The sequence below is a fragment of the Oryctolagus cuniculus genome, chromosome 4, assembly GCF_051225735.1.
Source record: "Oryctolagus cuniculus isolate XC-2025 breed Fujian yellow rabbit chromosome 4, ASM5122573v1, whole genome shotgun sequence".
NCBI classification, from domain to species: Eukaryota; Metazoa; Chordata; class Mammalia; order Lagomorpha; family Leporidae; genus Oryctolagus; species Oryctolagus cuniculus.
The window spans coordinates 77,767,657-77,909,981 of record NC_142870.1 but is presented as its reverse complement, the minus strand read 5'-3'; the positions used below and the strand labels follow the sequence as shown (position 1 = coordinate 77,909,981).

The following is a 142,325-nucleotide window of genomic DNA, read 5'->3' as shown; positions in this document are numbered from 1 at the left end:
CTTTTCCATAGTGTTATATAAATAGAATCATATAAAGTATAGATTTTTACATTTAACTTCTAACACTTAGTGAAAGTTATTTTATCTGTGTTGTGTTATATTTTGTGACTCAATGGCTCATTCTTTTTTTATTGCTGAGTAATATTCCATTGTTTGGATATACCACAGTTTGTTATGCATTCACTTCTTGAAAGATTTTTTTTTCACTTTTTGTGACTATGAGTAAACCTACTTTAAGTATTTACTTAGAGGTTTCTGTGTGAATTTAAGTTTTCATTTCAATTGTTTAAATAACCTAGTAATGGAATTCATACATGTATATTTAATTTTTAAAGAAATAGGGTCTGGCGCTGTGGCATAGCGGGTAAAGCTGCCACCTACAGTGCCAGCATCCCATATGGACGCCGGCTCAAGTCCCAGCTGTTCTACTTCCAATCCAGCCCTCTGCCATGGCCTGGAAAAGCCGCAGAAGATGGCCTAAGTCCTTGGGCCCCTGCACCCACATGGGAGATCTGGAAAAGGCTCCTCCTGGCTCCTTGCTTCTAATCTGCCAAGCTCTGGCCCTTGCAGCCTTCTGGGGAGTGAACCAGCGGATAGAGGACCTCTCTCTCTCTCTCTCTGCCTCTGCCCCTGCCTCTCTGTAACTCTGCTTTTCAAATTAATAAATTAAAAAAAGAAGTTGCTGAACTATTTTCCAGAGTAGCTGTACCATTTTGTATTTTAATCTGCAATAAAGGAAAGTTCTTTTTGCTCTAAATTGCTGCTAACATTTTAGAAAATAGGTATTTAGTGTTAATCTTGTGCTTTTAATGGATATTTTACTAATAACAGATGAGGTAAACCATCTTTTCCGGTACTTATTACCGTCTGTGTATCTTCTTTGGTGTTGTCTGTCCAGTTCCTTTACACATTTATCAGGTTGTTTCCTTTACTTGTGAATTTTAATAAGCTTTTTAGAAAATATTCTTTCGGATCCAAGTTCTTTATTAGATACATTATTCGCAAATATGATTTCCCAATCTGGTTTCTTTTTATTCTTTTAATATTGTCTTTATAGAACAAAATTTTTAATTTTGATAAACTTTTAAATTTTTTCTACTCTGTATTATGCCTTTTCTTAAATCTAAAAAACTCATTGCTGTGTCCAAGGTCACATAGATTTTCTGTGTTCTCCAGAAGTTTAAAGTTTTACAATTTAAGTTTAGGTTTCTTGATCTATTTTTTTTCTTTTTCAACTTTTATTTAATAAATATAAATTTCCAAAGTACAACTTTTGGATTATGGTGGCTTTTGCCCCCATAACCTCCCTCCCACCCACAAACTATCCCATCTCCCACTCCTTCTCCCATCCCATTCTTCATCAAGATTCATTTTTAATTATCTTTATATACAGAAGATCAATTTAGTATGTACTAAGTAAAGATTTCAACAGACTGCACCGCACAGACACACAAAGTATAGAGTACTGTTGGAGTAGTAGTTTTACCATTAATTCGCATAGCACAACACATTAAGGACAGAGATCTACATGGGGAGTGGGTGCTCAGCGACTCCCGTTGTTGATTTAATTGACACTCTTATTTATGACGTCAGCGATCACCCGAGGCTCTTGTCATGAGCTGCCAAGGCTATGGAAGCCTCCTGAGTTCACAAACTCCAACCTTATTTAGACAGGGCCATAATCAAAGTGGAAGTTCTCTCCTGCCTTCAGAGACAGGTACCTCCTTCTTTGATGGCCCATTCTTTCCGCTGGGATCTCACTCACAGAGATCTTTCATTTAGGTTTGTTTTTTTTTTTTTTTTTTTTTTTTTTTTGCCACAGTGCCTTGGCTTTCCATGCCTGTGAAACTCTCATGGGCTTTTTAGCCAGATCCGAATGCCTTAAGGGCTGATTCTGAGGCCAGAGTGCTGTTTAGGACATCTGCCATTCAATGAGTCTGCTGTGTATCCCGCTTCCCATGTTGGATCATTCTCTCCTTTTTAATTCTGTCAGTTATTATTAGCAGACACTAGTCTTGTTTATGTGCTTGATCTATTTTGAGATAAAAAAAGTGTGAGTTATGGGTTCATTGTTTTGCACATGTCCAGTCATTTCACAAACATTTGTTGAAAAGTTTGTCCCTCGGCCAGCACCATGGCTCACTTGGCTAATCCTCCGCCTGTCAAAATCAGTGTCAAAAATCAGTGACTATTTGTGTGTTGGTCTATTACAGGCTATCTATTCTATTTCAACGACCTATGTCTATACTTTCACCGGTGTTACACTGGCTTATAATTGTAGTTTTATAGTTTCTTTGCCTTTTCGTATAAATTTGAGTTAGCTTGTTGTCATTAACTAAATGCTTACTAGAATTTGCACTGTAATTTGCAGCGGAAACATATTAATTTTATAGCTAAATATGAGGAATATTGGTGCCTCAAAAATACAATAATCCATGGAAAAAAGGAATTAAAAGTTAAGTTTTTCATGCAGAAAAATTTTGAAATCCATGCATAATTTTTCCATAGTATGCATTTTCCATGAACTTTGAAGTGCCATTGAATAGTCTCCAAATTCATATACATTGTTTATGTTTACGTTTATTTAGACTTTTTCTTTATTTCTAAGATTTATTTATTTGAAAGGCAGAGTTACAGAGAGAGCAGGAGAGCAGAGAAAGCTCTTCCGTCTGCTGGTTCAGTCCCCAGATGTCTGCCCTAGCTTGGGGGTGGGCCAGGCCGAAGCCGGAGCCAGGAGATTCATCTGGGTCTTCTTCATGGATGGCAGGGGCCTAAGCCTTGGGCCATCTTCCACTGCTTTCCCAGCCCATTAGCAGAGAACTGGATTAGAAGTGGAGCAGCCAGGGCACGAACCAGAGCCCATATGGGATGCTGGCATTGCAGGAGGCGGCTTAACCTACCATGCCACAATGCCAATTTCTAGACTTTCTGTTTCTTGTCTTAGTTTTTAGTTTTCAGCATTCATATCATACATACATTTTATTATATCTAAGTTTTCTTTTTTCCCCAGTGCTATTATAAATAGTATTGCATTAGTTTCAAATTCCATGTGTTCATTGCTTGTAGTAGGGAATGCAGTTCCTCTTTTGTATTGACCTTGTTTAGTCTCGCTAAACTCATCTGTTAGTTCTAGATTATTTAATACTTGTTTGTTTATTTTTTAAAGGAAAGTTTACATGGACATTCATGTTTTTTGTTAATTGAGACAGTTTTGTTTCTTTCTTTCTAGTCTGTATGCCTTTTATTTCCTTTGCTTGCCTGTTGTACTGGCTAAGCCTTCTAATATGAATAGAAGTAGTAAGAGACAACATGTTTGTCTTTGATCTCATGGTGAGCCTTTAAGTATAAAGTTGGCTATAGGATTTTTATAGATTGCTTTACTACACTAAGGGAACTTCTATTCTTAGTTTGCTGAGAGTTTTTATTGTGCTTGGAAGTTGAAATTTGTCAAATGCTTTTTATGAATCTATAGATGCAGTTTTTCTTATTCAGCCTACTAATATAATAAACTACCTTGACTAATTTTCATGCATTGACCCAGCCTTATATTTCTTGAACCCCCACTTGGGGGTTATTTTCATCTACTTGAAAGGCAGAATGAGGGCAAGAGAGATATCCATCTGCTGGTTCACTCTCCAAATGCCCATGACACCCAGGGCTGGATGAGTCTGAAGCCAGGAACCTGGAAGTCAGTCTGGGTCTCCCACGTGGTTTGTGGGGACCCCAATAATCATACCATCGTATGCTGCTTCCTGGGATGCCTTATCAGGAAGCTGGGTCAAAGGCAGAGGAGCTGGGACTTGCACGACACTCTGATATGGGATGCACTGTCCCAAATGACCACTTAATCTATTGCACCAAAATGCCCACCCCTGTGTTGGCTTTTTATGTAGTGTAGGTTTTAATTAGCTAATATTTTCTTGAGTATGACTATGAGGAACATGGGTGTATAGTTTTCTTGAAATAAAGTATCAATTTAGTTTCACATTTAGATGTGTGTGTATGCACATGCACAACTTACATACATACATCTAACCCATATAATTTTAGATTCTCTATTTTTTCTTTTAAAGGCAGAGTTAGAGGGGGAGAGAGAGGTCTTCCAACCGCTGGTTCACTCCCCAAATTGCCACAGTGATTGGTGCTGGGGGATTCTGAAGCCAGGAGCCAAGGGCTTCTTCTGGGTCTCCCACACGGGTGCAGGGGCCCAAGCACTTGGGACCATTCTCCACTGCTTTCTTAGGCATGTTAACAGGGAGCTGGATCAGAAGTGGAGCATCTGAAACTCGAACTGGCGCCCATTATAGGCTATTGGCACTACAGATGGCAGCTTAACCTGCTATACCACAATACTGGCCATTCTCTCTTTAGTTTTGGTAGTGTGCATCTTTCAAGGAATTGGCTAATTTTATCTATGCTAGTAACTGTTGTTAGCATAGGGTAATTTGTGGTGTTTATCTTTTAATATAAGATCAATAGTGATGTCCCATCCTTCATTTAGGATATAATTTATCTCCTATTTTTTGTGGTCAGACTGATTAGAACTTTATCAATTTATTGATCCTTTCAAAGCACCAGTTTTTTATTTCATTTTCTCCATTTTTATATTTTTTTAAAAACTAATTTTTAAAAGATGTATGTATTCATTTATTTGATAGAGGGACAGAGAGAGGAACAGACGGTTAGAGGGGGGGATCTTCTATCACTGGTTCATTCTCCAGTTGGCCACAACAGCCAGGACTGGGCCAGGCTGATGCTGGGAGGTTTGAACTCCACTGGAGTCTCCCACATATGTAGCAGTAACACAGTAGTTGAGCTATCATTTGCTGCCTCCCAGACAAATTAACAGGAAGCTGGAATGAAAGTGGAGGAGTCAGGACCCCACCCAGGTACTCTGATATGGGATATGGGGGTCTCAGTTGGTGGCCTAACAGAGCCATAGTGCCCACCAATATATTTTCAATTTTAATAATTTCTGCTCTAATCTTTGTATTCCTTTTTTTTGTATACATTGGTTTTATTTATTTATTTTATTTATTTATTTTTTTGACAGGTAGAGTGGACAGTGAGAGAGGCAGAGAGAAAGGTCTTCCTTTGCCGTTGGTTCACCCTCCAGTGGCCGCCACGGCCGGTGCACTGCACTGATCCAATGGCAGAAGCCAGGTACTTATCCTGGTCTCCCATGGGGTGCAGGGCCCAAGCACTTGGGCCATCCTCCACTGCACTCCCTGGCCACAGCAGAGAGCTGGCCTGGAAGAGGGGCAACTGGGACAGAATCCGGCGCCCCAACCGGGACTAGAACCCGGTGTGCTGGCGCCACAAGGTGGAGGATTAGCCTATAGAGCCACGGCGCCGGCCGTATACATTGGCTTTAATTTGTTCTTTGCTAATTCTCACAGAAGACACATAGGTTACTGACTTCTATCCTCTGTATTCTAGAATATGAATTTAATGTTATACATTTTGAATAATCATATTTAAATTTTAGCAGAACCTCATGGCTTATCAGGAAAAAACTTTCCAAAACAATGCAGTTTATGGAGCATATAAAAAAGTTCTCACTGGGGGCCAGCGTCGTGGCTCACTTGGTTAATCCTCTGCCTGTGGCGCCAGCATCCCATATGGGCACCGGGTTCTAGTCCCAGTTGCTCCTCTTCCAGTCCAGCTTTCTGCTGTAGCCCAGGAGGGCAATGGAGGATGGCCCAAGTGCTTGGGCCCTGTACTCACATGGAGACCATTAGGAAGCACCTGGCTCCTGGCTTCGCATTGGCGCAGTGCTGGCCATAGCGGCCATTTGGGGAGTGAACCAACGGAAGGAAGACCTTTCTCTCTGGAATTCTCTCTATATATACTTTGTTTAGTATATATCACCTGCATGGTGTTCTTACAGGTGGTGTGGTTATCAAAATAGCATAAGCCTATTTCCATTTTATTGATTTTTTTCTCATTTTATTGATTCTTATAAATTTTTTTCCCTGCAGAAATGCTGAGCCGATTATCAGGATTAGCAAATGTTGTTCTGCATGAATTGTCAGGAGATGACACTGATCAGAACCTGACAGCTCCTTTAGGCCCCGTGAGTAGCTCTGTTCTGGTCTAATCTGATGAGACATTGTTCTGTGTGCGTCTAAGGAAAAGAATTTAAGATAGAAGGGTGCAAGGTGAGGATTAGAGAAAGTACTGGTACTTTATAAATGGTTCTTCTCTTGTGTGTTAATAGCCTGAGAACTGTAGGCACTGGAACCAAGTCACGGGTGAGATTTGGAAGATCTTTCCTCAATTGTCCTCTTGGGCCTAATGCCAGATTGTTTGTAGTCCTCTTCTCCCTCTGGTGTTTGAGTTTGTTCCTATTGCATAGGAAAGGTTTAAATGACAAATGATTGGACTAGAGCACATTTTGAGATTGGGAATATTTGTTTCCTCTTACAAATTCATCTACCACTCTTAGAATTTGTGTTATATTTTCTGAGGGCCACATGAGGATCCAAAAGAATTCCTTTAGTTTTGTGAAATGGCAAATGGTTATGCCTAGTTGCCAAGAGCATTTTATTCAACTACTCTCCTAATTTTAAGTATTGCACTCTTCCACTTAATAGTTTGTGATCTTTTGGTCCCCTTTATTTTATCTCTGGCAAAATTAGGATACTAAGACCTTAAATGAGATGATGTTTGTAAAATGCTCAACATTTATGAAATACATTGTAATGGCTAATAATGGTTATTACTGGATCAGAGTTGGAAAGATTCTTAAGTTAAAAATTATGAATGAAGCAAAAGATAAGATGGAATTGGAATGAAGGAACTCCAGTTTGCAAGCTGATATTTCTCCCTGGCTCATTGGCAACTTTGTTTCTGACTCCTAGGAATCTCCCCAGGACTCTGACATGGAGTTGAGTAACAGCACACAGGAGGATGTTCTGGAGCGCCTGGCCTATGCAGAGCAGTTGGTGGCAGAGCTCAAAGAGCTCATTAGACAGAAGGACGTGCAGCTGCAGCAGAAAGAGGAGGCTCTGCAGGTACTACTGTTTTTGCCCTTTGGTGCAGAGCATTTGATTAAAGGTAGATGACCCCTTCACTTGGGTTTTTCTCTTCACTTAGATTACTAGGTAATTCCCTATTATTTATACTATGACGTGATATCTGCTGAAAGTGACTTTTGTTTCGTGCTTGATAAATGATGACTGTCCATTTATGTGTTAACCATCATTGTCCTGTGGCAGGAAGAAAGAAAAGCTGCTGATAATAAGATAAAAAAACTGAAACTTCATGCGAAGGCCAAATTAACATCTCTGAATAAACACATAGAAGAAATGAAGGCCCAAGGAGGGAGCGGCCTGCCTGCAGAACCTCAGTCAGAGGAACAGCTCTCCAAGGTGTGGTGACTGGGTAGAATATTTCTTTTCCAAGTGGAAAAAACTTGCCTATATTCTTATTGAGCTAGGGTCTTTTTAACTTCTTGATCTCCTTATTTAATGGACTAGTAAGCCCTTGACTGTAATGTTAACTAAAAATGTTATCTCTAGGCCTAGCACTGTGGCATAGCCGGTTAAGCTGCTGCCTGCAGTGCTGTCATCCCATATGGGTTCCAGTTTGAGTCCCAGTTCTCCACTTCCAATCCAGCTCCCTGCTAATGTGCTTGGGAAAGCAGCAGAGGATGGCCCAAGTCCTTGTATCCTTGCACCCACATGGGAGACTGGGAAGAAACTCCTAGCTCCTGACTTTGGTTGGGCCCAGCCCCAGCCATTGTGGCCTTTTGTGAACAGTGAATGGAAGATCAGTTCTCTCTCTATTTCTCCTTCTCTCTCTGTAACCCTGCCTTTCAAATAAATGAAATGAAATTCTAAAAGAAAAAAAAAAATGTTATCTCAAAAACTAAAAAGGAAAGGGAAGAAGAAAGGAAAGGAGAGAGGAGGGCGGGCAACAGTGGCAAGGAGGAAGGGATATCATTATATTCTTAGTGCACAGTGACTCCTGTTGTTAATTTAACTATGATGTCAGTGATCACCTGAGGCTGTTGACATGAGCTGCCACAGCTATGGAAACCTTTTGAATTCACCATCTGTCAGTATTTAGACAAAGCCATAAGCAAAGTGGAAGTTCTCTCCTCCCTTCACAGGAAAGTATATCCTCCTTTGATGGCCACTTCACAATCAGAAATCTTCCATCCACTGGTTCACAACCCAAATGCCTGCGATGTCAAGGCTGGGCCTGGCTGAAGCCAGGAGCCTATAACTTGTTAGTTCAACTCTCCCACCTGGATGGCAGGGACCATGATCCCTCACCTGTGCCCCCAGGGTGCATATCGGCAGGCAACTAGATTGGAAGGGGAGCTGAGCTCATACCAAGGCACTCTGATTTGGGATCCAGGCATCACAAGCAGTGTCTTAGCCTTTTCACTAAATTATCTCTTTTCTGGTATTCTGTCCCTCAGCAGCAGCTGTGATTTCCTGAACTCTGGCCTGGAGTCTTCAAGGCGGCCAGACTGTGGCTTTGCTGTTAAGCTTTATTCCTGCTTGGTGCTGACTGGTTTTGCCTTCAGACTGAAAGCTCTCAAAAATGGGAACTCAGTGCCATTTCTTCCAAGTGTCAGCCTTCCAATATATTGCTGCTTTTGGTTTGTGTTCAGGTAGCTGTTCTCTGTATCATCTAGTTTATAGCTGTTACCTCAGGGAAGGTAGAGCTGATGAGAGCTACTTGGCTATACTGAAACCAGAAAACTGATTCCTTTGTCAGGTCAGCTGGCTTTTCTTATTCCCATCAAGTTAGTAAAACTATAATGAAGTGATTATAAAAGGGCAAGTTGGAGCCAAAGATCTAATTATTTTATCAATTGTAATTCCTTTCAATAAATGGCTGTATTTCTTGCATTTTCAGCATGATAAGAGTTCTACTGAGGAAGAGATGGAAATAGAAAAGATAAAACAAAAACTCCTGGAGAAGGAGGAACTCGTTAGCAGTTTGCAAGCCCAGCTGACCCAGGCTAAGGCAGAGCAAGCTGCACAGGTAGGTGTGTAAGTTGCCTTATCAACATTAGGTTAACAGATCACTGAAGCCCAATTACTTATTATATGACAAGTGCATTTTTCTTCCCTCTTTTGTTTTTGTATCGTGTTCAAGGATACAGTGGCTGAATTTCCAAGATTTTCATTCTTCTTCCTGCCTTTCACATTGGTCTACGCCAGCACTGTCCAGTAGTAATAGGTTTACTTGAGATAAACAAAACCTGCAAGCTGTGGTGTATCTGCACAATGGATATTACTTAGAAAAAAGTTAAATAAACTAAACATCAGTAGTGTGCCTTCATTTTAAGCTTAAAATTGTCCATACTTCTTTTTGAACTAAAAACAATTATTGTAATTAAATTAATAATGAAATTTTATATTTCAACTTAATTATCAGTTGTGATTTATGTTGGTATCAGCTGTTATTCATGTGGTCTGCATTAAGTACTCATGTTACTTTCTACATGTTATGCATGTAGAAAAAAATCATTTGATGCCCTAAACAGCACTCTGGCCTCAGAATCAGCCCTTAAGGCATTCGGATCTGGCTAAAAAGCCCATGATAGCATTTCAGGCATGGAAAGCCAAGACACTGTGGCAAAAAAATGACCTAAGTGAAGGATCTCTGTGAGTGTTATCCTTGTGGAAAGAAGGGGCTTTGATTATGGCCCTGTCTAAATAAGGTTGGAGTTTGTGAACTCAAGAGGCTTCCATAGCCTTGGCAGCTCATGACAAGAGCCTCGGGTGATCACTGATGTCATAAATAAGAGTGTCAATTGTTAAATCAACAACAGGAGTCACTGTGTACTTGCCTCCCATGTAGGATCTCTGTCCTTAATGAGTTGTACTATGAGAATTAATGGTAAAACTAATCTTCAAACAGTACTTTATACTTGTGGGTCTGTGTGGGTGCAAACTGTCAAAATCTTCACTTAGTATAGAGTGGGTCTTCTGTATATAAAGATAATTAAAAGTGAATCTTAATGAAGAATGGAATGGGAGAGGGACTAGGAGCTGGGATGGTTTGCAGGTGGGAGGGAGGTTATGGGGGGAAGAACCACTATAATCCAAAAGTTGTACCTATGAAATTTATATATATTAAATAAAAGCTTTCTAAAAAAAAAAAAGAAAAAATCATTTTAACTGAATCAACCCATTGGCACTGAACACTTGTTACTTGTGTAACACCTCACTGATACCTTACCATGATGCAGTAGCTGAAATGAAATATAGTCAGACCAAAAGAAGTTGTATTTGATGAAAAATAAGTCATACTTCAGTTTTTAAATTTAATTAAGTTTTATAACATTAAGAAGCAAATATTTACTTTTGCATTAAGCACATTTCATTTCCTCTAGCCAAGTATGGCTAGTTAGGACTTAATTATTTAGCAAATGTGTAGACCTTTTCCTCCTGCTATCTCTGTCATTCCCATTCTGCTGAATTTTGACTTCAGTCCTAGCTGTTTCTTCTTAGTGCAGGTCTGTCTTAGAAGGGAGTCTGGATGAGTCAGTTTGGAGGCTTCAGAGAGGCTGCATTATGCTAGCCCTTTAAATCATCTCTGCTGTAGACCCCTCGCATTACCCTAGTCTTGGAGAATCAGGAAGCTCTTCTGCTGTTCTGGCGTTGGCCAGCTGTGCACACCAGCAAAACTTACTGGCTATTTTGGGGTTTTCCTGCAGGGCCACCAGATACCACTCTCTGCTGAGTGCCCTTTTTTTTAATAGAGGTTCTAATGCCATGCAAGTCAGGTGACTTTTGGTGGTCTGTCCTTACTAGCTGATGTTTTAGGGTTTGTGGACTGTCTCTAATTTTACTGTAAATATTATCCATGGATTTTTGTTTTTACTGTCTAGTTTTGCTATTTATTTCTATGTGAAGATTTAGAAAAATTGAAAACTTAGCTAGTAGTGCTTTTGTCTTCTGACAAATGTTGATATTATTTTTTAGAAACTGTAGTCTGTGCATTTCCTTTTGTGATAAGTAGGAATTAAAAAGGAATATTATGGGTATTTATGGCAAAGGAGAGAGGCAGGTCAAATGATTAGACTGCTAATACTGAAGTAAATATGTAATTTTTTTCCTCCTTGTCATCAGTTTGATAAGAATTCTACAGAGATGGAAGAATTGGTAATGATGAAGCAGCAGCTCCAGGAGAAGGAGGAATTCATTAGCACATTGCAGACCCAGCTCAGCCAGACACAGGCAGAGCAAGCTGCACAGGTAGGGCCAGAAGGTGCCTCATAAACATTAAGATAAAGAATCACAAAGTACAGTATTATATGGCAAGTCAGTTCAGACAGTTACTTTTTATATATATATTACTTTATATATATATATTAGTAGATGAAAGCTTGGTAGCTAGAGTGTTAGAGTAGACATTAGAAGAGTGTAGTAGTAGAAAAATTAAAAATGTCGAAGATCAGTATGTCATTAGGAAGCACCAGAAAACCTCAAAAAGTGTTAACTGCCTTGATAAACTTTACATAGCCTAAATGATATCTGTTTCTTACTTCTACAGGTCTAAAACCTCGATTTTAATAGCAAACCGAGATTAACACTTTTAGGAATGGCCTCAGGCCGAGTTCAAAATGGACTGGTAGATAAACCAGAAGAAATACAAATAATTAGGTCCATTCTTTCCCTGAAGTAAAATCCTTTTTTTTTTTTTTTAAAAAAAGATTTATTTATTTATTTGAAAGGCAGAGTTACACAGATAAAGAAGGAGAGACAGAGAGAGAGGGAAAGAGGTCTTCCATCCGCTGGTTCACTCCCCAATTGGCTGCGCCTATCTGAAGCCAGGAACCAGGAACTTTTTCTGGGTCTCCCATGTGGGTGCCGGGGCCCAAGGACTTGGGCCATCTTCTGCTGCTTTCCCGGGCCATAAGAGAGAGCTAGATTGGAAGTGGAGCAGCTGGTTTTACCCACTATGCCACAGTGCTGGCCCCTAAAATCTTAATAGAAAGGTAAATTATTAGCAGAATATTACTTACTGAGCAGGTAATGAGAAAATAGTGTAAGCTATGCAATTTGATGTTAAATGGCACCGCTATGTACCTATCAGATATTTACTTTATTAATTTGTTATAGTAGTGGTGCCTTTTGTCCATGGGTGGCTTCCTGCTGTGTATACAGTTACAATTGTATATCCTAAAAACTTAATTTTATCTATTAGCTTTTTTTTTTTTTTTTTGACAGGCAGAGTTAGAGAGAGACAGAGAGAAAGGTGTTCCTTCTGTTGGTTCACCCCTGAAATGGCCGCCACAGCCGGTGCGCTGTGCCGATCCGAAGCCAGGAGCCAGGTGCTTCCTCCTGGTCTCCCATGTGGGTGCAGGGCCAAGCACTTGGGCCATCCTCCACTGCCTTCCTGGGCCAGAGCAGAGAGCTGGACAGGAAGAGGAGCAACCGGACAGAATCCGGTGCCCCAACCGGGACTAGAACCCAGGGTACCAACGCCGCAGGTGGAAGATTAGCCTAGTGAGCCGCGGCGCCGGCCTTTACCTATTAGCTTTTACTATGTCCTTTCATATACAAATACTGAATACATTGTAGGATGTAATAATACAAAAATCTTTTTACCTATGAGTTGCTTACAATATGGAAAGCCAAGATACGTACATCTTAATGAATCATTGTAATACAAGGCATCCCAAATAAGTGCCAAAAAAAGCAGAAAACCAACAAAGCTTTAAAAAAAAAAGATTTATTTGTTTATTCAATTGCTAGGCAGAGTGACAGAGAGGGAGAGAGATCTTCCATCTGCTGGTTCACTGCTGAAATGGCCACAACAGCCAGGGCTAGTCCAGGCTGAAGCTAGGAGTCAAGATCTCCATCTGCTTCTTCCTTGTGGCTGGCAGAGACCCAAGTACTTGGGCCATCTCTGCTTTCCCAGGCATATTAGCAGGGAGCTGGATTGGGAAATGGAAGAGCTGGGACTTGAACTGGCACCCATGTGGGATGCCGGTGTTGAAATGGGTGCTTAACCCACTGCGCCACAATGCCTGTCACCTAAGAAAGTATTTTGAGATGAAAGAGGTTACTGTGAATGCGACAGTCAAGGCAAGTTGCATGGAAAATTTGAGAAAAACTATGATGCATACATATTCTAGACACACTGGGCGAGGTGTTCCAGTTAATGTGAGAGGGTGTGGAGAGAGTCTCAGAAACCGAATATGGTATAGCTACAGGAAAGGATGTTAGATTGTTCAGCTAACAAAAGTCTCATGTGCTTGCACGGTTGAAACACAGGATTCCAAATTCATAGTGAGGTCAGAATTCAGCTAATCAAGGAGAGCCAAGATCAGTTCAAGGTGTCACAAACTGAGAAATCAGTAGTGAAGACCAATGCAAAATGTGCAGACTGAGACCTGGTCAGCCTGCTCAGCCATGGTTCTTACCGAAGTGAGTAAGCAGGCACACACAATGTCAAAATAAAACCAGTGAAACAGAACAGCTCATTTATATCCATTTCTTTCAGTTAAAAGCCATTTACAAATGAGTATGATTAGATGCCTAGAAATAATAACAGCTGAAAATAGCTATCTAGAAAGGTGTGTTTGGAAGCACACCAAGTTTTTCATAGAAGGAATCCTTTGAAAATAAAACTAGATAGATAGATTTGTATTTCCAGTCTAGAGAATCATGAATAAAAGTTAGGTTCATTGGAATTTTCATTTATATGGTGTGAAAATTTCATTAGAAGTTCTTGAGCATGCACGTGATATTAAAAGAAGTTTCTAGGGTTTAACAGAGCTCTAACTTGTCTGTTTAATATTCTAGGCTTTGGGGGACTTTAAAAAATTCAATATTTATATATTTAAAGCATTTTAGTAACCATGAAAGTATACTTTTTAATTAAAATTTGTATTTAGAGTAACTTCTAAATTTGATAAAGGCTTGCTTTCAACAATTGAAAGTTTCTGTCAGGCCTAGTCCCCTTCCAACATTCTCATCCTTGACATTCAAAATTTTACAAAGCTACTGTCTATTCATGCTTAGTGTCTGTCTTTGAAAGTAGTCTATGAGTTTGTTTGTGCACTATTCGGGGAGTGTAACTTGCATAGTTTCTCTGGTATGTGTCTTCAGTTGAGTTCCATGCAGCAGGTGGTCCGAGAGAAAGATGCGCGCTTTGAGACACAAGTTCGTCTGCATGAGGATGAGCTGCTTCAGTTAGTAACCCAGGCAGATGTGGAAACAGAGATGCAGCAGGTGTGTTGCTACCATGTAGCAGAGTGATTCTACTTTCAGTGTACATTTAGTGAAATCATCACACTACTTTCAAGCCACTGCCCTTCCCCACTGCTCCTCACTTGGTCGCGGTGTGCTCCTTGTGGCTTTTTTTTTTTTTTGGGGTGTCCTTGTCTTTTGCTGCATATTAGTTCTTTATTTTTCTTATCCTTGCCTTGCCTATCATCCCTCTAATCAAATTGTTGGTACTCAAAAACTTCTTTCATCTCATCTAACTACATTTGTGGCAAATGTAGTTAGAAATTGATTTCCTTTTAGTTTACTGATTGCAGCAGCCTTCGTGCATTGAAAACCTGAGCCATCGCTTCAAATCAATGAAGTCAGTTTTAAACCTCCAAAAAATCAAAGGTGAATTGGAGTAATTTTTAACCTGCAAGCTCTTACGTTAAATTAGTAACTCTTTTTTTTGTTTAGAAAATCCATTGAGTGGATTTTGAAAATGGCTTCATTGTATTTGAGTTCATTATCTACTAACTCCAAGGTATTTGTTTTTGTTTAATGTATAGTGCAGTGCAGTACTTAAAGGCTCTCCACTAGTACTTAATGTTTGATCTGCTTAATTGTTTTAGAGTGAAAACTTCTTCTAAGTTTTAAGCAATCCTTCAGAGTGCACCATTAAGTAAAGTTTCAAAATAAGTCACCACTTTAAGTAGCATATTAATTGTATATGTGTATCATTGATTTATTTATTCAACAAGTGTTTTTAGTGCCTGCCCTGTGCATGAAACTAGGAGAAGAGAATGGTTCTAGCCTGCAGAGAATGTTCTCTTTGGTGGATAAGATAGACATGTACCTATGTCATTAGGTACAGGACATTAACTGTTCATTTTGAAAGCCAATCTGTTTTGTTTTTTCTTGAGTTATTAAAAAGGCTGCCTAAGTCAGAGGCTTGCCTGTGTCCGAGTTTGGTTGTTGTCAGTGCTGTGGAGAGGACGTCTTTGGAGATTCTTTGCTGCTGCTAGATGGGGAGCATGGCATGCTGATGTCTCATTCTTTTATCTGCCACTTCCATATCTCAAAATTTATAGAAACCTACATGGCATTGGAAAGGTAGGTATATAATAGTATTCATTTGTTAGTACATTTTGTCCAAAACTTTTTATTTATTTATTGTCTCAGAAATTGAAAGTGCTGCAGAGAAAGCTTGAAGAACACGAGGAAGCCCTGTTGGGCCGTGCTCAGGTCGTGGACCTGCTTCAACAGGAGCTGTCGGCTGCCGAACAGAAAAACGAGGTACTGCTTTCCTGGAGAAAGCGTTCATTTCCACTTTAGTTTTCCAGGCAACACAACATAAGCCTTTGGAGAATTGCAGCCATTTATTCATTCTTCCCACAAATACCCTGTGCTTAAGTGGTGGTGATACAGTGATGAGCAAAACAAACATAGCTGTTTTCCTCATGGAACTTATAAATTTCACATTGTTATTGTTGCTCTTTCCCTTCGACATTTTAGATCTAGGGTCCTGCTTTCTCGTCATTTTACTCCTCTGTCTTCAGTGGCTCTTGTGGCTTAGGTAACATTCCTTCTCTGCCGGGCTGGCGCCGCGGCTCACTAGGCTAATCCTCCGCCTAGCGGCGCCGGCACACCGGGTTCTAGTCCCGGTTGGGGCGCCGGATTCTGTCCTGGTTGCCCCTCTTCCAGGCCAGCTCTCTGCTATGGCCCGGGAGTGCAGTGGAGGATGGCCCAGGTGCTTGGGCCCTGCACCCTATGGGAGACCAGGAAAAGCACCTGGCTCCTGGCTCCTGCCATCGGATCAGCGCGGTGCGCCGGCCACAGCGCAGCAGCCATTGGAGGGTGAACCAACGGCAAAGGAAGACCTTTCTCTCTGTCTCTCTCTCACTGTCCACTCTGCCTGTCAAAAAAAAAAAAAAAAAAAAATTCCTTCTCTGCCTATTTTTGTCAGTTGACTTTCTGGTGGATTGAAATGATCCCATTATGCAATATTTCCTTGAATCTCAAAGTAATCAGGATGCTCATGTTCTAAAATCGCGCGTTTCCTGGCGTTAGCCTTCCTGTCGTCCCTTGTCATACTGTCCTGATCTCCATTGTCATGCTGTCCTGATCTCCCTTGTCATGCTGTCCTGATCTCCATTCTGATTGATGTCTGTGATCTTTCCACTTTATTCCTCCAGTGTCTTCTTCCTTGAGTCTGGTTGCTTGAGTATTCTTCCTTGGTCTCCTTCCTTTCCTTGTCCTGACTGGACCCAGGTTGACCATTTGGACTACTCTTTCACCATTCCTAAGATTCCCTGTGTCCCTGTCCTCTGACGGGCAGGTGGCCAAATCTTAAGGTGCATTTTGTGCAGTAGTCCACATTCTCTTCCTGCTCTTCTGAAAGCTGCATGCTGCTGGAGAAAGTCGCCTGTCTCCTGTCTTCTTAATTTTCAATTCACTGTCTTGAGAAAGGCTTTCTCTGTAGCACAGAAACATTCCCGTTTCTACCATCCTCACAAAACCTGAACCTGACCCCAAGGCCATTCTCTGTCTGTCATCAGATAGTCAGGTTCACAAGTTCACAAGGTTCACATCTTAGTTGTGTCACTCACTAGATAGGTACCACATATATAGTAACTTCTTTGTGACTTTCGTGAATTACATATTAGTTTATAGTATTATAAATCTTCACAACACAACCCTATGCAACGATTCCCAATTCACAGAAGAAGAAACTCATAGAGAACTCATGCATCCCCATGTTGGTGGATAGACAACAGATTATTTTTCTTCAGTAAAATATGGTTCATAGTATTTTTTATCATGGGCATGTTGTAAGATTACACTAAATAATGTATAAAAGTACTTAGTACCAATGTCTGGCACATAGTAGCAGCACAGTGTGATAACTAAAATTACTGTGACTATGAGAATCATTCTAAATCCAAATGAAGCATTTCTGGATTGTCAAGTCTAATACTTTACTTGACCTTTCTATAGTATTTAGTTGCTGATAATCACTCATTGAAGCTTTCCATTTTTTGACTATTAGAATATTATATTCTCTTAGTTCTCTTCCTACTACAACTCTAGGACATTTCTTTTGTTTGTTTTTACTAACTTAATAAGGACTACTTTTCCTGCCCCTTAAACAGTGTTTCCCAGTGTACTGGCTCAGTATTATCAATGTGTACATCCTTTTCTCATCCTCTCTTGTGGTAGATGTGAGACTCCATCACTGTGGCCACTACCGGCTCCCAAATATTGTGTGTGTGTATACACACACACAGTTCTCTGCTGATATGTGCATTTCCTACAAGCACTTGAACTCAACAAGTCAAAAACAATGCTCATCTTCCCTCTTTAATACTTATTTTCCAAAAAGTTATTTGTATTGTATTTTTCTCTCTGTGTTAGTGCACCATTCACTCAAATAAAACATATTAGGCTTTCTTGTTTCCTCCATGTTTTTTTAACCCGTAAAATTAATTAAATTTCAAGGTCTGCTTGATTTTACTTCTTGAACTTTTTTTGAGTCTGTCTTCTCTTCATCAGTATGATCAGTATGCTCAGGAACATCTTCACCTAAAGAGTGCTTTCTGATGGCCCAGCTCCTTGGGCCCCTGCACCTGCATGGGAGACCCAGAAGAAGCTCCAGGCTCGGTGGCTTCAGATCAGCCTAGTTCTGGCCATTGCAGCCATTTGGGGAGTGAACCAGTGGGTGGAAGATCTCTCTCTGCCTCTCTGCAACTCTGCCTTTTGAAAGAATAAATAAACCTTAAAAAAAGAAAAAAAGAGTACGTCCTGATAAGCTTTTCTATGTCTCTGTTTTCCTGCCCTGCCCTACAGTATATCCCCTATATGGCAATAAGGGGGATGTATCCAGAAGTCAGATCTAACTGTGGCTTAAAAGAGCAAAGTCCAAGTTCCCTAACTGTATTGTGCATAAAGATCCTTAGGATTTGGCTTATGCTTACTTTTCCAACCTAATGTCTTACCTTGCCTTGCTAGAGCTTTGCCTACTGACAACTCCAAACTACATTGATGGCTGTGGTTTTTTTCTTACATCTGTGCTTTTCCAGGCCTGTTCACTGTCTCAAGTACTCTTTTTAATTCCTGTTTGGCTCATTCTTCATTATTTAAATCTTAGCTGATTCTCTTTGAGAAGCTGGCCTAACCCATCCTTCTTGGTTCAGACTTACCTATTTCAGGTTGCCCAAACTCTGAGTTCTTTGAGGGCAAGGCAACTGGATTGACTGAATCAGTATGAGGGGGACTTCAAGAGTTTATGGAAAAATGGAATCAAAAGATAAGTTTGTTTTGGTGTGAAAAAACTTGAAAACCATATGTTATTTTTTTCATAATATATATTTTCCATGAACCTTTGAAGGTAATGGAGTATAATAGAGATGTTCAGGGTACTGGAGAATATTGGAGATGAAACAGATCCAGTCCCTCCCCTTATGGAATTTATTTTCTAGTGAGAAAGAGATTAAAAGATGATGACACAAATGAATATGTATGAATGCAAACTGTCAAAAGTGTCAAGAAGCAAAAATAGAGACTTACGCAATTGTAGGTTTGGTGCCGAGTGCCTAGTACCATCCTTCACCTGGAAGAGGCACTTCACTTTGCTTACCGAAATCAAAGAAATGAGTTTAGGCTCATGAGGCTTTGCCATTTTTCTTAGATTCTGTCTCAGCAGTTACAGCAGATGGAAGCTGAGCGTAACACTTTAAAGAACACTGTGGAAACAGAAAGACAAGAGTTCAAGATTCTGATGGAAAAGATGGAACTTGAAGTGGCAGAGAAAAAATTGTCCTTCCATAACCTCCAGGAAAAAATGCATCGTCTTTTGGAAGAGTTTGAGCAAGCAGGCCATGCTCGGGCTGAACTGGAGTCTCAGTACAGTGCTTTGGAACAGAAGTACAAAGCAGAAATGGAAGAGAAGACCTCTCACATTTTGAGTCTTCAAAAGACCGAGCAAGAGCTACAGTCTGTCTGTGATGCTCTCAAGGATGAAAATTCAAAGCTCCTCCAAGATAAGAATGAACAGGCAGATCAGTCTGCCCAGGCCATTCAACAGCTGGAAGGTCAGTATTTGACTGCTTTCGGAGCCCATGTCTTTGGTACCCTAGTGGCTCGTATATGCTTCATATTTTCAGGGATCTGTTGACATCATTTGCTCAAGCCGATTGAATCAATAGGTTAAGAATGGCATCTCAGGTTGGTCATTTGGCCTGGTGGTTAAGATGCCCATGTGCCGTATTACAGTTCCTGGGTTTGATACCTGGCTCCACATATGATGTCAGCTTCCTGCTAAGGCAGCAGTAATGGCTCATGTGATTGAGATACTGCTACCCATATGGGAGACCCAGATTATGTTCTTGGTTATTAGTTTTGGCTTTAGTTGGGGGCTGTTGCAGGGAATGAACCTGTGGAGGACAGCATTTTCTGTCTCTGTCTCATTTTATTTATTTATATTTTTAAGATGGGAGCCGGGGAGGTCTTCCATCCAACGGTTCATTCCCCAGATGGCTGCAATGGCTGAAGCTGTGCCAGTTTGAAGCCAGGAACAAGGAGCTTCTTAAGGGTCCCTCATGGTTTGGGCTGTCTTCTACTGCTTTCCCTGGCCATAGCAGAGATATGGATCAGAAGTGGAGCAGCCGGGGCTCGAACCGGTGACCATATGGGATGTTGGCACTGCAAGCAGCAGCTTTAGGTGCTATGCCTCTCATTTTTTTTAAAAGCATTAAAAAAGGCCTATCTTCTGAACCCTTGGTTGCATTTTTCTTGCCTCTGATTACAGTTATAATGTGTCTTCATATTATAGTTATTATATACTGAGCACTAGTGATAATGATACTTGTATTCCAAATATTGAATAGAATGCCATGTGAAACATGACTCAGATCTGAACGCTCAAGGACTGAATAGTGGAATTTGAATTACTTTGTGGAAAACTTGGGCCAGATCTGGGTGCATAGATAGGGAGTCTTATTTACATGGAGTCATCCTTAAATCTAAGGGTGGATCTCATTGCTTTGAAAATTTCTTTTGGGAAAAAAAAAAAACTTCATCCTTTAGGAAGATTTAAAGGAAATTTAATTTTTAAGTGTGTTAATACAAAAGTAGTACATGGCTCTAAAAATAACAAACATTTTAGAAATTTAAAATTTAAAAAGTACAGCCCCCTCTCCATTTTATCAGACCTCTGTCGCAAATGATAATGCTAGTTTGAGGTGTATCTAAAGGCAAGATTTCATAAAGAACTGAGTTGAAAACCTGAATCAAAGAACTAAACATTAACCAGAAAGTCTGGAGGGCTGGCCGCTTAAATGAACCATGTTCATGTTTAAAACCACACTGTGGAACCCTGGTGTGAGAGTGAAGAAAAAAAAAAACCATTAAAGCATTTTTTTCAAGGGGGAAAGGAAAAACAAATTTTTTTTTTTACTTTTTAATTTATTTGACAGATAGAATTATAGACAGTGAGAGAGAGAGACAGAGAGAAAGGTCTTCCTTCTGTTAGTTCACTCCCCAAATGGCCATCACAGCAGGAGCTGTGCCGATCCGAAGCCAGGAGCCAGGTGCTTCCTCCCGGTCTCCCATGCTGGGTGCAGGGCCCAAGCACTTGGGCCATCCTCCACTGCCTTCCCGGGCCACAGCAGACAGCTGGACTGGAAGAGGAGCAACCGAGACTAGAACGTAGTGCCCATATGGGATGCCAGCGCCGCAGGCGGAGAATTACCAAGTGAGCCACAGCGCTGGCCCCAGAAAACAAATTTTGTTTAAAATGCCATGGCCTATTTAATTTATCTCTAAGGAGCCCTTTGATTCTTGAAACATTTAAACAGTTTTTTAAAACAAAGTCGGGGCAAGCATTTGTTGCATTGGATAAAACACTTGCCTGGGAGTCCAGATCGCAAATTAGAGTGCCTGTGTTCAAGTCCTGGCTCTGCTTCCAGCTCCAGCTTGTGGCCGAGGCTCACTCAGGAGGCAGTGGTGATGGCTTAACTCTGTGGGTCCGTTCCGTCCACATGAGAGAACCAGATCAAGTCCTAGACTTCTGACCTCGGTGTAACCCAGCCGTAGCTATTGCACACATTGGGGAATGAACAAGGGAATAAAAGATATCTGTCTCTCTCTGTTTTTCAGATAAATAAAAAAAAGAATGTTTAGAAATGTTATTCATGTCATTTTTATTAAAGAACCGAACTAGTAAATGATATATGATATATTCTTAGAAGATAATAACAATAAATTTCAGACTTAAAGCAGTTATAACCTCTACTTGTTTTCTTTCTCTTAGATCAACTCCAGCAAAAATCCAAAGAAATTAGCCAATTTCTAGATAAATCAACCTTGCAAAAACATGAAACAGCATCTCAGACTTCTTTGCCAGATGTTTATAATGAGGGCACACAGGTAATTGTGATTTCTTACAGATGTGACCTACTTACTTGGCTGTATCTGTTACTCTGGTGCTTTAATGAGGAATATTCCAGAAAATAGTATAAACCTTGGCTTGTCTGCTGATTGGTACTTTTTAGAGGACAATTCTATTTAAAAGGAATCCTGAAAGGCATTAATTCAGTGTCTTAGTACTAGCTAACAAATCCCATGATCTTGGCAGCCTTTATGAGTCTAAGGCCTTAACAATCTGTATTAGAGGTGAATCATTGATTTTGCTTTGTCATCCAATTTCCCAGTTCAGAAGTCAGTTTTGGTTTTGGTAGACTGAGATTTGATCAGGTTTATTGTACACAAGCCAGTACAAACATGCACCAGAACGTCTGTCATAAAGATTGTGTTTCTCCCATTAATTAATTAGCAATAAAAAATTTATTTGCCAGGTGACTGCTGATTGGCCAATATATGCTTTCTTCTACAAAAATCTCTGTGGAAAGCTGGAATACAATTGCCAGAAGGCTGCTTTTGGTATATGAAGATCAAAATAAGAGGAATTACTTTGATAATCTTAGTTGACTAGTGTCAGGCTTGGATAACTGGATCCATGTATCTCCATTATAAGAATATGCCCTTCCATGGGGAATTGTGGGTTAAGCCTATGCCTGTGTTGCTGGCATCCCATGTGGGTGCCAGTTCGAGTCCTAGCTGCTCCACTTCCAATTCAGCTCCCTGCTGATGGCCTGGGAGGGCAGTGGAGTATGGCCCAAGTCCTTGGGCCCCTGCACCTGCGTGGGATACCCAGAGGAAGCTCCTGGCTTCTGGCTTCGCATCAGCCCTGGTCCAGCCATTGTGGCCATTTCTGAAGTAAACCAGCAGATGGAAGACCTCTCTGACTCTCCCTCTCTCTCTAACTCTGCCTCTCAAATAAAAACAAAATCTTTTAAAAAAAATTATGCCCTTCCAAACTGACAGGCCTATTGGCCAACAGAATACTGCGGTCCCTGGGCAGTACTTTGTATCAATAAATGTTTTTGTTTCCCAGTTTTTAGCATGTTGCCTTTCCAATTTCTTCTGTTCTCCCATTCTCAATCTTTTCTTCCATTATTTTGTTAAGACATTTTCCCACCATTCAAATAAAGTGAAAGATTTTTATAGTGAACACTTGTATCTGTACCATCTAGATTATGTCATTAACATTTTACTGTATTTGCTTTATCAAATATTTATCCATTAGTTCTTAATTTTTTTAGTGCTTTTTAAAAAATTTATTTGACAGATAGAGTTAGACAGTGAGAGGGAGAGACAGAGAGAAAGGTCTTCCTTCTGTTGGTTCACCCCCCAAATGGCCGCTACGGCTGGCGCGCTATGCCGATCCAAAGCCAGGAGCCAGGTGCTTCCTCCTGGTCTCCCATGTGGGTGCAGGGCCCAAGCACTTGGGCCATCCTCCACTGCACTCCCTGGCCACAGCAGAGAGCCGGACTGGAAGAGGAGCAACCGGGACTAGAACCTGGTGCCCATATAGGATGCCAGTGCCGCAGGCGGAGGATTAGCCAAGTGAGCCCTGGCACCGCCCCATAGTTCTTAATTTTTTATACATCGCACAGTAAAGTTACAAATGTTAATATATTTCTAAATATTTTAGCATGCATGCCATTGACTAGATTTTAGTATTTGTGTATAGCGTTTTTTCATTTGAGATATTTCTTTCTTTTTTTTTACAATTTAAAAAGTTTTAACTGAGGGGCTGGCATTGTGGCGTAGTGGGTAAAGCCACTGCCTGTGACACTAGCATTGCTTATGAGAGCTGGTTTGAGACTGGCCGCTCCACTTCCAATCCAGCTCCTTGTTAACCTGCCTGGGAAAGCAGCTGAGGATAGTCCAAGTCTTGGGCTCCTGCATCCACGTGAGAGACCTGGAAGATGCTCCAGGCTCCTGCCTTTGGCCTGGCCCAGCCATTTGGGGAGTGAACTAGCAGATAGAAGATCTCTTTCTCTCTCTCTTTCTGTCCCTTTCCCTCTGTAGCTTTGCATTTCAAATAAATGAATAAAGTAAATCTTTAAAAAAAATCTTAACTGAGACATAAAAGCTGTACATGTTTATGGGGTACCATGTAATGTTCAGCTGCATGTCTGCTTTATGTAATGTCCAATAGGGTAATTGTGTCTGTATCCTCAAATATATATCATTTCTTAAATGTGTAAGCCTTGACTATACCATTCATGTTTGTTTTTTTTTTAAAGATTCTTAAAAATTTATTTGAAAGAGTTACAGAGAGAGATAGAAACAAAGAGTTCTTCCATCTGCTGGTTCACTCCCCAAATAGCTGCAATGGCTGGAGCTGAGCCAGTCTGAAGCCAGGAGCCAGGAGCTTCTTCCTGGTCTTTTACCTGGGTGCAGGGACCAAGGGGCTTGGGCCATCCTGCATTGCTTTCCCAAGCACAGTAGCAGGGAGCTGGATCAGAAGTAGAGCAGTGGGACTCGAACTGACACCCACATGGGATGCCAGTGCTGCAGGTCAGACTTTAACCTGCTGGGCCACATCACCAGCCCCTCGTTGAGTTTTGTCATAAGCATACACCTGTGTTACTGAAACCCCTATCAAGATAATATTACATTGGGACGGCGCTATGACATACTGGTTAAGGCCACTGCCTGCAGTGCCAGCATCCTGTATGGGCGCTGGTTAGAATCCTGGCTACTCCACTTCCAATCTAGCTCTCTGCCATGGCCTGGGAAAGTAGTGGAAGATGGCCCAAGTCCTTGGGCCCCTGCACCTGTGTGGGAGACCCAGAAGAAGCTCCTGGCTCCTGGCGTCAGATCAGCACAGCTCTGGCCGTTGCAGCCATCTGGGGAGTGAACCAGTGGATGGAAGGCCTCTCTCTCTCTCTGCCTCTCCTTCTCTTTCTGTGTAACTCTGCCTTTCAAATAAATAAATAAATCTTTTAAAAAAAGATAATATTACATTACTGTCACCCCGCAAAGTATTCTCATACCCTTTTGCAGTTCCCTCCAGCAACTAGCCTTCTTTCTTCCTTTACTATAAATTTTGTTTCTACAATATCATATAAATGTAATCATGTAGTATGTGCTCTTTTGTATAAGGTTTTTGCTTAGTATGTCTTGGGAGTCATCCATTTTGTGTGTTATGTTTATATTTTTGAGAAATATTTCATCTTATGAATATTCTGCATTTTCCTTTTGCATGATTGTGCTGTGATTTCTTATTAATGGTCATCTTAGTTTCTCATGCTTTGGCTGTTATGAATGAAGCTGCCGTGAACATTCTCATGCAAGTATTTGTGTGGACATATGTTTTCATTTATCTTCAGTTAATACTAGTTGAAGAATTACTGGATCATAGATTTCTTATATATTTAACTGTATAAGGAATTATCAGATCTTTTGCCAAAATAGTCATACTATTTTATATTCTAACCTAAAATATACGAGAGCTCCTGATGCTTCACATCTCTAGTTTTTTATTGTTGTTGGTTTTTAAACTTTTAGCTTTTCTGATGGGTGTGTGCTAGTATGTCATTGCAGTTTCAGTTTGCATTTCCGTAATAACAAATGATGTTGAACAGTTTTTTCTAGAGATTTTTGGCCAATTACATATCTTTTGGTGAAGTATCTGTTCAGGTCATTTTCTTCATTTCTTAAATAATTCCTTATCTTTTTATTAACTTGTGGGGATTCTTTTATCTTCTGAATGTCAGTCTATTATCAGATATGTTTGATGAATAGTTTCTCCCATGTTGTGCCTTGCCTGTTCATTTTCATTATGATTCTTCTGTTTTAATTTTTGTTTATTTTATTTGAAAGGCAGAGAGACAGACAGGAGGCAGTGATCTCCCATCCAATCCCTAAATGCCCGCAAGAACTCAATCCAGAGCTTCCACAGCAGTGGGAGAGACCCAACTACTTGAGCCATCACCTGCTACTTCCCACAATGTGCATTAATAGGAAGCTGGAATCTGAATAAGAGCTCAGACTCTGATTTGGGATGCAGATTTGTTCTAGATTTGTTCTAGAGGCTAGAACAGACAGCATCTTAACTGCTATACCAAAGGCCTACCCTATGATGTTTCTTTTATTCTTTTTTTTGGGGGGGGGTTCACTTTATTTATATTAAAGAGAGTGAGAGGGACAGAGAGAGATCTTACGTCCAATGGTTCACTCCCCAAAGGGGTGCAACAGCTGAGGTTGGGCCAGACCAAAGCCAGGAGCCAAGAGCTTCATCTGCGTCTCCCACATGGGTGCAGGAGCCCGAGGACTTGATCCATCCTCTGCTGCCTTCCCAAGCACATTAGCTGGATCATAAGTGGATCAGCTGAGACTCAAACTGGTGCCCATATGGGATGCCAGCATTGAGGCGATATATTTTATAAGCTTTTGTTTCATTATTTTGTCTTGTGTGCTTTTGGTTGCTGAAGGTGGGACGTGTTATTCCATCTTCAATGTCAGCAAAAGCCTTTCATTGAATTATTAGGTATAGCCTCGCCCTCTGCCCCATCCCTCTGTCTCTCCTTCTCCTTCCCTTCTTCCTTTCTTCCCTCCCTCCTTCTCTCCCTCACTCTCTCTCTCTCTCACACACACATACACACACACACAATGTTTTTTTAAGTTTTATGCATCTGAAAGGCAAGGTGGGAGGGCAGAGAATGAAACTTTCACCCACAGATTCATTCTCCAAATGCCCACAAAAGCTAACACTAGTCCAGGCTATAGCCAGGAGCCTGGAACTCTACCTGGGTCACCAACATGGGTGGCAGAGACTCAACTATTTAAGCTGTTATCTTCTGCCTCCCAGGGTGCACGTTGGTAGGAAGCTAGAAGCAGAGCTGGGACTGGAACCCAGGCCTTCCAATTTGGGATGTGGGCCTCCTAAATGGCATCTAAACCACTGAATCCCATCCCACAACAAAATTTTTAGGTGGTTGCTCTAACAAGAATGATATGTATCATTAACCTTTCTGTCTTTTGGAGCAGAATCTTGTAATCATAAACCTTTGCCCTATTATTTATGCCACAGTTGCTATGTTTTAGTAAAGTTACAAGACCCAGCACACGGTGTTAAAATTTATATTTTAAACATTTGCATGTTTTGATAAACATTAAGAGGCAAATATAGACTTTTTTTTTTTTTTTTTTGACAGGCAGAGTGGACAGTGAGAGAGAGAGACAGAGAGAAAGGTCTTCCTTTGCCGTTGGTTCACCCTCCAATGGCTGCCGCGGCTGGCGCGCTGCGGCCGGCGCACTGCGCTGATCCGATGGCAGGAGCCAGGTGCTTTTCCTGGTCTCCCATGGGGTACAGGGCCCAAGCACTTGTGCCATCCTCCACTGCACTCCCTGGCCACAGCAGAGAGCTGGCCTGGAAGAGGGGCAACCGGGACAGAATCCGGCGCCCCAACTGGGACTAGAACCCGGTGTGCCAGCGCCGCTAGGCGGAGGATTAGCCTAGTGAGCCGCGGCGCCGGCCACAAATATAGACTTTAATATTTACCCATTTGTCTACAGTTTGCAGTGCTTTTTCCTCTCTGATGTTCGTGTTTCCTCATGGTAACATTTTCCTTTAGCCTCTAGAACAACCTACAATATTCTTGTTGCTGAAAAACTTGCCATAGTTATCTCCAAAAAAAACCTTTATTTTGTTTTTATTTTTGAATATTTGTTATTGAATATATAATTCTGGTTTGATGTTTTTTTTCTTTCAGGGCACTAAAGATGTTTCATTGCCTTGTGATTATTATTTTTCCCCTACTGTTTCCTGGTATATTTCCCTGTTATTCCCTATTATTTACACTGGTCAGATAGTCATTCCAATTATTATCCTCTGTATGGAAAGTTCATTTTTCAATGAAGATTTTTTTCGATGAAGAAGTCTTGCCTGTTAAATACTTAGTTGTGGGTTTCTTTTTCTTTTTCTTGCTTGCTTTTGTTGAATTTCTCATATATATGTATAATCCCATTTTGGGGGAAAATTTTGGCCATTTGTGAAAATAATTTTTTCTATTTATTCTGTCCTTCCTTTCTTCTGACACAACAATTATAAATATATTGAACCTTTTAATATTACCCCATATATCTGTGAGGTTCTCTTCATTTAAAGAGTGAACCTATTGATAGAAGATCTCTGTCGGCTGGTGCTGTGGCTCACTAGGCTAATCCTCCACCTGCAGCGTTGGTACCCCCGGTTCTAGTCCCGATTTGGGCGCCAGATTCTGTCCCGGTTGCTCCTCTTCCAGTCCGGCTCTCTGCTCTGGCCCAGGAAGGCAGTGGAGGATGGCCCAAGTGCTTGGGCCCTGCACCCGCATGGGAGACCAGGAGAAAGCACCTGGCTCCTGGCTTCAGAACGGCGCAGCGCCGGCCGTGGTGATCATTTGGGGGTTGAACCAACAGAAGGAAGACCTTTTTCTCTGTCTCTCTCTCTTACTAACTCTGCCTGTCAAAAAAAAAAAAAAAAAAAATCTCTGTCTGTCTCTTCCTTCAGATAAAGTGAAAATGATAAAAACAAAACAAGTTATTTTTGCATTATGTGGGCCGTTTTTGAGTCCTCACTGAAAACATCTAGTTCATCATTCAGCCAGAAGTTTGGGCTAAGGTTATTCACGGAATTTTGGGCTCACCCTTGCTGATACTCTTTCTCTCCTCTCTGATTTTTCTCCTCATGTTCTGCCAACTGTGTTTGTCCTTAAGTCCATCTTCTCATTCATCAAGCCTAAAATGCCTATGACTATTCTATTGGAATTTTGCTTGCCCTATATAAGGCAAACTGAAAATTTCCCCTAGGATAACCCCCTCCCTCTGAAAAAAGGCCCCAAAACAAAATATGCCCTAAAATCATCCTTTGCTATTCCTTTAAACATGAAGGTTTGAGGTCAAGTATGTTATAAGAAACCTTTATGACTTAAAAATTCAATTTTATGAAAAATGTTATGGAATAATCCTCTTGGAGGAGAAAAAAAACCATAATGACATACAAGTAAAGTTGAGGACAAAATTCCTAACAGGCATTATACTATGCCTGTTAGGAAAACTACACATTTCTATGTGTGTAATTTAAGCGTAAGGAATTTTTTATCATACAGTTATGTGTTGCATAATGTTTTGGTCAACAATGGAATTGTGTTTATGACGGTGGTCATATAAGGTTATACTGCTTAGTGACATCATGCCCTTAGTTTGTATAAGTAACTTGTACGATGTTCACATAACTACAACATCACCTAACAATGCTTTCTCAAGAATGTATACCCACTGTTAAGTGAGGCGTGACTGTAATTGAGGGGGAAAAACAATTATAGCTCTTTCTTTCTCGTGAGATACATAATACTTTTACTTCTCTTCCTCTTTTCATTCTCCTTCAGGAGGGAGACCTTGTTACTTGGTGGCATTAATCTAATCTTATGTGGCATTTGTCTGTGAACCTGAAAGTGTTTTTTCTTCTGCAGTAGATTGGGATTTCTATCTCTGTAATCCAAGCTTCAATCTCAAATTCAAAAGCCAATGAATAAGTTTGAGTATACATTTCATTCTTTTTTGTAATCAAGAACAGTTTTTCAAAGATTACCTAGGCAGATAAGTAGATGCTGTTTGTAAAGTATTTTTGTGCCTGGAGAGCTTGGAGACAACAATCATGCTGGAGGCTATCTGAGCATTGCTCTAAGAGTTTTTCCTTGGAGAATCATTAATTTGTTGTCTTCCTACAATTTAGGCAGTCGCTGAAGAGGACACTGCCTCTTTGCAGAAGAGAGTGGTAGAACTAGAAAATGAAAAGGAAGCCCTGCTTCTTCGTTCTTTAGAGCTAGAGAAGCTGAAAGCTGAGAACGGTATGTATATGTAAAAACCACAGTTCTGTCCCCTAATCCTTCTGTGCAGTGTGGCTACTTTTATTGCTATAAACACTTGGATTCTCTGATTCTATGATAATAAAGATCATAGATAGCAGAACTGGTAGTTATCAAAGATAAGATTAATGCTCATTAAATAATTAGAGCTTAGTACCAGTGTTTACACAAGATAAACACTGATGAACATCTTGCAATGTGGCCTGCAAATACTGCCGATATCTGTATAATTTATATTCTTTTGTAATAGCCAAGGTATCTTCTAGGAAGTATGGCTTGATTAGGACCTGAATAAGATGATGATAAATTTTTAAGTAGACATATGAAGAAAGGAAGGGCATTCGTGGTAATAATTTGTGGGAGGAGGTAGTAAAAATTACATAATAAATGTTCAAAAGTAGAAACCACTTTGGGTTTTGCTTATGCTGTTTACCACTTAGAGTCCTACCCCTATTCTTTGGCCTGATTCTTACCCTTTATTTTTTTATTTTTATTTTTTTAGAAAACTTTTATTTAATAAATATAAATTTTGAAAGTACAACTTTTTGGATTATAGCGGTTCTTCCTCCCATAACCACCCTCCCACCCCCAAACCATCCCATCTCCTACTCCCTCTCCCATTCCATTCTTCATTAAGATTCACTTTTAATTATCTTTATATACAGAAGATCAACTTAGTATATACTAAGAAAGATTTCAACAGTTTGCACCCACACAGACACACAAAGTATATAAAGTACTTTTTGAAGACTATTTTTGCTGTTAATTCTCATAGTATAAACACATTAAGGACAGAGATCCTACATGGGAGGCAAGTGCACAGTGACTCCTGTTGTTGATTTAACAATTGACACTCTTATTTATGACATCAGTGATCACCTGAGGCTCTTGTTATGAGCTGCCAAGGCTATGGAAGCCTCTTGAGTTCACAAACTCCAATCTTATTTAGACAAGGTCATAATCAAAGTGGAAGTTCTCTCCTCCCTTCAGAGAAAGGTCCTCCTTCTTTGATGGCCCCTTCTTTCCACTGGGCTCTCACTCACAGATATCTTTCATTTAGGTCATTTTTTGCCACAGTGTCTTGGCTTTCTGTCCCTCAGAAACTCTCATGGGCTTTTTAGCCAGATCCAAATGCCCCAAGGGCTGATACTGAGGCCAGAGTGCTGTTTAGGGCATTTGCCATTCTATGAGTCTGCTGTGTATCCCACTTCCCATGTTGGGTCATTCTCTCCTTTTTAATTCTATCAATTATTATTAGCAGACACTGGTCTTATTTATGTGATCCCTTTGACACTTAATCCTATCTTTATGATCAATTATGAACTTAAACTGATCATTTAACGAACTTAATGGGATTTGGAGTCCATGGCACGTTTCTAACTTTACCCTTAGGGGTATGTCCATTACTTACCGTTTAGACCTGGATTAAGGCATTATCTTCTCAGGAATTCAACCCTGATCCCCAAAAGGTGATTGACATGAATTTTTGTGCTTTATAGCATCCCTGTATGCCTTTAACCTTGTATTAAAATGATCTGTTATATATTTGTCCTTTTTACTTATTATAAACTTTTCAAAGATAAAGGATAAGCTCTTCAAGGGTTTTTAAAATTTGTTTCAAGCTGGCGCCGCGGCTCACTAGGCTAATCCTCCACGTAGCGGCGCCGGCACACTGGGTTCTAGTCCCAGTCGGGGCGTCGGATTCTGTCCCGGTTGCCCCTCTTCCAGGCCAGCTCTCTGCTGTGGCCCGAGAGTACAGTGGAGGATGGCCCAAGTCCTTGGGCCCTGCACCCCATGGGAGACCAGGATAAGTACCTGGCTCCTGCCATTGGATCAGCACGGTGCGCTGGCCGCAGTGCACCAGCCGCGGCGGCCATTGGAGGGTGAACCAGCGGTAAAAGGAAGACCTTTCTCTCTGTCTCTCTCTCTCACTGTCCACTCTGCCTGTCAAAAAAAATTTTTTTTTGTTTCATCTCTGCTTTACTCAGAACTAGTATAGTTTTAGCAAAGAGTAGCTACTGCATAAAGTTTTTTTGGCTTGAACAGTTAGCATTTTGTTCTACCTGACTATGTGTGAACAGTTGGTAAGAATGTAGACATCTCCTACCAGTTATCATCTGCTTCACGAAGATTTAGTAACAAATAGTTAATGATGCTTTACTGAACTGAATTAACTGTGCTTTATCTTTTGGGAGTTAGAATGAATACCAAATAAAGTTTAAGTATTCAACTCTAAAGCAAACATTTCTGACTGAACCATTTTACAGTTTCCCACTTAGTTCTAAAGTGGGTATTTTACACCTATATTAGAACACTGCTACCATACTAATAAATAAATGACGTCATAGATTCTGCTCATTATCTAACTCAGAGTACTTCTTTGAGACTTTATCCAGGGTGCTTACTTGGCAGTTTTGCAAACAGTTCCTGTCCCATTCATGTGGCTTTCACACAGCATGGAGGCAGTATATGAGTTTCATTCTCTTTCCTCCTTGCAGGGAAGCTTGCAAGATTTTCTGTATTGACTTCTATGTCTGATCTCGTAGGTGACCTTTGCTTTATGTGTCGTGTTCCTTTTTGCCCTGCCATTTCTACCACTCTCTTTCCTTATGTATTCTTGTGAAATATCTGAGCCTATTATGTGCTGTCTTGAATTGACCTTGGAGTAAAATGAACAACATAGGGACACTACAAACAGAGAACTGTAAATGATATATCAGTAGAAAATATATTTTGTGAACACAGCAGGATTTTGGATAAATTAAGACAGATTTATTGTCCAGAAGTTCCAAATTGTGTCATAGGCCCTGTCATCCTTCTCCAAAGCTTTCCGCTGTTTAGTTACGTGTCACTCAGGTCCAAGATAATCATCCTCTGCTAGTCTATCTGATGTCTTATTCTCCTGACATTTCTTTACTTTAATAAAATAAGCCTTTTGTCTCCCCCAAACTACTTTGCCTATTTCTTTCCTCTTGATTATTTCAGATATCTCAGATAGCCTCACCTTTGCAATCATGTTTCTTTTTTTATAAACACTCTACATATATCTTCTAAAGATAATTATTTTTGTGACTTTCAGAAAAACTGTCTTCTCAGATTAGTCTCCTAGAGGCTCAGAGTAGAATTGGAGCAGACAGAGAAGTCCAAGAGGTAAGTGATGTGTTCTTAATATAAATGCAATATGGTCTAAATTAAGAGGAGGTAACTTCAAATCTGAACATTTCTACAGTTTTCTAGTGTTCATAGATAATTGTATATTACCTAAAGAATGAGATCTAGGGGCTGGTACTGTGGCATAGTGGGTGAAGCTGCTGCCTGTGGTGCCGGCGTCTCATATGGTTGCTGGTTCAAGTCCCGGCTACTCTACTTCTGATCCAGTTCACTGCTGTGGCCTGGGAGAGCGGTAGAAGATGGCCTGGGTCCTTGGGTCCCTGCACCCACATGGGAGACCTGGAAGAGGCTCCTGGCTCCTGGCTTTGGATCAGCCCAGCTCCAACCATTGCAGTCCTTTGGGAAATGAACCAGCAGTTGGAAGATCTCTCTCTTTCTCTGCCTCTGCCTCTCTATAACTCTCCCTTTCAAGTAATCTTTAAAAAAAATTGGATCTATTTGAGAGATTCATAATGGTCATTATTTCTCATTTACTCTCTTATGTTTCTGAATATTTGGAATTCTTTGTCCTAAACCAACACAAGTATAAATAGTTACTTACTTGGGATTTAATAATACATTTCTTATATTGCATTATCATTGATTTAAATTATTTTGTACATCTAAGAAAAGTTTCTCAATGAAGAGATTAAATGTAATTTCTTGCTACCCCCCTTCCTCAACAATTTGGCACAATTTTACTTAGTATTGTATAAAAACAGTGTCTTTGGTGATTATTTTTATAACCTATTATAATAAATGCATAGTTGCTTAATGTCATTCTGCTAATTTAAGATTATTGTTAGCTGTATTGTGCTTAACAAACTGTTCTTCTAATCAAGAAGTCAGTGATAAAATCTGTAAATGACCTTGAAAAACAATTAGCTTCTTTTTAAAAAATATTCATTTATTTATTCAAAAGGCAGAGTGACAGAGAGGGAGAGACAGAGAGGGAGATATCTTCCTTTGCCATGAGATTCACTGATTTTTTTTTCCCAAGAAAACAATTATGGGAATAATTATATGAATGGAAGTCTAACACAGTAATCTTTGTAGTAAGGTGGTTCACATTTTATCAAATAGGTCCATCATTTCATATGCAAGCCCTACCAGAGCACCTTTTTATTATTTGATCCTTTTAGTGTATCCGAATCTGTGTATTTGATAATCTGCATGTCTGTTAGTGCCTATTTTATGGATATTTGATAGCTCTTTATTTCAATGGATAGCTTAGGAAAAGGAATCCCATAGCTTCCCCCTCAGTATGAGATGAAACAAAGGTTTAATTCATTTCCTGCTTCCGTTTTAAAGAAGTTCTTAGAAGAAACAATGAGGAGTTTTAATCTGAAGGAAAAAGTTTCTCCTATAAGCCACATCTAGAAAATCAGTTCCAACTTTCCTTAGACCTCAGGAATAGTTTGATCTCGTTGCAGAATTAAGAGAGTGTCCTCTGAGGTCCAATTTGGGAGATGCAAACTGATTTTATAAGGATCTAGCAGCTGTATGGTGCAAAAGTTTTGACTAAGAAGTTTCAGGTTTTGGGAAATGCATGAAATACTAAATTTTAGCTAGGCCATTTTTTATATTATAAAACATCTAATTAGGGCTTTTTTCTTTTTCTCATTTAAACAGGTCAGCATGGTGGATGTTACCATGCTCAACAAGAGTAGCTCTTCTCCTGAGGAAAGTAGGCAAGATATCCTAGAGAGCACATTTTCTCAGAAACATAAAGAATTATCCGTTTTATTATTGGAAATGAAGGAAGCTCAAGAGGAAATTGCATTTCTCAAATCACAACTCCAGGGCAAAAGGCCTGAGGAGGATCAGGAGGCCCTTGAAGAGAATGAGGGGATGCCTCCAGGTAAAATAAAAGTTGTTGAAGACACAAGGCAAGATTTTCCTTTAACACCAATTGAAGAGAGCAGTCTTCCAGCTGTTGAAGAAGAAGAGACTAGCATTCAACATCAGACTAGGACATCTGAGGAAACACCTTCAAATGACACTGAGATGGAATTGAAATCCACTGAGCAGGATGATGTTGATAAATCCCCTCCTGCCGTACCAGATATAGGTCAGTGTCACCAGGGTGAGTTGGAAAAGTTACAAAGTCAAATTTTGGAGCTTGAGAGAAATTTTCATAAAGCAGAAGAAAATCATGAGAAAAATCTGGATGAGAAAACTAAGGAAATTAGCAACTTAACCCAGCTGATCGAGGAGTATAAGACAAATGCTGAAAGCACCAGCCATGCATTCACTGCTTTGTCTGAAGAAAGAGACCAACTTCTTTCTCAGGTGGAAGAGCTCAGTGTTCTACCAGAACTGAGAGCTCAGATAAAACAACTGGAAGCCAACCTTGCAGAAGCAGAAAGACAGAGAAGGCTTGACTACGAGAGCCAAACGACCCAACACAACCTGCTTACAGAACAGATCCACAGTCTCAGCATAGAAGCCAAATCTAAAGATGTGAAGATCGAAGTTTTGCAGAATGAACTGGATGATGTGCAGCTTCAGTTTTCTGAGCAGAGTGCTCTGATCAAAAGCCTGCAAAGCCAGCTGCAGAAGAAGGAAAGTGAAGTGCTGGAGGGGGAAGAACGTGTGAAGTATGTGTCAAGTAAGGTGGAAGAACTTTCGCAGGCTCTTTCACAGAAGGAACTTGAAATAGCGAAATTGGATCAGCTCTTGCTGGAGAAAAAGAGAGCTGTGGAAACCCTCCAGCAAACCATCGAGGAGAAGGATCAGCAAGTGACAGAAATCAGCTCTAGTATGGCTGAGAAAGTGGTTCAGCTTAATGAAGAGAAATTTTCTCTTGGTATTGAAATTAAGGCTCTTAAAGAACAGTTGAATTTATTATCCAAAGCCGAAGAAGCAAAAAAAGAGCAAGTGGAAGAAGACAGTGAAGTTGTTTCTGGCCTCAAACCTAATTATGAGTCCAGCCCAGCAGAGCTAACAAGTAAAGAAGAGCTTCAGCATGAAATAGACCTGCTGAAGAAAGAGAGTGAACAGAGAAAGAGAAAGCTCCAGGCAGCCCTTATTAACAGAAAGGAACTTCTCCAAAGAGTCAGTAGATTAGAAGAGGAATTAGCCAAAGTGAGAGGTGAATGTAAGGAGATCCCACTCAGTGAGAATGAGAAGAGGGAACTGGAGGAAGATAAGGAAAACAAAGAAGACTTGGAAAAATCTGTGACTTCTAAGTGGCAAGAAATAGAATTTTCTTTAAAACAGGCAATATCTGAGAAAGAAGTGGAATTAGTGCATGTAAAGAAGGACTTGGAAGAAAAAATGGCAGCTGAAGAACAACTACAGGCAGTGGTTAAACAGATGAATCAGAACTTGCAAGATAAGACAAACCAAATCGATTTACTCCGAGCTGAAATCATGGAAAATCAAGCAATTATTCAGAAGTTGACCACAGGTAACAAGGATGCAGGTGATGGGGACCCAGCAGCAGCTGTAGAAGAAAGAGTGGTGAGCGGTCCACATGATGCAGGTAGTGGGGAACACTGGAAGCCAGAACTAGAAGAAAAAATACTGGACCTTGAAAAAGAAAAAGAACAACTTCAAAAGAAGCTGCAGGAAGTCTTAACTTCCCGCAAAGCGATTCTTAAAAAGGCCCAGGAGAAAGAAAGGCACCTTAGGGAGGAGCTGAAGCAGCAGAAAGATGATTATAATCTCTTGCAAGAACAGTATGATGAGCAAAGCAAGGAAAAGGAGAACATTGGAGAGCAGCTAAGGCAACTCCAGGTTCAAGTGAGGGAGTCTGTAGACAAAAGTCACACAGGCACTGATCAGCAGGGCTCTCCCACTCAAAAATTAGAAGAACCTTTATTCAAAGCCCCAGTACAACACCCCACTCAACTGGTCTTAGAGGACGACTTGTGCTCAGACTGGCCTTCTCATCCCGAGGCGCAGGGCAGTGCTTCTGTTGCCCAGATGAAGACCCAGCTGAAAGAGGTAGAGGCTGAGAAAGAGGCGTTAGAACTGAAAATTAGTTCTACAGCAAGTGAGCTTAGTAAAAAATCAGAAGAGGTACTTCAGTTACATGAGCAGATACATAAACTAGGTTTAGAAATCCAGAGTCTGAAGACAGTGTCCCGTGAAGCTGAAGCCCATGCAGAAAGCCTGAAGGAGAAATTGGAAAGCAGTCAGCAAGAAATTGCTGGCCTGGAACACCTGAGAACATTACAGCCTGAACTAAATGAACTGCAAAATATCATAAGCCAAAAGGAGGAAAAAGTTAGCTACCTTTCTGGACAACTTAGCAAGAAAGAAGAAACCCTTATTCAAGTACAGGCAGAGATAACAGAACAAGAGGCTTTAATTAAGGCTCTGCATACACAGATGGAAATGCAAGCCAAAGAGCATGATGAGAGGATAAAACAGTTACAGCTGGAACTTTGTGAAATGAAGCAAAAACCAGAAGAAGCCGGAGAAGAAAGTAAAGCAAAGCAACAAATACAAAGGAAACTACAGGCTGCCCTTATCTCCAGAAAAGAAGCACTAAAAGAAAACAAAAGTCTGCAAGAGGAGTTGTCTGTGGCCAGGGATACCATTGAACATCTTACCAAGTCTCTGGCAGATGTGGAAAACCAAGTTTCAGCTCAAAACAAAGAGAAAGACACATTCTTAGGAAGGTTGGCTGTTCTTCAGGAAGAAAGAGACAAACTCATTACAGAAATGGACAGGTCTTTACTAGAAAATCAAAGCCTCAATGGCTCTTGTGAAAGTCTGAAATTAGCTCTAGAGGGTCTTACAGAAGATAAGGAAAACTTAGTGAAGGAAATTGAATCCTTGAAATGCTCCAAGATTGCAGAAAGCACTGAGTGGCAAGAGAAGCATAAGGAGTTACAAAAAGAGTATGAAATCCTTCTGCAGTCCTATGAGAATGTTAGTAATGAAGCCGAAAGGATCCAGCACGTGGTAGAAACTGTGAGGCAGGAGAAGCAAGAGCTGTATGGCAAGTTAAGAAACACAGAAGCAAATAAGAAAGAGACAGAAAAGCAGCTGCAGGAAGCTGAACAGGAAATGGAAGAAATGAAAGAAAAGATGAGGAAGTTTGCTAAATCTAAACAGCAGAAAATCCTAGAGCTGGAAGAAGAGAACGACCGACTCAGAGCAGAGGTGCAGCCTGCAGAAGGTACAGCTAAGGAATCCATAGAAGCACTTGTTTCTTCCAATTCCAGCATGAAGGAGGAGCTAGAAAGAGTCAACACAGAGTACAAAACCCTTTCTGAGGAGTTTGAGGCTCTAATGGCTGAGAAGAATTTACTCAGTGAAGAGGTTCAAGGTTTGAAGCATCAAATAGAAGGTAGTGGGTCCAAAAAGGAGAGCCCGGAGGCCACTGAGAAACCTGATAACGAAAGGGAGATCTTTGAAGAGGCAACACCAACTGTGCCAAGTGAGGCTGATGAACAAGATGCCCTGAGTGTGAGCACAAGGCCTGAAAATTCGGAATCTGTTCCATCAGGGGGCAGTGCCAAGGCTAACATAAATGAGAATTTGAGCTCCCATGATGAAATTAATAACTACCTGCAGCAGATTGATCAGCTCAAAGAAAGAATTGCTGAACTGGAGGAGGAGAAGCAGAAAGACAAGGAATTTAGCCAGACTTTAGACAGTGAGAGAAAGGCATTATTGAGTCAAATGTCAACAAAGGATGGTGAGCTAAAAATGCTTCAGGAGGAAGTTACCAAGATAAACCTGATAAATCAGGAAATTCAAGAAGAACTCTCCAGGGTCACCAAATTAAAGGAGACAGCAGAAGAAGAGAAAGATGATTTAGAAGAGAGGCTTATGAATCAGTTAGCAGAACTTAATGGAAGCATTGGAAATTATTATCAGGATGTTACAGATGCCCAAATTAAAAATGAGCTACTGGAATCTGAAATGCAGAACCTTAAAAAGTGTGTGAGTGAATTGGAAGAAGAGAAGCAACAGTTAGTCAAGGAAAAAACTAAGGTGGAATCAGAAATACGAAAGGAATATTTGGAGAAAATACAAGGAGCCCAGACAGGACCTGGCAATAAAAGCCATGCAAAGGAACTTCAAGAGCTGTTGAAAGAAAAACAGCAAGAAGTAAAGCAACTGCAAAAGGACTGCATTCGGTATCAAGAGAAAATTAGTGCTCTGGAGAGAACTGTTAAGGCTCTAGAATTTGTTCAGAGTGAATCTCAAAAAGATTTGGAAGTAACCAAAGAAAATCTGGCTCAAGCTGTTGAACATCACAACAAGGCACAAGCAGAATTAGCTAGCTTCAAAGTACTGCTAGATGACACCCAAAGTGAAGCAGCAAGGGTCCTAGCAGACAATCTCAAGTTGAAAAAGGAACTTCAGTCAAATAAAGAATCAGTTAAAAACCAAATGAAGCAAAAAGATGAAGACCTTGAGCGAAGATTGGAGCAGGCAGAAGAGAAACACCTGAAAGAGAAGAAGAACATGCAAGAGAAACTGGATGCTTTGCGTAGAGAAAAAGTCCACTTGGAAGAGACGTTTGGAGAGATCCAGGTTACTCTGAATAAGAAGGACAAGGAAGTTCAGCAACTTCAGGACAACTTGGACAGTACTGTGGCCCAGCTTGCAGCCTTCACCAAGAGCATGTCCTCCCTCCAAGATGATCGCGACAGGGTGATAGACGAAGCCAAGAAATGGGAGAGGCGATTCAGTGATGCAATTCAAACCAAAGAAGAAGAAATTAGAATCAAAGAGGAGAATTGCAGTGTTCTCAAGGATCAGCTTAGACAGATGTCCATCCATATGGAAGAACTGAAGATCAACGTTTCCAGGTAAATGACCAGGTTTTTTTTTTTTTTTTTTTTTTTTTCCTCCTCAGTAAGTGAATGCAACGAGAATCTCAGGCTATTTATCTCCCCTTTAATATTATGGATCTAATTTTTACTTCAGTTCCATTAGAAGATGTATTTTCTCTTTTTTTTTTGAAGATGTGTTTTCTCTCTCACTACAGTCTGTCTCTCTCTCTCTGTCTTTGCAAATAACTTCCAGCTACAACTTGTATTAATGTGAAAAATTTGCATTGTCTCTTCTGATATCCCTACTGAGAGATCTCCTAGATTTCTCTCCATTTCTATTTTCACTGCCCTTGTCTGGATTTCTACTAGAGTATTCCCAAATTATTGCCTTAGCATCCTAAATAATCTCATCTTTCCTTTTCCCCATAGTCTGCCTCAATTCATACTGCAAATTCCTCTTAGAATTATCTTCCTCAAACTCCAGTTTTATAATAGCACTTTTTAAGCTTAAGAACTGACAATGTCCCCCACTCTTTGTACTCCCCCACTTCTAATAGATTCTTCTGTTCTGAAACAGGTTTACCAAGATTATTTTGTCAGACATTGGTTTGTCTGGTACAAAATAGAGCAAAACAGGAAAAATAGTTACTTTTCATAGTGTCCAAAATCATGTCACTAAAATAAGCAACATATTTTGGAGTTCTTGCTTTTAATCTGTAAATCTTTAGGTGTGCTGTACCTTTAATACATTCAGAGCCAACTGTAGAGATACAGAACTAATTGAGAACATTCAGTAGACGAATATATAGATAGAATATCTCTTCAATAAAATTTTAACAACTTCAATTATGAATATACATTTGTAGATCCATTAAGAACATTTTGTAGTATTTGTTCCTCAGGCATAATGCAGTTTTTCCTGGACCCTGTAACTAATGACGTCTCCTTCCTCCTCCCCCCACTTCCCCAAGGCTTGAACATGACAAGCAGACTTGGGAGTCCAAGGCCCAGACGGAGGTCCAACTTCAACAGAAGGTCTGTGTTACGCTGCAGGAGGAAAACAAAGAACTTCTGTCCCAGCTAGAAGAGGCTCGACACCTATACCATGATTCTCAGAATGAATTAACTAAATTAGAATCAGAACTTAAGATTCTCAGAAACCAATTGGCTGATGTAAATAATTCTTTAGCAAAATCCAAGCAACAAGAAGAAAATTTGGAAGGTGTCATAAAACAGCAAGAGGCCAATATCCAAAATTGCAAGTTCAGTTATGAACAACTAGAGACTGATCTTCAGGCATCCAGAGAATTGACCAGTAGGCTACAGGAAGAAATAAATATGAAAGAGCAGAAGATTGTAAGCCTGATTTCTGGCAAGGAAGAGGCAATCCAAGTAGCTATTGCTGAACTGCAACAGCAACATGATAAAGAAATGAAAGAACTGGAAAACCTGCTATCCCAGGAAGAAGAAGAAAATATTGTTTTAGAAGAAGAGAACAAAAAAGCTGTTGACAAAACCAATCAGCTTATGGAAACACTGAAAACCATCAAAAAGGAAAACATTCAGCAAAAAGCTCAATTGAGTTCTTTTGTTAAATCCATGTCTTCTCTCCAGGATGACCGAGACCGCATAGTAAGTGACTATCAACAGCTAGAAGAGCGACATCTGTCTGTAATCTTGGAAAAAGACCAACTCATTCAAGAGGCTGCTGCTGAGAATAATAAGCTTAAGGAAGAAATTCGAGGCTTGAGAAGTCATATGGATGATCTCAATTCTGAGAATGCCAAGCTGGATGCAGAACTGATCCAATATAGAGAAGACCTGAACCAAGTGATATCCATAAAGGACCTTCAGCAAAAGCAACTCCTTGAAGCTCAACTTCAGCAAAATAAAGAGCTGAAAAATGAATATGCTAAATTAGAAGGAAAACTGAAGGAGTCTGAGGAAGCAAAGGAGGATCTGCAGAGGTCCACTCATGCCTTACGAGAGGAGAACCAAGGTTTATCTAAAGAGATTGAGAACCTGAAAGTATCCATATCCCAACTTAAGAGACAAGTGACAGCCTTGCAAGAAGAAGGTACTATAGGAATGTATCATACCCAGTTAAAAGGAAAAGAAGAAGAGATACAAAGAATGAATGCTACACTTTCCTCTTCTCAGAAGAGAATTGTAGAACTGGAAGAGGAATTGGTTTGTGTTCAAAAGGAAGCTGCCAAGAAGGTGGGTGAAATTGAAGATAAACTGAAGAAAGAATTAAAACATCTTCATCATGATGCAGGGATAATGCGAAATGAAACCGAAACAGCAGAAGAGAGGGTGGCAGAGCTAGCAAGAGATCTAGTAGAGATGGAACAGAAATTACTCACAGTCACCAAAGAAAATAAAGATCTCACTGCACAAATTCAGTCTTTTGGAAGATCTATGAGTTCCTTGCAAGATAGCAGAGATCGCGCCAGTGAGGAGCTTGATGAACTGAAAAGGAAATACGAAGCCAATCTGAAAGAGCTGGCGCAGCTGAAAGAACAGCAAGGTGTCCTGAACAGAGAGGGAGATCCTCTTCTTCCGAAAGCTGCCTTCCCAGCTAACCCCACTGAGGACAGCAGCTTGTCTCGCCTTGAAAACCTTAACCAACAGCTCATATCCAAAGATGAGCAACTGCTGCACTTGTCCTCCCAATTAGAAGATTCTTACAACCAAGTACAGTCCTTCTCCAAGGCTATGGCCAGTCTACAGAATGAGAGGGATCACCTGTGGAATGAGCTAGAGAAGTTCCGGAAGTCAGAGGAAGGGAAGCAGAGATCTGTAGCCCAGCCTGCCACCAGCCCAGCTGAAGTACACAGTTTAAAAAAAGCTATGTCTTCACTCCAAAATGACAGAGACCGACTAGTGAGTATTTAGCTCTCTATTTTGGACCTATGTTGTGAGTTTTTCCTTTAATTGTAATTTCTATAGAAAACTATATTCACATATTATCTTAACACTCAGCAGCTGTATCATACATCCCATAAATTCTATCAGGTTTTACAAAACCACAGGAACATTACTTAAATTGCTTTAAATCTGCCATTACTGTTTTTTAAAAAATCACAGAGTTCCTTTGTACAAGATTCTGCATTGATTATAAGAGGACTGAGAGAGGGAAAGTTGTTCTGCAAACTTACACAAACACATATAAATGTTTGCAGGATTTGTCAGAGTTCAATTCAAAGAAAGTATAGGGATCACTTAGTGTCTTCTTAGAGTTACAATTTAGCAGCAGATCATTTGATAGAATTTGGGAAGGAGAGGGTTTAGCTCATCTCATACCTGTAACTCAGCCCTAATTTGTAAATACACACACAAACACACACACACATATATAAAGGGATAATTTAAATAAGTTTGAATGGTTATCTGGTAAAGTTTTATTTGCAACCTGAACCCTTTACCCATTCTCTTAAAAAAAAAATGGATATTTTTTTTTCAATGAGAGAAAGCTAAGAAGGATCTCTAATGCTGAAATTTTGCTGCCCTTAATGGGAGCCAGGAGTTTAATCTTTCTGAAAACTTTCAGGTCATCAAGTACAGAGGTGAAAACTGCAACTATATAAGCTAAACTAGATTTTCAGGAGATTCTGTTTTATGCACTACTGTCTTCACCTTCATGACAGTCTCTTAACTTTGTAAGAGCTTGACACTTACATGAAAGCAGCCAAATGGGAAAGAACAAAGGCCTGATTTTCTATTTCAAACTGTGCACAATACCCAGAATCTGAAAATTCCAATTTCGGAGGTTAGTCCCCCTGAAAGGATAATTTCCTCTTTAGAGTCTTGTACGCATTTTTCCTTTTCTGAGTACAATGTGTTTATTACATCTAACATTAAAATACTTACAATGTTTTCCTTTTATAGTCTGAACAAAGTCCTCCTTTTTAGCCTTGATTTTAACATCAACACAATTTATGCATATTCACATTTTTTAAATAATTTGAGTTCAGCCTGCTTTGTTCTGGGAGCAGTCCTTTCAGAATGTGAATTCAAAAAGGTTCCCTTCATGAGGATAGTATAAGCTTGTGTATGGCACTGTAATTTGTGGCGAGCTGATGCATCAGTTTTTGTTTTGTTTTGTTTTCTGGAGCTGTTTAGATAAAGCAATTCACTGACTGAAACACAGTTAATTCCCATCTATTATAAACATGAATCATTGAAGTTTGTATCTCACCATCAGTTCCACATTTTTGTCTGCTAGATACTTACAAGCCAAGCCAGCTGTTTTTATTCCCATGTTTCTCTAACTCATGATCATAGTATGTTCCCTTAGACTTATAACTGTCTGATTTTATTCCATTTAACCATCATGGTCTAAATTCCTTTATTCACAGTGTGCTTCAGTTATCTTTTCTTTCATATTCAGTGTCCTAGTGTAAGCCCTTAATATTTTATTCAATCTGTTGTAATAATGCTGGTTTTGGTTTGTCATTTCTCTAAGTATATTGTATATACCATTGTGGAATAAATCTTTCTGAGACTCCACTTATTACTACTCAAAAACCTTCAAAGGTTGTACTATCTCTTAGAATAGGCTTGTGATTCAAACTCAGTAGTTGGGCATTTAAGACCTCATAATTTGTCCTTACCTTTCTTTCCAGCCTTGCCTTTTACTGCTCCTTACTCGTACCATTTATTCCAGTCAAACTGATATACTCAATATGCAACAGTCATACAGCACTTCTTACGTAGCCTTATTATCCCCTCAGCCAAAATGTCCTCCCAAGTGCTTTCCTTTTTGGGATATTTCCTACTCTTTATAGGTCATGGCAGAATTCAGTTTTTCTGTTCACATTTTCTGATTGCTTGCCTGTTGCCTTTGCATTTCCCTATTAATTATTATTTGTCCCATATTGCCTTGATGTGTGTGTGTGTGTGTGTGTACATGCGTGCTTAATTTCTAAATGCTTTTATTTTCCCAATTACACTGTGACTTCTGGTGTCATGTCTTAACATTTGTTTGTATATCTATGGTATTTAGCACTGGGTTAACCAAGCAGATAGTAATCAACATTTGGCAGTTGCTCTCTATATTTGTGTTTTCTAATGAAAACACCATTGTTTTCTCTGCTGTGTAAAATTTTATATAGGGAATTAATGGAAAGTTTTGAGAACTTAGGCCTTTACATTTGCCATGGACGTACACACAGTAGTCACTAAATTCTACAGTTTTTGCTGGGAAAAACGAGAGTAGTACTCCAACTCCATTCTACTTCTCCTGAGCTAATTTGCTCTCAATTCTTTAACTTACTTTTTGGTATTCTCAGTATCTAAATACCATGCTTACAGTGTATTTTGGATTTTCATTCATTACCTTAACTACTAGCCTTCTTTATGCTGACAGGATTAGCTCTTTACTCACTGTGCTTCCACAGTAGATATGTATATTTCCAATACACAGTTACTTCCCCATTCTACTGATGTAATTTATTTAAATTTGGTTAAATGAATTCAGTGTTTAAATTTTTATGATTAAAATGCTGTTAATGCTGGTCCATGTTACTTTTCCTCAGTATTGTTTTTCTGAGTTAATAAATTTGTGTTGTTACTTTCTTAGTTTCTTTTGTAGTTATCAATGTAATTTAACACCAGATTTGCTACAGTTTATCAACATCTGCTCTTCACATGTTTATTCCTATCAGTTTCTTGGATTCTCTGATTTACTTCTACATGATGGAACAGATGCCCTGTACTCCTAGGAAGGTTTCTATCCTAGAATATTTCCCTTTACCTCTCTCCTATATTAGTTCCTCTGTTTCCTGTATTCTGTCTTTCTGTTGGTTTTGTGCCATTGTTTTGATGGAATAAAACATTCATTAGTTCCATAACAAAAGATATAAGAAAGTAAACTTAATTGAAATGTTTTTTCATCCCTCATATCTGGTTGATAGTTTGGGTATAGAATTCTAGACTGAAAAATAACTACCCTTAAAAATTGTGAAGACTTTTGGTTTGTTTTAGCTTACATTGTAATTCACAAGTCTAAAGCTATTCTGATTTTTTGTCCTTTGTATGTGATCTCTTTATCATTCATTCTTTTCTCTTTCCTCTTCCAATCTAAAATTTGATTATATTTTATGTGGGTCTGTTTTCCTTCTTGTTGATTTGTCCTTTCAATCTAAGAAATCAGCACATTAGTTTTTGGAAATCTCTTTGAATTATTTTTTACTATTCTCCCTTATCCTTTTTCACTGTTTTCCTTTTCCTGAAAGTCCTGTTATTTAAAAGTAGAACTTTCTGGATTGGTTCTCTTAAATTTGTACCTTTTCTGTTGCCACATTTTAGGAAATTTTTTCACTTTCATTTTTGTCATCATGAACTTAACTTCTAAGGCTCCTTTTTTCTTTTGTGTCATGGATAGATTTTTTTATCTCTCCAAGGATAGTGGTAGTAGTTTTGTTTTTTCATATTTTCTATGATTTTTATTTGTACTATAATATTTCTTCTTTGTGATATCCTCTCTGAAACCTTTGAATACATTACACTCCTTCCTTGCATATCTCTTCCAAGTTTCTTTCTTCCAGTTAGTTTCCACCCCTTTAATGTTAATTTTTCTCAAGTGAAGCTATTCTCCTTTGTTTACTCTTCATGTGTAAGGATAGGGTCTAAAAAGCTCACGGGTAGGGGTTCCCAAATGTGAATTTTCTCACAGAAAGATTTTGTTGAGCTTGTTGTTGATATTCATGTTGGTATCTTTAATTCTTCTTGGGCTAATTAAAAAGAGTGCTTTTTATTTTCTGTGTGAAAGGTAACAGGTCTTTTTTCAGCTAGACAGGGGAAAGAACTGAAACATTCAGAAAACATACATGTACTTGCTCACCATTAGTTTGGAACAGTATCTCTCTTGTGACTGTACTTCCTGTTCCATACTCAGAGATACTTCCTTTACTGTCTCCAGAAAATAAAACTGTAGCTTTCTGTTGGGGTAACAGAAAGTATGGAGTTGAAGAGGGGATCTGGGCATGAAATGGTTTCTTAGCAGCTTTCAACTAATCCTCCTTATCTCAGCTACCTCTTCCTCCCCTCCTGCCCCATCCACTCCCCTTCACCATATTTTCCAGAGGTACCCAGTGCTGGTAATTCCTGAGCCTTTTGAAGATTATTCATAGTAAGTGCTCTTGGCTCTTGGCTTTCTCTGCTGCCAGCTTAAGATTTGGCTCTCTCAGATCTGTTAAGTTGGTTACTACTTTTTCATCTGCTCTTGAGCTTCCAAGATTAATTTTATTGCTGCTGATTCATCTGTTTTATATTCTTCTGTCTTGTGTTTTTCTAAAAATGCCTTATAATAGCTTTAATGTTTCTGAGTGAAAGATGTGTGTTCACATGCCGTGACGTATTTCCTACTATTTTATTAAGTATGGGAGATGAAGAGTTTAAAAATATACCTGGGATGTAGATAGATATTTTTGCTAACTAAAGAAAAATTCATGGTCATCAGCACTAACTTGATGGGTAAAGTGAAGTGTAATAGTTTTCTCATTTAGTTCTCATTCTTATGAAAAAGTTATTGTACTGAATTGATATTTAGAGGGTATGACACTTGTGGACATGGACGAAATAGTGGAATATCTAATTCTATAGCCTAAGAGCTCTTAACCACACTGGGCAGTGCTGCTTTCTTTAAAATCAACATAAACTAAACTAGACTTGAGATTGATAAGTAAGAAAGTTTAGATGTCTAACCTAGACAGTGATTACATGGAAAGCCAATCAATCTTTACATTTCTTGTGCTAGGATATCACAACCCACAATGAAGCTATGTAGGTCCCTTAAGTCTGTCTCGTGTCAGAGTTGCAGCTCTAGAGTCCACTTAGATCAGGGAGGAAGTTGCAGGAATGGTCAAGTTCTACAGCCTTGATGACAGCTCCATGGGGAGATTTCCAGTCTGGCTTCATGTGTCACCATTTCAGAAATTCGTTCTGCAGTGATGTGTCAGGGAACTGTCCGGTGGTGGTTGTGTGTTGATATCTTTTAGCACATGAGATGTGATAAATCACTCTTTGACTTTTCATTTGGTTAAAGCTGAAGGAACTGAAGAATCTACAGCAGCAGTACTTACAGATGAATCAAGAGATCACTGAGTTACGTCCACTGAGGGCTCAACTTCAGGAGTATCAAGATAAGACCAAAACATTTCAGATTATGCAAGAAGAGCTCAGGCAGGAAAGCCTGTCTTGGCAACATGAATTGCATCAGCTCAGGTATGATAAATCCCTGCCTTTGGGCTTTTTTTTATTTTCCTTTATTTGTTTTGAAACAATTATAAATTTGTAGAAAGTTGCAAAAAATAATAGACAGCTCCTGTGTATCCTTAATTCAGTTCCCTACAATGGTAATATTTTACATAACTGTAGTACAATATCAAAGCCAGGAAATTTACATTGGTTTAATTCACAGATCTTATTTGGACTTCACATGCGCTCATTTGAGTGTTTGTGTGTGAATAGTTTGTGCAATTTTGTCATGCATAGATTGATGTACAACCATGATACAAAACTACTCCATCACTACAAATATATCCCATTCCTACAAGTTGCCTATATTGACAGTGCCAGGGGGATGGAGTGGGGTAATCAGGGAGAGGCACTGGGAGGTCAGGACAGTCAAGACCCCACACTTGGCCTCTTCTGATACCACTCCGTAGGGAGGTTGAGGAGTTTCTGGTTACCACCAGGCAAGAATGTAACCTTGCTTGTCCACTAAGTTTTTGTTCATGGGAATGGAATGATACTGTGGTTTTTCTGTGGTGTTTTCTTGGAGTAAGGTGGTTATATTCATTAATGTTTCTGCATATTTCAGTTGGTCCTTACTTGTTTTTTGGCAAGGGAGAGGAATATTTTCTTGGCTCGCTCGCTCGCTCACTCTCTCATTGGTGTATCTGGGTCATAAGGTCATAGGATTCTCCCAGTACCCAGTTTGGGACCTACAAGGGTATTTCAAAAAGTTCATGGAAAAAGTGTATTAGGAAAAACTATATATGGATTTAATTTTTTGATACCAAAATAAACTTTTCATCCCACTTTCCCATAAACACTTTAAAGTATGCTCACACAGAATACAAAAACAAAAACCAGGGAACTTTCTACAAGTCATTTTTTCAGTTGTGCGGTCCCTAGCTAGCCTGCTTCCTTCTTTACATATTTTTAAACCTTATATTTTATTTTACTTGTAATGCCTAGGGGTTTTATCTATACTTGGAGGAATAAGGACAAATGTATCTTGTTTGGAACCAGAAATCCGAGCTGTTCCCCTCCCCCCCTTTTTTTAAAAAGATTTATTTATTTTTTGAAAGAGTTACAGGGAAGGGAGGGAGAGAGATCAAGTGTCCATCTGCTGATTCACTTATTCACTTCCCAAGTGGCCACAACATCCAGGACTGAGCCAGGCCAAAGCTAGGAGCGTCTAGGTCTCCCACATGAGTTGCAGGTGCCCAAGCACTTGGGCCATATGCTGCTGCTTTTCCCAGGCCATAAGCAGGGATCTGGTTGGAAGTTGAGCAGCCGGGACTTGAACTGGTACCCACATGGGATGTTGTCATCACAGATGGTGGTTTTGCCTGCTATTCCACAATGCCAGCCCCAGCTCCTCCCCCACCAGCTGTTTTCCTTTTATAAAATAGAACAATAACAATGCTCATGGCAGAAAAAAATGATGTACTATAATTCTGATTTGTTTCTTTATTCAGTGTTTCTAGAAAATCTAACCCAAAGAATAAAGGTAAAGAATAAACTCTTAACAATATAGAAGAACAAGTTTAATTGTTGCAACATATTCATTGGGATTTTATTATTGTTTCACTGAAGATTGTGCATTCCACCTTAATCTTTCTGTAGGATAGACCATATGCTAGGCTACAAAGCAAGTCTCAACAAATTAAAAAAATTAAATCATACCATGTATCTTTTCTGACAACAATGGAAAAAAGCTGGAAATTAACAACTTAAGAATCTCTAGAAAATATGTAAATGCATGAAGACTGAACAGCATACTCTCGAATGAATAATGAATCGTAGAAGAAATAAGGAAATCAAAACGTTCCTGGAAACGAATGAAGATGACAACACAACATATCAACACTTTGGAATACAGCAAAAGTAGAGTTAAGAGTGAAGTTTATAGCAAATAATACCTACATCAAGAAATTGAGAGGGCATGAAATAAATGAGCTATTAATACACTTCTCAAGGACCTAGAAAAACAACAACAAACCAAACCCAAAATTAGTACAAGGAAAGAAATAATTAAAATTAGAGAATAAATAAATAAAATTGACATAAAAAAAGTGCAAAAGATCAGTGAAATAAGAGCAGGTTTTTTTGGGGAAAAAAAATAAAACTGATATACCATTGGCTCAACTAATCAAAAGAAAAAAAAAGGTGGGTGGGATATCCAAATTAATAAAATCAGAGATGAAAAAGGAGATGGTAAGACAGATACCACAGAAATAAAAAAAATCATCAGGAGTTACTAGAAACATATATGCCAAAAGACTGGAACATCTGGAAGAAATACTTAGATCTCTGAACACATAATTGAGTCATGAATACATAGAAAACTTAAATATACCAACAACTAAGAAGAAGGTTGAATTGACAACCAAGGAAAGCCAAGGCCCAGATGGCGTCACTGCTAAATTCTACCCGACATTTAAAGAATAATTATGTCCAGTTCTTCTAAAGCTATTCAAAACATTGAAAGGGAGGGAATTCTATGAAGCTATAATCACCTTCATTCCTAAACCAGAAGATACAATAGAGAAAGAAAATCACAGACCAATATCCCTGATGAACAAAGATGCACAAATCCTCAGCAAAATACTAGCTAAACAAATCCAACAACACATCAGAAAGATCATTGACGTACAACAAATGTGGTATGCAGGGATGGTTCATCATTGGCAAATCAGTAAATGTGATACATCATATTAATAAATTGAAGAATAAAAATCATGTGATTATCTCAATAGATGCAGAGAAAGCATTTGATAAAATACAACATCCTTTCATGATAAAAGCCTTAAGCAAATTGGGTATAGAAGGAATATTCCTTAACACAATGAAGGCAATATATGACAAACCCACAGCTGTTACCATATTAAATGGGTGAATGCTTCTAGCTTTCTAGCTAAGATCTAGAACAAGACAAGGATCTCAGAAGTAGTAAAAGCAAAAACAAGTCAAATGGGATTATGTCAAGCTAAGAAGCTTCTGAACTGCAACTCAACAAAGTGAAGAGGCTACCAAAAGAATGGGAAGATTCACAAACTGTGCAACTGAAAAAGGATTAATATCCAGAATCTATAAAGAGCTCAAGAAACTCAACAACAAAAAACAGTTCAGTTAAGAAATGGGAAAAGGACATGAACAAGCATTTTTCTTTTTTTAAGACTTATTTATTTATTTATTTGAAAGAGTTTCCCAGAGAGAGAAGGAGAGGCAGAGAGAGAGAGAAGTCTTCCATCTGTTGCTTCACTATCTAATTGGTTGCAATGGCTGGAGCTAAGCCGATCCAAAGCCAGGAGCCAGAAGCTTCTTCTAGATTTCCTACATGGGTGCAGGGGCCCAGGGACTTGGGCCGTCTTTCTCTGCTTTCTCAGGCCATAGCAGAGAGCTGGATGGGAAGTGGAGCAGCTGGAACTTGAACTGGCGCCTATATGGGATGCTGGCACTGGAGGCAGTGGCTTCACCTACCTTTTACAAGCATTTTTCAAAGGGGGGAATTCAAATGGCCAACAGACACATGAAGAAATACTCAGGATCACTAGCTATCAGGGAGATACAAATCAAAGCCACAATTTGGTTTCACCTCACCCCAGTTAGAATGGCTCTCATATAGAAATCAACATCAAATTCTGACGAGGATAGTGAGGAAAAGTGTACATTGTTGATGGGAATGTCAACTAAGACAGCCATTGTGGGAAGCAGTATGGTGCTCTTCGCACCAAATCTTGAAAACTGCGAGAAAGAGAGAGAGAGAGAGAGAGAGAGAGAGAGAGATCTGCCTGCCTGCCTGCCAGCCAGTTCACTCCCTAAATGCCTGTAAGAGCCAGGACTTGGCGAACCCGAGGTCAGGAGCCTGGAACTCAATCCAGGTCTACCACGTGGGTGGCAAAGACCTACATACTTGACCTACATACATCACCTGCTGCCTCCCAGAGTGTGCATTAGAGCAGGAAGCTGGATCCATAGAATAGCAGGGACTCTAACCTTGGGATTCTGATTTGGGATGTGGGCATTCCAACTAGCAGCCTAACCACCATACAATGCGTCCCCCCTACAAATGAGCTTTTCAAACATGAAGAAACTAGAACATCTTGATCAGTCTTCTGTTTGGCCTTGGGATTGGCTTACCAGGAATGTGTGAATTTATACAATGATCTTTCTCTTCCATTTTTAGCTGAAGTTGCTTACTCAGCTCAGGTTCTTATGCTTTCACACTGAAAAGCATAGATGAACTCTAACTTGTAAATAATAATTTTTTTAAAAAAAAGAGATGTTCTTGTGGATGTTGAATATTGTGGCCTTATATTACAAATATACAAGCATTATATGTTAACTGCCCCAAAATTTTAGAATAATTTTTTAAGATTTATTTATTCATTTGAAAGAGTTACAGAGAGAGAGAAGAGAGGGAGAGAGGGAGGGGGGGAGAGAGAGAGAAAGAGAGAGGTGTCTTCCATTTGATGGTTCACTCCCTAATTGAGTGCAACAGCTGGAGCTGCGCCGATCCAGAGCCAGGAGCCAGGAGCTTTTTCTGGGTCTCCCACGCGGGTGCAGGGGCCAAAGGACTTGGGCCATCTTGTACTGCTTTCCCAGGCTGTAGCAGAGAGCTGGATTGGAAGTAGAGCAGCTGGGTCTCAAACCAGCACCCATATGGGATGCTGGTGCTTCAGGCCAGGATGTTAACCCGCTGCGCCACAGCACCAGCCGCTAAAGTAATTTGAAAAACATTTTTAGTTTCCAGGTTTTATTTCTGCCTTTTTTTTTTTTTTGAAAGAAATTTGACTATAATCAAGTTACCTCTTAGTAAAGCAAAAGTATTTCATCACAGGTATAAAGAGAAGAACCATTTTTTAGAAAAGAAAAAAATGTCAGAGGTAATTCAAACAAAAGTTTGTATTATTGGGAGAAATAAACACATTGGTGTGACTGACAGTGAAGAGGTACTGCAGAAATTTGATTATAATCCTAGTGGGTATTTTTCAGGGCAGAGAATAAAAAGAAGTAGGCATGAAGAATAGCAGAAGAGAGGTCATTTTGCTATACTAAAGGAAAATAGCTGGGATTTAGTAGCCTCACTCTTGGCCAAATTCAGGGGATAAATAAATAGAAATAATAGGAATGATTTTTTTTAAAGTTTCATTTATTTATTTGTAAGGCAGAGTCTTGAGGGAAAGACAGACAGAGAGATCCTCCACCAGCTAGCTCACTACCCAAATGGTTGCAGTGGCAGGGGCTGTGCCAGGTCAAAGCCAACAGCTTCTTGCTGGTCTCGTGCGTGCAGGGGTATAAGCACTTGGGCCATCTTCTGCTGCTTTCCCAGGCACATTAGCAGGAAGACAAACTGGCCACCATTTGGGATGCTGACATAGCAAGGAGTCGCTTAACAACTTCTATGCCGCAACACCAGCCCTAGGAGTGAATATTGAGTGCTTACTATGTGCCAGACCCTGTGTTCAGTAATTGACATATAGTGTCTCCTTTAATCATTGCAATAATCCTGAATAGTAGTTTATTCCTATTTTATTGATAAGGTCCAGAGAGAGTAACTTTTATTCAGAGTCTCACAGCTAGTGTATTGATAGAGCTAGCATTTGCACTCAAGTCCTTTAGGATCTATAGCTGCATTCCTATAACTGTGATGTTAGACTGTACGCGACACTCCCTGCTGAAAAGTCAGGTGGCTGGGGCCAGCGCTGTGGCTCACTTGGTTAATCCACCTGCGGCACCGGCATCCCATATGAGCACCGGGTTCTAGTTTCAGTTGCTCTTCTTCCAGTCCAGCTCTCTGCTGTGGCTTGGGAGGTCAGTGGAGGATGGCCCAAGTACTTGGACCCCTGCACCTGCATGGGAGACCAGGAAGAAGCACCTGGCTCCTGGCTTCGGATCAGCATAGCTCTGGCTGTAGCGGCCATTTGGGGAGTAAACCAACAGAAGGAAGACCTTTCTCTTTGTCTCTCTCTCTCTCTCTCTCACTGTCTAACTCTGTCAAAAAAAAAAAAAAAAAAAAATGTCAGAGTGGCTTCCCAAACCCTGCATGGCCTGACTTCATTCCTCTTCAGCACAGCTCTCATACACTGTGTCTGCCACGGCACTGTATATGCCCAGACCTACACTTCTTGCTAGTTTGTTCTCTGAATCTGAAATGCTTTTTCGATTATGGGAACCTGCCCTGCTGTTCAGGTTTCAGACTGAATGCCAGCTTCTCTTTGAAACCATGTCAGTCCTACTAATTGGAATTCTTTATCATATTCTGTGCCATCAGTTTACTGCATAGTTCTCTCTGTAACTGAAATTTCACTCTGATTATCTATTTTCTTCCCATGTATTTTCTTTTGTCGATTTCTAACAGCTCATAATACTGTCTTGAATATGGAATTATTCACCTTGTCCCACAAGTTTATTTTTCCTGCTTTTCTCTAGGATGGAGAAGAGTTCCTGGGAAATACATGAAAGGAGAATGAAGGAGCAGTACCTGATGGCCCTCTCGGATAAAGACCAGCAGCTCAGTCACCTGCAGAATCTTATGAGGGAGTTGAGGCCTTCTTCCTCCCAGGCTCAGCCCCTCAAAGTGCAGTACCAAAGACAGGTGTGTGCTCTCTGCTCCTGCTCAGAGGGACGCATCAGTGCCCATCAGCCACTGCTGGGCAGGTTATCTTCTGACTTCCTGTGGAGCACATGACCTCCTTGGGGGCTGGATGGGGTTTCGAGAGGGAAGAACTCTCAGGAGAGAATTTCATGTCAGTGTTTGTGTCCTCACAGGCATCTCCAGAGACATCAGCTTCCCCAGATGGATCACAGAACCCAGTTTATGAAACGCAACTTCTCAGGAGCCAGCTCAGTGACAGCTTGAAGGAAATTCACCAAAAGGAATTAAGAATTCAGCAGCTGAATAGCAAGGTAAGAAGTGTCTCCTGCTAGACTAGAATTCACTTTCTTGTCACACAGCTGGCAGTCAGATGCAGCCGACTTCAGCTGTCGCGTAACTTAGGTTGCATAAGTTTTTCTTTTCTCAGAACCTGGTTGGCACACCCCAAAGCACTGGACACAGGGCCACTTCCTTGTCCTTGTTCTTGGAGAGTCCTGGAAGAGATCCATACAGTGAGAGCAAAGAAACTTTAGGTAGCCTTCTCTGCCGCCCCCAGCATCCTCTCCCCTTCTCCCTCACTTGTTGATGTTGGGGTCCCTCCCTGCAGATCCTCCAACAAGTTCCTCCTGCGTGGTAGATAACAGTCTCAGGGAAAAGGAGCAAGGCTTTTCAGGTGTGGTTAGGTAGCAGGGATAGAGGTGAGAGATCTGTTTCATTGCACCCATTGTAGGCTTCCGCCACGAGTGTGTAATGCTCTCAAACTGAAGAAGTCAGCTAGCTTTTACCCAGAGCCTAGCCCTGCCACTCTGAACACTCTAAGGAAACGTGCTGCCATAGATGAGACCTGCTGCAGAGGAGAGCCGCTTTGCTGTCTGGTCCCTGCAGCAAAGGCTAAGGTGAGACTGAAGAATATGATCGCTGGATGCCTTCTCACTACCTTCTCTTCACTCGGCATCCATTTTCTGTTTCTCTTCCTTCTTCACTCTCTTCCACCACGCTATTATGCCTCATTAACTTCTTGTTCTCTGACTACTCAAAAGGATTCCTCTCTAGGGGCACCTCCCCTAGTTTTGACCTCTTAGAAACCTTGTCAGGTAGTCTCTGTTAAAACTGAAGAAAATTTGGGCCGGCTCTGTGGCATAGCAGGTAAAGCTGCCACTTGGCCTAGGAAAGCAGCAGCAGATGACCCAAATATTTGAGCTCTTGCACCCGAGTGGGAGACGTGGAAGAATCTCCTGGCTCCTCCAGGCTTCAGATTGCCCCAGCTCCAGCCATTTGGGGAGTGAACCAGTGGGTGGAAGATTCTCTCTCTCTCCCTCTTGCTCTCTCTCTAACTCTACCTTTCAAATAGAACAAATCTTTAAAAAAAAAAAAAAAAAAAAAAAAACAAACCTCTAAAGAAAATTTAACAGAGCAGCCAGACCCTGGAGTCAAGGTTGTCTTGGGGATAGTTGCGAATGTATAAAATTTTGAATTGTTTTCAGAATGATGAGAAAGAGTGTGTGTGTGTGTGTGTGTATGATTGCAAAACCTCATCAAAAATGAGGGTATTAAGTGCCTTCACTAAAGTGTTAGGAGGAGGTCAGTTTGAGATAATTGTGACCATGTATGTGAAGCACAGTGCCCGGCATATGTAAAAAGTACTTATTATTGTTGAACTTAACTGTTGACACTAAAGTGTCAAAGAGTAACACTATTAACTTTGGCAGAGAAACAGTTTGGTGATCCATTTGAATTGGTAAAATGTAGACCCTTTGTTGGGGAATTTGTATGGGAATTTTCAGAGGGAATCCAGTGCAGGTGCCACCCAGTTCCCCTTGTAGCTGATGAGTTAGTTCCAGAAGGTCCCTTCATTGCTCTGGTGGCCTAACCCATCTCCTCTTTTCCAAAAGCTAGGTCCCATCTCAGTCCTTTTATGTTTGCTCTCTGACCATTAGACTGTGACTCATCTGGTCTTTCTAGGACAGTATTTTGTTTGGTTTTTCAAATATTTATTTTATTTGAAATGCAGAGTGACAGAGACAGAAATCTAGTGGTCCACTGGTTCACTCCCCAAATGCCTGCAAGGGCTGGATCAGGCCGAAGCCAGGAGCCAGTTACTCCATCCTGGTCTTCAGGTGAGTGGCAGGAACTGAAGTACTTGGGCCATCATCTGCTGCCTCCCAGACACATAACAGGAAGCTGGATCAGAAGTGCAGAGTAGTCAGCCCTCCAGTATGGGATGTAGGCATCCCAATCCGTGACTTAACCCACTGCCACAATGCCTGCTCCTAGGACAGTGTTCTTAAGCTGAAATTCAGGATGTTAATGGATGATGAAATCATTTTGATGAGTAGTAACTAAAATATTGTTTCTACTGAAATAAAATTACACATACAGAAAAGTATACAAATCTTCTGTACAGCATAGTACATTTTCACACAGTGAAGGTACCTACATAACCAGCACCTAGATAAAGAATCAGAATGTACTAGAACCCCAGAAATCCCTTGTGCCTCCTCTTTTCACTTCTACTGCCTTAAAAGTATGTATAAATAGACTAATAACTTCTCTTTCATGGTCCTTTATTTATTTTATAGTACTAATTACATATTGTTGCATGGAGTGTGATTTTTCTCATACTCATCCTGTGTAGTATTACACTGTAGACATATACTAGAATTTCTTTATTCTATTGAAGGACATTTGGATGTTTCTAGTTTGGGGATATTACAAATCATGCAGCCAGTGTTTTTTATCAAATGAAAGAAAAGAGATTAAAAGTAGGATGTATTATATAATATGTAATAATGAATATGTCTTATTTTGACAAATGTTAGTTTTAATTGTATATTTCTGTAGCTGGGTTCTGAGTCAGATTTGTATTTTCTAACAGCTTTATTGAGATTTAATTCCACTTAAATTGTGAGAAATACTACTTCAGATCACTTATTCTGAGTAAGGACTCACCTGTAAGGAAGCCACCTCCATCCCACTCCTCATTTGTTCATTTAGTAAATAAAGGACTTTTATTTGCCTTTACAAACCCAGCCTATGCTAATTACTGAGGATACACAGGACCCTCATGAAGCTTACAGTCCTGTGAACTTAGTCTCATTTTAAATGGGTCCCAGCTATCTAGATTGCTTTGGGGCCCTAGGATAGAATCATAGTGGGTGGTTTTCAGCATAGAATATTTCCTTTTTAACCCACTGCCCTAATTCTTTCCTTAGATGTTCAGACTTTATATACATTTTCTACCAGCATGGTTGGATTTGTGTATGTAATGGGAGAATGTGCCAGAAAGTTAAAAACATGAGGGGAGGTTGGCTTTGTGGCGCAGCAGATTAAGCCGCCACTTTGGGATACCTGTATCCCCTATTGTAATGCTGGTTCCAGTCATATGCTTCCAATCCAGCTTCCTGCTAATAGCTCCTGGGAGGTAGTAGATGGTGGCTCAAGCAATTGAGCCCCTGCCACCCATATGGGAAACGTGGATAGAGTTCCTGCCTCCTGGCTTCAGCTTGGCTCAACCCTGGCTGTTGTGGTCATTTGTGGAGTGAGTCAGCATATAGAATATCTCTATCACTCTCACTCTGCCTTTCAAGTAGATGAAAATAAGAAATTAAAAAAACTAGAGGGAAAATTAGTGTTGTAATACAGTCTAGATTGTTCCTTCCTGTTCCATTCTTACAAGCATAGATGTGAAAATATAGTAGCTTATGAGTTGAGCACACATCAGCCAACTTTCCTTTAGAGGCCAGAGAGTAAGTCTTTCAGGTTTGTAGACAGTATGGCTTCTGTTAAATACTCAATGCTGCAGTTATGGCATAAAATCAGACATAAAACCAAAAGTGACAGATAATATGTAAATGAGTTGATTAAAATAAATGAGATAAGCTCTTGAACTGTGGGGACCTGTATTTATCCTGGATGGAATAATGCAAGTATAAAAGGTGGTTTATATGAGGGTGGCTTATAAACAAACTTCCAGTTAAGGGAGTTTATCTGCTATGAGTTTTATAGGTTTGTCCTTTCTCTTTTGCATCTGATGGAGAAAAGAGTTAGGATTTTTCAACACTGAGAGCCTTTTTTGTTTTTTGTTTTTACTTTGTTGTTTTAGAACATTTGGACCGTTCACTGTGGCCTGAAAAATTAGCTTCCTCCTATGTTAGAAGAGGATCATGTCAGTCCCTGTCTCAGAAACTAGTAGTTGTCCACATATCCAGTTACTTCTGTCTTCAAGTTAGTATTGCATCTAAAATATTCATTTATTTATTTTTGTAATTAGCTCCCCCCTCCCCTGCCCCAGAGCAAAACAAAACAAACTTCATGACTTTCTTAACTCCCCTTCCTGGACTCTTAGATGGGACATCACCAGGTAGTAGACAAAGCTCTAGGCTTGGAATTAAGAACCACTCTAGTGAACAGACACTTACCCTAGCAGTTAAGATGCTTGTGTTCTGCATTGGAGTGGCTAGGATGGATTCCCAACTCTGACTCTTGACTCCAGCTTCCTGTTAATGCAGGTCCAGGGGGACAGCAGTAATGGCTCAAGGAACTGGGTTCCTGCAACCTACATGGGAGACCTGGCTTTGGCCTGGCCTGGACTTGGCTATTGTGGTATTTAGGGAGTAAACCAGCAGATGGCAGCTCTCTTGCTCTCCTTTCCTCTTCCCTCCCCTCCCCTCCTCTCCCCTTCTCCCCTCTTCTCTCCTCTTCCTCTTTCTCTTTCCCTCGCTCTGCTTCTGTCTTGCAAAAAAAAAAAATCTCAAAACGAAAAATCACAATTAAGTCCTGCCTTGACATCTCCTAGCCATATGACCTCAGACAAGTCAGCAATCATTTATTTTTCTTGTTTGTCATTTGTAAACAGAGACAAAAATTATTTCTCTACCCCTCAAATAAGGTAATACTTGTGAAAATGCTTTGTAAGCTGAAGATTGCTCTTCAGAGTGACAAACAAAAGAATAATCTTAGATCTGAAGAGCAGTTGTCAGCATACAAAACCACTCTCACAAGTATATGTGAATTCTCTTGTTCTAATTCTCTGTATGTAGCAAATGCCATCCCCCAGAGCATCTCTGCAAAACACTCTTCTCTAAAACATTCATTCTGCTTTTTCACCCAGACACTCAGGGAAAAAAAGAAAAGACTAAACATGAGTTTCTGCTCATAAAATGTACAAAGTCCTCCAATATGTACTTTGGAGGGACATCTTTGTAACTATTGTGTCTGGATGTTAATCATAACTAAAAATTAAAATTTCACAGCCTGCAAGTAAAGAATCAGAATTATTATTATTGTTATTATATTATTATTGTTCCAGGGGACAGAATGCAAATCAATGGGTAGAAGCTGTATTAGGTAGATATTTTGCTCAGTATAAAAAAGAATTTTTAGTTTTTTGCATGATAAAAAATGGCTTGGACTGCTTTGCCATCCTGACACTGGACATGTTCAAGGAAAGATTAGATGGCTTCCTGTTCTACAGTAGACCAGAGTCCTGCTTGTGTGGCTAGAATGTTTGTACCCATGACACTTTTCTCCAACCCAGTTTCTTAGATGCACACAGGCATGGTAGGATTACTTTGTTTCTCCCTCCTACTACATATTAAGATTTCTTTTTCTACTCTCTTGGTAATTTATAGCTCTTTGTGGCATTAATAGCAGTGTACAGATTTTTAGGTGGCACTTTTCTCTCTACTCATACTGAACTCTGAGAATTGCAGTCATTTCTTGGATCCTAACTTGGACCCAAGCCACTGCCTTCCACCTCTTGCATACCTGGACTAGCCTGTCCTTTTGCTAATCGGTTTCTGCTTTATGTTGTGGTGGTGGTGGTGGTTCGTGTATGAGGCACCTCCTGCTCCTCCAGAATTACTCTTGATTGAAAAAAGTTCTGCATCTTTTTCACCTTGAAGGAATACACGGTGCTGTTGTTGCTATTGCTGAAATAAAGGTCTTATGTAAAACCCAGGACTGTTAGCCTGAGCGCTGTTCAGGATGAAACTGTTTTGCAGGATGGCGCTCAACTTCTCTTCTGCTTTAGTTTTCTCAGCTGCTTGAAGAGAAGAATACCCTTTCCATTCAGCTCTGCGACACCAGCCAGAGTCTTCGGGAAAGCCAGCAGCACTACAGTGATCTCTTTAACCATTGTGCAGTCTTGGAGAAGCAGGTTCAGGAGCTGCAGGCGGTAAGTCCAGGGAAGCCGGGAAGCTGGGAGAAGTGGTAGGAAATTGAGTGCTAGTGATAAAGTCTGAAGTGCAGCGTTGAAGCAGCTCAGGAAACTCAATGAGGGAAGAAAGTGGGAGGGAATGGGGAATATTGATTCAGATGGGAAGAAGATCTGAGAAAAATTATGGAGTGAAGGGGTTAAGAAAGAGTGAGATGGAGGGGGAGAAATCAAAAAGTAAGTGGGGAGCAGTGATGGCCTGAGGCCTTTAGAACTTGAAACTAGGAAAGCATTGGTTTTGCTTCCATAGGAAGATTTGGAGCTGAGAGATTGACAGCTGGAGGTGTTGATGGCCATGGAGAGGAAGGCGATGTTGAGGGTAGAAGAGATTACAAATTCCTATGGAAATAAATAGGATAGGATTAGGAGAAGGGATTGGAGAAGTTGGTGAGGGTCAGAGAAGCTTCTGGAAAATCCACGAGGTTCCACTGAAAAAAAAGCAGATTTTAAAGTTTTAAGAGGAGAAATTCAAGAATGCAAATGTGGGAGGAACTTTTATGTGGCCAGCCAGTCTTCTTACTAGAGCAGAACTAAATCTGTGCTGAGGAGAAGGACATTTGGGGATATTCTTCTCCAAGCCTTCTCAGTTGCTCCAGTGTTAAACAAGTTCTCATTTTCTGCAAGTACAGTCCCATAAGAGCTTTTGTGACTGGCTTATTTATTCTTATAGGGGCCACTGAATGTTGATGTTGCCCCGGGAGCTCCCCAGGAAAAGAATGGAGTCCACAGGAAGAGTGATCCTGAGGATCTGAGGGAGCCACAGCTCAGGTAGGGGAGCAGGACTCTCGCCCTGGAGCGTGTACTCCAAGTGTGGAAATTGAACGGTAATCTAGATTGAACCTTCGTATGAACTTAATATAAAGTCTCTTTATCTTAGTGGCCTCACAGAAGGGATGTAAGGGTTAAATAGTAACAATCATAACTAACAGATTGTGTGTGAAAAATTTGTAAAGTGAGCACAGCAGCACCAGCATACACACCCACTAACACACACACCACGATATTAAAATGGAGCATGTTAATGTCCCTAAAAATTCTTAAGGTGTCTTCCGCAGCTTCATTCAGTCTCTCTGCAGCTATGCTTTTACAGTGTTCTTTGTGTGCAGGCATGTTTCTATAAATCTTTCTGTTTCATAACCTTATGAAGACTTAGGGTCCACTGGACAGAGGATCTTCAGAACGTTTATGGGAAGTGTATATTACGAAAAAACTATGCATGGATTTCAAAACTGCCTTTCACCAAAATAAACTTGGCTTTTGATTTCGTTTTTCCGCACACTTTGAAAGCGCCCTCCTGTTCCAGCTGAGTTTTGCATGTAGTGATGCTGTTGGTTTTGCTTTCTCCTGAAGCTTCTCTGAGGCCCAGCAGCAGCTGTGCAGCACTAGACAGGAAGTGACTGAATTAAGGAAGCTTCTGGAAGAAGAACGAGACCAAAGAGTGGCTGCTGAGAACGCGCTTTCCGTGGCTGAGGAGCAGATCAGGAGGTAAAGGCTGAGGGCTGGAGCCTCTGTTCACTCCTGACTCTTTCTGGTCATCTGTGTGCACTTTTCAGTAGACAGCCGTAATGTTGATTACCAGCTTAGTCTCATCCTGAGACAGTGCTGCAGTGAGCGGATAGTCTTTGTGGTCTCCCAAAAGAACAGGACATTTCTGGGGTGTAGGAGGGCTGTACTTTTCAAAGTAGTTGTTCACAGGGAACAGTAATGATAATGATAGCTACTGTTTATCAATCACCTATTTCATATGATGTAAAATAAATTATGAAATATACCTTCTTTCGAGCCGGCGCCGTGGCTCAATAGGCTAATCCTCCACCTAGCGGCGCCGGCACACCGGGTTCTAGTCCCGGTTGGGGTGCCGGATTCTGTCCCGGTTGCCCCTCTTCCAGGCCAGCTCTCTGCTGTGGCCAGGGAGTGCAGTGGAGGATGGCCCAGGTGCTTGGGCCCTGCACCCCATGGGAGACCAGGAAAAGCACCTGGCTCCTGGCTCCTGCCATCGGATCAGCGCGGTGCGCCAGCTGCAGCGGCGGCCATTGGAGGGTGAACCAACGGCAAAGGAAGACCTTTCTCTCTCTGTCTCTCTCTCTCACTGTCCACTCTGCCTGTCAAAAAAAAAAAAAAAAAGAAAAGAAATATACCTTCTTTCATCCCAACATTAAATATATTAGTATGAGGTGTTAGTATCTGACATGTGATTTTTTTAAAAAAAGATTAAAATACATGAGCAAAAAAAGACCACTTTATAAAGTTGATAATTAAAAGAATGTGGCTTTTGATTTGTTTGGCAAGTACGCTTCCTAGCCCTGAACGATCCCCTCCCATACCAGGCAGTATTGGGCCAGGGAAAGCTTTCCTTTCCCACTCTTACCACACCAGAATACCAGAGTAACAGAGTGAGTTGTGCATCCTGTGGGCACTTGCTGCAAGGGTGTTCTGGAAGGGCTGAGCTACACATCCCTAGTTCCTTGTTCCCAGCTCACCCATGGAGAAAATCACGATGCATGAGGGTAGAGGGTGGCTGTGTGTTTTTCTGCTGGAAGTCCTTTTACAGGGTACTTCTAGTGTATCCCAGGGAAGGCTCCCTGTGTGCATTGTCTTTTCTCTTAAAGAATTGGCATTGTACCTGTTTGCAAAGTTTAGACGGTAGAGGTGGCAGCCCCAGTGAGCAGATCTTCATTGAGATACCTTCCTTCCCATGCAGCACATTCACATTGTTACATTTGAACTCACCCACTTGGACCTTGCTGGACAGCTGTGAGGGCAGGTTCCTGTCTTGGTGTCTCTGCTGAGCCTTTTCAGGCCTCTGCACCCATGGCTATTTCCTTTTACTTACTTTGGAGATGTTTTGTCCTGTGAAATTGGCTAATGAGGAGGTAAATCTCCCTTATGTGTAATTAACCTGGCCCAGGTCAGCAGGAGACCACATGTGCAGACTGACTCTTGAGCCCTGGGCAAGTTCCATTAATCCAAGCTTAGCCTTTCCACAATCCCGTTTTTGGCCCTGATACAGAATGGAGATTGGGGTAGCTAATTTAAGTGCTGTCAGCCTAGGGCAGGCACTGCCATTTCAGCGTGAGGGTTGCACAGGTAGCCTGTAGTGGGACTCATTGTCCTTGCAGTCTAAAAGCAGCCAGGACTGTTCGGCTCCCCCACACCTTGAGACCTCTCATCTTTCCTCAGCACGGGCTGAGGAGGCTGGCAGACCACAGGGTTCCAGGTCAAGGCCGCCTCTGAAAGGTTTATCCCTCTGCAGACAGCCTGGGTCGCAAGACAACAGGCAGGAGGGAGCTAGGCCAGGATGCTCAGTTTCCTTGTCCACACTCCAGTCGGATCTGGGAGAACCGTGAGTGACCTGCAAAGAGAGTGGCCGCGAGTATCAGGCTAACAGGTAGCCAAAGCACGAATTCCATCCTCCCCATCCGGTTGTAAAGTGCATCCCTGTGGACAAACACTCGGTCAGGTGCTGTGCTACCACACTTCTTGTTTTTGTCAGGAACCATTGAACGAGTAGGGGCAGCTTCATCATTAAACAGAAGTTCTGTTAGTAAATAAATAAGCAGATCTGCAAAAATAAAGCAGAAAGGAGTAAAGGCTGCCAGTTCAGTTTCAAGAAACCACAAAAAATCTTGTTTGGACACTTTTGCATACTGCTCTTTAATAAATGGGGGGAAAGTCCTAAGTTTCTCTGAATCGGGTGGGGTGCAGTGAGAAAAAAAGAGCAGGTGGTTTAAAGACAGGCTGGGGTATTGAACTGCGGCCCTACGCTGGCTGCGATGCATCGGGCACTCATTTAGCCTCCTGAAGCCTTGAAGAGAGTAACGCCAACCACCACGCCGCAGGATTTGCGGTTGTGAAGCGCCTGGTGCAGCACCTGACACAGAGTAGACAGTCGGTTGCTGATAATTGTTCTCACTTCTTAGTCCTGCTCAGAGAAACTGTGCTGGTAACCTCCCCGCACGGGGACAGGGGCGGGGGGAGCGGCCTTGCTTCCCATGACCGGGACGACTTCACCTCACTGACCTCTCGCACCGTGAACCAATGCCGTGTCTCTCTTGTCCTCAACACAGGTTGGAGCACGGCGAGTGGGACTCTGCCCGGACTCCTATCATTGGCTCCTGCGGCACTCAGGAGCAGGCGCTGTTAATAGATCTTACGAGCAACAGCTGTCGAAGGGTGAGGGGGAAGGAGGAGCAAGGGAGGGTGCTAGTCCATCAGATGGCGCTGGCGGTGGTGAGGCCACGGAGTCGAGGACAGGAGCTCAGAAGTCGGACACTGAACCCGGCATGGGGCTACAGCAGGGGAGGCAGGGGTGGGAGAGTGGGGGCCCTGCTGGAATTTGCCACCCTGCTGTCCCCGCAGGAGCTTTCTCCCAAGAGCCCCGTGGTTGAATCGGCTTTGCCGAAGTGCAGGTTACTGGAGAAGGGAAAGGGGCACGGCCCTGTAGATGGAACCTTGACTCCAGGTGTCTCTTTCAGAGCCGGAGTGGCGCTGGATGGAAGCGGGGCCTGCGTTCGCTCTGTCATTCCCGCACCCGAGTGCCCCTGCTGGCAGCCATCTACTTCCTGGTGGTTCATGTGCTACTCATTCTGTGCTTCACGGGCCATCTATAGACTTAGCTGTCACTTTTTGGACCGCTCCCCTCCGACTTTGGAATTCCCTCGCCTCTGATGGCGGAAGTGTCGAATCCAGTGGAACAGTCATCCCCTTTCCACAGTGTCTCTCCAGCCCTCCCGCAGAAAGTGCCTGCAAAGCAGAGGTGGCCAGGAGCGCCTGGTGGAGCTGGAGGGACTGGCAAGTCGGCATTCGTCTACTGCCCACAGCCCGGACACTTCCGCCTCTTCTCAGAAGCCCCAAGTAGGTTTGTTGAGGTCAAATTTGTTCAGATCTTGCTGGGCCCTCATCTGAGATACTGAGGAATGCCTTTCGGCCAAGCCAGGAAGATGGTTCCAATAAACCTAGTAACTCAAGTCCAGTATTATTTTGATTGTTGACCTTGTTTGTCACATTTGCCTATATTTTTCCTGCTTTGGGGAGTGGGGGTGGAAATGGCCCCTGCCGAGGACAGAGTTCTGGAGGGGGAACCCGTTGTCTGATAGCACGTGTCACTGGGTCTGATGCTGAAGAGCTCCCCCGGGTTTGGGCTGTTGGATCACGGGGGAGAGTAGCTGCTTCTTCCCAGGCTGTTCTGATCCCGCTGCAGCGAGGATCTGTGCTCCTGGGCTGTGAGGCGAGGCTCCCATCACAGTGGGTGCCCTTGATCTCGAGTATTAAAGTATTAAGCAATCAGTGCCTTGCCTTTCACCGAGACAGGAAATACTGGCTGTGGACAGCAGGGTTCGGATTCTTTTCATTCCTGTATGATCTGGAGAGTGCGCCCTCGGGCCAGCAGGAGCCTGTCCAAGGGGAAGCACCGACTCGCAGCCAGGGGTCTGACTGGTCTGGCGGCTGCCCCGCAGCTCCCAGCCTCCTGCAGTACTAAGCTACTTTGCTACTGGTGACGGTTCTTCCAGTTTCTCGGTCCCAGAGTCATCTGGCCTCTGTGATAATAGAGGAGAGAAAAGATTGAAATCCAGCCCTGAGAATGGCCACCAGGATTGAATTCCACGTGTGCCTGTTTGCTGCCTCCCCTCCCCTCCCCAGCCCTTACCACTTGGTGGTTTTCTCACTGCGGACATTGTATGTTCCCTGCCTGTTGGCACCAGCCAAGGAAGAGGGAAAACTGGTAGGTGTCTCATCTGCTCTAAATCTTGGTCCGATGGTGATTGAATCTTGGTCACAGCATCCCAGGGACTTTCCTGAACAACTGTAAAATAATAAACTTATTTTCCGAATGAAGCGTTACGTGTATCTGTGTGTGTATGTGTGTTTGCACTTCGGCAGGTAGGAAGAGGGGGGTAGATGAAGGGATTGGGGTAGGGGGATGTACCCAGGAGTGGTGATGGGAGAAAGCTCTATATACTCAGGCTTCCTTCTCGCTGGCCGCATCAGCGATGGCTCCATGTATCCTGTTAGCTTTAGCTGCTAGGCCCTAGGATGAGGAAGGACAATGAGGAAATCCCGTTCTAATCCTGAACCACACAGCCTGGGTCTTAGGGCGTGAAATTCCTGGGTTCACTGTGGTCCTGGGAGGACTGGTACTGGTACTGAGTGAAAAGATTAGGCCCCGCAGGGATTCCAGTGGTGGGAATAGGGGGAGGGCAGTTTAATACAGAGAGCAGGTTAGTGAGCATGATATTTTTATATTAAGTTGCTGCTTGGAAAAAGCTAGCATACTTTATTAAGGTATGATGATTAAAGTAATGGGCCTAAGTGTCTGGCTTCAAAGCCCATGGTATTTTCTTTTTAAGGATTTAATTATTTATTTTTATTTGAGAGGCAGAGTGACAGAGAAAAATGGTTCACTTCTAACATGACCTTAACAGCTGGGGCTGGTCTGGGCCAAAGCCAGGCACCCAGAACTCCATTCAGATCTCCCACATGGGTGGCAGTTTGAAGCATCTGGGCCATTATCTGCTGCTCTCCCAGGTGCATTAGCAGGAAGTTGGATCAGAAACAGAACAATAGGGAATCAAACTATCACTTTGATACGGGATGCTGGCATTGCGTGTCGTGGGCTCAACCCACTGTACCACCAATGCCAGCTTCATCCCATGCTATTTCTGTTAATTATGCCTCAATCCCTCATTCGGAATGAACTTGGAATATTTGCTAAGAAGAGGTGGAGTTTCTTGGTGTCATCTCTGATAATTTCCATGGTTTCTCTAGCAAATTATGTACCTGGATGATGTCAGTATCTGGTCTGATAATTCCTATTTTTATCATTTTAGATTCCAAATGATCTGAAAGATTTTTTTCTCCTCCTACAAATTTATTCTCCTTTAGCATAACTTTGGTGCCACCATGATAAATAGATAATGAACTAGAAGAGATAGGTCCTTACTCTAACTTTTGATAGATCCATACTTAGGTCTTTAGATTTGGAAGTGACCTTTGACCAATTTTATCCAGTCCTGCTTGAACCCCTTGTGGATCTCATGACTTACACAAGCAAATCAGTTCCAAACTCTGCAGACATGATTAGGTGAGGCTAGATCAGATACAACAAGAAACACCCAAATTCTTGGTAGCTGAAACCAAAGACTATTTTTTAGTTAAAGGCTCCAAGTCCCTTATGTGATAGATGGGGCTGTACTCGTGTTGTCATTGTCGCTCAGGAAACTTAGGCTAGCAGAGAAGCTACACTGGAGAATTACAAGTTGTTTCAGTGTGCAGTAAGCGAAAGAGATGGCAAAGCTTGCAATGGGCTTCAGGTCTCCACCAAAAAGGGGGTATTTCCCTGGCCAGTACCTGTCACCTGTGCACATTTGTCGAGGGATGGGAGGACAGCCAGTCTTGACAAATATTAAGACAGGACATGGCCGATACCTTCCATCCACTGATGGCACCTGCTGCTTTCAGAATTCTCCATACTATCTGGAGCCAAATCTTCACCTGTGAGCTCAGATGCCACACTGTCCCCAACATGAACATTTCCTCCTCCACGCCTTGCCCTTTCCCTCCTGACTTGTCCCCTTCTGCCATTCAGGTGAGTGATGTTTATTTGAGCATCTACTATATGCAAACCCTACTTTTGAGTGCTGTGGGTCATGCAGAAGTTGTTCTTAGAGCTTACCCTTCAAAATCCACAGTCACTTTTCCCTTCCAGCCTTTCTTGGTTACCACAGCCCCTCCCAGAAGCTCCGGATGCCTTTACTGTCACAGATGGAACTGACCAGCTATTTAGGTCACAAGTGCTGTTCTCCAGCATTGTCTGATGGGTTTCTGAGTGAAGCTTTCTCTGACTGCATGATAAAGTCTGAAAGTTGGGGCAACATTCTCCGTGCCGATCCCACAATCCTCAGAAGCTTGCAAAAGAAGAGACAGAGAAACATTTAATCCTCTTTTATTTAAGTGGTTAAAGCAGAAGGAACTGACTCCAACTTCAGGAAGTAGCTGTGAGGACAGTGTGGCAGGAAATGACAGAAAACCTGAAGACGGAACTGAAGCAGCAGCTCGGTTTCTCGCTCAGAAGTGGCAGCAACCAGACAGGGAGTGTGGTGTGGACGTGAGGAGCCTGGAGCTTAGAGAAGACACCCTCGCTAGTGAAGGTGGGTACTCTGAGCCATGGGAGAGCTGGGAGCACAGGGTGGGGGTTGAGGAGGAAACCACCTGAGTGTTAGTCCCCAGGGAGGGACTAGGTCACTGCCAGTAGGCGTTTAACCTTTTATGGTCAGAAGGCCTGAGGCTGGGTAGGGGGTGGGGAAGGGTTGTAGAGAACAAGCAGCTGGGGATTGGAACAGAAGGGCTCAAGCCCTGGAAACGTGACTTAGTGGCCATCTGGCCATCTCTAGTCCACCGTGAGGCCTGATGCCAAGTTGGGAGGAGGGGTACAGGCTGTAAAGACCGTGTCTGCCCTTGAAAACACGGTCCAGCAAAGAGACAAAACCCACAGGAAGCGGTTGCTCATGCACACTTGCGCTGAGAACCAGCTGCTGATGGAGGCCTGAGGAAGGCGTGATGGTTGGATTGGGGTATTTCCTGTGCTTATAGGATCATCGAGGCCCAGAATGTCAGAGATGGAGTCAGTTTTCTAGACTAGCTAAGTTAACCCCTACTTTTGCTTTCTGTTGAGGAAGTCAGAGATAATAGGTGGTTTGCCAAATCATTTAAATGAACATTTGTGAACCATCTTGTCTGTTGCTTGGCAAATGAGAACATCCTCTGTGTTGATTCCTTTACCATGGCCCCACAGAGGCTCCAACACAGAGCTGGGCTGCTCACGGGTCTCCTGGCTCCTAGGTCATGTACTGCCATGTCAGCATTGAGCTGAGGTCCTGGATGTGCCCGACCTCCTGGGGCCATGCCTCTCCACATCACCCTCTAGTCTCCTGCCCCCAGAAAGCACCCTTTGCCTTCCCAACTTCTCGTCAGTAGGTCAGTTGTTCTGTGTCAGCAACTCTTTATGCCACAAGTAGACAGACACAGATGGGAAGTTTGTTGGCAAGTCGCGCTGAGGCTGGGAAGAAAGGCAGGAAAGTCGAAGGAGCCATCGGTCCTCATTGCTTCCTTATTGCTCGCGACTATTTCAGAAACTTCTCCTTTCCTATTTTGTAGTGAAGGCCTTTTGTTGCAGAGCAGCCCAGGAGCCAGTGTGGGAAGCAGAGGGCTTGTGAAGGATGCAGGAGGATAGGGCTTGTTTATCTGCCCCCTTTATGTAACTTTGCCCTCCCAGGGAAGACCAAGCCGCTCTGGGCAGTGGCTCACCCCGTGGTAAGGCCGCCTTGGTCAATACTTCCCCAGTGCCCCTGGAGCATCTCAGTAACCAAAATCTACCAGAGACTTCCCCGGGGCTGGTTTTCAGGGTTGTTCAAAGACTATGGAAAAGGATGGACTTTTCAAGTAGAAGAGAAAACTAGAGAATGCAAGGGCCAAGGTGGAGAGACAGGAGAGCCCCAGGAGGGGTGGCAAATGGGGGTCCTTGCAGGGACCTTGAAGAGCTTGGGGGAAGGGCTCTGGGAAGGGGGACATGGGTAGGGAAGTTTCCAGATAGTAGGCGGTGCCTGAGTCCAGTAGTCTCAGTGGCCCTGGGAAACATGAGTGGTCCATTGGCACCTTTTCCTACCAAGCCCAGAGCAGCTGTTCTACTCCTTCTCTCGCACAGTTAGCAAGGCTCACTGGTACACTGGGGATGCCCCAACAGAATACGATTTGGAACCCCTTCAGACCAGTACTCCGTAAATTTTTTAAACATTCATTTTGTTGCTAATAATCCAATGCCTCCTAATGGTCAAAATAAAGGATGTATTATTTGTAAAATACATGCTATGCTTTGAACCATTTATGTTTTTAGAATTGTAATCAACTTTTTATTTTTTTTTAAAGCCAGTCCATAGAGGGCCTCAGAGCTGCTGCTGTGTTTTGTAAATTTTTATTTTCATCTACTTGAAAGGCAAAGTGACAGAGACAGAGATAAGGTCGGGGTCGGGGAGAGAGAGATCAATTTTCCATCCACTGGTTCACTCTCCAAGTGCACCAGCCAGGTTGAAGCCAGCAGCCCAGAACCTCTTCCAGGTCTCTCACTTGGGTGGTAGCATTTGAGCCATCATGTGCTGCCCACTAGGATGTATTAGTAGGAAGCTGGTTTGGAAGCAGAGTAGCGGGACTTGCACTGGCACTCCAGTATGGGATGTGGGTGTTGAACAAGGCTGCTTAAAGCAATACACTGTAACTCCCACCCCTGACAGCTTTTAAAAGTTGGGTAATGAGTAACTTATTCCCAGCAGCTAATGCTTCCCTGCATGTTGTTGGATGTGAGCATTTCAGCTGACTGTCCCCATTGACCTCCCAAGCTGTGCGGTGACCAGTCTCAAGAGAGAACGTGGGGCTGGTGCCGCGGCTCACTAGGCTAATCATCTGCCTTGCGGCGCCGGCACACCGGGTTCTAGTCCCGGTTGGGGCACCGGATTCTGTCCCGGTTGCCCCTCTTCCAGGCCAGCTCTCTGCTGTGGCCAGGGAGTGCAGTGGAGGATGGCCCAAGTGCTTGGGCCCCGCACCCACATGGGAGACCAGGATAAGTACCTGGCTCCTGCCTTCGGATCAGCGCAGTGCACCGGCCGCAGCGTGCCGGCCGTGGCGGCCATTGGAGGGTGAACCAATGGCAAAGGAAGACCTTTCTCTCTCTCTCTCACTGTCCACTCTGCCTGACCAAAAAAAAAAAAAAAAAAAAAGAGAGAGAGAACGTGGGACAGCACTTGGACTGAGGCTGGAAAAAATCTCAATAGAGTTAAGCAGGCTGTAGTCAGAAGTGGAGATGTTCGCTTTGTCAGGGATTGGACCAGTTTGGAGCCAAAAAAGGAATCCTGGGGCCAGCGCCAAGGTGCAGTAGGTTAATCCTCTACCTGCTGCACCAGCATCCCATATGGGCGCCGGCTCTAGTCCCGGCTGTTCCTCTTCCAATCCAGCTCTCTGCTGTTGCTTGGGAAAGCAGTAGAAGATGGCCCAAGTCCTTGGGCCCCAGGACCCACATGGGAGACCAGGAAGAAGTACCTGGCACCTGGCTCCTGGCTTCGGATTGGCGCAGCTCTGGCCGTTGCGGCCATTTGGGGAGTGAACCAGCAGAAGGAAGACCTTTCTCTTTGTCTCTCCCTCTCACTGTCTGTAACTCTCTCTCAAATAAATAAAATCTTTTAAACAAACGAAAAACAAAAAAGGAATCCTGTGTACAAGTCTGGATGAAATGGCACCCCTCACTGATGACCCCTCGAGCTGTTCCCTGGTTGACCTCTGGACACGAACAGTGCCAGCCATTGTGACACTCAGGTTATTTAGTGCTGCCTACATTCATGATGAGTTTTCTCAGACTCAGGAGGGCGCAGGCCACATTTTGTCTTAAACCCCATTCCGTCCTCTGCTGGCTGAGCGCTTCCATCTGCTTTGCCTCACTTCCACTTCCACAGAATAAAAAATGGGAGGAAACACGTGGGCTGCTGTACCACTGACTTCAGCGTTATAGTTTTCCCTCCTGTTTTTTTTTTCTTGTCCTCAATTATTCTCGTTTGCTGTCCCCCTCAGATGTGGAAGTCCGTAGTGGGGCATGATGTATCTGTTTCCGTGGAGACCCAGGGTGATGACTGGGACACAGACCCTGACTTCGTGGTGAGTTCGGAAGTAGCTTGGCTTGCTCAGTGAAGAGGGTGCTTGTGTGGGGAGCCCAGAAACTTATGGTCTTTGAGGGAACTTCGACAAAATCATCTGGGACAAGTAGTTGGGAGGAGAATTGGCTGTCATGAGTGGGGCACGTTGGAAATGGAAAGACAGTGAAGTGAGTGAGTGTGATAGGGTGATGGGCAGGCTGTGCTGAAGGGAAGGAGCGAGTGGATCTGGGCCTCCAGGACCGGGCTGGGCTGCATATTTTAGGGGGCTCGAGGGGGGACAGGAAAGGGAAAGTGTGAGGGATGCAAGGCAGGAGGGGAGTTTCCAAACTCACCAGTTTCATTTTTATGTGGGGTCAAGGTGTTTAAATAGAGAGAAGAATGTGAGTAAAGATTAAAGAAGGCAGCTGATACAGGAATGTAAAGGGTGTGTGCACCCATTATGCGCCCCCCTTAGAATGGAACATTTCCTGCCATCTCTCACTGCTGAGTGCTGTGTTTTGCAGAATGACATCTCTGAGAAGGAGCAACGGTGGGGAGCCAAGACCATCGAAGGCTCTGGACACGCTGAGCATATCAAGTAGGTGCCTGAAGGATTGGGGAAAGGAAACAAGTTTACAGAAAGAGCCCAAAGAAAACTTGGAGACTTGGGAAAGATCAGGAAGGAAAGAGGGAGAGTGGCTTATGTCTGTGTATCTTTGTTTTTATCTCCCTGGGTGTCCCTGTGTGTGTCATTATAGTTCCATTTACAACTCTCCTTCTGTCCACCAACCTTATTTATTTTTGTATCCAACAACTCTGCTGTTTCCTCCAAGTGGTCCTGTTGTGTTACTTGCCTCCCTTCCTTCAGCAAGGTTGTATCTGTCTGTCTTTCTATGTATCCATCCATCGTTTATCAATCACTATCTATCTGTCTTTTTAGATAAATATAAATATGTGTTTAGAATGTAGGCAGATTTCATATGGACTAGGAAGGATTTAGTAAGGTGAAAAAGTTCGAGGAAATGCTATAAAAAGAAGACAACACCAGCTCCTATACTTGACTCAAATGGATTTTAAAATGCAAATGTCTGCTTAGCTACTTGACAGAAATTAGAAGCCTTGAATTTTAAAATGAAGTAATATGACACTTGGAACACCTATTGATTAAAATCAATAAAATTTACAAGTCCTTAAAAGTATAGTCCAATATTGATTTTATAAGAAACAAGTAATAATCCCTGATGCCAGAAGAGATTAGAAGCTTATTCACACAAGTTTCTGTGAGATGCATCATATATTGGGGTTGAGAGGTCCCCTCCTCTCAATGGATTACTTTGGATTCTCTAATTGGACTTTCTGCTTTTTGTGGTATCACAATGTCAAGTGTTAGTAGCAAGGTAAACATATAAATAGTACAATAAGGGCAAATATTAAAAGTAAAAATGAATAACCACACACAAAATGGCAATTTAAGTTCTATTTTAACTTTCCTGCACATTCTAACACAGTGTTGTCACCTCATTTTCCACTAAATTTTAAAATGTGCCACTGGATGACCATAATGCATAGCAATATCTTATGAAAATTTGTTACGTGTTGATATAATTTTTTAATATTCATTACCATGCAGTATTTTTTAATCAGCCATAAATAGCTTGTATTAAGTGGTTATAATGAATAGTACTCTTAAAACAAGCAATTCTGGAAGCAGCTGGAGTGACACGCCACCACCACTACCGAAAAAAAAAAAAAAAGGGAACAGGGTCATTCAGAAAGCTCTTTTGATGCTACTCCTGTGTAGGTTTCTAGACCCCAAAAACCAAGACCTCTTTCCTTTTTCTGAGAACTGTGATAATCTATCCCCTCTCTGTGTCTGTTCATGGATAGCAGGCAGAAGCAGAACATTTTAAAAAGGCTCCTAAATTCCTGCGTGATCTTATGGCAAGACCTTGAGTTTAAATATTAAATTTCTATTAAATTAGCAGCTCTGCCACTGCAAGTGATGTGAACCCTCTCAGAACCTTGGCTTATTTATCAAATGGGATCACAGATTTCTGGTTAGAAGTCAGTGGGAGAAGGCCGGCGCCGCGGCTCACTAGGCTAATCCTCCGCCTTGCAGCGCCGGCACACCGGGTTCTAGTCCCGGTTGGGGCGCCGGATTCTGTCCCGGTTGCCCCTCTTCCAGGCCAGCTCTCTGCTATGGCCCAGGAGTGCAGTGGAGGATGGCCCAAGTGCTTGGGCCCCGCACCCACATGGGAGACCAGGATAAGTACCTGGCTCCTGCCTTCGGATCAGCGCGGTGTGCCAGCTGCAGCGCACCGGCCGCGGCGGCCATTGGAGGGTGAACCAACGGCAAAGGAAGACCTTTCTCTCTGTCTCTCTCTCTCACTGTCCACTCTGCCTGTCAAAAAAAAAAAAAAAAATGTCAGTGGGATAGTCTGTGCAGTGCTTAGCACTTGTTAGCATCTCAGTGATGTTCTTTCTCCTTCTTGTCAATATAGATTAATTTCATCCAGTTTCTTCCCCAAAATCTAACATAAAATGTAAACAGAAGACAGCCCTCCTTCTTCCTAAATGATGTTAACCTGGACTGCTGTGTTGCACAACTCTGGTGTCTCGCTCACTCTGACTGATGTCCCCTGAAGTTGTGTGATATGGTGATCTTGCGTGTTTTCTTGATAACTTAATTGGATCCATATGTGAAAGAGTAAATGGCGAAGGAGTGAGTGCTGTGATGTAGTGGGTTTAGCCACCACTTTGGATGCTTCCATTCCACATGAGAATGCTGGTTGGAGCCCCAGCTACCACCCAGAGCTTTTGATCCAGCTTCCTGGGAAGGTGGCAGGTGATAGCCTGTGTGCCTGAGTCCCAGCTATGCCTGTGGGAGACCGCGAAGGATTTCCTGGGTTTGACCTGGCCTCCTCAGGGTTGTTGAGAGCATTTGGGGATTGAACACGCAGCTGGAAGGTTTTCTTTCTTTCTTTTTTTTTAAAAGATAGATAGATTTATTTATTTGAAATGCAGAGTTACACACAGAGAGAAGGAGAGGCAGAGAGAAAGAGAGAGAGAGAGAGAGAGAGAGAGAGAGGTCTTCCATCTGCTAGTTCACTCCCCAAATGGCTGCAACGGCTGGAGCTGCACTGATCCGAAGCCAGGAGCCAGGAGCTTCTTCCAGGTTTACCACTTGGGTGCAGGGACCCAAGCACTTGAGCCATCTTCTACTGCTTTCCCAGACTATAGCAAAGAGATAGATCAGAAGTGAAGCAGCCAGGACTCGAACCAGCGCCCATACGGGATGCTGGCACTGCAGGTGGCAGCTTTACCCACTACGTCACAGCACCCTCTTTTTCTGTGTCTCCCTCTCTCTCTGTCACTTTGCCTTTCAAATAAATATATACATAAGTAAATATAAATAATTTTTTTTCAAATCTTAAAAAACAAGCAAAGGACAAATGGTAGAGTTCCACAAAATTCGCTTGCCTCCCATTTTCCCAGGCTACTGAGATGTAAAAGCCTGGCCTCTGCTAGTAACAGGCCAGGTGACCTTGGTCGAGTCACTTTTCTTTTGGTTCTCATTTCCCCATCTACATCAAAAAGACCTGTTGAAGACCCTCCATAGTAAATCCCTAGTATCCTGGGAGTCTCTGGCCAGTGTGGGACAAGCCATCTTTGAGCACAGGTAGGAATCACTGCAACCCTGGGACTGGGGTGGGGGAAGCTGGAGAGAACAGTAGTTGCAGAACCAGACAACTCAAAGCAGGAACAGGAAGTGTTTGTGGTTTCTACAAATCTCACCACCTCCCCCACTCCATGGTTTCTTTTTATGTCTGTCTTGAACAAATTTAGTCTGGGGAGTGGTTTGGTAATTCAGTGAAGAGGTCAAATGACGCCATCTGTTGTAGACCTTCATCTATTGTATAAGGGAACTGTCTGGTTTTCAAGGGCTGTTGCCCTTCCTCTGTCTTCTCTCCCACTCTTGCCCACTCATTCTTCTCAGTTTCTATTCCCTTGCCCTGCTGGGATCCTTATCACTCCAAAGCAGGGATTCTGAAACTAACTACGAAAAAGGACAAGCATTGTTATATGTTTATTTCCAAATCTGTCACAGAGCGATACTTTTGTAAAAAAAAAATAAAATAAAGTAAAAATTGGGTGGGCCTTGGTGCAGTGGTTAAGATACCACATCTTACATGAGAGTGCCTGCATTTGAGTCCTGACTCTACTTCTGATTCCAGCTTCCTGCTACTGTGCACCCTAGGAGTCACCACATGATGACTCAACTAACTGGGTCCCTGCCACTCATGCGGGAGACCCAGATTGAGTTCCAGCCTCCTGCCTTCAGTCTGCTCCAGCCCTGGCCGTCACAGGCATGTAGGGAATGAACCAGTAGATAGAACATAGATAGACAGATTCTGTCTCTCTGTGTTCCTCCCTCTTTATATATATATATATATATATATATAAAATTTAAAGAAGTAAAATTGAATTTCTGGAAAAATAAATTGAAAACATGAAATGGAAAGGATCACCACAATGTTTATTTTCAGGTTCAACAGATAAAAAATCAACAATGTCAAGTCGCTATAAAAGTTTCTGAACATGTAGTCTTGATTTTTTTTTTATGATTTATTTATTTATTTGGGGCCAGCGCCATGGCTCACTAGGCTAATCCTCCGCCTGTGGTGCCAGCATCCCATATGGGCACCGGGTTCTAGTCCCGGCTGCTCCTCTTCCAGTCCAGCTCTCTGCTGTGGTCCGGTAAGGCAGTGGAGGATGGATGGCCCAAGTACTTGGGCCCTGCATCCGCGTGGGAGACCAGGAAGCAGCACCTGGCTCCTGTCTTCGGATCGGTGCAGCGCTGGCCATAGTGCTGGGGGGTGAACCAACCAATGGAAGTAAGACCTTTCTCTCTGTCTCTCTCTCTCACTGTCTAACTCTGTCAAATAAGTAAAAATAATAATAATAATAATAATAATTTATTTATTTGAGAGGTAGAGTTACATAGAAAGGGAGAGACAGAGAGAAAGGTCTTCCATCTGCTGGTTCACTCCCCAAATGGTCACAATGGCCGGAGCTGCACCGATCCAAAGCCAGGAGCTTCTTCCGGGTCTCCCATGTGGGTACAGGGGTCCAAATACCTGGGCCATCCTCAGCTGCCTTCCCTGGTCATAGTAGAGAACTGGATCAGAAGAGGAGCAGCTGGGACTATTATGGAAGAGAATAATTCACCTTCTGGGCTGCCCTTTGAATAGCACTGCTCTAGAACAGGTTTTAGTACTTCCTGAAAACTGTTTCCGGTATTTGAGGGGTATACCAGTATTCAGGAGAACACTTGCTCTCTCTCTCTCTCTCTCATAATAAGTAGGTAAGTAAATAAATAAAAATTGTAAAAATACAGTGCTTTTTCAGAACAAATTTGTTGTAGATGATGGTGGTATCCTGATTTCTCAGAAAAGTAAACAGATGTATTGCTATTTAGCAGTTTGTGCAAAGATACACAAACAATTTGAATTCAGCTTAATCTGACCGCCTGGGCTAAATTCTTAAATACTGTATCATATTGTTTCTGTCTACTAAGCAGTATTGTCATATCCATAATTCTCTTATTTTTTTAAAATATTTTTATTTATTTATTTGACAGGTAGAGTTACAAACAGTGAGAGAGAGACAAAGAGAAAGGTCTTCCTTCCATTGGTTCATTCCCCAAATGGCCGCCACAGCTGGAGCTATATCGATCCGAGGCCAGGAGCCAGGAGCTTCTTCCAGGTCTCCCAGGCTGGTACAGGGACCCAAGGACTTGGGCCATCCTCCACTGCCCTCTCAGGCCACAGCAGAGAGCTGGATTGGAGGAGGAGCAACCAGGACTAGTACCCGGCGCCCATATGGGATGCTGGCACCACAGGTGGACGATTAACCTAGCGCGCCACCATGCCGACCCCGTAACCATAATTCTCTTATTAAAATGGAATATGGGGGCCGGTGCTGTGGCGCAGCAGGTTAAAGCCCTGGCCTAAAGCACCAACATCCCATATGGGCGCTGCTCCCCTTCTGATCCAGCTCTCTGTTATGGCTTGGAAAAGCAGTAGAAGATGGCCCCAGTGCTTGGGCCCCTGCAACTACGTGGGAGACCTGGAAGAAGCTCCTGGCTCCTGGCTTCCTATCGGCGCAGCTCCGGCCATTGCGGCCATCTGGGGAGTGAATCAGCAGATGGAAGACCACTCTCTGTCTCTACCTCTCTCTGTAACTCTTTCAAATAAATAAAATAAATCTTTTTAAAAAATGGAATGTGAATTTCAATGAGCTAAAACTGTTGCCTTGCCTCGAGGCTGCAGTTACATCTTGGAATAACTACATAGTTACAGATTGGCCTTCATACTTTACTAAAATTGTGTTCATAAGCATGAACCTCATTAGGAGTGTCTAAGATCCATTTAATATTTACTTTCTTATTTTACAAATAAATTTATCAAAGTATAATCTCTAAGCAAATAGCATGAATTTTGACAACGCATGTATGTAACCACCAACACGATCACGATAGAGAATATTTCTACTACCACAAAAAGCAATCATCTTCCTCTTTTTTTTTTTTTTAACGAATTTACTTATTTTACTCAAAAGGCAGAGTTAGAGAGAGAGAGAGAGACAGAGACAGAGAGATCTTCCGTCTGCTGGCTCACTCCCCAATTGGCCACAACAGCTAGAGCTGAGCCAATCCAAAGCCAGGAGCTAGGAACTTCTTCCGGGTCTCCCACGCGGGTGCAGGGGCCCAAGGACTTGGGCCATATTCCACTGCATTCCCAGACCAGAGCAGAAAGCCAGATCAGAAGTGGAGCAGCTACGACTCTAACCGGTGCCCACATGGGATGCCGGCATTGCAACGGTGGCTTTACTTGCTATGCCCCATTAATGGTATATTTTATTTTTTTTTTATCTTTTATTTAATGAATATAAATTTCCAAAGTACGACTCATGTGTTACAATGGCTTCCCCCCCCATACCGTCCCTCCCACCCACAACCCTCCCCTTTCCCACTCCCTCTCCCCTTCCATTCACATCAAGATTCATTTTCGATTATCTTAATATACAGAAGATCAGCTTAGTATACCTTAAGTAAGGATTTCAACAGTTTGCTCCCACACAGAAACATAAAGTGAAAAATAATAGATGATTATTTTTAAATGATGATGAAATCAGATCTGACCTATTGTCATGTTTAATCCCAGTGAGAGTCAAGTTGGGAATTGATAATTTCTTTCTTTTTTTTTTTTTTTTTTTTTTTTTTTTTACAGAAGATCAGTTTAGTGTACATTAAGTAAAGATTTCAGTCGTTTGCACCCCCATAGAAACACAAAGTGAAATATACTGTTTGAGTACTCGTTATAGCATTAAGCCTCAGTGTACAGCACGTTAAGGACAGAGATCCTACATGAGGAGTAAGTGCACAGTGACTCCTATTGTTGACTTTACCAATTGACACTCCTGTTTATGGCATCAGTAATCTCCCTATGCACCAGTTATGAGTTTCCAAGGCTATGGAAGCCCCTTGAGTTCTCCGACTCTTATCTTGTTTAGACACGGTCATAGTCAAAGTGGAGGTTCTCTCCTCCCTTCAGAGAAAGGCACCTCCCTCTTTGAAGACCTGTTCTTTCCACTGGGATCTCACTCACAGAGATCTTTTTGCCAGAGTGTCTTGGCTTTCCATGCCTGAAATACTCTCATGGGCTTTTCAGCCAGATCCGAGTGCCTTTAGGGCTGATTCTGAGGCCAGAGTGCTATTTAGGACATCTGCCATTCTATGAGTCTGCTGAGTATCTCACTTCCCATGTTGGATCACTCTCCCCTTTATTTATTCTATCGGTTGGTGTTAGCAGATACTAGACTTGTTTATGTGCTCCCTTTGACTCTTAGTCCTTTCATTATGATCAATTGTGAACTGAAATTGATCACTTGGAGTAGTGAGATGGCATTGGCACATGCCACCTTGATGGGATTGAATTGGAATCCCCTGGTATGTAATGGTATATTTTAAAGAATAGAGATTTTAATTCTGGTAATGTCTACTTTATCCAAAATTTTGTATTGATGGGATTGTATGTGTATAAGAAAATTTTGCCTACACTATTTCTAAAGATTCCTCTTGTGTTTTATTCTAAAGGATTTATAGTCTTAGCCTTTTTTTTTTTTTTTTGTGACAGGCAGAGTGGACAGTGAGAGAGAGAGACAGAGAGAAAGGTCTTCCTTTTGCGTTGGTTCACCCTCCAATGGGCCGGCGCGCTGCGGCCGGCGCACTGCGCTGATCCGATGGCAGGAGCCAAGTACTTATCCTGGTCTCCCATGCGGGTGGGTGCAGGGCCCAAATACTTGGGCTGTCCTCCACTGCACTCCCGGGCCATAGCAGAGAGCTGGTCTGAAAGAGGGGCAACCGGGACAGAATCCGATGCCCCAACCAGGACTAGAACCCGGTGTGCCGGCGCCACAAGGCGGAGGTTTAGCCTAGTGAGCCGCGGCGCCAGCCTATAGTCTTAGCTTTTACATTTAAGTGTATGATACATTTCTTTTTTTTTTTTTTGAGATTATTTATTTATTTGACAGGTAGAGTTACAGACAGTGAGAGGGAGAGACAGAGAGAAAGGTCTTATTTCCGTTGGTTCACGCCCAAAATGGCTGCTACAGCCGGAGCTACACCGATCTGAAGCCAGGAGCCAGGTGCTTCCTCCTGGTCTCCCATGCAGGTACAGGGCCCAAGCACTTGGGCCATCCTCCACTGTACTCCCGGGCCACAGCAGAGAACTGGACTGGAAGAGGAGCAGCCGGGACTAGAACCCGGTGCCCATATGGGATTAGCCAAGTGAGCCACGGCACCGGCCCCAGTGTACGATACATTTCAAATCAACTTTTATGTTTATTGTATGGCTAATATTATGGTTCATTTTTTTCCATATGGATAATGAGTTGTCCAATAGCATCCAAGTACTATCCCTTTCCCATTGGCATCTGACATTTTTGACCATATATTTTTGGGCCTATTTCTCAACTGTATTCCATGGATCTATATGTCTACCCTGATAGCATATCACATTGTAATGACTAGTGTATCATGAAATCAAGCACTACTCTAACATTTCTCTCCTTTAAAACAAAAAGATTTTTGCTATTCTAGGACTTTACATTTCCACATACACTTTAAAATCAGTCAATTCCTATGTAGATGACTGCTTGAATTTTCATTGGGATTTCATTGATTTTATAGATCTTTTGGAAGAGAATTCACATCTCCCTGAGTTTTCTTATCCATTAACATAGAACACATCTCTGTTTATTTAGATGTTTAATTTTTTCTAAATTTTTTTTCAGTGTTATATATTGTACATAGTCTTTTTTTATTTTTTTATTTGACAGCTAGAGTTATAGACAGTGAGAAGGATAGACAGAGAGAAAGGTCTTATTTCCATTGGTTCACTCCCCAAATGGCCACCACGGCCAGCACTATGCTGATCCGAAGCTAGGAGCCAGGTGCTTCCTCCTGGTCTCCCATGTGGGTGCAGGGACCCAAGCACCTGGGCCATCCTCCGCTACTATCCCAGGCCACAGCAGAGGGCTGGACTGGAAGAGGAGCAACTGGGATTAGAACCTGGCACCCATATGGGATGTCGGCGCCACAGGCAGAGGATTAACCAAGTGAGCCACGGCACTGGCCCCCGGTACGTAGTCTTTAAAAATTTGTCCTTGGGCCAACGCTGTGGCACAGTGGGTTAATCGCAGCTCCGGCCATTGAGGCCATTTGGGGAGTGGACCAGCGGAAGGAAGACCTTTCTCTCTGACTCTCCCTCTCACTGTCTATAACTCTACCTCTCAAATAAATGAATAAAATCTTTAAAAAAAATTAATCCAAAAATATTCCATATTTTTCTATGTGAATGATTTTTTTAAATTTTAAAGCTTTATTTATTCATTTATTTAACTTTTATTTAATAAATATAAATTTCCAAAGTGCAACTTTTGGATTATAGCAGCTTTTTCCCCCCATAACCTCCCTCCCACTCACAACCATCCCATCTCCTGCTCCCTCTCCCATCCCATTCACATCAAGATTCATATTCAAGGCCGGCGCCGCAGCTCACTAGGCTAATCCTCCCGCCTTACGGTGCCAGCACACCAGGTTCTAGTCCTGGTCGGGGCGCCGGATTCTGTCCCGGTTGCCCCTCTTCCAGGCCAGCTCTCTGCTGTGGCCTGGGAGTGCAGTGGAGGATGGCCCAAGTGCTTGGGTCCTGCACCCCATGGGAGACCAGGAGAAGTACCTGGCTCCTGCCATCATCCGGCCACGGCAGCCATTGGAGGGTGAACCAACGGCAAAGGAAGACCTTTCTCTCTGTCTCTCTCTCTCACTGTCCACTCTGCCTGTCAAAAAAAAAAAAAAAAAGATTCATATTTGATTATTCTTTATATGCAGAAGATCAATTTAGTATATACTAAGTAAAGATTTCGACAGTTTGCACCTACACAGAAACACAAAATATAAAGTACTGTTTGAATACTAGTTTTGCCGTTAGTGAATGTGATTGACATTCATTTTTATCTTTCTTTTTTTAAGTTTTATTTATTTATTTTGAAAGTCTGAATTACAGAGCGATATGGGAGGACAAAGAGGGACACCTTCCATCCACTGGTTCACTTCTCAGATGGCCACAATGGCCAGCACTGGCAGGTTGAAGCCAGGAGGCAGGAACTTCTTCTTGGTCTCCCACATGAATGGCAAGGGCCCAAACACTTGAGCCATTTTCTGTTGCTTTTGCAAGGCAATTAGCAGGAAGCTGGATCAGTAAATGGAGCAGCCAGGACGCGAACCAGCGTCAATGTAGGATGCTAGCATTACAGGCAGCAACTTTACATACTATACCACAGACTGGCCCTTGTGTTTAACTTTCAATTTCAAAAAGTTTGTGGCTAGTATGTAGAAAAACAGTTGATTTAAATATAGTGACCTTATATCCTATGTCCTTGCCAAATGCACTTACTACTTTTAGTATATTTTTGAAGGATTCTTTAGAATTTTCTGCATACATAATCATATGATTTGTGAATAAAGACCTAATAATCTCATCTTTATGCCTCTAATTTGTAATAAAACCCAAAAGATCTCTCCTTGCCTTTAGCTCATCCATGAGGTTCTGTTTGCTTGATTCCTATAAAACATCACTTTGTCAACTCTTAGGCATTTTAAAACTCAAAAACAGAGATATGAGGGTTAATATGTGAAAAGTTTCTTTGTTATTGTTGATTTTTATTTTCAAAATTTCTTAGGTAGACACTTGGCATATTCAATTGTAGTTTTTGTTCTGTTTTCCTCTCTTATTTCTTCCAACTGAACACTATTTTCCTACATTAATCATTTTTAGGTCCTTAGGGCCTACCAGTACCTTATACTCAAAAATTGTTTGATTAATATTTATTGAATAAAGGGATGATACAATTAAGACTTATTTAGAATGCCTTTAGTGATATCCTAAAGAAATTAATAAGAAGTTTGTTTTCTTTTGCCCCAGTGTTTTCATTCAAACTATATCATCTATGGGCAGGAATCTCTGTCTAGCCTTTCTCTCATTCATTCAGTGGGTATTTCCTGAACTTCATTTTTTTTTTGACAGGCAGAGTGGACATGAGAGAGAGAGACAGAGAGAAAGGTCTTCCTTTTGCCATTGGTTCACCCTCCAATGGCCACCGCGGCCGGTGCACCGTGCTGATCCGAAGGCAGGAGCCAGGTGCTTCTCCTGGTCTCCCATGAGGTGCAGGGCCCAAGCACCTGGGCCATCCTCCACTGCACTCCCAGGCCACAGCAGAGAGCTGGCCTGGAAGAGGGGCAACTGGGACAGAATCCAGCTCCCCGACTGGGACTAGAACCCGGTGTGCCGGTGCTGCTAGGCGGAGGATTAGCCTAGTGAGCCGCGGCGCCAGCGAATGAACTTAATTTTCTAATCCCTTTTAAAAGCATGTTTTAACTGTAATATTACTAGGACCCCCCCCCCCATTTAACAATCAGTGAGCTCATTGAAACTTTGCAGATTTTTCCATTTGAGAGTAATGCTTGTCCCGTTTTCTTCATTCTTTGCCTACTTATTTTGGAATCCTTGGACAGTAATTTACACATTGTTGGAACCAGTAACATTTTGACACAGGCGGTGCTAAGGTGTTGGTGGTGTTGAACTAGCAACACGGGCTCCCTGCTTTCACTGCTGCCAGCGGGTTTAGGAGGCACAGGAACACAGAGTTCTTCCAGCACTTAGCTTCCTTTCAGCTGGTTTGTGGCCAGCTTTCTAAAATAAGCTGTGGCTAAAGCTAGGAAGGCTTTTTAAAAGGCCTTTAGTGGGATTATCCTACAAGGCCACCGGATGGGTCTGTGCTGTGAAAGGAGAGAATCCGTGCTGTGAAATGGCCATTCTACCTGTAGTGGATGTGTCCATGTGTCCACTTGTCCTGAGCTCATGAAATCCCAAGAGCATCACCATCTCACCGCAAACCTTCATTGCTTGCAAGAAGTCCAGTTTCTAATTATTTAGGGTACTCTTGCCAAGATGTTCCTGATTCCCCAGAGTTCTTACCTGAGTCCAGATCTCAGTCTCTATTGTGGCTTGTTGGTTTGGGGACTCAGCCACACTTCATGTCCTCAGACCTGACAGGTGGGCAGGGGTGGCGCTCTACTTACTGTCTTGCCTATTGCAGTCACCTTTGTGGTGGAGATGGAAGTGAGTGTGAAGTATTAGGAGTGCTTCCTTTTGGTGGTGTTTTTTCTGAGTGATAGAGGTGTCCCAAACCAAGGTTATCTGAGTCCTACTGTTACAGCAATTTATTATGAGTGAATTTTTATTATTTGTTTTTTATTAGTTATTAGTTCTCTCAGGAATTATCAGGCTTTGGGAGGAGCAAAGGATTCCATTGTTGACAAAAAACTACAGAAAATATTATTTATAAATAAATTTACCCAATGCTGTATTTTTATAAGCATTACTTTAAATGACTTCCTAGTATACTATTGAAAGGTAATATTTCAATTTACTTAACTATTATCCAACGTTTTGTCCATATAGATTGTTTCTTGGTTTTGCTATTATGTAGGCGGGGAATGGAAAAAGTTCATGGAAAATGCATATTTTCAAAAAGCTATGCATGAATTAAAATTTTTTTCACCAAAATAACTCATCTTCAGTTCCACCTTCCAATGAATTTTGAGATGCCTGCATATGATGTTTTACTGAGTCATTAGACGTTAAGCTTTGCCATAGTTAAAATCATTTCTCTGAGTAGACTCCTAGGACTAGAATGTATATCTTCAAGGTATGTGAATATTTTTTGGTTTCTTGAGGCAGATCAGTCAATTTAAAAAAAAAAATGCATGCAGAGAGGGAAACAGCTTCCTACTTATTAAAATACAGGTATCATTGTCCGCTAATATTTAAGCATGTAAAAAATGGCACCAAAGGCCAGATGGTTATTTTAGTGAGAAAAATAGACTGGAGAAAATATTATTGCCTTCTGGAGAATATAAATCAGGCTGTGGTTTGCAGGCCATACTGATCTCTCACTTTGAGACCCCTCCCTAGGATATTTTAGGGGCTGTGTTATGGCTAAAAACAAATGGAACAAACCTCAGCATATCCCTTTCTTCTGGGAAGTGGGTCCATCAACCTCCCTGTGCTAGATAAATGCCAGTCACCTGCTTAACTTCCAGCATCCACCAGCTGAGGAGCAAAGTGTCAGAGGAGCATGACGTCCTCAAGAAGAAAGAGATGGAATCAGGGCCCAAAGCGTCCCATGGCTATGGAGGTCGGTTTGGAGTAGAAAGAGACCGAATGGACAAGGTGAGTTGAAAGGGAAATATTGGCTTCAAAACAAAACGAAATGAAACAAAGGGGGCTGGCGCCGCATGGGGTGGGATAAGCCTCTGCCTGCAGCACCAGCATCCCATGTGGGGGCAGGTTTGAGTCCCGGCTGCTTCACTTCTAAACCAGCTCTCTGCTGATGGCCTGGGAAAGCAGTGGAAGTTGGTCCAGGTGCTTGGGCTCCTGCACACATGCAGGAGACCTGGAGGAAGCTCCTGGTTCCTGGCTTTGGATCAGCCAAGCTCTGGCCATTGTGGCCATTTTGGGGAATGAACCAACAGATAGAAGACCTCTGTCTCTGTTTCTCCCTCTCTCTGTTTGTGGCTCTGCCTCTTAAATAAATAGATAAAATCTTTAAAAAAAAAAAAACAAAAAAACTTAAGATAGATCAACTCATTTATTGGTTTTATGTTTTTAAATATTTATGTGTTTATTTATTTATTTGAAAGGCAGAGATAGAGAGAGGGAAAGAGAGAGAGAGATTTTCCACCACCTGGTTCACTCTCCAAATGGCCATAAAGGCCAGGGCTGGGCCTGGCTGAAGCCAGGTGGCAGAGGCCCAAGGACTTGGTCCATCTGCTGCTGCTTTCCTAGGCACATTAGCAGGGAGCTGGATTGAAGTGGAGAAATGACTAGGACTGGCATTCTTGTGAAATACAGGCGGGGGCGTAACCTGCAGAGCCTCAATACCAGCTCAGGTTCTATTTGCTTGTTTTATATTTATGTAAAAAGTGGAACCACAGAGCAGAAGAGAGAGAGATCGTCCATCGCTGGTTCACTCCCCAAAGGTCCACTGAAGCCTAGAACCAGGAAGTCCATCCAAGTCTCCCAACTGAAGCCACCATATATGCTGCTTCCCAAGCGCATTATCAGGAAGCTAGATCGGAAGTGGGGTAGTCGGGACTAGAACCACCACTGACATGGAACGCAGTCATCCCAAGCAGCAGCTTAACCCACTGTGCCACAGTCACCACCCCTGGCTTTATGGTTTAAAACATGTTCAAAAAGTACAGTGTTCATTTAGGGTCTGAAAGAGAACGTCCACACATATTTGTATCATTTTTTTTTTCTGTTTAGATGGCAGAAAATGAAAGGCAAAACTGGAGATCAGCTGGTCTCCTGTAGCCCCTGTTACACTGCCACCTGTAGCCCGAGGAGACTGGAAGCACAAGTAGAAAAAGGAAAAACATGTTTTAAATCACCCCTCATTTTCAAATGTTTGTGAAGTATATCTGTGGTGCATCCTCACTGATTATACTGTTGTCTACAACTTCAGAGTTCACTTCTGAGCTCCGGTGGCCAGGAGCACAGATCTAGAACTAAAGCACCCGGCTGAGTTCCTGCAGTATTAGTCCCAGCTGTGGAATGCAGCCAGTCCTCTTTGATCTCTTCCTCAGAGGAGCCTCCTTTCCACTTTGAAGCCTTTGTTTCGCTCTTTTGTTATGATTTCTACGCTGCAGTGTGTACCTGGTCTCCTTGTCTGGCTCCTAGCCCACACTCTGGGAGCTGTCGGAGTGGCGGCTTCCTGGTGGTATTAAAACAGAGTCAGCCATGTGCAAAGCTCTGGAAAAAGTCTTCTTGCTCTCCCATCACATGTCCCTTAGCATCACTGCCAGAGGCTACAGGGCTGACCCAAATGGAATTTCTTGTGTCCTTATGCAATGCCACTCCATCTCTGTACCTATTTTTCAAGGTCATGTTGACCTGGTCACTCACTCCCTCCTTGGTTTTTCTCAGAGTGCGGTGGGCCATGAGTATGTGGCTGAGGTGGAGAAACACTCTTCTCAGACTGATGCTGCCAAAGGCTTTGGGGGCAAATACGGAGTTGAGAGGGACAGGGCAGACAAGGTAAGTGACAAATCTGTCCTCGCAAACCCAGCTCAAATCATGCAGAACCTGCTAGCTCACCCTTGAATGTAGGCTGGTGGCTCTTTGGTGAAAGACAGGGAGAGGATGCTGCCAGGGCAAGGCATTGTCACTGCGAGAGACAGGGATAGATAGGAGCTCCCGTGACTGCCCTGGTCAGCCTCCATGTTGGAGACCACGTGCTGAGCTCAAAGGCATTTACCCCCATGAGGCGAAGCCCCCCAGACTCTGTTTAAATAAGTCCCGCAGCCACTGGTTTTTAATACCTTATGTGTGAAAAGAGAAGAGAGAATTTCCAAAGTTCCTCTTTATTCTAATATCAAAATCTTATAAATATTTATGCCTTTTGGGAAAACACAGCCATCCGTTTGAATATTATTACCACAGCAGCAAATAACCAAGCAAGACAACCAATTAGAGCAACAAGATTTTAAGAAAGTAAAATTAGCTTTTCCCAAGGTTCAGCATCCATTTCTGAAGCATGGGTATTTGTAAAGTTTCCTTTGGACAAAAAAAAAAAAAAAAAAAAAAAAAGTGGTTTTAAAAAGAAGAAACAGAGCAGTGTGATTACAGGATGATAGAGTGGACAGGAGAGGAAGATCGGTAACTTGCTGATGTTCTCACTTCCGCTTTTGAAGATCTAATTCTTTGAACCTGCTTTTGATGATGCAAAATGGGGCCTCCTCCCTGAGGCTGCACACAGAGAACGTCTTCACAGCTCACTGAGATTTTTTCTTTTTACCAGCAGTTGTTAATTAGGTGAGCCTTAATCCTTCACACTAAGTGCTGGGATGTTAATGGGCTGCATTGAAGGGAAAATCAAAACATACTATAAAAGAAAGGCAAGTAAAGAAAGTTATTTTTATTAATTATAAACATGTCAACAGGTCTACACTTTGTAAATATTATTTATTTTATTTATTTGAGGGACAGAGACAACAGAGAGAGCTCCCATCCACTGGTCCACTCCCCAAATGCTGGCAATGACTGAGGCTGAGTCAGGCCATGGCCAGGAGCTCAGAATTCAGTGCAGCTCTCCCACATGGGTGGCAGGGATCCAAGTACTTGAGTCATCGCCTGCTACCTTCCAGGGTGCACATTAGCAGGGAGCTGGAATGAAGAGCAGAGTGGGACTAGAGACCAGGCACTCTGATGTGGGATGCAGGCATCCAAACCAGTGGCTTAGCTGCCAGATAAAATGCCTACCCCCAAAAGGTAATTTTTTAAAGGCAACAATGGAAGATGAACATATATGAATATTTCTCTGTAATCAGGATAGACTTTCCTGTTCCATCTGGGCTCCCTCTTGGCTGCCTGTGCTTAGCTGTTACATCTTCTACTTCACCAGCCGTGAACGGAATCACCTAAACAACCAATGTGATGTAAATCAAGAAATAGTCCATACTACTAATTTTTTTTTTTTTTTTTGACAGGCAGAGTGGACAGTGAGAGAAAGAGACAGAGAGAAAGGTCTTCCTTTTGCCGCTGGTTCACCCTCCAATGGCCACCACGGCCGGTGCGCTGCAGCCGGCGCACTGCGCTGATCCGATGGCAGGAGCCAGGTGCTTCTCCTGGTCTCCCATGGGGTGCAGGTCCCAAGCACTTGGGCCATCCTCCACTGCACTCCCTGGCCACAGCAGAGAGCTGGCCTGGAAGAGGGGCAACCAGGACAGAATCCGGCGCCCTGACCGGGACTAGAACCCGGTGTGCTGGCGCCGCTAGGTGGAGGATTAGCCTAGTGAGCTGCAGCGCCAGCCCTTACTACTAATTCTTAAGATGCAAAACCTAGACTTGTTTAGGAACGTAGCTCTACACACTGGTAGGCTCCAGTCAACTCATCCAGTTCTGGAGCTTGCTCGCGTGCAGACTCTCTCCAAAATCCATTTTTGAGTTTCTACTATTCAGAAATGAAAGACAAGAAATACAGTGTAACTAGCCAGGAACAGACTAATACCTCTTGCAGAGACCTAAGGGCTTTATAGCTTACAAGACACTTTTCTAACTATTATCTCCATTTTAGTTTTGTGAAAGCACTAATTTAGCAAACGACCCAATGCAGACACTTTATATTCCTGTCCCTCTTAGCTGTTGTATTAGTCCAAATGAAGAGGAAGCATTTTACAATTGCACTAGGTGAGACAGCTGTGCCTCTCTTCATCTCATAATTTAAGACAGTAACACTAAGTTAGAGAGCTGTAGGTAGGGGAGGTGGAACTTAAATCTAGAACTGTGTCCTGAGCTTGCCGCTCCCTGCCTCCATACCACCTGTCGGAGTCTTCTTGGTTTTCATGCTTATACTCAGCCCTGGACCCTACAAACTACCTTTGGGGCTGGCCTGGGGGTCAGGGGGGTGGGATGGGCCAGGAAAGGGAAAACCTGTCAATTTGGACACTAACCAATTTCTTCTCTCCTCTGTAGTCAGCAGTTGGCTTTGATTATAAAGGAGAAGTGGAGAAACACACATCTCAGAAAGGCAAGGACCCTGCACTTCAGCCTCAGCAACCTGCCTGGCCACTATCCTGCCCAGTCTTCGCTTCCCAATAGCTGCCAGCAGCTGCCCTTAGTTCCAAGACCAAGCTCCCCACAACTTTATTTATGTTTTAGTCCAAGTTTGTCTTTGCTTCTTTCTCCTTCCTTGCCTTCTGTGAGATCGATCAAGGTTTCCTAGTCCTTTTTTCCCTAGTGATGGATTGGAAATAAGATATTCTACTCCTTTACTTTAGACAGTTATCCCTAACCTTTAACATGTAACTTTGACTTAAATTTAAAAGTAATCATTATCTCTTTCTAAATAATATAGGAATCATACAACATTTAAACTCCATTCTTTCTACCAGTCACATTGATGTCTGGTATATTGGTTTTATTTTTTTTCCCCAAGATTCATTTTATTTCTTTGAAAGACAGAGTACAGAGAGAGGTATAGACAGAGAGAGAGGTCTTCCATCTGCTGGTTCACCCCCGAGATGTCCGCAACGGCCAGAGCTGCGCTGATCCAAAGCCAAGAGCCAGGAGCTTCTTCTGGGTCTCCCACGTGGGTGCAGGGGCCCAAGGACTTGGGCCATCTTCCACTGCTTTCCCAGGCCATAGCAGAGAGCTGGATCGGAAGAGGAGCAGCCGGAACTAGAACCACCACGAATATGGGATGCTGGTGCTTCAGGCCAGGGCTTTAACCCACTGCACCACAGTGTCGGCCCCAAGTTTTATCTTGTTTTTAAACAAAAATGAATCATTATTACCTAACTGTTATATCTTCTACCTCACAAGCCATGAACGGAATCACCTATCTAACTTGACTAATACACTGACCAGTTTCCTAGCTTATGATTTTTTACAGGATTTCATTGTTTCTTCCTGACTTCTTATGTTTGTTTCTTTCTTGCTAACATATATCCTTTTGTAAGTCCTTTTTTTTTTTTTTTTTTTTTGACAGACAGAGTTAGACAGTGAGAGAGACAGAGAGAAAGGTCCTTCCGTTGTTTCACCCCCCAAATGACCACTACAGCCAGCGTGCTGTGCCGATCCGAAGCCAGGAGCCAGGTGCTTCCTCCTGGTCTCCCATGCGGGTGCAGGGCCCAAGGACTTGGGCCATCCTCCACTGCACTCCCGGGCCACAGCAGAGAGCTAGACTGGAAGAGGAGCAACTGGGACAGAATCCGGTGCCCCAACCAGGACTAGAACCCGGGGTGCCGGCATTGCAGGCGGAGGATTAGCCAAGTGAGCTGCAGCGCCAGCCACCTTTTATAAGTCTTTCAGTGGGTCTACAAAACAACTCCCAATCTTTGTACAATGCCTTTATTTTGCAACATTAATCATTGTTATTTTCCTTTTATCTCTTTGAAGATATTATCTCATTGTCTGACATTTCTCTCTCTCTCTTTTTAAGGATTTATTTATTTATTTATTTGAAAGACAGAGGTACAGAGAGAAGTAGGACCAAAGACAGAAGTCTTCCATCTGCTGGTTCACTCCCTAGATGGCCGCAGCGGCCAGAGCCATGCTGATCCAAAGTCAGGAGCCAGGAGCTTTTTCCAGGTCTCGCATGTGGGTACAGGGACCCAAGGACTTGGGCCATCCTCTACTGCTCTCCCAGGTCATAGCAGAGAGCTGGATTGGAAGTAGAGCAGCCAGGTCTCTAACTGGTGCTCATATGAGATGCCAGCACTGCAGGCATCAGCTTTACCCGATACGCCATAGCACTAGCTCCAACATTTCTCTTGTAACAGTTTACTGGGGCCAGTGCCGTGGCTCACCTGGTTAATCCTCCGTCTGCAGCGCTGGCATCCCATATGGGCACTGGGTTCTAGTCCCGGCTGCCCCTACTCCAGTCCAGCTCTCTGCTGTGGCCCAGGAGGGCAGTGGAAGATGGCCCAAGTGCTTGGGCCCCTGCACCCATGTGGCAGACCAGGAAGAGGCACCTGGCTCCTGGCTTCGGATTGGTGCAGCACCGGCCGTGGCAGCCATTTGGGGAGTGAACCAACAGAAGGAAGACCTTTCTTTCTGTCTTTCTCTCCCACTGTCTGTAACTCTGTCAAATAAAAAAAAAAAAACAGTTTATTTATCATTCCTTTTAGGTAACATGTCTTGTCTCTCTTTTTTTTATTATTATTATTAAAAGTTCACTTTTTGTCTCTGATACTCTGCGGTATCATCAGCATAATCTAGGTGTTGGGTTTATTTTTTATTATCCTCTGTGAAACTTAGTGATCCTCGTCAACCTCAGATATGACTTTTATTATGGAAAGTTCTTAAGCATGTTCTCTTGAGTGGCACCTTTCCTTCCCATTTATTCCTTCTTCTGGAACTCCCATTGGATGTGTACTAAACCTTTCGTTCTCTTCTTAGGGTCTCTTAGTTTCTCTTCCTTATTTCTGTCTCTTCATTTCCTGGGCTGCATTCTGGGTTATTTCCTTGGATCCACATGAAACTAATTTTTCCTTCAGGTATGTTGACTTGCTGTTTAATCTGCTGATTAAATTTTTAACATGCTTTCAGATATTTTCATTTCCAGAAGTTCCTTTTGTTTCTATTGCAAATCTGCTCATTCTTTTCCCTTAATGACTCTGGCTTTAGTTATGATATCTCACTTCTTTAATCTCTTTATTTATTTTAATCTCTTTAATGATTTTAAGTATATTCTATGTTTTGTTTCATATTTCTTATATTTGCAGTTCTTGGGGTGCAAATGCTTCTGTTTGATTAATCTTCTTTTCTTCATGTTATTCATTTCCTTGGTTTATAATTTTTGTTTGTGAACTTATTTCACTGGGGGAGAGGTGTTGTTTTCTTGGAATTTCACATGTCGTAGGTTAAGTACCACTCACAGAGAAGTTTTGCCTCTACTTCTGGCTGAGTTCTAAAAGTCTCACTGGTAATGGGCTATTTTTTTCTTCATTGTTTTCCTTGTCCAGTTCAATTTCTTGTACTGATATAACTCTGCTCAGTCTCTCTATATTTTCCTAAGTCAGTTATTATATGCAGTAGTTTTCAAGGAATTCGTGCATTTCTTCTTTGTTGTCAAACTTATTGGCATAAATTGCTTTTTACTCTGTACAAGATTTATAGTGATATGATTTGCCCATTTACTTCTATTATTGTTAATTTGTGTTTTTCCTCTTTTCAATTGATTTTTATTACTAAAGTTTCAAAAATTTTATTATTTTCAAAGATCTAACCTTAGGCTTCACTAACTTTATTACCTATCTACTGAAAATTTATTATTTTTACAATTTTTTCCTTCTTCTTAATGTAGGTTTAGTTTGTTCTCTCTCTTCCTCTTTAAAGTAGAAACCCAGGTTGATTTCAAGCCTATATGTCCTTTCTAGGCACTTAAAACTATACATTTCCTTCTAAACACTACTTTTGCTGTATCAGGGGAACTTTCTTAATTTTATTAGTGTTGACTTTAATGTAATTCTGTTATCAGAATCTAATTTCTATTTCAGTCTTGAAATGTATTGAGATTTACTGTATGAACAAGTACATGGTCTATTTTTGTGAATGTTCTCTGTGTATGAAAAATTTATATTATGTAGTTTTTGGGTGCAGTATTCTGTAATACTCAGTTAGATCTTTTTTGTTAATAATGTTTGGATCTTTTTTAATTTTACTGATTTCTTTTTGTCTGAAATGTTCATCAATAATGCGAGAAGGGTGTTAAAATTTTCAAAAATGCTCACAAATGTATTTTAACCCCTACTTTTGTGAGTTTTTGCTTGATGCATTTTTACTTTATTAATGGGCTTATATCAGTGTACATAGTCCTGAAGAATGACACATTGTGCTTTCACCGTTGCGTTATGTCCTTCTTATCTGTTACAATGTGCTTTACCTTGAGGTCTGCTTTGTTTTATAGTCATGCCATCTTTCTTGTGTTTATTCCTTCCATGGCATATATTTTCCTGGATCATTATTTATGTTATTTCTCAGCTTGGTATTCCTGTGGCATGTAGTAGTAAAAAAAATGTATATTCATATTCCACACTCAGGTGTAGGCCTGAAATTTCCAAATCTCATAGATAAGCTTCTCCCTTTATTAAACACTGAATTGCCTATAAGCCCTCTCACCATTTTCTTGGAAAGATAGAATTTTTCTCAACTTACTTTGTATAAGAGGACAGACCTTCATTTCTGGCTTCCTCCCTCCCTACTCCATTCTGGTATAGAAAATAGCACCCGCTTGCATAGCATGTAAAGCCACCGCCTGCAGTGCCAGTATCCCATATGGGTGCTGGCTTCAGATCTGGCTGCTCCACTTCCAATCCAGCTCTCTGCTATGGTCTGGGAAAGCAATAGAAGATGGCCCAAGTCCTTGGGCCCTTGCATGCACCTGGAAGACCCGGAAGAAGCTCCTGGCTCCTGGCTTTGGATTGGCACAGCTCTGGCCGTTGTGGCCAACTGGGGAGTGAATCAGCGGATGGAAGACCTCTCTCTCTCTGTGTCTCTCTGCCTCTCCTCTCTCTGTGTAACTCTGACTTTCAAGTAAAATAAATAAATCTTTTTTTTTTTTTTAAAGAAGGAAATGGAGCCCTGGACCACAGATCCTAAACCCTAGTCATTAAATTTGAACTTAAAATACCCTTGGGTTTCTGTAGTGTCAGCTCATACACTCAGCTTTGACTCATCTGTTTGTTTCTGGGGCTGGGACTCTTTTCTTGTTCTATTCTTCTGAGCTTCACTAGAGCCAAAAAATCGTTATATTTTAGTTTGTATTTCTTTTTTTCCCTTTTTCTTTTCTTATTAACTGGCATGTCTGTTCAATTATATGGCAGTAGGGAAAGGCATACATTTCATATGTATCTGACATTTTTTTTCCTGGAAATCTCTCCACACTATATCCAACTCTTCATTTTTTTTTTTTTTAAGATTTATTGATTTATTTGAGAGACAGCGTTACAGAGAGAGGGAGGGAGGGAGAGAGAGAGGTCTTCCATCCACTGGTTCACTCCCCAAAAGACTGCAACAGCCAGAGCTGGGCCAGTACGAAGCCAGGAGCTTCCTCCAGGTTGCCCACATGGGTGCAGGGGCCCAAGGACTTAATCTACCACACCACAGCACCAGCACCTTTGGCTCTTCCTGAAAGAAGGGGGAAAACTGAAATGATCTCATCTTGGGCTGTCACGGAGGGAGGAGAGGAAAAGAGTGAGCAGAGCTCAGCTAACTCACCTGTGCTTAAGTCCCGCTCTCTCCCCAGGCACCTCTCTCCCGGCATTCATTCCTTCTCACTTCGCTGTCCTCGCTCAGGGTCCTGTGGGCTGAGAGTGGGCTCTCACGGCTGCTCCTTCAACCCTAGATTACTCTCGTGGTTTTGGCGGCCGTTTTGGGGTGGAGAAGGATAAACGGGACAAGGCAGCTCTGGGCTATGACTACAAGGGAGAGACGGAGAAACATGAGTCTCAGCGCAGTGAGTTGGGGTTGGGAGGAGGGTGGGCCGCAGCAGAGCAGAGATCCTCCTTCCTCCCTTTCTGGAAGACGACCCAGAGGCCACAGAACACAGAGAGGGGAGAGGCGGATGAGTAGTGGACGTGCGTGCACGTGTGTGAGGTGGGGCGGCTGCCGTGGTGGAAGCCCCGGGGGTGGGGGGTGCTCGCCGCCAGCCAGGCTATGGGTGGTCAAGGGTGGTGTGATGTAACTGTGGCTTCAGGCTCCCTCTGCCACAGCCAGCACTGAGAATCTACTTCTTCCCTCGGTCATAAAGGGTGGCTGCCTTTCTTTCTTTACATTTCCCCCAACCCGTAACTTCTGTTTTCGTGTTTCCCTCTTGCCATCGTCTTCGTTCCAGCTTTTTTCCTCCTCTTGCTTTCCCTCCTCTTCCTGGCCATTGCTCTTGAGCCTCTGATTCCCACCCCCCACTCCCCCCACCGTGGCCTCCACGTCCCTCTCTTCTGGTCTGTCTGCTCCTTGCTCCCTCTCCCTCCCCCTTCCCAGCATGCTAATCTCCTGTTTTGACTCTCAGAGCTTTCTGTCCCGCAGATTATGCCAAGGGCTTTGGTGGCCAGTATGGGATCCAGAAGGACCGAGTGGATAAGGTAAAGCACCAGAATGCCGCTGCCTTGAGCAGAGTTCCCTGACCTAGGGGAGCGCACAGAGACAAGGCTGGGGGAAGGATGGGGTGGTGGTGCTGGGGCCTGGAGTCTGTGCTACCAGCATTGCTGCCTCCCTGATGACTTTCCTCAGCATCCCATGGGCGTGCCTTTCAGAGCCTCAGCTTTGCCTGACAAGAGTACAGGGAGGCAGGGAGAGGCAGAGAGAGATGAAGCCCAGGGAAAGTGATGTTAGACTTGGAATTTCATGGCTCTTGGCATTGCTGAGCCCAATCCTTAGTCTCTCCCACCCCACATCACTGTGCTCTGTGAACATTAACCAGGGGCTCTGCTATATTTTAACAACTGGACTTGGAAACCTGAGATTCTAAGTACATTGAACTTTCCAAAAAGGGGAGCTGAGCCTACCAGTTTAGAACTTCTTTACCCCTCTTTCTGCCACAAAACAATATTAGGATACCATGTGCAACTGTTGAACACCAAATGGTCAGGAACACCTCCTACGGTGGTCCTATCCCCCAGTCCTGCCTTCTGGGTCTCTGACCTCTCCCCTCCCTCACACCACACATACTGTTTTCTACTTGCAGAGTGCTGTAGGTTTCAACGAAATGGAGGCCCCCACCACAGCTTATAAGAAGACGACACCCATAGAAGCTGGTGAGTCTTTGTGATCCCTTCTGTGTTCAACCCCCTCTCTTTTCATATCCTTGCTTCTTCCTAGACTGTTGCCTCCATGTCCTTTAACTACCCAGATTAGCTGACGTAGACTTGATCCCTACCCTGATGGTCTCCACTTCTCCGATTTTTGTCTCCTAGAAAAACTAAGTCAATAGGACAGAGATAGACAGGCACTGGGAAAGGAAGTGGGGGTGGGATAGGGAACTACTTGGGAAGGCTGGATGGGGATAGGAGCTTGGGATGTGATGGAGGATGGGTGTTGGCCAAAGGGCATCCAGAGCTAAGGAATATTGTCAGGGAAGGATGTGGGTTAAGGCATCAAGGCTTATAATTTTTTTAGATTTATTTATTTATTTGAAAGAGTTATACAGGGAGAAGGAGAGGCAGAGAAAGAGAGATAGAGAGAGAGGAGGTCTTCCATCCACTAGTTCACTCCCCAATTGGCCACAACGGCTGGAGCTGCACTGATTTGAAGCCAGGAGCTTCCTCCGGGTCTTCCCACAAGGGTGCAGGGGCCCAAGGACTTGGGCCATCTTCTACTGCTTTCCCAGGCCATAGCAGAGAGCTGGATTGGAAGAGGAGCAGCAGAGACTTGAACTGGCGCCCATATAGGATGCTGGCACTGCAGGCGGCAGCTCTACCCGCTATGCCACAGCGCCGGCCCCAAGGCTTACAATTTGGAAAGGGCAATAACCTCTGGTCACATGGCCTAGCTGCATGGAAATCTAGGCTTCGGCTCCAGCCATCCTCTCTTTTTTTTTTTTTTTTTATTTTTTATTTTTGACAGGCAGAGTGGACAGTGAGAGAGAGAGACAGAGAGAGAAAGGTCTTCCTTTGCTGTTGGTTCACCCTCCAATGGCCGCCGCTGCAGCCGGCGCACCGCGCTGATCCGATGGCAGGAGCCAGGATCCAGGTGCTTTTCCTGGTCTCCCATGGGGTGCAGGGCCCAAGCACCTGGGCCATCCTCCACTGCACTCTCTGGCCATAGCAGAGAGCTGGCCTGGAAGAGGGGCAACCGGGACAGAATCCGGCGCCCCAACCGGGACTAGAACCCGGTGTGCCGGCGCCGCAAGGTGGAGGATTAGCCTATTGAGCCACGGCGCCGGCTCTCCAGCCATCCTCTCTTAACCCCTTTATTCCCCCAGCAGCATCCCTTTCCTTCCCCTCCACGAGTCTCCTCATCTCATCTCCTGGCTATTGATTCCCTTTCCTTCAAGTACCACCCTTTCTCCCACCCCTAATCCAAGGCGACCCTATTTCTTCTTTTGTTTAAATATTTATTTTATTATTAGAAAGAGTTACAGAGAGAGGTAGAGACAGAGACAGAGAGAGTTCTTCCATCTGCTGGTTCACTCCTTAAAATGGCCACAACAGCTGGAGCTGATCTGATCTGAAGCCAGGAGCCAAGAGCTGCCTCCGGGTCTCCCACATGGGTGCAGGGGCCCAAGGACTTGGGTCATCCTCTGATGCTCTCCCAGGCACATTAGCAGGGAGCTGGATCAGAAGTGGAGCAGCCAGGACTCAAACCAGCACCCATATGGGGTGCCGGTGTTGCAGGCCAAGGCTTTAACTCACTGTGTCACAGCGCCAGCCCCTCTATTTCTTCTTGCTTGTGCCTGTAGCTTCCAGTGGTGCCCGTGGGCTGAAGGCAAAATTTGAGTCCATGGCTGAGGAGAAGAGAAAGCGGGAGGAAGAGGAGAAGGCACAGCAGATGGCCAGGCAGCAGCAGGAGCGGAAGGCTGTGGTCCAGATGAGTCGCGAGTCTCGACAGCCAGAGGTGCCCGTGGAGGAGCCGGCAGCACCACCAACCCCATTACCCAAGAAAATCTCTTCAGAGGTGAGTGCCTGGCCTCTGGAGTCCCCTCCAGGATCTCTTCCCTAGACAGGAGCCTTAGGGATCAAAATCACTGGCAGAAACTAGGGTCAAGAGACACCCTGTGTTGGGCAGTCTGCTACCCCTGTCTTCAGGAAGATGTCAGTTTGTGTAATTGGGCCTCCTTGACCAGCTGATGTAAAACAACAAAAGCTACGACAACATTTCCATAGTACACTAGCTGGCAGATCACCAACAAATACGCCCTTGCTGCGGAGCTAAGAGGAGAGTCATGGCTTCAGGGCGGAGCACACACTGGACTGGCAGAGCAGGAGGCGTGCTCACGGTGGGTTGCAGAGTAAAGGTGGAGGCCTGCTGGCTAGACCATGCTTCATCCTCCACAGGCCTGGCCCCCAGCAGCGAGTCCTCCACAGTCAGAGCCTGAGCCTGCGAGAGCCAGCAGGGAGCACCCAGCGCCTTCCCTCCCGGCAAGGCAGAATCCCCCAGAGGTAAGCAGGCCCCAGAGCTTCTCTGCCCCCAGCCCATCTCCTGATGTCTTGGGGAGGTGGGCTGTTGCAAGCCACAGAGTGACCAACCATCACCGTGTGCCTGGGCTGGTTCTGCTATTGGCACGGGAAGTCCCCACTCTGGGACACTCCCCAGTCCTGAGCAAAGGAGCGCGGTTGGTTATCCCAGCAATGCGCTCTCGCCTGAGATTTCCAAGGCATCTGACTCACCTTCCACTTCCCTCCCCTCACACCTCCCTCGCTCCCCTCCCTGATTGGGTGTTTAGGGTGGGAGGTGAGGAACGCAGAGAAGGAGGGCCTGTGTTTTCGGAGAGGCTGTTTGGTGGAGGTGAGGCGAGAGGGAGAAAAACTGAGCTGGTGAAGGGTGGGTCCCCCCAGTCCTCCGCTGGGCGTCTACTGAGTCCTCCTGGTGAGTGGAACGCCCCCCCCCCGCTCCACCCTGTGTCTCCCCAGGACAACGAGGAGCCCCCAGCTCTGCCCCCTAGGACCCTAGAAGGCCTTGAGCTGGAGGAAGAGCCGGTGTATGAGGCAGAGCCGGTGTACGAGGCGGAGCCCGTGTACGAAGCGGAGCCTGATGCCGAACCTGAGAACGACTATGAAGATGTTGAGGAGGCGCCCACGCACGAGCAGGACGAGGCGGAGGGGGACTACGAGGATGTTCTTGAGCCTGAGGATCCCCCTCATCCCCCGACCCCAGCTGGTGAGCAGTGGGGCGGAAGCACCTCCGGAATTGAGTCGCATGTAGGGGAGGGGCCGAGGGAGCGAATGTGTCCCCTGCTCACAGGATCTGTTGGCCCCATCCGTGTTGCTGAGACCGTGTTTGTATCTCTCCTCGCGCAGGAGCATCAGGCTGCCGGGCTGGGGCTGGGGCTGCGGGGATCTCAGCCATAGCCCTGTACGATTACCAAGGAGGTAGGTTGGCAGGGGCCTGCTGCTGGGAGGTCCCTGACACAAGAGAGGGGAATGGATTCTGGGGATCAGGGAAGGATCCGGGCTTGGCATCAAGAAAAAGGCCAGGCCTGTTTCCCTCCCTGACGTTTGCAGGGGCAGGGGGGTGGAAGGGCTCCTGTCTGACAATGCTGATGTCTTCTCCACTGCCTCTGCAGAGGGAAGTGACGAACTCTCCTTCGACCCGGATGACATCATCACTGACATTGAGATGGTGGATGAGGGCTGGTGGCGGGGTCGTTGCCACGGCTACTTTGGACTCTTCCCTGCAAACTATGTCAAGCTCCTTTAGTGATTGGCCCTTTCCGTCTCCTGCACAGTGCAGCTTCCCATGTCCACTGTGGCTCTGCTCCAACCATCCCCATTCCTGCTGGAAGGGTCTAATGGGATGGCCCAGGTAGCCTAAGGGTCTGCACAGTCCCCTCTTCCACTTCATTCAGAGCTTGGGGCAGAGACACTAGGAGGAATGGGGTCTCCTGCACATCAGCGTCCTCTCTACCCTGGAGGAGCTCATAGACACTGCCTGTGGCACTGCCTCCTCCCCCATGAGCGCCCCTCTAACAGCCTAAGTTCTGTTCTCCTCCACTGTGAGCTTGGGTTTTCCAGTTTGCTTAGCTGGAGTAGGTCTAGAGTGCCTGGTTGTGCTGTTTGCCCACTTTCCTTCCCTGCAGAGATATCTCTGGACCTCTGCTCAGTCCTAAAATTGGAAATAAAGTGGGACTATGGTTCACCTCTATGCTGAGGTCAATGTGGCCCTGACTCTCATGGCTCCATATCTCCTTTCCTCTCCCTGGCATAGCCAGAAGCTTCCCTCTTTTTGCTGCCCAACCCCCTACAACTTGGATGTCAAGACCTAGGCCTTTTCCTTGGGTGACACTTTAAACCCAGTCCAGAACCAATCATCCTGGGGCATGGCAGTAAGCTAGGATCACAGGGGGCCAGGTGGCACCTACATCAAGGCATGTCAACGTCTACTGGCTCTAGCAGTTGTGGGGGGTCAGCTGCCTTCTGCCTGGAAGTAATAACTAACACTCTTTTAGGGCATGGTGATTCTTGATTTGTGGGGGATAGGAAAGTCCTGGATGATTGAAATCGAAGGCCAGGAGAGGGTAGATGGAGGAAGTACACGCAGATTCTTTTGGTCCAGGGTGGAGGCAGATGGGAAAAAAGGAGAGGGAATTTGGATAGCCAATGATAGGAAAAAAGTGAAAATCACCATGCAAAATATGAAGGTGAGGGAGAATAAGAAGCCAGAGAAGGTAGGCATACCCAGACCCGACCCATTGTGCTCAGCCTCAGCTGGGTCAGAGATAGGTGATCCTAGGACAGAATCAAAATAAAGGTCAGGGACTTGACATGGGGGACCTTTGGTTTATAGGACACAACAGCCTATGCTATTACAGTATTGAAGATGGGCCCAGGTTTCAAAGATGGAGAAGGCAGACTCAAGGAGAGCTGGGTTATTGGTGACTGAGACCCACAGGTGCTCCATGACTGCATAGAGCCAGTGAGCTGCCCGTGTCTCAAGACCACTGCTTCCCTCAGTCTTCTCCCTGGATTTTCTTCATGACACTCATCCCTAAGTTTTGACATGACTTCTGTGCCACTGATTTGTGAACCTGTGGTGTATAGATTCACATAGTTGACTTTTCAGAAAGCAAAGCAGCCTTTATTTCCTTTTATAGAGATGTTGGCATTTCCAGTAGGTAAAGTCACCATGGATGCACAAAATCTCTTTTACAGTACACATAAATTGGACTTTGATGATGGTTTTCCTGATACAGCTCCAAGTTCCACCTTGCTGTTCATTTGTCCTTTGATGATAAGATGGAAACTTCGCTCCCAGATCCCTTTGCTACCAAGGCAGCAGGGTGCCTTCTGCCTCCGTTGCACGGACTGATCCCCACTGTGGATGGTCTCTCTTGGTGGAGACAGTCATCAAGGACGCTGCACGGAGACATCTCTCCTGCCAGGCTCCCACTCCTGCTACTCAGTCCCTCTTGCTGCTCCAGAGCTGCTGCTTAATCGGCACTCATTCCTGGCACTCTTGTAGCTGCCAGTCAGGCAACTCTGCTCACACGGTTCCCTCCAACTTCACATTGCTGCTCTCCTCATGGCTGTGCCTGGCCCAGTTTCTCTGAAAGCCTTCTCTTCTGCTGCATCTGCCCCTCTCACCATTAAATGTGCTTGTGTCTATGGGCCAGGGGTTACCTTCAGCACCCTGGTTTCCTGTGATGCATACAACTATGTATCAAACTATGTGTTCGATGGTGTTGATCAATTCAATAAAGCTCAATTCAATAAAGCAGTTGGGGGTGCAAACGTGAAGCAGTCAGTATGCATGCCCCTGCCCCCAGAGCAGTTGTGGGCAGTGTCTGACTGCTCTCTTGAACCTGGGCTGCTCCCACCCACCCAGCTTGTGAGGGGAAAGTCCTCTGGTTTCTCTTTCTCTATATAGCACCTTGCTTCTCACCCATCTAACTGTAGCCCTTGACATTCACGTCCATTGGTTCTGCAGCTCATCTTTCTCTCATTCTGTTATACAGTCCAGAGTGAACTTTAGGAATTTTCTACCTTTGTGTAGGAACACATGGAACTGATACCTAAAGAACTCTTTCCCACCTCAATATTTACTTATTTCCAGTTACTCATCTCCACTGAATAAAGTCCTAGATCATACTATAATTACATTTGTTAAAAGGTGTGCCTTATATACAAATGTGGAGTATAAACAAAATAATAAGGATTAGAAAAAATGCAATTACACTACCAAATAGTATCAAGTGGCACATTAGGAAAAAAAAAGATGAGCACATTTCTGGTCAGAGACTTGCTTGACTGCCTTCTTGATTCTTCTCAGTGGTATCGTGTACTCTCTCTGCATCAGCTGTGAGCTGTGTTCAGAGAGAGAGCCAGGCAGGAATGGCCAGATTGACTAGCCTTTCTTTTGCTGCCTAAATTCTTCTTTCTCTGCTTCCCTGCAATGCCTCTCCTCCATCCTCCGTTTTCTCTGTTTCTCATTTGCTTTAGAACTGCTAGGACTGCTGGGGAAATGGTACCAATTAAGGTAAAAGGGATATAAATACAAGATAAATAACTTTCCTGGCTTCAGGTATTCCCAGAGAGAGCTGAAAGCATACATTCTTACAAGTGGCCAAGGGGCCGGAAGCCATATTAAACAAGTTAAATCTAGTTCCCAGCTTAAAACCTTCACTTATCTAAACCCTATTTAGTAACTACAGAAGAGCAACACTAAATCAGAACTATGGATAGCTATGTGACATGATTTTGCTGTGTTGAGAAATCAGCATATCCTAACTTACTGTCACTGGTCTGAAATCCTTAGGAGACGTTATGCTCCTAGAGGACATTCAGTAAAGTCGGGAAAAATTTTGGGTTGTTATCATCATGGGGGTACTGCTGAAATCTAATTGGTAGAGGCCAAGGTTGGTAAATATTCTGCAATATACAGGACAGTCCCTAAGGCAAAGATTTATATAGTGCACCATGTCAAGAGTTCCCAGGTCAGAAAACCTTTCTTTAGGGGATACCTATTTCTATTGTATATTTTTAAATTTTTACTTATGATCTCATGGATACTCACTGTTCACCAAAAATAGCAGTATCACCCGTTTGTGACAGGCTGGAGGTAGGAACAGCAACAGAGAGCACAATCCCAGGGAACCATTAAGCTCACATGCTTCCTGTCCAAGACTCCCAGTGAGATCCCCAAGTTGTCTCCAGGACCTGGTGACAACACCACAGGTACTGCAGTGGGTCTTGTCTAGACTTTGCCAAATATATGGTCTCCTTGGTTAAGTCTGCACTCCAGCACTGACAGTGACGTTGGTATTAGTGTATTGAGGCCATTTTAGATAGCAGAGGTAGCTCATGACTATACCTGTGCTCTCTCTAACCGAGACCAAAATTCTCAAGTCATTACTAAAATTTTAAAAAGTAGGTTTGTGACTTTTCATCCTAATTTTCTCCCTAATGTAAGTATTGGGTCTCATTTTCAAGGCTTTCCTTCTATAGGTTGCCAAGATTCTATTCAATGGACTCTCTGACCTCATTTCTGCCCCTAATCCTTTGGCCTGTGTTGTCCTCAGGCTGCTGGGCTCAGCCAGGAGGCTGTGTTCTGTTGGGCTATATTGGGATTACCTGGGTTTAGAGGCAGTAGGGTAACTAAAAGAAGTCCTGGACTTAACTGTCAAAACAAACCCAGCTCCAGAAACTTCAAGCTGTGTGCCCCTCACCTTGGGTGCTCTAGGAGGTAGCTCTCTGCACCTAAGTCCCTGGCCCTGCATTGCTTTCCACATGAGTTTGAAAACTGTTTGTAAACTAAAAGCACACTGGTTATGGAATTTTATTGCTCTCTCATCACCTAAGGGCTTGGGTTCATCTTCCAAATGGCTTCAAGTTACCTATTTTCTCCCCCAAACTGATCTATTTTAGAAAATAAAGGAAATAAGTCATCAATATGGCACTATAGGATAAGCCATAGCTTATGAAACTCTTAGGCCTACTGAGTTTTGAAGGACATTGCGTGTTCCACTCAGATAAGCACATAAGCAGTTTACAAAGAGGGGCGTCTTCAAAACCATGCTCTGTCCTACTTTCAGTAACTCTGAGCGGAACTCCAAGAATGGTTGTGTCCAAATCCTTAGAAGACTTGTCTACCGCGAGGTCTGGCTCTGAAAGTGGAGACTAAACTCTTCCGGGGCTGCTCGCGGGGCCGACACATGCTGGTTAACTGAACGGGGTCAGTCCTGTGCTCTACGATGTTGAAAGGACAGGCTTTCAGGTGTTCAGACATGGAGATGACTTCATTAAACTCCCAGCTCTTGACTTTGGAGAAGAGGCTGCTGAACTGCCAGATCTGTGGAGAAGGATAGAAAGAAGCTCAGAGGTGAACTTCGTAGTGTAGAAGCCAGCCTGCAGGCGCTACCCAAAGAAACGCCTCTCTGCTCTTCCTAGTCTCCGCTCCCAGAGTGTTGGGTGGCTGCTACAGACGTGTGTTAGTTCCTTCCCCAGCACGCAATCCCTAGCTCCCCTTCCAATTAATAATCTTCCCAACTAGCCATGGAGTTGTGTAGGAATGACTAACAGCGGTCAGCATTTGAACATAACATTCCCTGCTCCCTGAGCAGCAACAGTGATTAGTTCTAGCGTAGATACTCAGGTCAAATAGGACCTACAAGAGCACCCCAAAACTTGGAGAAATTAAAAAAGAAGACTCTCTTTTTCCCTTTCTGGAGCCCTAGGTGCTTCAGCAGCTACCAGGGACCACCAAGAGAGAACTGTCTTAGAATGGAGCCATTGCTGAGGAAATAGAGATAAGAAATAGAAAAAGATCATTTGGATGCAATTTTTAAACTGCTAGATCAAACTTTACTTGAAGCAATTACGCTTGTATAAGCCAATAAATATCCATTGTTGTTGATGATACTTTAGGTTGGTATCTATTTATTGAAATTTGAAGTCCTCTCACTAATAAGGGTCTTCTACAACAGGCACCTGAGGGGAAGTCCATGAGTCAGGTGCTCAATAAAACACTCTCTGGTTTTTCCACATGGGAAGTGATGGCAAAAACCACTGGTCGTCAAAACTGTTTATGTGAGTGTAGGTATAGCCCAATACCCTTTCAACCGCCTACTTCACATGAACCTCAGTTTCTTCTCATTACTCCTATAGAAGAAAATTATTTCCTGGAATCTTATACCTATTTCTGTTTTTACTTTAAAAAGTCACTTTAGTAAGAGTGGCCTTTAGCTTCAACTACACTCTCTTTATTCTTTCTGCAAGGAGGATAGTTTGTTTCAATTGATACCGAAGAGTGATCAGCAATCACTGAATTGGGAATGAACATAGGCTGAAAAATAATGAAATTTATAGTATGTGAATTGCATAATTTGCATCTGATTTTATAGAGACGTGTATTATGCAGTTTCAAAAATACCATTCCTATGGGAAGCATCCTAGTCTCATTTGTGCTTATGCCTAATGTGGTTAGTTTGGCAGTGAATTCAGGTATGGATGCATGAAGCAGTCTTACAATTATTTTTTTGAAGAACACTGCTTAGGGAATATACAGTGTGAAACATGCAAAATGCTTTGACATAATCAATAAAAAGAGATGTAAACAACCCTAACTCCCCAAATGCCAAGTTTCAAACACCCACACATGAAGAAGAAACTCAAGAGTGAGGTTATGGAATTGTTGGCCTAAATGGGTGTGACAAGTTCATGGTGCAAATTACCAACATACCAACCATGAGAAAGAATGCTACAGGCACTTTGGACTCCATAAATAAGGAGTCTCCCTTCTGTATGATACAATCTGGTAGAAGTTCTAATAGAGTTAAGCAAACATGAGCCAAGAAGGAATAAGGTTTTCTGAAGAGAAATCTTTGATTTGTATGGTGGAGTTTTTTTTCTCAATTAATTAAGCATTTGAACCAGGGGAAATCAGGGGAAATTCAATGAGAATTTCAAAATGCCCATATCAAAGGGAAAAGCTGTGTTTAAAATTTTAGTTTGCATGAGACGAAAGGAGATTTGCCAGCATACTGTATCAATTATAGACCAAGCAGGAAACAGATGGCACCCTCAAATTGGGTAAATAGAGAATTTTTTAAAGGAATAATTTACAAATATATAGGCAGAGAACAGTACCCAGAGACAGTAACCATCTAGAGAGTTAGTGCCCTAGGCCTGATAGAGAAGAAGAAAGGACCCAGAATGAGTCATTCCTTGGAGAGATCACCTGTTAGAACCCCCTCCAGTGCAGAGACATAACCAGTCCGTGTCATGAAGGGGAGGGGGCATGCCGGGGGACAACCAGAAGACTGGCTGCTTCAACCCCATTCTACCCCCCCCCCATTTCCTGCTGAAACACCCTGATTAGATTATCCTAATGGCAAGCTAGAGGGCAAGGGAGCCAGTTGAGGCAATTGGTAGGGTTCAGCCTCCTGGAGGGAAAGACCAAGATGGAAAAGGATGCAGAGTAGGTCATGTGAGCAAACAGATGATATTCATGACACATGGATAAAGGTAAACAGGTGTTACCATCTATACTGCTATTTGTGTGTTTCTGGGTCTGTCTGCTCTATTAGACTGACCTCCATGAGCCAATCTTATTCCCAACCATTGTCTCAGTGCCTATCACAGTGCTTACCACATGGACAGCGCTTAATAAATATTTACTGAATGAATAAATAAGTCTCTGAGTGTTTACTTGCCTGTCTGTGGACTTTCCAGGAGGTACCTCCATGGGAATACCTCTTCTTCTTCCATTGCAAGAGGACCATTCCTCTCTCCTGTAACAAAGTGGCACAGATATTCCTCATCAGCACGGATACCTGAGAGAGCTGGGCCAGGCTGATGCTGTCCAAGAACCCAGCAATGTACTGCAAAAGCTCCAGGGGCAGGCTGGTTAGAGTGTTCTGGCTTTTTCCTCGACGGCCTGAGAGATGGTTGGTCTTCCCTCCTTCACTCAGCTCTGGAGCAACCTCTGGCTTGATGGCAAAGGTCTTGAGCTCCTGACTATAGATCACTTTTGCCTTTTGCCCTGGAGGACGGAAATGGTTTTGAACAAAGGTACATCCCAAGTAGGCAAGGGGGCATCGATGCTGGAACCAGCCATTGAGACAGGACTGAATGTCTGTGTGGACGTTCTTGAAGTGCAGGGGGAATTCGTCTCTTCTGAAGAATTTGTTGCAAGTGAAAGTGAAGGCAGAGCTGCTCTTGTTGTGTCTCCTGGTCACACACTCACTGTGGAGCTCTACATGGAGCCCTCCTGGACTGGCAGTGGTCAGGAGGTCAGCTAGCACTGTCCCTGAGGAAAACTGTTCCGGCTCAAAGGTGTATGTCTGTGTGGCAAAATCCATGAATAGCCCATCAATGCTCCTGGATTCCGAGATGACATGACCTTTGAGTTCTCTTTCCAAAGCACACTGGAGGGTGGTCTTGATGAGGTCTGATTTTGGCAGGTCCTCTACCGTGATTCCCAGATCTGAAGTATCTACTGCCTTGTGTTCACTTGGCCTGCAGCTCAACATGGCGTCCCCAACTCGAGCTCGTTTTCCACAGTAGCTCACAGGCACCTTGAAGGTGTACACAGTCTTAACTTCCTGAGCTTCAAGGTTGCCATAGACAAAGTCTCTCTCCTTGGGTGTACAAGCAGCCATCTGACCAAAATGAATCAGCATCCGCCCATTGTGCACTAGGTACATGTTATAGTCCTTGGCATCCACAGCTGTCTTCAATCTTTCCAGCACGCCGTCCTGCCAGGGGGCAAGCCCTGTTTTTTCCACAGCTGCCAGAAAGTCCCTCTGCTTCTGATTTGCCTGTGGTTCTTGCCCTTTGGCAACACCCTCTCCATCTGCTTTGTTATTGTCACTGGAATCTTGTTCTCTCCCTGGGCCATTCTTGCTCTTGCTGTCACAGCTTGCTGATGAATTTGCTAAAGCAGCAGCGGCTTGTTCTTTACTAAACATATTTTCCCACTTGCCAAATTTGTCCAGGGCCATCCCTTCTTTGGTTTTGGCCAGCGCCTCTCGTTCTTCTTGACTCAACTCTGCCACCTCCCCATTGGCTGCTGACAGACAACCTTGTGGTACTAAACTAGAATTCTCTCCCCCCACAGCCCCTCCCATTTCTTCCCAGTTGGTTTCTCCATTCATGGTTGGCTCCTCCTCCGTGGCATCTCTAGTCTCTGGGAAAAGTTCTACCATCTTCAAGGATCTGAAGAGGACCTTCTGGTCCTGGAGGGCCAGGGCTGTGTCCAAACACTCTTCGCTTGGAGTCTCTTTCATGATGTTCTCATGAAGAGTTGTCTCTGAGTCCACATTTGGCCAGCGGTTCCACTCCATGGAGCAGCAGACCACGCTGGCAGGACACACCTGCAGGTGCTTGGCCAATTTGTGGCGGGACATGGAAAGGGGGCAGCCATATTCAGAGTTGAGACACGGAACCTGCTCCAAAGGGCAGAGGAGCTCGTGCTCCGTCTCCTTGCACATGTGGAAGGTAGCCCCGCAGAGCAGGCGGCAGCTTATCACCAGGCAGGAGACGCTGGGCTCCACAGGAACATGGCAGTGGCGACTGATGCAACCCTCACAATGCCGGTGCTGCCCAGGTGGGGGCCTGTGTACTCTGCCCTGCAGACACGGAGGTGGGGGGAAGAGGAGAAGGGAAAGGAGAAGGCAAATGAATGCTGTAAGAGAAGCTCCATGCATAGCCGTCACTATTAATTTACTTATTTGCTAGATATACTTTTTCTTTGGTATGATCTTGTAATATATAGAAAATCATGGAAGAGGGAGCAAAAAAAAAAAAAAAATCACAAACCCACAATTCAGAAACAACAGCCACAAGCATTCTTTTTAAAATTTCCTAATGGTTTATTCTACATGTGTAATAGATAAGTTTAAGATAGAGGAAGAACAGTTAAAAACAATGGACTGCAGTGTTGACAAATGCTGTTTTTGAGTTGTGGTTGTGGGGGATGTATATCACATAGTTAATACTATAAAAACAATTTTGTATCCTGATTTTTAACTTGATGTTATGAGACTAGATTGTTTTATTAATTTTTTTTTGTGAATTTTCTTTACAATGGCAGTGGAACAATCCAGAACATAGGCATGCTGTCCCTTATTTGACCAACTGCCACCAGAAGGCAAGCCGGGAGTATGGAGGCCAGACCTGGCTTTCCTCACATTCACAGCCCTAGAACCTAACAGGGGAACTGAACCACTGCAGGGACTCAATAATGTTTGCTGAGTGAAGAAATTATTAGCCATTCATGTTGTTGCTGACTCTCTCTCTCTCTCTTTTTGGCTATTTTACTTGTCCAAATTCACTAAAATCTTTGCTCATGAATCTTTCTCATCTCTCTGCTTCTTCCTACTCTCTGTTAGTTTCTTCCAAATTCTGTTCAGTGTTTCTGGTTTTGCAAAAAGCTGATAAATATCAAACCAGAGGACGAGTGTACCAGCTGCTGGGTCTACAGGTTAAATGAGGCAAGACCTGTACCTTCCCAAAAATGAGTACCCAATAAACAACCATTACTCACCATAGCTTCCCAATTTCTTCTCACGTCTTAATTCTGGAGAAAATAAGAATTTGCATGATTAGTAAGAAAAGTATTATGGTTAACTATATTATCAGTGGTCAAAGAGACTTCACATACTCTCTCATTTAATCCTTTCCACCCCTTGGAGATGTAATTCCCCCCTTTTTATGGTTAAGAAAATGGAAGCTGGAAGAAGTTTAATAACTTATCCAAGGTCTCACAACGCTAAGTAGTAGAATCAAATTTCAGGCTCCATACTGTGCTGGCCCAAGGTCCTCTCACTGACCCACACTGCCCCCTGATGGAGCACAGTTTTTTCACAACATGCATTTTTCTATGAACTTTTGGAAGACCTCTTATATGCATGAATTTCAAATTTTTGCACCAAAATAAACATATCTTTTAATTCCATTATCCCATGAACTTTTTGAATTATTCTCATAGGCTGCTGACATGGTGCAATTTAATGCTTAGTGCCTCAACAAATATTTCCTAAAAATAAGGACATTTTCCTTTGTAATTACAGTAACATTGTCTCACTTAAGAAAACTAAAAATAATATTCTAATATCATGTAACATGTTGTTGACATTAAAATTTTCCCAGTTGCACCAAAAATTACTTCTACAGTAATTTTTGTTAAATTTCAGCTTTTGAAGAAGAATGTTTTTAAGGACAATTTATTGAATTTGGTATTTAAGACTTTTTTAGCCTCTTTTATTCTGAAAGACTCTCTTTCAGGTTTTCTTTTTCAGGAGAAACAATGGCTCAAGAAGGTTATAGTCGGCCGGCGCCGCGGCTCACTAGGCTAATCCTCCACCTTGCGGCGCCGGCACACCGGGTTCTAGTCCCAGTCGGGGCGCCGGATTCTGTCCTGGTTGCCCCTCTTCCAGGCCAGCTCTCTGCTATGGCCCGGGAGTGCAGTGGAGGATGGCCCAAGTGCTTGGGCCCTGCACCCCATGGGAGACCAGGAGAAGTACCTGGCTCCTGCCATCGGATCAGCGCGGTGCGCCGGCCGCAGCGCGCTGGCCATGGCGGCCATTGGAGGGTGAACCAACGGCAAAGGAAGACCTTTCTCTCTGTCTCTCTCTCTCACTGTCCACTCTGCCTGTCAAAAAATAAAATAAAATAAAATAAAATAAAATAAAACTTTAAAAAAAAAAGAAGGTTATAGTCTAGCTAATACATTTATTCATCTGTCGGTGCAGCCATCCATCCACCCTACAATCTGTTGATTACTTACCTTGTGAGCATAAGGGTTACTTGGACTGCTTGCTAACACGATTCTTAAATACTGCAGTTCATTATAATTAGCTATGATGCTTGTTTAACCTCTAGATTTGCCCTGTTCAATATGGTAATCACCAGTCACATGTGGGTTTTTAAATTTAAATTGGTCAAAATGAAATAAAGTGGGCAATTCAGCTCTTCAATCACACTAGCCACATTTTAAGTGCTCACTAGTACATGTGACTAGTAGCCACTCTATTGGACAACAGAAAAGAGAGTATTTGCATTTTTTCATAGAAAATTCTATAGGGGCTGGCGCCATGGCTCCCTTGGCTAATCTTCTACCTGTGGCGCCGGCACCCTGGGTTCTAGTCCCGGTTGGGGTGCTGGGTACTAGTCCTGATTGCTCCTCTTCCAGTCCAGCTCTCTGTTGTGGCCCGGGAGGGCAGCAGAGGATGGCCCAGGTGCTTGGGTCCCTGCACCCGCATGGGAGACCGGGAGGAAGCACCCGGCTCCTGGCTTCGATCGACACAGCGCTGGCCGTGGTGGCCATTAAGGGAGTGAACCAACAGAAGGAAGACCTTTCTCTCTGTCTCTCTCTCACTGTCTATAACTCTACCTGTCAAATAAAAAAAAAAATTATTTGTTAAAAAAAAAGAAAATTCTATAGGAAAGCATTGGTACAAATGCTAGCCACTCCCTTGACCTGAGTGAGGAGTGTGGAATTTATGTTTTTAACACATTCCCCAGCTGATTCTTATGCACATTAATAAATGAGAACTCTTATTTTAGATACCACGGGGTGACTATTGTGCCAGAGTGCTCTATCCTCCTGAAACAGAAGATGAGAATTTGCAAGCCAGAGCATCAGATAGGTTCAGGGACCAGTAGAAGGTGAACCAAGGTGCTAAATCCTGAGAAGGAGTTGAACAGAGACAGGAGTAGATGCTGAAAGAGTTGTGGGGGCTGGACTGAGCTGAAGTCGAGGTGTTTGTGTCCCCCCCCACCCCCCAACCCCAGCCAAATTCCCATTTGAAACATAATCCCCAGTGTGAAAGTATTTGAATGTCGGAGGTGATGGGATTAGTGTCCTTATAAAAGAGGCTCAGGATAGGTCCTCTTTGGACAGGATGCGGCGAGAAGACGGCTATCTGTAAACCAAGAAGCAGGCCCTTAACAGATAGCAAATCTGTCTCCAACTTGAACTTGGACTTCCAGCCTACAGGACTGCAAGAAATAAATTTCTGTTGTTTATAAGCTACCCAGTCCGTAGTGTTTTGCTATAGCAGCCCAAATACTAAGACTGTGGTGGAGCAGCATAAGATCAAGCAAGGAACACATCTTTTGGATCCAAGAGTCCAGCTGCTGATCTGTTAGCTTTCAGTTTAATGACAAATGGAATGCTGCCATTTCAGATCACTTCTGGGTTGAGGGTAGGGGAAACCCATTATGGATGAACTGTGGAATTTCTGAAATATTAAGCTAGAATATATGGAATAATTTGCACAAACTCAAGGGCCATTTAGCATTGTAACTGGGGTGTTAATCAGCAGTTGCAGAGGGATGGATGGAGTAGGAGGACTAAGTGTTAGAAACTGTGATGAGGGAGACTGACAACAGAAATAGGCAAGATGAGACTGGGAGGAGACATCTCAAGGGAGAATCAGACTTTTGTTTCTGGCTGGAGATGGGGAAAGAAGAGTCAAAGTTGATGCCAAACTTTTGAACCAGGAAAAAAAAATATTGGCTAAAAATTTAAGAAGAATTAGAGGTCTGAAGTGGCAAATATTTTGAAAGGCAAGTCAGGTACAGCAAGTTTAATTCAAGTTGCTTAAGGTGATGAAAGATCATGTGGACAGGAAGACGAGGGACTGGAGTATGTAGGGATGCATATTTGAGAATATCTACTTGAAAGTGAGAAAGGAAGCCATAACCAGGGAAGTGAGAACACAGAATAGAAATCTGATCCATGAAGTACATTAGTAAAATTTTGGGAAACATTAGGGAAAAGCAGAGCCAGACAAAAAGAGACCAGAAAGCTGAGAGAGCCAGGACTATATAGACACATTTGAAAGAGAGAGAGAGAGAGCACTACAGCCTCAAATTCTATTGCGAAGTTGAGAACAGAGATGACAACGCTGCTGCTTATGGGAGAGCCCCACAGAGCTGTTGCCAGAGCAAATGTGGCATTTCAGCTATGCAGTGGGATGCTTGGCTGTTCAAAATGTGGTGTTAGCTCAAAAGGAAGGCGGAAGTTTTGTGTTGGCAGGGCCTATGTCCTGGCCTAGAGAATGCGACTGTTTGCTTTCTATTCAGAAGAGAAATTCCTTAGTAAGGATGGAGTCTGAATGATTCAGCTTCCCACGCTGGGTTTTAGTTAGAAAAGAAGAGGCAGAACACAAAAATAGAATTAAATTGTACAGAAAAAGCTGCCAGCACCAGGAATGTCCAACTTCCTATTTGCCATCCTGTTGTACCAAGTAGAGCTCATTTGTTGGGAAGAGAAAAGAAGGGTTGGGTAGTTCTGTGTGCTCTCTGTGTATGTGTCCCAGCACAGGGTTGTGTCTGGCTAGAGGGACACTGGTGATGAATTCTAAGCCCAGTTATTTTCTGCCTTTCAGCTTGCAAAGAAGGTTCTTGGGAACAGTGTTATTAAAGCTGAGAATACTTGGATATAGACTTACTGCTCTATATTGATTTGAAGTTATTTGAAAATACAACTTTAAGAGGAAACAAATGCATCAGGCAATAAAGACTCTCTCCCTCTCTCGCTCTCACTCTATGTTGCTATTTAAAGATCTTCTGGAGTGATACTAGATGAGTGACTTTGAGAGAGGACATGTGTTGAGCAGAAAGACACAGTAGGTGAAGAATTTTGGCACTGGAAGGAAAGAGAAAGATAAACAGACAAAGGACATAAAAAAAATCTGACCCTTTTGCTGTCTATCTGGGGGCAGTTTTCTCGCAGAGATATGTCAATCCAGAATCCTTCATAGCCTAATTATTGCAGGAGAAGTAGTGCGACCAATTGTCATGGTTTTCCTGAGACTCTCCTGGTGTAGCACTGCAAGTTCTGTGGCCCAGGGAACCCCTCAGTCCTGACCAAACCTGGACAACTGATTGATGATCTTAAGTTGGAGTAACTGATGGTGCCCCCAAATGATCATATTTTATATGTATATGTACACATACACACACACACACGCACACAATTGGTTGCCTTATGACATGATATCTCCTTATTCAGTTCTCTGTTCCAGTGTCCATTGACTGAATCCTGATAAGTTCATTTGTTTTTCACGATATTGTTTTTCATTTGAAGACCCTCATCCCTCAGTTAAGGGTCATTCTTGTCACTCTCGTGGTCACTGCCTTGTGTAGGCCTTCATTTCTTCTCATTGCATCACTCCCCTACCCGTGGCTGGCCTTCCAGCTCAGTGCCCCCTCACTCCAGTGCACTTATATAGCTGCCAGCTTCATAATTTTTGAATTCCATTTTGTAAAACATCTTACCTCCCAGAAAAAAGATAAAAAATAGAAAAATTTAAAAATTGTACTCATTATTTTAAGAATGTAAACTCCCGTAATTTTCCCTCCTTTGGGCCCCCTCTAACTACCACAGAGCGTTCCTTAGGGATTCAAGTAGCACTGCTTCCATACTGTTAGCACAAGACAACCAGAGGGCATCTTTGTTTGCTAGGCCCGAGTTGGTAGTTTTTATTATTTACCTACATTAAGAGAAAAGGGAAGGGAAGAAGAGAGATTCAGCTTCTCTCTTGCGATTTGCTGTGGGCAGTGACTCGAGCTGTTGGGGGTGCTGTGAGCTATGACTATGAGAGAGGTTTTGCTGGGCGTCAGTGGAGCAGAAGGGCTAAAACCAGTGGGCTGTGGCCTGTCGTGGAGGGAGCACTAATGCCCTCCAGGCCTGTCCTGAGTGGCATCTGAGAGACTGGAGAGCAAGTGCAGCTAACACAGCTGCCAACATCCCATCAGGGTTCATGGACGAATTGAATTCAGTGGACTAGAGCCCTAAAGAGGGGAGCATTTTGAAAGATCTGTGAGTGTGATTTGAAATAAGTTTAGGAGGAAAGAGTAGTGATGTCAGATGGGTACTAATTTGGGATATCTTTTTTTTTTTTTAAGGCAGAAAAAGAGGTCTTTCCAATGGAAGATTAGATTAATGTACCTGCATTAAATGAACATGACTTCATCCAGCAGACTCCAGTTATGACAGACCCTCTGCATGCTGCCAGGATTATTTCCAGGGGGCTTGCAGACCTGTTCTTTTAAATACTTGCAGCCACAGAATCAGGAGTCTGGAGCAAGTAGAGGAGCAGAAATCCTCCATTGCACCATTCTCAAATGTCAACATGCATGGGAACCACATGGGCGATCTTTGTAAAATGCAGAATCTGAGTCAGGAGGACTGGGGTGAGGCCTGAGATTCTTACAAGTTCTGGAGACAGTGATGATCCAATGACCTCACTTGGAAAGGAAGGCTCCAGTTTGATCTCTTTGTTTCCTAGAGAAGAAACTGTGGTACATGGAAGTAGCAAGTGAACTGTCTTACCCATGCTCCCATAGTCTCTGGTCCTAATCACAGGCTTTTTTTTTTTTTTTCCTACTGTATTTTGATGTCTTATTGCAAAAGGCTATAAAAACCACAGTGCCTCATGGAGCTACCTGTGTAGGAGTGGCCATGAGCATATTCAGGCAGCTGAGATGGAACCCAGGGCAGAGCAGGACAGAGCCTGGAAGAATGAGGAGGAGGCGGTGAGCAAGTGTCACCAACAAGGTCAGGGTAACGCATATAGCAGGTGTATTTAAGTCACTGACTCAATCAAAAGAGAATGGGATTAACAAACAATAGCTTTGACATTCTTTACTATAGTTTTCATGTTAGCAGGCACACAGGGTTGATGTCAGGGAGATATTTTTAGGCAAGGGGCCTTCTTGCTCCCTTCACATGATATCAGTGACTATTCTGCGTCTTCATGTGGCTAGCCCTGGCAATAATGATTTATTTCTGAGCTTTATCTTCAATAAAAGTTAAAAACCAATGATATTCTTTGACTCTTAACCTACTAACCAGCCAATTAATTACTTTAATTATACATTGTTAATCTGATTGCTTGCTATGGAAATGCAAAATTCCATGGAAAGTAAATATAGAAAGTATAAATGTGTTAAGTAAGCCCCCTGCCTCTTGATATTTTAACAAAGCCAGTTGGCTGGGGAAAACTCCCTCATCTGACTTCACAATCCTGGGTTTCTAGGCTATGACACCACCTCCCTCACTAGCCCCTAAAAGTATAACCATCCTCTCCCAGATCTACTCAACTTCATAATCTGCAATTCTCCATCTATACTAGAAATCTTCTAACTTTAAACTTTTTAGTTATTTCATTCATTAATTAATTCTCAAACCTGGTGCTTATTGGTTTGTTGTCAACTGTATTTTAAATTACTGTTGTATTGGCAGAGAAAGTGCTTAACTGCCTGGATTACCTAGGTGTAGCTCTGAGTCAGCCCGTCGGCTTGATTGCTACTAAGCCAACACAGCCTAGTCTCACTAGGACGACACCTGGCTTGTACCATCTGGAGACTTTGGCACCATGCAAACCTTGGCAAAATTAAAGAAAGTTAGGCAATTATACACAGGGAACTTGAGTGTGCCTAGAAAATGGGCATAATTAGAACCCAGACAAGTACAACAGAGACATAAGGTATGTTTGGAGGCGGCAGAGGCAGACAGGAAGGAATTGGGAGTTAAGGTATGTGAGTAATTGCTTTAGGTCTCTTTGAACTTGGCCTTGGTGGCTTTAGCCTGTACACTTCCAAGTTCAGAGTGTACAGAATCCCTTCGGCTGCATAGGCCATGTCCCAGGATGTCCTTAGCTGAACTTTGAACCAGAGAAAAACAAGAAAATAATATCTCACTTATCTCTGCCACTATCCACAGATTCCAGAAGCTAAAAAATGATCTGCATATATTTGATAGTTTTCAATACCTCAAGTATCATTAGTCATTTTATCTTTGTCCCCGTGGATGAGCAAGTTTCAAGTCTAACAATTTTTGGTTTTGTTGTGTAAGTCTTTCAACTTGTAAAATACTTTCACTTACATTTAATAAGTCTATTTTGGATTCAAAAGAAGTGAGAAGAGAATTTCACTTGGGGCATATTCTTAGAGAAAAATAGGTTTTAAATGCTGCATGCACAGTTTAAATAGTACATGCAGTAAATACAGTTGTGCTGCGTTAACTGGAAGTGTGATATGGGAAATGGAATTTAAGCTACATGAGAGTGACTTGCAATTAATATGGCACCTGTTGAGTGGAGAAAAGATCACAGCATTTGGACTTTACAAAACACTAATTCTGGATTCTGGGTCTTTCACCTAACTCCTCACCCTCTGCTCTTTTCAGCACCCCCCCCTTCCCCATTATTACTGTAGACAGTTAGAACTTCAGCAATTCCACAGAACTACTCTGGTTGGCTATAGAAGAACCAGTTGAAGCTGTCCGAAAGTGGTTTAGATTCTAAGCTGCTCTAAGATTTTAAACTTGAAGCAGGAATTCACACATGACTGGTTCTTGTTCTCAGTGCCAATCCTTCCTCCCATATATAATTAAGTTGCTTACTAACCCTATTCCTTAGGGTACAAAGGTGGTGTGCCCACTTGAGCCTCCATCTGCAGGCCCACCACTCCGAATGCCCCCTCAGTGCACCTGTTCATGCTTGCAAAGCTTACCTGAATGGTACGGGCTGAGTCAGCATCGGCTGCACCTGCGTCTCGATTGTGAGCAAGGCAATTGCATGGAGATGGCTGGGCCGCCTCGGCTGCAGCACAGGACAGAGTTCTGTCGGGAAGGCAAGGAAAGGAGAGCAAACTTCAACAGAAATAGTTCAAGTGTTGCGAAGTTAAAAATAAAACTATATCACACGGGGCAATGTGACCAGGCTCAGCTTACGACTCTTCCCTTCCCTTCCATGTGTCAACACTTGCTTCCTTCTGGAGTGGCATTTAGCGGGGGAAGCCGGATGAGAAGTGGGCTTTTACATCAATGGGTGTTCTTTCCCTCGAAGAAGGAGGAGAATCCTCTTCAGAAGGATCATTTTCAAGGCCAGAGAAAACTCTCAGACTCCTGCGTGTGCAGCCGGCAGGCTGGTGCAGCATTTCAGGACAGCCAACTGCTCTAATTATAACCACACACTTCTCACCGAAGTCCATCACTGGCTGAAGCAGCAATTTGTGCAAGTGACATGCTGTCCTGTTTCTGTTTCTCCGATTCCTTGTCATGACAAGTGGATGGTTGTCCTCTCCCGGCCCTGATCTTTCCCAGGTGTCTGGGGAAGGAAGAGTTTGTAATTGTGAACTCAGGCACAGGGTTGTAAGTCCAGAGTGAAAGAATGAGAGGTGGAGAAGGCTTAGCTATCACTTAGTCCAGCTGCCTCATTTGAGATGAGACAGAGGTTCTGAGGAGATACACCATTCATCCAATCACACAGCTCCCAAGTAGAGAAGCCAGAGGCTCACCCAGTAGTTCTTCTAACTCCCAGTCTAGTGTTCTCCTTTATTTTACCCTCCTCAGACATACTCATTCTGAGGTCTTCTAAGAAATGATATATTCCTGACTTTACTAATTTTTCAGTGTGTGGCTTTGATTGTTAGTTACTCATACTCAACCTAATTTTTCCAAGTTGTGAAATGGGGATGACATTTGGTGTGACTGTGTATGAATACAAAGGCTCTTCAAAAAGTTCATGGGATTGTGTATCATGAAAAAAATAGTTTGTGTAGGTTTTGAAATTTTTTGCACCAAAGTGAACTTATTTTTAATTCAGTTTTCCACAATAATACACATGTGTATGTGTATACATACATACATATATATGTGTATAGTTGCTCAGTGTGCATTAATGCTGGCTATTATTTGAATATATTATTGACTAAAACCAGATGTGGTAAATCTGATGCAATTAGCAGTTACTGGATACTGCTTTTCCCTGGATCCTCCCATGCATGTATGTCCATAGCGGTAAACTTATTTCACTTGAGTAACCAGCAGTTGAAAATTGAGAAATGTTCTTTAACAGGGCTGGTGCTGGTGCACAGAAGGATAAGCCTCCGCCTAAAGGGTTGGCACCCCATAAGGGCACCAGTTTGAGTATCGGCTTCTCCACTTCCAGTCCATCTCCTTGCTAATGTGCCCGGGAAAGCAGCAGAAGATGGACCAAGTGCTTGGGCCACGTGGGAGACCTGGAGGAGGCTCCTGGCTCCTGGCGTTGGATCGGCCCAGCTCCAGCCGTTGCAGCCATTTGGGGAGTGAACCAGTGGATGGAAGATTCTCTCTCTCTCTCTCTCTCTCTCTCCATCTCTGCATTTCAAATAAATAAATAAACAAATCTTTTTAAAAAATAAGAAATGTTCTTTAATGGCCGGCGCCAGGGCTCACTAGGCTAATCCTCCACCTGTGGCACCGGCACACCGAGTTCTAGTCCCAGTTGGGGCGCCAGATTCTGTCCTGGTTGCCCCTCTTCCAGGCCAGTTCTCTGCTGTGGCCCGAGAGTGCAGTGGAGGATGGCCCAAGTGCTTGGGCCCTGCACCCACATGGGAGACCGGGGGGAAGCACCTGGCTTCTGGCTTCGGACCAGCGCGGTGCGCCGGCCGCAGCCACTAGGGGGTGAACCAACGGAAAAGGAAGACCTTTCTCTGTCTCTCCTTTCTCTGTCTCTCTCTCACTGCCCACTCTGCCTGTGCAAAAAAAAAAAAAAAAAAAAAAAAAAAAAAAAAGTTCTTTAATGATTCTGCATCCTGCAACTTTGCTGAACTCCTTTGTCAGTTCAGTTTTCTCATAGATTTCTGGTGCCATCCATAAATAGAGATATTTTCACTTCTTCCTTTCCAGTCTGGATGTTTTTTACTTGCCTTTTTTGCCTTGTTGTCCTACCAAGCACTTCCAGCACTGTGTTGAACAAGGGTGATGACAGCAGCCATCTCTGACTTCTTCCTGCCCTTAGGGGAATGTGTTCAGACTTTCACCAGTAACTGTGCTGTTATCTATAGATTTGTGCAGATGGTTTCTATCAGGTTCAAGAAGAGAAGTTTGAGACTCTTAGTTTATGGAGTGCCTTTATCATGAGAGTGGAATTTTGTCACGTGTTTCTGTGCCTACTGAGATGATCCTGTGGTTTTTGTCTGCTAGTCTATGTTTAGGTTGCATATTACTGTGATGAATTGTATCGAACCTACTTTCCATTCTTAGCTAAACTGCACTTGGTCATGGTATATAATCCTTTCTCTGTGTTGCTGGAATTTAGTGATGATTTGTTGCATTTATGTCCAGAAGAATAATTTTCTTGTGATGTCTGTTTTTGATTTTGGCATCAGAGCAATACTGTTTCATAGGATGAGTTAGGAAGTAGACTCTAGGGAAGTGGCACTGTGGTGTAGGGCTAAGCCTCTGCCTGCAGTACCAGCATCCCATATGGGCACTGGTTCATGTCCCAGCTGCTCCTCTTCCAATCCAGCTCTCTGCTATAGCCTGGGAAAGCAGTGGAAGGTGGCCCAAATCCTTGGGCTCTTGCACCCTTGTAGGAGACCTGGAAGAAGCTCCTGGCTCCTGGCTTCAGATCGGCACAGCTCTGGCCATTGAGGCCAATTGGAGAGTGAATTAGCGGATAGAAGACCTTTCTCTGTCTCTCCTCTCTCTGTGTAACTTTGACTTTCAAATAAGTAAATAAATTTATTTTTATTATTTATTTATTTATTTGACAAGCAGAGTGGACAGTGAGAGAGAGAGAGAGAGAGAGAGAGAGAGAAAGGTCTTCCTTTCTCCGTTGGTTCACCTCTCATTGGCCGCTGCAGCCAGCATGCTGCGGTCGGCGCACCGTGCTGATCCGAAGCCAGGAGCCAGGTGCTTCCCCCTGGTCTCCCATGTGGGTGCAGGGCCCAAGCACTTGGGCCATCCTCCACTGCCTTCCCGGGCCACAGCAGAGAGCTGGCCTGGAAGAGGAGCGACCGGGACTAGAACCTGGTGTACTGGCGCTGCAGGCGGAGGATTAGCCTATTGAGCCGCAGTGCCGGCCTACAAATAAGTAAATAAATTTTAAAAAATGAACCCTGTTGTAAACTATGGACTTTGAGTGAAAATGATGTGTCATTGTAGGCTCATTATAATAAATGTGCTGCTCTAGTGGGAGATGATGATAGTGGAGGAGGCTGTGTGTATGTGGGAGCAGGAAGTGCATGAGAACTCTCTGTACTTTCTACTCAATTTTTCTGTGATGCTAAAACTGTTCTAAAAAGTAAAAGTCTAGGGGTGGCCATTTAGCCTGGTGATTAAGATACCAGTTAAGGAGCACATGTTCCCACATCAGAATTCCCATGACTTTTCGCCCCCAGTACATGTTGTTCTAGATCATTATTATATAATTTATACTAACAAAGTATTCATTTTACAGTTTCTTCCTTGATTGACTTTAATTTCTAAATGGAGATGTTGGAATTTCTTCTAACTCTATTGCCTCATGATCCACAAATATTCTCTATATATCATGATTTATTTGAATTAGTGAATATTTTCTTTGTAGTATAATATCTGCTTAAAAGGACTGTGTATTCTCTACCAGGTGGATGCATAAATCTACATACTTCCATGAGATCAAGTTTTTAGATGCATAGTTAAAATCTTTTCTGTCTATACTAAATTTTTACCTATTTGACTTGTCAACTCTTGAGACTGTTGTATTAAAATTTCACATTATGATCTTACATTCATTAAGTTTGCCCAAGAATTCTGTTAATTTTTGCTTCATATGTTTTTGGTATATGCAGTTAAATGTATATAAGTTCAGAATTATTGTATCTTTTAGGTTAATTGTTCATTTTAAAATATATTCTATTCTAATAAAATATCTTGCCTTAAATTTTAATTTGACAGATATTAATCTAATTGTGTCAGCTTCCTTCTTGCTTAAAAACTTATGACCTAAGGCCATATATATATATATATAAGCTTTTTAAAATATTTATTTATTTTACTTGAAAGGCAAAGTTACAGAGAGGGAGAGGCAGAGAGAGAGAGAGATTTTCCATCCACTGGTTCACTCTACAAATGGCTGCAATAGCTGGCGCTGGTCCTATCCAAAGCCAGGAGACAATAGTTTCTTCCAGGTCTTCCATATGACATCTTCTACTGCTTTCCCAGGCCATAGCAGAGAGCTAAATAAGAAGTGGAGCAGCCAGGACTTGAACTGACGCCTATATGGGATGCCGGCACTGCAGGCAGCGGCTTTACCCGCTACACCACAGCACTGGCCCCCTCATACACTTCATAATTACAACTTTAAGAACATGGTGATTCTTCCCACCATGCCTGCCCTCCCACCCAATCTCCAAAGCTGTGGGACTGATCGTATAGTGCTGAATTAGACCTGGATAAAACTCTAGTTTTTACAGCATTCCCAAGGAAACCACAGTGACATCAACCAAACATTTAGGTTAAAAACCAGACCACAGAGAGAGAGAGAGAAATATCGAAGAGGCAAGAAGACCTCTCCCAAGTGGTCCCGCATTTATTAATATTTGATCAGAGAAAGGCGAAGTCTGCAGTACTGGAAAAGCTCTGAGCTGCTAGTCTGCCTCTGTGACTGCAGGCTGCAAAGCCTTGCCTTGTTGTATTGGTCCAGTGTGGCCCAGGAGATAAACCTACAGCTTCCCCAGCCCAGCTTCTGAGAGAGGTGGAACCTTATTGTTCTAGATGGGGCCTTGTGGGTGAGAGATAGTGAAATAGACTGTGGAAGGCAAATCTGGATAGCTCATCCTCATCAGGAAAACTATACAGGTATATGATTTCTGCTATGTCCCAGGCACCTGGGTACAAAGCAGGAACCGAGGCCACTAGCCTCTCCAAATGAAGATCCTGCATTTGGAAATCATTTGTGGGATTCTCTGCAAAGGGAGAATCCCATTCCTGATTGCAAGGGTTTAAGGGCTGAGGTGGAAGAGAGCTATAGGAATCTGAAACCATTGGAAAAAAGGAGTAAGGATCAGTGGATGTTCCGGGGAGGGTGGGCATATTCTTCCCAGCTTGAAGGACCTGGTTGAGTTGCTTTAGTGACTGCCGTCGCTGCTTCCTCCATTTGAATCGCCTGTTTCTGAACCAAACCTGGAGTGGAGGAAGAGGGGAGATTGTGGTGTGTTAGAGGGGAGAAGGCATTTGAGGCTTCTCCAGGATGAAAACAGCCAGATTACACCCTCATGTCCCTTCCAAATCACCACGACACTGGGTTTTGATAGAGAAGAGGCAGGCATGAAGTCAACAGATGGACAGTGAGGGTTTGGGCCCCCAGAGAAGGAAGAATGTAAGAAAGGGAATGTGTTTCAGAAGCTGTGCTGGGATTTCAGAGAAGGGGCTCTGACCTCTAGAAAAGAGAGACTTGTTCAGGCATCCAGGAGAGGTAGGAAATGCAGGCTGAGGGCATTCTAAAGATTATTTTAGAAGACCTCCATTGTGAGAAATAATCCTTAAAATTGTATGGGGCTTAGCAGACTCTGAGGTCAGAGGGAGCTATTTGTCTATCGGAAATGTTATGAGTAAACAGGCCGCTGGGTTTTGTTCCAGAGAATTCTGAGTAATTTGCCTGGAGGAGAACACTGTAGTAGTACAGGTGTAAAACTTCATGATGTGACTTGGGCATACACCATGTGCCCAGTGTGATACCAGCTCTGTGGGTACGCAGTGAATCAAATGCTGTTACTGCGATGGGAGGGGATTTCCAGGCTTCTCAGTGGGAAGTGGTTTCGATGGGGTACCAAGCGCACCCTGGGAATCAGACCTTTACTGATGACTCTGGTAGGTTGAACTTCATAGCTAGTTCGCTCTTGAGTTTTTTATCTGGAAACATGGTCTGGCTAAATACAGCCTCCAACTCTATAAGCTGTTGGTGGGTGAATGAGGTACGTTGATGCTTCTTACACATTCCTGTAGTCAAAAATAGAGGATAGTTTTGCTTACACCACTCATTTCTCCACGCCCCTCCCTGACACCCCCACCCCCCACCCCAGGCCCCAAATGACCACAGCTGTGCTTCTTCCATGCCTTCCCTTCTATCAGGCTTGAGATCCACAAGATCGTAGCCCACGTGCTGGCTCTGAATGCCTGTGACTCCCATAACAATGAGCTGCTCTCTGGTTTAGTTTGTCCATAATAGGAAATGTGTAAGTCTTCTTTTTTTTCCCCCCACACTTTGTTTCTTCTAGAAACTAGGAAGAAACCTCATGTCTTTTTGCACTAGAGTATAATGTGCTATTTAAAGTAGGTTCCCACTCTTCTTTAACTATTTTTTAAAAAGAATTTATTTTTATTTATTTGAAAGGCAAAGTTAGAGAGAGAGTGAGAGAAAGAGAGAGGTCTTCCATCTGCTGGTTTACTTCCCAAATGACCACGTTGGCTGGGGCTAGGCCAGATCAAAGCTATGTGCTTCTTCCTGGTCCCCCACATGGGTACAGGAGTCCAAGCCCTTGGGCCATCTTCCATTGATTTTCCAGGCACATTAGCAGGGAGCTGGATTAGAAGTGGACTGGCTGGGTCTTGAACTGTTTCCCTATGGGATGCCAGCATCATAGGTGTTGGTTTTACCCAATAGACCACAGGGTTGGCCCTGGCTTCCACTCTTCACTTGCTTTTCAGGAGCCCAATTCATCTCATCTGGCAAATGGACTTTTTTTTTTATTTTTTATTTACTCCTCTGGAATAAGGGCCATAAGAAATGAAATATAACTAAGTATGTGGAGAAGGTTGAAAAATTATGGAATTTTTAAAAGTAACAAGAGAAGAAAAAGATTCTTTTTGATAAAGCACAATTACTAAAAATGGTTAAAAATGAACCACAGGCCCTGAATAGATGAACATCCGCATAAAAGGGTTCATTATGGAATCCAAGGCAGTGCTGTGCTACTTCTCTCCAACTTCAATTTTCAATTGAAAAAGAAAGGGTCTTGGGACTGGGCATTGTGACACCATGGGTTAAGCTGCTGCTTGGGACACCTACATTCCATATTGGAGGGCTAGTTTGAATCCTGGCTGCTCCACTTTTGACCAACTCTCTGCTAATGGACCCAGAGAGCAGCAGATCAAGGTTCAAGTTCTTGAGTCCCTGCCACCCTTGTGGAAGAACTGGATGCAGTTGCTGGCTCCTGGATTTGACTTGACCCAGCTGTGGCTGCTGTGTACATTTGGGGAATGAACCAGTGGATGGGTGATTCTCTCTCTCTCTCTCTTGCTATCTCTCTCATAGATCCAGTCCCTCTCTCAGGCAGCATCTTTGGGACCTGTCTCCTCCACCCAACATTAGTGCTACTCCTGGAACTCTGGAATTGAAGAGTGGCTTTAGAGTCTATGAGACCATTTTGCTCCTGGTGCTAGCACTGATCTTGCAGCCTCAGCACCTCACTTGGATTGGGCTGTGAGTCTGTGTGCCAGGTATACCCACAGTACCAGCAGAGCATACTTCCAATACCTAAGAAGCTCCTCATGCTCCTCTGGAGATGGATGGGGACCTATGTAACAGGAATCTTAGTGAGCACACGGAGCCACAGGAACCTGCTATATCCCTACCACTGCTACCATTAACTATATAGCAAATAAAGACATAGGGAGACTAAAGTCCAACTGGAACTAAACCTAAAGTAGTCTATCAAACCAATATCCGAAAGCCACATTTCCAGGAAAAAGCTTTTAATCAACAAAAACCATCCTCTAAAAGAGAAAGAAACAATTGATCGCCTGGATGCACAAAAACCTACATAAGAACACAAGAAATATGAATAAGCAAAGCAATATGATGCCCCAAAAGGAACATAATAATGCATTATCATCAGACCATAGAGAAAGAAATATAAATGAGATGCCAGAGAAAGAATTCTAAAGAATAATTGCAAGGGGCCGGCACCGCGGCTCACTAGGCTAATCCTCCGCCTAGCGGCGCCGGCACACCGGGTTCTAGTCCCGGTCGGGGCGCCGGATTCTGTCCCGGTTGCCCCTCTTCCAGGCCAGCCCTCTGCTGTGGCCAGGGAGTGCAGTGGAGGATGGCCCAGGTGCTTGGGCCCTGCACCCCATGGGAGACCAGGAAAAGCACCTGGCTCCTGGCTCCTGCCATCGGATCAGCGTGGTGCGCCGGCCGCAGCGCGCCGGCCGCGGCGGCCATTGGAGGGTGAACCAACGGCAAAGGAAGACCTTTCTCTCTGTCTCTCTCTCTCACTGTCCACTCTGCCTGTCAAAAAAAAAAAAAAAAAAAAAAAAAAGAATAATTGCAAGGATACTCAAAGACCGGTGAGAGTGGTCATCCTTGTCTGATTTAGAGCATATATATGTTTTCAGCTGTTCCTCATTCAGTGATGTTGGTTGTGGGTTTTTAATATATAGCCTTTATTATGTTAAGGTATGTTATTTCTATGTGTAATTTTCCAAGGTTTTTTTAAATCATGAATGGATATTGCATTTCATCAAATACCTTTTCTGTAGCTGTTAAGATGACCATATGATTTTTATCCTCTTTCTGTTAGTGAGATATTTTACAAATATTGATTTGTGTGCATTGACCCATCCCTGCATCCCTGGGATAAGTCTCACTTGGCCAGGGTGAATAATATTTTTAAGGTGTTGTTGGATTAGATAGATATGTTAATATTTTGTTCATAAATTATGCATCTAACAAGGTGATTGGCCCATAGTTTTCTTCTGCTGGTGTTGTTGTAAGTTTGATTTTGTAATCAAAGAAATGCTGACTTCATAGAATGAATTCAGAGGGTTCCTCCATTTCATTTTTTTGGGAATATTTGGAGAACTTTGTCGCTCCCCCTCTTCGTGGAGGAACGACACAGGACCCTGCGCTGTTCTTTTGTCTGCTCGGCCCTCCCCGGGTTTGCTGCTGGTTCTTCCCGGGTTGGCTACTATCCCTTCCACCTCCGTGGAAGGGCGGTTCCCCCTGCCACTTTCCCCACTTCCGCGGGGGAGCGGCACACCGCCGGCCGGCTCTCTCGGGGGCTGCACAGGTGTTCCTTCAGATAGATGTTCCCCTTAGATGTTCCTGGTGCATGTGGTCTCTCTCCTCCTTTATAGTCCTCCTCTGCCAATCCCAACTCGGCTGCCCACATGCCGAGTACGCTGCTCTCCTCCAGTCAGGAGCAAGTCCTACAGTTTATTGGCTGAACTGGAGGCAGCTGTGTAGAAGCTGTTTTCTTCTCTCCCAGCGCCATATTGTGGGAGAGCAGATGCATAGAATAAGTCTTAATTCCAGTAACTTAGTCTAGTCCAAGTTGCTCCCCACAAACTTGGGTTAGTTCTTTCTGTAAAATCTTGTAGAAGGGGCTGGCTGGTGTTGCAGTGGGTTAAGCCACTGCATGTGATACTGGCATTCTCATTTGAGTGCCAGTTCAAATCCCAGCTGCTCCACCTCTGATCCAGCTCCTTACTAGTGCTGGAAAGCAATGCAAGATGGCCCAATTCCTCCCACATACAGTTTCTGACTCCTGGCTTTGGACTGGGCCAGCTCCTGCTATTGCAGCCATTTGGGTAGTGACCAACTGGATGGAAGACCTCTGTCTCTCCCTTTCTCTGTTACTTTGCCTTTCAAAACAAATGCATTAATATTTTTTTAAGAATTACAGAATTCAGCAGTGAAGCCTTCTGATCCTGGGCTTTTATTTTGTTGGGAGACTCTATTACTGACTCAACCTCATCCTTGGTTATTGATCTGCTAAATTTTTCTATGTCTTCCTAATTCAGTTTTAGTAAATCATATGTGTCTAGAAATTTATCCATACATATGGGGTGTCTTTCCAATTGTTTATATATTTAATTTCTTTTGGAAACATCTTATGGCTTTCAGTGTACATGTCTTTCACATCCCTGGTTAGGTTTATTTCTTAGTATTCTATTATTTTTAATGTTATTATAAATAGAGTTTTTTTTCTTAATGTCCTATTCTGATTGCTTAATGTTAGTATTTAGGCACAGAACTACTTTTTTTTTTTTGACAGGCAGAGTGGACAGTGAGAGAGAGAGACAGAGAGAAAGGTCTTCCTTTGCCGTTGGTTCACCCTCCAATGGCCACTGCAGCTGGCGCGCTGCGGCCGGCGCACCACGCTGATCCGATGGCAGGAGCCAGGAGCCAGGTGCTTTTCCTGGTCTCCCATGGGGTGCAGGGCCCAAGCACCTGGGCCATCCTCCACTGCACTCCCTGGCCACAGCAGAGGGCTGGCCTGGAAGAGGGGCAACCGGGACAGAATCCGGCGCCCCGACCGGGACTAGAACCCGGTGTGCCGGCGCCGCTAGGCGGAGGATTAGCCTAGTGAGCTGCGGCGCCGGCTACAGAACTACTCTTCCTATAGTCATATTTTTAAAAGGTAGACATTTTGTACTAACACTGAAAAAGCTCTAGGATACATTGTTAAATAACAATACATATTTCTAAATAATTCAACAAGATACAATCTATACAAGTAAATTTTTGTATACATTTAATACTACTAGTCTATATAATGAGCTTCTTCTTTTCTCCCATTTTCCCACAATGTGGAGTCATAATATTCCTGCCTTGGAAAAGGAACTTTATTTCTATTTCCTTATGCTTCAGAACTTCTCTGGAAAAACATTCTCTCTCACTCTGTATCATGTGTTTGTGGCGTATTCATCATGATTTGAATCAATCTATTAATTTATTTGAAATTTATTTTTAGATTTCTGATTAACATGTAATACTTGTGCATTTTTATGGGGTGCAGTACAATTGCTCGACACATGTATACAACATAAACCAGTTGAGCATGGCAACGTGTTTACATCTGGAGTCTATAAGATCCTCTCTTCATTCAATGTATACTACATTATTTTTTTAAAGATTTATTTATTCATTTGAAAGGTAGAGTTACAGAGAGGCAGAGGCAGAGAGAGAAAGAGAGAAGTATTCCATCTACTGGTTCACTCCACAAATGGTCACAACAGCCAGAACTGGGCTGATCCAAAGCTAAGAGCTAGGAGCTTCTTCCAGGTCTCCCACATGGGTGCAGGATCCCAAGCACTTGGGCCATCTTCTACTGTCTTCCCAGGCCATAGCAGAGAGCTGGATCGGAAGTGGAACATCTGGGACTCGAACCAGTGCCCATATGGAATCCTGGCACTGCAGGCAGTGGCTTTACCTGCTACGCCACAGTGCTGGCCCCTGTAATATGTTATTGTGAATTAGTCACTTCACTATTCTACATTCTGGTCAAACACTAAAATTCTTTTTTTAAAAAAAAAGATTTATCTATTTGAAAGGCAGAGAGAGAGAGAGAGAGATCTACCATCCTCTGGTTCACTCCCCAGATGGCCACAATGGCTAGACTAGGCTAGGCCAGGCCAAAGGCAGGATCCTAGAACTCCATCTGGATCTCCTACATGGGTAGTAGTACTTGGGCCATCTGTCACTGTTTTCCCAGGTGCATTAGCCGGGAGCTGAATTGGAAGTGGAGCAGCCAGGACTTGAACAGGCACTCATCCAGGACGCTGGCATAAAAGGTAGCATCTTAACCCACTGTGCCACCACTCTGTCCCTGGATCACTAGAACTTGTTCTCTCTGACTGTGTTTTGGCACCTCCAAACCTCCAACCTTCCTCTATCTCCCCTTGTCAGTCACTAGTAATCATTATTCTGAGTTCAGGTTGACTATTTTTTTTTTAACATAATGACTTCTGGTTCCATCCATTTTACTGCAAATGTCAGAGTTTCATTCTATTTTTATGACTGAATAATGTTGCATTTTGATATTTTTAATATATAGCACATTTTCTTTGCCTGTTCCATCAGCTATAGAGAGGCAGATTGTTTTCCCATCTTGGCTGTTGTGAATAGTCCCGGTTGCCCCTCTTCCAGGCCAGCTCTCTGCTGTGGCCAGAGAGTGCAGTGGAGGATGGTCCAAGTGCTTGGGCCCTGCATCCGCATGGGAGACCAGGAGGAAGCACCTGGCTTCTGGCTTTGGATCAGCGTAGTGCCGGCCAAAGCGTCCATTTGGGGACTGAACCAACGGAAGGAAGACCTTTCTCTCTGTCTCTCCTTCTGTCTATAACTCTACCTGTCAAATAAATTAAAAAAAAAAAAAAAAAAAAAAAAGACCGTTCTTTCTCCCAGGTATGTTTCTGGTAACTTTGTCAAAGATAAGTTGGCTGTTGATGAGTGGATTCATTTTTGGGATCTCTATTCGGTCCCATTGGTCTGTCTGTTTCAATGTCAGTGTCCTGCTGTTCTGATTATAATAGCTCTTGTATGTCTTGAAAGCTGTCATTGTGATGCCTCCAGTTCAAGATTTCTTTGGATACCTTGGAGCTTTTCTGCTTCCACAAGAATTTTAGGATTGTTGCTCCCAGTTCTGTATAGAATGCCAAAGGTATTCTGATAGAGGTTGGATTGAATCTTTGGAAAGTGTGAACATTTTAATGCAAAATTTTCCAATCCATGATCACAGGAGGTCTTTCCATTTTTGTGTCATCTTGAATTTCTTTCATTGGTGTTATATAATTCCCATTTATGATGGAAATATTCTTAGAATATTTTTGAAAATAAGATATAATAGTCAACAGCTGCTGTAAAGCAAATGCAAGGGGCCGGCACCTGTGGCACAGCAGGTTAAAGCCCTGGCTAGCAATGCTGGCATCCCATATGGGCGCCAGTTCAAATACCAGCTGTTCCACTTCCAATCCAGCTCTCTGCTATGGCCTGGGAAAGCAGTAGAAGATGGTCCAAGTCCTTGGGCCCCTGCACCCACGTGGGAGACTCAGAAGAAGCTCCTGGCTCCTGATGGGCTCAGCTCCAGCCATTGTGACCATTTGGAGAGTGAACCAGTGGATGGAAGACCTCTCTCTCTGTGTCTCTACCTCTCTGTAATGGTCTTTCAAATAAAATAAATCTTAAAAAAAAGCAAATGCAAAATGTAATTATAGTTCCATGAAAAGGAAAGCTTTTCAGAGGAGAGAGGATAAGGGAGAGTTATACTTACTGGAATAAGCTGGAGCTTGTGGTACCGAGTTCATGTTGATAAAAGGGTCTCGCTGGGGATTTTCTGAGGTCATTCTGCTGATCAGAATTTCTTCAATCTGTGAGGGAAGGCTAATGATAAAGAGTATGCTGATGAAATCATTCATCCACTAAAAAGGATTTTTTTTTTCAAGGGGATTGGTTTGCTGTATGACCTTGTACAAGTAGTTAATCCCTGATCCCTCTATCTCAACTGGAAAATTATTCATTTTTTGTATCATAGAGAAACACTCAAGGTGTATTATCAAAAATGAAATTTTGGAGATATTAAAAGAAATTGTGCATGCTCTGGCCTCAGAATCAGCCCTTAAGGCATTCGGATCTGGCTGAAGAGCCCATGAGAGTATTGTAGGCATGGAAAGCCAAGACACTCTGGAAAAAAAAAATAAAACCCTAAATGAAAGATCTCTGCGAGTGAGATCCCAGTGGAAAGAACAGGGCCATCAGAGAAGGAGGTACCTTTCTCTGAAGGGAGGGGAGAACTTCCACTTTCACTATGACCTCGTTTAAATAAGATCAGAGTCTGCGAACTCAAAATGCTTCCATAGCCTTGGCAACTCAAGACTAGAGCCTAGGGAGATTACTGATGCCATAAACAAGAGTGTCAAATTGTTAAGTCAACAACAGGAGTCACTGTGTACTTACTCCTCATGTGGGATCTGTCCTTAGTGTGTTGTCCAATGTGAATTAATGCTATAACTAGTTCTGAAACAGTATTACACTTTGTGTTTCTGTGTGGGTGCAAACTGATGAAATCATTACTTAATGTATACTAAATCGATCTTCTGTATATAAAGATAATTGAAAATGAATCTTGATGTGGATGGAATGGGAGAGGGAGCGGGAGATGGGAGGGGTGCGAGTGGGAGGGAAGTTATGGGGGGGAAAAAGCCATTGTAATCCATAAAAACTGTACTTTGGAAATTTATGCTTACTAAATAAAAGTTTTAAAAAAAGAATGTTATACTACAATGGTTTTAGTGATCTGTGATTACTTAAAAATTTTCTGTATATGGGTGAAATTGCCATTTTTCCATTTAATTATTCTTTATAGTCATTGTCTATATTCCCATTAAACTAGGGTCTTTTTGCTTTTTACTTGCTAAACTTCTTATTCAGTGAAGTATTAAGCCTTTTTACTGTAATGGAAATTTAAAATGTGCTATCTCAAAAACTAAAAAAATAAAGAAAGAAAGGGAGAAAGAAGGAGGGCGGGGGGAGATGAGGGGGAAGGAGGGAGAAAAGAAGTGAATATCATTTTCTTCTTAGAAAATATCGACAAAGCACATTAAATCTGTTTAAAAAAACTAATTAAAAATTAAAATTTTAAAAAGAAAAGAGGATATTTTTAAGAGATGAGAAACAAACTCAGAATAAAAGATGGTTCTTTAAAAAAAGAAAAAGAAATTGGCCGGCGCCATGGCTCAATAGGCTAATCCTCCACCTAGCGGCGCCGGCACACTAGGTTCTAGTCCCGGTCGGGGCGCCGGATTCTTTCTTGGTTGCCCCTCTTCTAGGCCAGCTCTCTGCTGTGGCCCGGGAAGGCAGTGGAGGATGGCCCAAGTGCTTGGGCCCTGCACCCCATGGGAGACCAGGAGAAGCACCTAGCTCTCTCTCTCACTAACTATCCACTCTGCCTGTTAAAAAAAAAATACTTAAATAGATTTTTCAATGTTAGACATGAGGAGCCAAAAAATTAGTACAACTGAAAGTATAAGTAATTAATCTATTTTCCTCCTGGGAATTTTTCAGGCAGAATAGAAATTATGAGAGAGAAAATTGGAACTTCAAGAATGAAGAGCCATAAATATGATATATATCTGCTTGAATATAAATTTTTTCCTTATAATTTTTTTGAAATATATATTGGGGCTGGCACTGTGGCACAGCTGGTAAAGCCGCCATCTGAGGTGCCAGCATCTCATATGGGCGCCTATTTGAGATCCGACTGCTCCATTTCCAATTCAGCTCTCTACTGTGGCCTGGGAAAGCAGTAAAGGATGGCCCACGGCCTTGGGCCCCTGAACCTGTGTGGGAAGATCCGGAGAAAGCTGCACAACCCCATATGAGACCTGGAAGAAGCTTCTGGCTCCTGGCTTCAGATCAGCTCATCTTCGGCTGTTGTGGCCAATTGGGGAGTGAACCAGTGGATGGAAGGCCTCTTTCTCTCTGCCTCTCCTTCTCTCTCTGGGTAACTCTGACTTTCAAATAAATAAATGAATCTTTTTAAAAAAAGAGAAAGAAATACATGTGAATATTGAAAGCAAAAACTATCTCATTGTCTAGTGGTTTTATTTTGTTTAATCTTTTAAAAAATATTTTATCTGTTTGAAAGGCAGAATGACACACAGAGAGAGGGAGAGACAAAGAGATCTTCCATCCACTGGTTCACTCCCCAAATGGCTGCAATGGCTGGAGCTGGGCCAGGCCAGGGGCCTGAAACTCCATCTGAGTCTCCCATATGAATAGGCAGAGGCCCAAGTACTTGGGTCCTCATCCACTACCTTCCCAGGCTCATTAGTAGGGAGCTTGATTGGAAACAGAGCAGCCAGGATTTGAACTGGCACTCCACTATGGAATGTCGGCATTTTAGGTTGTGGCTTAAACCAGCTACACCACAATGGTGGCCCAGTTGTTTGCTTTTGACTTTGAAATAAGTACAGTTTCACAGGGGGTTGCAAAACTAAAAATGTAAAGGGAAGTTTTATGCACCGTATACCTAGCTTCCACCACAGGAAACACCTTATATAACTGTAACACACTGTCAAACACAAGAAATTGAAGCCTCCCTGAGGGCCCATCACAAAGTCTGATGCAATGTAATGCTAAGTGACAGAATCTATTGTTATTTAGAAAAGTAATTCAGCCCTTGAAACTGTACTACTCAGACACTTCTGCCACTCTCCAGTGTGGCACAGGGGCGGGAGGGCTATGTACTGCCTCTCTGATCCTAGCCTAGGGAGCCTGGCATGCTGCCCTTGGCCTGGGCAAAAGCCCCTCTTGTTCCGAGCCCTTTCACTGAACTTTGCATCTCTGAAACCTTAATCAGTATACAAGTTACCTAGAAATCTTGTTAAAATACAGACTGAGCTTTACTAGATCCAAAGTAGGGCTTAAGACTCACCATTTTTAACAAACTTTTAGGTGATGTTGAGATTATTGGTCTGCGTTATTACTGGTGTGACTTAGGGTGGCAAGGCTTTAAAAAATTATTTTTATAAATTTTTAAATATTTACTTTTTAAAGAATACAAATTTCATAAGTACAACTTTAGGAATATAGTTATTCTTCCCACTATATCAGCCCTCCCACCCACACTCCCACCCTTCTCCTCCTCCCTCTCCCCTTGGGTGGCAAGGCTTTAACAGAGACTCTTGTCAAGAGCCTTGGGTGATCACTGACATTATACATAAGAGTGTTAACAACAAGAGTCACTGTGTACTAACTTCCCATGTGGAATCTCTGTCCTCAATGAATTGTGTTATAACTATTTCTAAGTGCTTGCAATGACATTGAACAGCGCTTGTCTCGACTGCTGAAGAACAGGGTCTTTGTTTTTGTTCTTTTTTTTTCTGTGCAAATTGTTGAACTCTTTACTTAGTTGATCTTCTGTGTATAAAGTACATCGAAAATGGATCTTAGTAGAAAATGGGAGAGGGAGGAAGGGGAGGGGTGGGAGTGTGGGTATGGTGGGATGAATCACTGTATTCTTCAAGTTGTACTTATGAAATGCATGAAGTTTGTATTCCTTAAAGAAAAGGTTTCTTTAGGGAGGGTTGGGGGAGAGGCTGTTTGACGCCTCTGCATGTCCCTGTCTCCTGGACATGGAGTCTGCAAGACATTGTCACATCAAGGACCACAGGATGTTTTTGCCAAATGACCTTGAGCCTGCGCCGCATCTTCCCTGAATTTGTCCTCCTGGGGAGAGTCCATGCCTTCAGTGGGTACCCTCTGGCCTGAAGGGCAGCTGCGGTCAAAGGATGTCACCCAAGCCTGGGCCATGGGCATGCAGAGGGGTGAGGCTGTGGCTGAGGGACAGCAGCCAGTTCACCTACATGGCCATGCTCTTGTGTAGAATTTCAAGGAACCCAAGAATTCAAAATTTAAATCTCCACTTCCAGAAATATGCTTTGTTCTGGCCCTACTGGACTTTATTCCTTGAACAAATCGTGATCGTCTTCTCTCCAGGCATTTGCCAATGTCTCCTACTTAACAGCCAGTTGTCTACTCACCTGTCACTTCCTGTGTAAACAAGACTCACCTGTAGAAGCTATCCTCTTGCTCTCCTCAAACTACTTCATGTTGTTCACTTAGCTCCTTCTTAGCACAGTGTGCTTGTCCTTCTAAAAGCAGTCACACTTTTACCCATTTACATGCTCCTCCACTTACAACAGATTATTTCCCAACAAGCCTATCATATTGTTAGGTTGAAAAGCATTTAACCCACCTAACCTACTGAACAGCCTGTCTTAGCAACAGTGTGTGTGGACTATGGATGGCCACCCTTCATGATCTCACAGCTGACAGAGCTGTGGCTGCTGCTCTGCCCAGCATCCAGAGAGTAGCACACTGTAGATTGCTAGCCCAGGAACAAGCATGGTTTCAACTGAATGCATATTGCTTTTAGAGCATTGTAATATTGAACCACTATAAGAGATCAACTATTTTTTTTTTTCCTGCTTCATTCCCTAAATGCTCCCCAGCAGCCAGGGCCAAACCAGGCCTAAGCTAGGAGCTAGTAATTCCATCCACATCTCCCACACAAGTGGCAGGAACTCAAGAACCTAGACCATCATCAAATGCCTTCCCAGGTACATTATCAAGGAAGCTGGATCAGAAGCAGAGTAGCCAGGGCTGGAAGCAGCACTCTGCTATGGGACACAGACATCCTAAGCTAGAACACCTGCCCTGTGGGCTGTTTGTTTCTTCTACTTTTTTGTCCCTTCATTTCACCTGGAACCAATTGGCTTTGAGAAGGTAAAGTGTCAGTGGAAGGAGGATATGGATTCTTTTTTGCCTCTGCTTGGAAAAAGTTTACAACAGAAGGCAGAGATGGAAGGTGAGGGGAGGGTGATAAGGAGGAAAAAAGAGGGCAGAGGAGTGGGAGCAGCAACTATGAAAGTTTGAATGCCTGGGGTAGCAGTCCTCAGCATGTGCTTTGGAAGCCCTTGCAGCCTTCCTGAGATCTTTTCATAGATTCCTGAGGCTGAAATTATTTTTACTATAAAATTAAGATGATATTTTACTTTTTAACTCTCATTCTGTCACAGATATATAATGGAATACATTCAGAAGCAGTGCCAGCATCCCATATGGCCGCCGGTTTGAGTCTCGGCTGCTCCACTTCTGATCCAGCTCTCTGCTGTGGCCTGGGAGAGCCGTGGAAGATGGCCCAAGTTCTTGGACCCCTGTGTCGCTCCCCCTCTTCGTGGAGGAATGACACTAAACCCTGCCTAGGCTTCATATCCGAGTCACGGCACCATTATGTCGCTCCCCCTCTTCATGGAGGAACGACACAGGACCCTGCGCTGTTCTTTTGTCTGCTTGGCCCTCCCCGGGTTTGCTGCTGGTTCTTCACCTCCGTGGAAGGGCGACTCCCCCTGCCACTTTCCCCACTTCCGCGGGGGAGCGGCACACCGCCGGTCGGCTCTCTTGGGGGCTGCACAGGTGTTCCTTCAGATAGATGTTCCTCTTAGATGTTCCTGGTGCATGTGGTCTCTCTCCTCCTTTATAGTCCTCTTCCACCAATCCCAACTCTGCTACCCACACGCCGAGTACGCTGCTCTCCTCCAATCAGGAGCAGGTCCTACAGTTTATTGGTTGAACTGGAGGCAGCTGTGTAGAAGCTGTTTCTCCCTTCTCAGCGCCATATTGTGGGAGAGCAGATGCATAGAATAAGTCTTAATTCCAGTAACAGTCTAGTCCGAGTTGCTCCCCACACCCCTGCACCCATGTGGGAGACCCAGAAGAAGCTCCTGGCTCCTGACTTCGGATAGGCACAGCACTGGCCATTGCAGCCAGTTGGGGAGTGAACCAGCAGATGGAAGAACTCTCTCCCTCTCTCTCTCTTTCTCCCTGCCTCTCCTCTCTGTGTAACTCTTTCAAATAAATAAATAAATCTTAAAAAAATATCATCTTCAAAAAATTCATGGAAATTGCATATCATGAAAAAACTATGCATGAACTTAAAACAGTTTCATTTTAATAAACACCTCTCTTTTTTAAGTGCTTATCTATTTAAAAGAGAGATCTTCCACCCACTGATTCACTCCCCAAATAGCTGCAATAGCCATGGAGGCCAAAGCCAGGAGCCAGGAAGGAACCCCATCTGAGTCTCCTGGATGGGTGATTGGAAACTAAGTACTTGGGCCATCTTCTACTGCCTTCCCAGGTGCATTAGTAGGAAGCCAGATCAAAAGTGGAGCAGCTGAAATTCACACAGGCGCTCTGATATGCAATGTTGGCATTGCAAGCAGTGGCTTAACTTGCCATATGGCGACACTGCTCCCAAAATATATATTTTAATTTCATTTTTCCATGAACTTTTTGAAGTTTTTGTGAATTTCCCATTCTAATGTGTCTGCATAAGATCAGATTTCTTCCTCATGTTTCAACAAAAAATAATATACAACAAAAGGCGCATGCAAAAGCAGGAGAGATTTTGCTGTACTCTATAAGGAAGTTACTAAAATACAAAACAATGCCATTCATCTCACTATATTTTGTGTGTATGGAAAATACAGTTAACATGTAATACATTTACCATTTTATTTTGGGATGAATTACTAATTATGTTATAATTTCTCAAGTTTGATACTGACAGTGGCAAATAGCTAAAGATATCACCTATAGAACCAAAAGGTGTTTGGCATCTCCAATAATTTTTAAGAATGTAAAGAGCTTCTAAGACCAACATGTTTGAAAAGCACTGAGGGCCGGCGCCGCTGATCAGTAGGCTAATCCTCTGCCTTGCGGCGCCGGCACACCAGGTTCTAGTCCCGGTCAGGCGCCGGATTCTGTCCTGGTTGCCCCTCTTCCAGGCCAGCTCTCTGCTGTGGCCCGGGAGTGCAGTGGAGGATGGCCCAAGTGCTTGGGCCCTGCAACCCATGGGAGACCAGGAGAAGCACCTGGCTCCTGCCATCAGATCAGTGCGGTGCGCCGGCCACGGCGGCCATTGGAGGGTGAACCAATGGCAAAGGAAGACCTTTCTCTCTGTCTCTCTCTCTCACTGTCCACTCTGCCTGTCAAAAAAGAAAAAAAAAAAAAAAAGAAAAAGAAAAAGAAAAGCGCTAAGTGAGGATGAACCAGGGGCTAGATTTTTTTTTTAAATAAATATTTATTTATTTGAGAGATAGAAGTACAGACAGAGAGAGAAAGAGGAAGACAGAGAGAAAGGTCTTACATCCGCTAGCTCACTTCCCAGATCGCCACAAAGGCCAGAGCTGAGCCAATTTGAAGCCAGGAGCTTCTGCCAGGTCTCCCACGAAGGTGCAGGGGCCCAAGTATTTGGACCACCATCCACTGCTTTCCCAGGTGCATTAGCAGGGAGCTGGATTGGACGTGGAGCAGCGGGGCCTCAAATCGGTGCCCTTATTGGATGCCGGTGCCTCAGGCAGAGGTTTAACCACAGCGCCAGCCTCAGGGCCTGGCTTTTAACTGAAAAGAAATTAAACCTAACTATTAGCATCTGTTCTTCAATATAACCTTTGGAGTAAATATAGTAATAAAATGATGCTGTAGCTAACATACAATCCCAATATAAGAATATTGTGCAATACAATAATAATAGTACATAGAATAGCATTTGGAGATGTTTTCCATGTGTCAGACATCCATGTGCTTACTGTACCTGATTCATTTAATCCTCAACACATACACGGGATAATGTATGACTGTTTTCAACCTCTTATAGATGAAGAGACATAAACACTTAAAGTTTGGGCAGCCAGCGGAGCATAACTGGGAATGAATCAGATCTGTCTTACTCATGAATACAGTCTATAAATCCCTGCCAAGAGTCTGAGCTTACACTAGCATATTAAACAAACAACAAAGCAAATGATTCAACTGGATCAGAATGTTTTCCCCGACTGGGCAATGGGGAACATAAGACAAAATTGCCCGCAGGAGCACTGCATTTTCTCAGCAGATGTTTAGCGCTTGTGTTCCACATCTGAATGCTTAGCTAGGGCTGGGTGACTCAGCAATGAACAAAACACACAAAAATAGTTACCATGATGGAGTTTCTATTCTAATGAAAATTCGCAAAGATGAGACTAGCACAGGTTGGGAGTTTGGGGGCTCTGCAGAGCAGACACCCATACTTAGTCACAGGAGCCTCCCATTCAGTCCTTAATTTTTACAAGGCAGTGGGATCTTGATGGTCTCTTCTGCCCTCAGCCTACAACCTCACCCTTCATCATCTCCCTTTAGTGTAAGTGGAATGGAGGGACCCCCATCCTTTCGTTTCGCTGCTCTGATTTTTGGAATCCTCTGAGACCAATCAAGCCCTCCATTCTGTCCTCCCTCTCAACCTTCCTCTACTTACTCAAGAATCCACTTGGAGTGACAGCTTTCGATCCTGCTGGATGGGTCTCTCCCGAAAGGCAGCTTCTGTGGTGGGTCCTGATGGTGAAGAGCCCGTATTTAAATGTAATTTTTTATCCAATCAAACTGCCCTCACCACGCCCAGACCCACCCTGAATGCCTCACCCTTCGGTTCATATATTTATTCAATAAATGTATGTGCAGAGTCTACTGCAACTATCAACTAAAAATCGTAATTATTTTTTTCATCCTCAACTTGCCTACCTTAGATCAATCCTACAGGCTTCTTTGCCTTTTGATGCAACCAACTCTTTAATTTTAAACTTGCTGAAAGTTTCAGGGTGTGTCTTTCTTTAAACAATACTCCAATCTGAATACTTTAACATGGTTTTAATCCATTTATATTGATAGGATCATGGTTAATCATGTAGCTGAACCTATTTTTACTTCCCTACTTGGTACAATCTATGTGTCTATGTGTGTATTTTCTTTCTTTTTTTTATGATTTATTTTTTTATTTATTTGAAAGGCAGAGTTACAGAGAGGCAGAGGCAGAGGCAGAGAGAGAGAGAAAGAGAGAGAGAGAAGGAGAGGTCTTCCATCTGCTGGTTCACTCCTCAGATGGCTGCAATGGCTGGAGCTGTGTGGATCCTAAGCTAGGAGCCAGGAGCTTCTTCTGGATTTCCCACACAGTGCAGGGCATCCTCTACTGCTTTCTCAGGCCATAGCAGGGAGTTGGATCAGAAGTAGAGCAGCTGGGACTTGAAGCGGCACCCATATGGGATGCCGGCACTGCAGGCAGCGGCTTTATCTGCTATGCCACTGTATCAGCCCCGAAGTGTGTATTTTCTAACTTTTTCAGTCTTCTGTTTGAATGGACATGCTTTTTTCCCTTTTCTTCTACTATAATGGGACATTATTTGCAAGATTTAAAGTTGTATTATTTTTAAGTATCCATGCTTGATTTTGAAAATCCAAAAATTAATCAGTGTATCTGTCCTTCTCCGGAACACTAAAATTTTCTTTGGATTTTTAAAAATGAATTCCTCACTTTTAGTCTTCCTTGATATTTTTGCCTACTATTTTGGGTCAAACTTGCATTTACAGCCTTGAAAGTAGTCACTATTATTCTTTGCTGTAAGTACTTATTTAGATGTAACCATAGATGTGTCAAGTTCTTTGGTGGTGGCTGCTTCTTTCATCTTCCTTTTTTCTTTTGGACACAATTTTATTCTCTCTCATTTAGAATCATTTGTAGTTCTTTTAGTGATGTTCTGTTAATTGTAGACATTTTCAAATCTTCTTTGCCTAAAAATATATTCATTACATTGCTGCATTAATAGGTAGGGTGAGTATAGAATTTACTTGAGAAGTGTGCTAATAGTCAAATCTTATTCTATTGTAGATAATCTTTATTTTCCAGTTGTTTTTAAAAGATTTGTGCTTTGTCTGTAGTCCATTTTTTAACTTGAAAATGTGTTGGTAAGGGGCTGGCATTGTGGTGGTTAAGCAACTGTTTGTGATGCCAGCATCTCATATGGGTGCTGGTTTAAGTCCCAGCGGCACTGTTTTTCATCCAATTCCCTGCTAATGTACTTGCAAAACAGTGGAAGATGGCTCAAGTTGTTGGGTCCCTGCCACCCATATGGTAGACCCAGATAGATTTCCAGGCTCCTTGCTTCAGCCTGGCCCAGCCTTGGCCATTGTGGCCATTTGGAGGAGTGAGCAAGTAGATAGAAGACCTCTTTCTCTGTCTCGCTCTCTCAGTCTCTTTCCCTACCCTGTAACTTTGCCTTTCAAATAAATAACAAATCTAAAAAATATGTTGATACGATTTAAAAAAACAACTTTTTTTGTCTTGTCTCATTGTATGTCTTCAATCTAAACACTCTTGAATTTCTTAAATTATGGACACTTCTAAGTCATTTTCTCTTTCAATATTTTCTTTCATTCTCTCCAGTGATTTCTTCCTGGATTTCTTTTTTTTTTTTTTTTCTACAGGTTTCCCCTTGCTGCTCAGTTAGTTGTCGCTGATCAGGGAGAACATATGATATTTGTCCCTTTGGGACTGGCTTAATTCACTCAG

At 43.0% G+C, this 142,325-nt stretch overlaps 4 protein-coding genes across 17 annotated transcripts in view; 2 read left to right on the top strand and 2 right to left on the bottom strand.

Annotated features, from left to right (window-relative positions):
* GOLGB1 (golgin B1) overlaps nt 1-66,221 on the top strand; it is an 82,316-nt gene extending 16,095 nt beyond the window's left edge. The window contains exons 2-22 of one of the 10 annotated variants that reach the window (XM_008266853.5): nt 5,982-6,076; nt 6,864-7,016; nt 7,221-7,373; nt 8,875-9,003; nt 11,100-11,225; nt 14,106-14,210; nt 15,369-15,482; nt 18,874-19,276; nt 21,496-21,611; nt 29,311-29,425; nt 32,523-32,593; nt 34,226-39,372; nt 40,308-42,222; nt 47,387-47,565; nt 54,007-54,172; nt 54,346-54,483; nt 60,204-60,347; nt 61,057-61,154; nt 61,737-61,871; nt 64,454-64,559; nt 64,862-66,221. In XM_008266853.5, the coding sequence (XP_008265075.3) occupies nt 5,984-6,076; nt 6,864-7,016; nt 7,221-7,373; nt 8,875-9,003; nt 11,100-11,225; nt 14,106-14,210; nt 15,369-15,482; nt 18,874-19,276; nt 21,496-21,611; nt 29,311-29,425; nt 32,523-32,593; nt 34,226-39,372; nt 40,308-42,222; nt 47,387-47,565; nt 54,007-54,172; nt 54,346-54,483; nt 60,204-60,347; nt 61,057-61,154; nt 61,737-61,871; nt 64,454-64,559; nt 64,862-64,996 (9,741 nt within the window). In that variant the 5' untranslated portion in view covers nt 5,982-5,983 and the 3' untranslated portion in view covers nt 64,997-66,221. Of the gene's footprint in view, nt 1-5,981; nt 6,077-6,863; nt 7,017-7,220; nt 7,374-8,874; nt 9,004-11,099; nt 11,226-14,087; nt 14,211-15,368; nt 15,483-18,873; nt 19,277-21,495; nt 21,612-29,310; nt 29,426-32,522; nt 32,594-34,225; nt 39,373-40,307; nt 42,223-47,386; nt 47,566-54,006; nt 54,173-54,345; nt 54,484-60,203; nt 60,348-61,056; nt 61,155-61,736; nt 61,872-64,453; nt 64,560-64,861 lie in introns of all 10 variants that reach the window. The other 9 variants (XM_008266852.5, XM_008266851.5, XM_089331771.1 and 6 more) reach the window with 9 other exon arrangements.
* Nucleotides 66,222-68,452: 2,231 nt separating this feature from the next.
* On the top strand, nt 68,453-101,046 carry HCLS1 (hematopoietic cell-specific Lyn substrate 1). The gene is made up of 14 exons (XM_008266857.5): nt 68,453-68,533; nt 71,997-72,080; nt 72,583-72,656; nt 85,785-85,914; nt 87,673-87,783; nt 90,220-90,274; nt 95,594-95,704; nt 96,274-96,329; nt 96,932-97,001; nt 98,645-98,859; nt 99,240-99,344; nt 99,816-100,062; nt 100,203-100,274; nt 100,469-101,046. Exons 2-14 carry the CDS (start codon nt 71,997-71,999, stop codon nt 100,600-100,602), a joined length of 1,464 nt encoding a protein of 487 aa, XP_008265079.4. The 5' UTR covers nt 68,453-68,533; the 3' UTR covers nt 100,603-101,046.
* A 911-nt stretch (nt 101,047-101,957) lies between these two features.
* Nucleotides 101,958-118,814, bottom strand: FBXO40 (F-box protein 40). Of its 2 annotated transcripts, none has more exons than XM_008266858.5 (5): nt 118,588-118,814; nt 118,368-118,476; nt 110,386-110,418; nt 107,552-109,468; nt 101,958-105,189 (listed from the first exon to the last, which is right to left on the bottom strand). In XM_008266858.5, the coding sequence occupies exons 3-5, from the start codon at nt 110,386-110,388 to the stop codon at nt 104,974-104,976; spliced, it is 2,136 nt and encodes a 711-aa protein (XP_008265080.3). In that variant the 5' UTR covers nt 110,389-110,418; nt 118,368-118,476; nt 118,588-118,814; the 3' UTR covers nt 101,958-104,973. The 2 variants fall into 2 exon arrangements, with proteins under 2 accessions (XP_008265080.3, XP_089187895.1); XM_089331769.1 differs by having other exon boundaries at nt 118,574-118,791.
* Nucleotides 118,815-122,661: 3,847 nt separating this feature from the next.
* Nucleotides 122,662-140,349, bottom strand: ARGFX (arginine-fifty homeobox). 4 transcript variants are annotated; one of them, XR_016232436.1, is made up of 5 exons: nt 140,241-140,349; nt 131,655-131,764; nt 124,457-124,602; nt 123,718-123,786; nt 122,662-122,840 (listed from the first exon to the last, which is right to left on the bottom strand). XR_016232436.1 is itself a non-coding variant. In XM_017346685.4 (4 exons), the coding sequence occupies exons 2-4, from the start codon at nt 131,725-131,727 to the stop codon at nt 123,367-123,369; spliced, it is 639 nt and encodes a 212-aa protein (XP_017202174.4). In that variant the 5' UTR covers nt 131,728-131,764; nt 140,241-140,349; the 3' UTR covers nt 123,171-123,366. The 4 variants fall into 4 exon arrangements, 1 of the variants encoding a protein (XP_017202174.4); XM_017346685.4 differs by lacking the exon at nt 122,662-122,840 and having other exon boundaries at nt 123,171-123,786; XR_016232438.1 differs by lacking the exons at nt 122,662-122,840; nt 123,718-123,786; nt 124,457-124,602 and adding an exon at nt 126,159-126,179.
* Nucleotides 140,350-142,325: the final 1,976 nt, after the last annotated feature.

Coding starts and splice junctions, on each gene's coding strand:
- FBXO40 (XM_008266858.5), bottom strand. Junction 105,190..107,551: donor CCTGGAAAGTCCACAGACAG/GCAAGTAAACAC, acceptor CCTTCTCCACAG/ATCTGGCAGTTCAGCAGCCT.
- HCLS1 (XM_008266857.5), top strand. CDS start 71,997: ATGTGGAAGTCCGTAGTGGGGCATGATGTATCTGTTTCCGTGGAGACC. Junction 87,784..90,219: donor AGAGGGACAGGGCAGACAAG/GTAAGTGACAAA, acceptor TCTCCTCTGTAG/TCAGCAGTTGGCTTTGATTA. Junction 90,275..95,593: donor GAAACACACATCTCAGAAAG/GCAAGGACCCTG, acceptor CTTCAACCCTAG/ATTACTCTCGTGGTTTTGGC.
- ARGFX (XM_017346685.4), bottom strand. CDS start 131,727: ATGACCTCAGAAAATCCCCAGCGAGACCCTTTTATCAACATGAACTCG. Junction 124,603..131,654: donor ACAAGCTCCAGCTTATTCCA/GTAAGTATAACT, acceptor TTTTGACTACAG/GAATGTGTAAGAAGCATCAA. Junction 123,787..124,456: donor TACCAGAGTCATCAGTAAAG/GTCTGATTCCCA, acceptor CCTCCACTCCAG/GTTTGGTTCAGAAACAGGCG.